Source organism: Phoenix dactylifera, chromosome 4 (genome assembly GCF_051530095.1).
Source record: "Phoenix dactylifera cultivar Ajwa chromosome 4, Ajwa_hap1_PhDact_Kaust_v1.1, whole genome shotgun sequence".
Lineage (NCBI taxonomy): Eukaryota > Viridiplantae > Streptophyta > Magnoliopsida > Arecales > Arecaceae > Phoenix > Phoenix dactylifera.
In genome coordinates this window covers 10,452,898-10,597,076 of record NC_143193.1, presented here as the reverse complement: position 1 = coordinate 10,597,076, position 144,179 = coordinate 10,452,898, and the positions used below count along the sequence as shown (strand labels likewise).

Sequence of the window (144,179 nt, the reverse complement as noted above, 5' to 3'; positions counted from 1 at the left end):
CAGTGGGGATCTATAATGTATGCCATGACATGTACTAGACCAGACGTGGCATACTCACTAGGAGTAGTGAGCAGATACCAGTCTGATCCAGGTAGCAACCACTGGAAGGTTGTAAAAACCATCCTTAAGTATTTGAGAAATACTAAAGATCAGTGGCTTGTCTACGGTGATTCTGACTTAAAACTTGAGGGATATACTGATTCAAGTTTTCAGTCAGATCAAGATGATAGCAAGAGCGTGTCGGGATATATCTTCACTCTTAAGGGTGGGGCCATCTGCTGGAAGAGTTCCAAGCAGCATACAGTGGCAGATTCTACATGTGAAGCAGAATACATTGCAGCATCTGATGCAGCCAAGGAAGCCGTATGGTTGCACAAGTTCATCACCGAGCTGGGAGTGGCACCTTCCATTGATGGTCCAGTTCTTATATTTTGTGATAACATTGGAGCCATAGCTCAGGCAAAAGAACCTAAAGCACATCAGCGGACCAAGCATATTCTGCGACGCTATCACCTGGTTCGAGAGATTATAGAACGAGGTGATATTGATCTTCAGAAGATTGACACAAAAGAAAATCTGGCTGACCCATTTACCAAAGTCCTCGGCATCAAAGAGTTCAACGAACACAAGTCGAAGATGGGTATTAGATACTGTGCCGATTGGCTTTAGGCTAAGTGGGAGTTGTTGGGAATTGTATCCTAAATGTCAATCGTCAGCATGTTGATGATTAAATGAATTGACAAATCAATAAAGTATTTTTTGGCATTATTCATCATTTTACATCTTCAAATGAACTCTTATATGATGAAGTCCTTAGGACTTATTAATGATAAAGGAGGATTTATCTTCGAGTCCTTAAACTAGTTCGCGACCAAATGATATGTTGTTACAAGGACGACAGCATTATCAAGATTAGGTCGTTGTGTGACATATACGTTGGTTGTCCTCTTAACCAAGGAGTGTGGAGACACTGGTATGCCAAACAGGTGAAGTGTAGGAGTATATTTCACTGAACGTGACCAATTCCGGAATGCTCTACTGTCAAGAGATGTTCCGAGTGGATATGGGTATAAGTTTGGCCCTCTGACCTGAGACCGCAACTTGTGACTAGCAAGCAACTCAATGTACTTTGGTACCGGACTACCTGGATTTCTAATTCAGTGACGGAAGGTCACTGGGTGCAGTCAAGTACTTGCGTAGTCAGTTGTGAGTCGAGATGGAATTGACCCCTCCTGAAAACAGGAATAATGTCTTGTGATTAATTTAGCAAAACCTTGGCCAGGGTAATCCCAGTGAGGAGTCACGGGATATCTAAAGTTAATCACATAATGGATGTACTAATTATAGGGTTGACAGTGAGCTCTAAGTCATCCTGGCATTAAGAGTCAAAGGGATTGAATTATACAGTAACCATAGTTCAGGATTCCAGAATATTTGCTTCGCATATATTCGGCCTATTCGGACGTCGGGTACCATTGCTAGATGGTCACATCGATTAGTGTAGGAAGTCGTTCCTATACTACCGGCTTAGGTTCGAACCTATGAGGTCACACGCATAGAAGATTCCTGATTGATCAAGAAGGCTGATGAATGATTAAGAATCATTCAGGGATAATTTGGTCAATTCGATTGGCAAATTATCTTATAAAATAATTAAAGTAATTATCGGAGGATTAATTAGTAATTAGATTGCTAATGAACTCAATTGGATTGAGTAATTAGACTAAGGATGAGCCAAATTGAATTAGATTCAATTCTGGGCTCAATCAGAGTTTTTGACCTGATTGGATTAGGTCTGAATCAAGAGGACTTAGGTTGACCAAATTAAATTAGATTAAATTTGTGCTTAATTAGAGATTGACCTAATTGGATTAGGTTCAACCCATGGTAATTGGATCATTCTAATTGTTAGGATTTAATTAAATTAAATGGGTTTGATCTGAAACTGTTCGGATCTTGAAATCCACTTGTCACATATCCATGCATGGTGCCATAAATTGATTTTTAATATGATTAAAAATTAATTTAATTTATTTAATGGTGCCATGGGACACTTGGCAACATCAGGGACCTCTTTCATCATTAGATGGGTCAAAATGGAAAGATAAATTCATAAAAAGAATTGGATAAGATCAAATTCTCTCTCTTCATGACATATGTCATCCTTATCTTTATCTCACTTCTAATTAAGGTTGAATTTCGAATTTAATCATCACAAAATCACCACGTGACCCTCTAATCTATTTGGGACATGAGAATTTCAAAATTGAAATAGAAAAGTGGCAACATGATGAATGGTTTAGATTAGATCAAGCTTCATCATGTAATGGCACATGAACTTGAATTTTGAATTCAAAATTCAAAACCCCACAAAATCCTCCACAAATATGGGATGGTTGGCATGAAGTTAGGTAGGAGAGCAACATTAAAAGGACCCCCATCATCTGGTGGTTGAATTCAAGGAAAAAAGAGAGAAAAAGAAGAAGAAAAAAGGGAAAAGAAAAGAGAGGAACCCTAGTTCATGCATGGAAAAATTCTGCATTCAATCTAGCTGACTTCTTCCTCCTCTAAGTCCATCGCGCCATTAGTGTTAGGGGTCCCTGATAAGAGTCTTTTGTTGCCCAGATAGACAACCCAAGAGGGGGGGGGGGTGAATTGGGTTTTAAAATAATTTGAATAATTAAAACGATGTGGTTGACTAATTAAAAACTATTGCAAGTTATTTAATTAATGGTAAGTGCTGTGAGTGATGTGAGGGGAAGAAGAAGAGAGACAATCCAACACAAACACAAGGTTTTATAGTGGTTCGGAGCTAACCCTTGCTCCTACGTCCACTCCCCAAGTCTCACTTGGGAATTCACTATAACCCCTTTGGATTACAGCCGGTTGTTTTCCAAGCTCACAACCAAACTTGTTGTTTTACGAGCTCACAACGAACTCGGTCGGTTTTTCCAGGCTCACCGACTAGAACTGCCCCGATTGTTTTTCCGGGATCACAATCAAACCCTTACACACGTTGGTTTTAACTCGGCTCACCAACCAACCTCAATCTCCTTGATTCAATCCCCGATTGAACCAAGTAAATACAAGTTGTAGAAAGAAACAGAAAATGAGCTTCTCAAAAAGCAGATGAAAACAATATGAACAATAAATGAAGTTAAGAAGCCTCAAACGCTTTTAGATTGGAGATGAGGAATGGCTTCTTAAACTTCTGGTCTCCTCTTGAAAGAGTAGTCGACTTGAATGCAGGAGAAGGAGGCTTTAATTGCTGGAAAGATGTAGTTGGAAGCAGTAAATGCAGATCTTCCTCTTTTTCGTTGAAGAGCACGTTGCAGAGCTTGAATGCTTGATTAGTTGGAGTGGAATGGTTGTTCTCTTCCTTGCTACAGTCCTCTGTGGCTATTTAAGCCAACCCCCACAGAAACTAGCCGTTGGATCACAATCAAACCCTTACACACGTTGGTTTTAACTCGGCTCACCAACCAACCTTAATCCCCTTGATTCAATCTCCGATTGAACCAAGTAAATACAAGTTGTAGAAAGAAACAGAAAATGAGCTTCTCAAAAAGCAGATGAAAACAATATGAACAATAAATGAAGTTAAGAAGCCTCAAACGCTTTTAGATTGGAGATGAGGAATGGCTTCTTAAACTTCTGGTCTCCTCTTGAAAGAGTAGTCGACTTGAATGCAGGAGAAGGAGGCTTTAATTGCTGGGAAGATGTAGTTGGAAGCAGTAAATGCAGATCTTCCTCTTTTTCGTTGAAGAGCACGTTGCAGAGCTTGAATGCTTGATTAGTTGGAGTGGAATGGTTGTTCTCTTCCTTACTACAGTCCTCTGTGCTACAGTCCTCTGATACCAATTGTGGAGTGATTGATTAAAACCCCATTTGATTTTGATGAGCTCAAAGCATTTGAGTATATCTTTTGATTACTAATGAATTCAATTGAGTGTTTCAGTGAAAATCCTGTCTAAGTGTCCCAAGACTTGGTTCATAATTTTTGGATAAGTTAAGGAGTCTGTTTGAACCAATGTCTGAGACTCGAGTCGACTCCCGAGTATCACGAGTCGACTCCAAGCGTATCAAGTTCACTGGCACGAGCTCGAGTCGACTCCAGATAAGTACGAGTCGACTCCGACTGAGAACAGACAGAAGGACAGAAAGCTTCAACTCAGAACCTATCAGCGAGTCGACTCCCGAAGTGCGCGAGTCGACTCCGATGTTCACCGAGTCGACTCCAAGGAAGTAAGAGTCGACTCCAAGCAGTCACAGGCAGAAAAGTCAGAGAACAGTTTTCGGGTCTGAGATTCGAGTCGACTCCAGTGGAACGCGAGTCGACTCCGATAGGTGGCAAGTCGACTCCAAAGAAAGCATGATTCGACTCTCAGTGGAACACAAAGAAAAAGTCAGAGAGCATTTTTGGGACTCTGAGATTCGAGTCGACTCCCGCAGTACGCGAGTCGACTCCGAGACTCCGCGATCATCAACAGACAGAAGATCAAGTTACTGCCTCTGAGATTCGAGTCGACTCCCAGACATCTCGAGTCGACTCCAAGACAGCTTCACATCAAAAGGCAGAAGACCAAGTTTCGGAAACTGAGAGCCGAGTCGACTCCGAGGAAATTCGAGTCGACTCCAAGACTGGACGAGCCAAAAGACAGAGGATCGGGAGTTCGGGCTCTGAGATTCGAGTCGACTCCCAGGACAGTCGAGTCGACTCGAGTGGACAAAATTCAAAATTGGATCCACGGACTTCAGTGGATGAGCCGACTCCAAAATTCCCAAGTCAGCTCCAGAAGTTGGCGAGTCGACTCCAGGTCAAGACGAGTCGACTCCCAGTCGTGAAGGCAACTTTAATTCAAATTTGGAACAGTTGCCGAGTCGACTCCGGAAAAGCTTGAGTCGACTCCCGCTACAGCCGAGTCGACTCCTGATCGCGCGAGTCGACTCCAACCCACCAACGGTCATATTGTCAGGCTGCGCAGAGTGTTCAGAACGGGCAGAAAAAGCACTCTAACGGCTAGTTTCCGTGGGGGTTGGCTTAAATAGCCACAGAGGACTGTAGCAAGAAAGAGAACAACCATTCCACTCCAACTAATCAAGCATTCAAGCTCTGCAACGTGCTCTTCAACAAAAAAGAGAAAGATCTGCATTTACTGCTTCCAACTACATCTTCCCAGCAATTAAAGCCTCCTTCTCCTGCATTCAAGTCGACTACTCTTTCAAGAGGAGACCAGAAGTTTAAGAAGCCATTCCTCATCTCCAATCTAAAAGCGTTTGAGGCTTCTTAACTTCATTTATTGTTCATATTGTTTTCATCTGCTTTTTGAGAAGCTCATTTTCTGTTTCTTTCTACAACTTGTATTTACTTGGTTCAATCGGGGATTGAATCAAGGGGATTGAGGTTGGTTGGTGAGCCGAGTTAAAACCAACGTGTGTAAGGGTTTGATTGTGATCCCGGGAAAACAATCGGGGCGGTTCTAGTCGGTGAGCCTGGGAAAACCGACCGAGTTCGTTGTGAGCTCGTAAAACAACAAGTTTGGTTGTGAGCTTGGAAAACAACCGGCTGTAATCCAAGAGGGTTATAGTGAATTCCCAAGTGAGACTTGGGGAGTGGACGTAGGAGCAAGGGTTAGCTCCGAACCACTATAAAACCTTGTGTTTGTGTTGGATTGTCTCTCTTCTTCTTCCCCTCACATCACTCACAGCACTTAGCATTAATTAAATAACTTGCAATAGTTTTTAATTAGTCAACCACATCGTTTTAATTATTCAAATTATTTTAAAACCCAATTCACCCCCCCCCCCTCTTGGGTTGTCTATCTGGGCAACAAGTGGTATCAGAGCCTAAAACTCTTCCACCCAAGAGTTAAAAGATCAAAATGACAACCCCATTTGGATCTTCCCACATTGAGGGTCAGTCCACCCAAAGACCCCCTTTCTTTAATGGATCCGACTACTCATACTGGAAGGCTAGGATGAGAATATTCATCCAAGCCCAAGACTATGAGATGTGGACCATTGTAGTAAATGGCCCATACATCCCATCCATATATGTAGAGGGTGTCAAGGTACCCAAACTAGAAAAGGATTGGGATGAACATGACATGAGGAAGGCACAACTTAATTCTAAAGCTATGAATGTACTTTATTGTGCCTTAGATAGAAATGAATTTAATAGGGTCTCTACTTGCAACTCTGCAAAAGAGATCTGGGATAGACTTGAAGTGACCCATGAGGGCACAAATCAAGTTAAAGAATCCAAAATTAATATATTGGTTCATAAATATGAACTATTTAAAATGGATTCTAATGAAACAATTACATGCATGTTCACTAGGTTTACTGATATTGTCAATGGCCTAAAAAGCCTTGGCAAGAACTATACTAACAGTGAGCTTGTCAGGAAAATCCTTCGGTGTCTACCAAGGTCTTGGGAAGCTAAAGTGACGGCAATCCAAGAAGCCAAGGACTTGAACAAATTACCACTCGAGGAGCTCCTTGGATCCTTGATGACGCACGAGCTAATCATGAAGCAACACAACGAGGAAGAGTCCTCTCATAAGAAAAAGGTATTAGCACTAAAATCTACTTCATCTAACAAGGACTTATCTTGCAGCAGCAGCAGTGAAAAAGAAGAAGATGAGGAAGATGATGGTGAGGCACTTCTTGTGCGCAAGTTCAAGAAATTTATCAACCACAAGAAGGCGTATCATCAAAGGAGAGGCCCCTCAAATTCCTACCGCAAGGACAAAGGTAAGGAAAGGAAAAATGAGGGGATTGGGTGTTACGAGTTCAAGAAGCCGGGTCACATAAGAGCAGAGTGCCCCTTACTGAAGAAGGGGAGTAAGTACAAGAAGAAGAAGGCTCTTGTCACTACACTATCCGACTCCGACTCATCATCCTCCTCATCAGATGATGAACAAGAAGAGAAGGCCAATTTCTGCTTCATGGCCAACGAAAATGAGGTAACTTCCGATACGCATCTTGATTTTTCTTTTGATGAACTTTATGATGCATTTAATGAATTAATGGTAGAATATAAGGCCATAAATCTTAAGAATAAAGAACTAAAAATAGCTAATCAATCATACCTACATAAATACGATAAATTAGTTAAGGATAAGGATTTAATCATCAAAGAAAATATAGAACTTAAGACAAGCAACCAACTTTTAACTCAAAAGAATAGTACCTTAACTAAAGATAATGAAAAACTAACTAAGGAACTTTCAGAACTTAAAAATCATAAACAAATCTTAAATAAGGATCTCACAAAAGAACTTAATGACCTAAAAGCAGAAAATCAAACTCTAACTAAAGAACTTAACAAATACAAACCCTTAGTTGAAAAATTTACATATAGTTCTGAAAAATTAAACATGATACTTAATAGTCAACGAGCCGTATTTAATAAAGCGGGTTTAGGGTATAAACCAAGAAATAAACAAAAACTTCTTAGTAACTTCTTTGTTAAAGCTGGAAAAACTAAAACTAAGAAAATAACTTGCTTTTGCTGTGGTACTATAGGTCATAAAGCAAATGTGTGTAATTTTAGGAAAAATAAAACAAAAAGAAAAATTAAAAGGGTATGGGTTCCAAAAGGAACCAACTTGACTAACCATGAAGGACCCAAGAAAACTTGGGTACCTAAGATGACATGATTTGCTTGTGTAGGAGTGTCTTGCAGCCAAGGTCAACAAAAACTGCTGGTACTTGGATAGTGGCTGCTCTAGGCACATGACGGGTGACAAAGATCAATTTTTCACCCTTGAAGCTAAGAAGGGAGGTGCTGTGACTTTTGGAGACAACAACCAAGGTCACATCATTGGTATTGGTAAAGTTCAAATCACCCCTTCTACTTTTATTGATAATGTTAGATATGTTGATGGTCTTAAGCATAACTTGTTAAGCATTAGTCAATTATGTGATAAAGGATATGATGTTATGTTTAAACCATCACTATGCATTATAACAAATCCTAATGATAATAGTTTAGTTTTTAAAGGGATTAGACGTGGAAATGTATATGTTGTAGACCTAGAAGATCTTGCAAAACATAACCAATGTCTAGTTGTAAATGAAACTAAAGATAATGATGCTAGTTGGTTATGGCACCGTAAGTTAGGTTATGCAAGCATGGACACAATAACTAAACTAGTTAAAAGAGACTCCGTGATAGGTTTGCCAAAATTAAAATTTGAAAAGAACAAAATATGTGAGGCATGTCAATTTGGCAAACAATCTAGGAACTCTTTTAAATCCATAAAATGTGTCTCTACCTCTAGGCCTCTAGAATTATTACACATGGACCTATTTGGTCCAACTAGAACAACAAGCCTAGGTGGAAATAAATATGGTCTAGTTATAGTAGATGATTACTCTAGGTACACATGGGTCATGTTCCTAGTGCATAAGGATCAAGCATTTTCTATGTTTAAGAAGTTCCATAAGGAAGTAACAAATGCTAGAGAGTCTTCAGTCATAGCCATTAGAAGTGACTATGGTACCGAATTCGAAAATCAGTCATTTAATGAATTTTGTAGTAAGAAGGGGATAACCCATAATTTCTCAGCACCTAGAACACCACAACAAAATGGAGTGGTGGAAAGGAAGAATAGAACACTAGAGGAAATGGCTAGAACTATGTTATGTGAAAGTAACCTCCCTAAGTACTTTTGGGGAGAAGCCATTAATACCTCTTGTCACATACTAAATAGAGTTCTATTGAGACCCATTATAAAGAAAACACCTTATGAACTGTGGAAAAACAGAAAACCAAAGGTTAATTATTTTCATGTTTTTGGATGTAGGTGTTTTGTGCATAATAATGGGAAAGATAATCTAGAGAAATTTGACCCTAAATCTGATGAAGGAATATTCTTAGGTTATTCTACAACTAGTAAAGCCTATAGAGTCTTTAATAAAAGAACCTTAGTTATAGAAGAATCTATACATGTTGTTTTTGATGACTCTAGTGACATCTCGTCTAGTAAGAAGGTTAATTTTGATGATGATGTTGAAATACTTGAAGAAAAGATAGATGAGATGGGATTACAAGATGATAATCAAAAGTTGATTGAAGGAGAATCATCAAGCCAAGAGGCTATTATGGATCATGGGCTAACTAAAGCTTGGAGGTATGCTCATGGGCATCCTAAGGAACTAATTCTAGATGATCCATCTCAACCCGTTAGGACTAGAGCATCCCTTAGGAATTTGAATAACCATCTAGCTTTTGTTTCACACTTTGAGCCCAAACATATAGAAGAAGCCGAAAATGATGTAAATTGGATAAATGCAATGCAAGAAGAACTAAACCAATTTACTAGAAACAAAGTGTGGAATCTAGTAGAGAGACCTTCTGAATATCCAATTATTGGTACTAAATGGATTTATAAAAATAAACTTGATGAAAATGGAATTGTTATAAGGAATAAGGCTAGACTAGTAGCAAAGGGGTATAATCAAGAAGAAGGTATAGATTTTGATGAAACCTTTGCTCCCGTAGCTAGACTTGAGGCGATTAGACTACTATTAGCATATGCATGCTCTAAGGACTTCAAACTATTTCAAATGGATGTAAAAAGTGCATTTTTAAATGGGTATATTAATGAGGAGGTATATGTAGAACAACCTCCTGATTTTGAAAATCATCAATACCCTAATCATGTATATAAACTAAACAAAGCACTTTATGGCTTAAAACAAGCACCTAGAGCATGGTATAAGAGGCTTAGCAAATTTCTATTAGAACATGAATTCTCTAGGGGAAATGTAGATACAACATTATTTCTGAAAAAGCAAAATAAAGATATGTTATTAGTACAGATTTATGTTGATGATATCATTTTCGGTGCTACTAACAATCGCCTCTGCGAAGAGTTTGCTGATTTGATGCAGAGTGAGTTTGAGATGAGCATGATGGGAGAGCTGAACTACTTCCTCGGGCTACAAATCAAACAGTCAGAAGGAGGCATCTTCATCAATCAAGCCAAATATATCAAGGAGATGCTCAAGAAGTTTGATATGGAGGGAAACAAATCAATCAGCACCCCCATGAGCTCATCATGCAAGTTAGACCAAGATGAATCAGGTAAATCTGTAGATCAAAAATCTTATAGAGGTATGATAGGATCTTTACTGTATCTTACTGCAAGTAGACCTGATATTATGTTTAGTGTGTGCATGTGTGCTAGATATCAGGCTAATCCTAAAGAATCACACCTAGCTGCAGTTAAGAGAATTTTTAAATACCTAATAGGAACTAAGAACATAGGGCTATGGTACTCTAAAGAATCTAGCCTAAACTTAATAGGATACACAGATTCAGACTTCGCTGGATGTAAGCTTGATAGAAAAAGTACCAGCGGGTCGTGTCAATTTCTAGGAGAAAACCTTATCTCATGGTTTAGCAAGAAACAAAACTCGGTTGCATTATCCACTGCAGAAGCTGAATATGTTGCAGCCGGGAGTTGTTGTGCTCAAATCTTATGGATTAAACAACAATTAGAAGATTATGGCATTAAACAAGATAAAATTCCCATTAATTGTGATAATACAAGTGCCATAAACCTAACTAAAAATCCAATTCAACATTCAAGAACTAAACACATTGAGATAAGACATCACTTCATAAGAGATCATGTATTGAATGGTGATGTGACACTCCAATTTGTTTGTACTGATAATCAATTAGCAGATATTTTTACAAAACCCCTAAGTGAAGAGAGGTTTAGTGTGCTTAGGAGGGGATTAGGAGTGTTGATCCATCCTAGTAGTTCCACTAGATACATTGATTTTGATGATTACAATGTGGTTAAAAATAGAGTTTCTTTCCAATGATCATCAAATCAGATCTTAATTAAGTGATTTTCCGTCATTCGGCACGATTATAGCATGAGTTTTAGGTGCGTGCCAAAGTTAGAGACGACTCGAGTAAGTTTCAGAGCCGGCTCCTAAGGGGGAGTCGACTCGCACATTGGCGGGAGTCGACTCGCAAAGATGGCAGCAGAGGGGGAGTCGACTCGCATACTGTCGGGAGTCGACTCGAGGTCCACAGGCGCATAAGGAGAGTCGACTCGCGCATATTCTGGAGTCGACTCGAGGTCGAGTCGACTCGCAACTCAGTGGAGTCGACTCGCAGTCGGGATCCGACTTTTTAACCCTAGATTTGTCGTTTCGAAAACACTTTTCTTTCAAGCCGCCACTGTTCAAAAAGCCCTAGAGCCGACTCCTAGGTCGTCCCCGATCGTCTCCAAGCCATTTTCCCGCCGGACATTGAGTTCTCCTCCCTTCCTAGGTCATTCCCGGTCGGTTCCGAGTCTTTTCCGTCGGTCCTTCACCGTCCTCTAGGTTTTTCCTCTCAGTTTAGGTCAAAATGCCGCGAAGACCGTAGTTAGGAAGAGGTCCCGACCCGAGGCCGGTCCCGAGCGGCGCTCCAAGGCGCGGCACGATCCCGCGAGGCAACCACCTCCGGCTCGTTCCCCGCCTAGGGCGGTTTCCGCGAGGCCATTGGCCAGGAAGGTCGTCTCCACCGGGAGGTATGTCGATTTCGACTTCCTCTCCCGGGAAGGGTTCACCATAGGAGATAGACTTAGGGCCCAGGGCCTAGAGTACTTCCTTACACTGGACCTCCCCACATACCCGGGCCTTATTAGAGAGTTCTATGGTACCGTCCATCGGGGAGATGGAGGTATCGAGGGCACAGTAGCCGGTGTCCCTTTGCGTGTCACGGAGGATCTTATTCCCCACATCCTCCACCTTCCATTAGCAGGGGTGGCTCCCGCACACCCTGAGGATAGGGTTGAGGCCCTTACGGCCGTTCTAGGACATCCACCCCAGTCACCTCTAGACGAGGTATCCGCGAGCTCACTACCGATTGAGGTGCGGATCCTCTTGAGTATTTTGTCTAGGTCCATCTTCCCTAAGACAGGGAGATTTGATTTTGTAAATGAGAGAGACCTAGCTCTTATGTTCTATATCCTTCAGGACACCCCAATCAACTTCCCTAAGCTCATCTATAGGTATATGTGTGAGCCCCTAGATAGACCTAGGCTCATCCTCCCATACGGCATGATTTTCACCCTTCTTTTTAGGGAGTACGAGGTTTCCATTCCTGAGGGGGAGCCCTTTCGCGCTTTGCGATGGACTGATCGCACGCGTGCGGGGACCCTACACAGGATGGGGTTTCGGAAAAGAGAGGGGGTATGGGTTAGGAAGTCTACCCTCACCGCTCAGACCACCAGACCTTCACCCAGTCCTGAGCCCGATTCAGACTACCCAGACCTTCCAGACCATCCAGACCTTCCATCCACTCCTCCTGCTCCTACCACCTCCGCCGGACCTTCCTCCTCGGCTCCACCATCCATGGAAGTCCGGATTGATCCTGAGCAGCTCCGGGAGCTGCGACAGGAGATAGTCAGAGATGTGAGGGATGAGCTGCTTCGGGAGCTCCGAGGTGCGGTGCCTGCTCCCACTCCTGCACCCGTATCTTCTCAGTTGGTCCCTTCCTTGACAGCCGTGACTGACATGACGGCTCATGTACGGGAAGAGATCTACAATGTCCGGAGTTTGGTCCAGGCCCAGTTCCACAGCATGAGTGAGGTCACGAGCACCACTCGACAGATGCGAGAGGACATAGGTCGTGACATGCACACCACCACCGAGGGGGCCGAGCGCTTGTCGAATGTACTCATCGACAAGCTGGACGCACTTCAGACGTCGGTGACTGGGCTTCAGACGTCGGTGACTGAACTCTCCACTACACATAGCAGAGCCACTACGTCTATTATCACGCAGCTTGGCCATGTTACAGATGCAGTCACCCTCCTCATGGAGCAGAGCCGATTGAGAGGAGGAGCCACATCCACGAGAGGAGGACCCACATCCTCGAGAGGAGGTGCCTCATCCTCGAGGAGGCCATAGATGTTTTTGTGTTTTGTCTTGTTTTACTTTACTTATTGTATTCTCACATGTATTCACATTCATATCAATACAATGAGTAGATATTTTATCTTCAATTATGTGCCATTTGATGATTGGTTGTGCCATTGATTGTGTGTGATTACCTCCTTTTTGATATGATGACAAAAAGGGGGAGAAATAAAATATGTAAAAAAAAAGGGGAGAAATATGTATAAAGTATGTAAAAGGGGCGAAATATGTAAAAGAAATCAATGGAAATCAATAAAAACATAAAACTCTTAAAAACACACAAATTTGTTCTAAGTGGATTCGGTACCTCGAGGCTCATTATCTCTCTTTTGGGGCTCCTAATGGAGTAATCTCCAGAATCTATTCAAGGGATATTCGGAGATTAGCTGAATCCTACACAAGAACAAATTGACAGATTTTCCCTCTAAATACAAAAAATTCAGTTCAAAAACTTCAAAGCATTAAAAGGAAATTCAGAGAATCAAAACATAGTTGAATGCATATGTTGAGGGGGAGAATCTGAATTTTAATCAAACTAAATCATTAATGACATATAAGCCAAACAATTGACTGCATAATATGAAGGCTTATATAATTCCAAATGAAAGGGGGAGCTTTAACTCCGAAATTTATTGTTTCACTCCTTTCAAGCTTGGATAAATTGAATTACCAGACATTTGAATTCATTTATGGATTTTATTTCATTATTTATTGAGCAATTCATTTTACATATACTCAAAGTTTTGTCATCATCAAAAAGGGAGAGATTGTGGAGTGATTGATTAAAACCCCATTTGATTTTGATGAGCTCAAAGCATTTGAGTATATCTTTTGATTACTAATGAATTCAATTGAGTGTTTCAGTGAAAATTCTGTCTAAGTGTCCCAAGACTTGGTTCATAATTTTTGGATAAGTTAAGGAGTCTGTTTGAACCAATGTCTGAGACTCGAGTCGACTCCCGAGTATCACGAGTCGACTCCAAGCGTATCAAGTTCACTGGCACGAGCTCGAGTCGACTCCAGATAAGTACGAGTCGACTCCGACTGAGAACAGACAGAAGGACAGAAAGCTTCAACTCAGAACCTATCAGCGAGTCGACTCCCGAAGTGCGCGAGTCGACTCCGATGTTCACCGAGTCGACTCCAAGGAAGTAAGAGTCGACTCCAAGCAGTCACAGGCAGAAAAGTCAGATTCAGACTTGCTAACTCTTTTCTTTTATTTCAATCAATAGTCAGCTGGGCTGGCATTTAGAGAACAGTTTTCGGGTCTGAGATTCGAGTCGACTCCAGTGGAACGCGAATCGACTCCGATAGGTGGCAAGTCGACTCCAAAGAAAGCATGAGTCGACTCTCAGCGGAACACAAAGAAAAAGTCAGAGAGTATTTTTGGGACTCCCAGATTCGAGTCGACTCCCAGATTCGAGTCGACTCCCGCAGTACGCGAGTCGACTCCGAGACTCCGCGATCATCAACAGACAGAAGATCAAGTTACTGCCTCTGAGATTCGAGTCGACTCCCAGACATCTCGAGTCGACTCCAAGACAGCTTCACATCAAAAGGCAGAAGACCAAGTTTCGGAAACTGAGAGCCGAGTCGACTCCGAGGAAATTCGAGTCGACTCCAAGACTGGACGAGCCAAAAGACAGAGGATCGGAAGTTCGGGCTCTGAGATTCGAGTCGACTCCCAGGACAGTCGAGTCGACTCGAGTGGACAAAATTCAAAATTGGATCTACGGACTTCAGTGGATGAGCCGACTCCAAAATTGCCAAGTCAGCTCCAGAAGTTGGCGAGTCGACTCCAGGTCAAGACGAGTCGACTCCCAGTCGTGAAGGCAACTTTAATTCAAATTTGGAACAGTTGCCGAGTCGACTCCGGAAAAGCTTGAGTCGACTCCCGCTACAGCCGAGTCGACTCCTGATCGCGCGAGTCGACTCCAACCCACCAACGGTCATATTGTCAGGCTGCGTAGAGTGTTCAGAACAGGCAGAAAAAGCACTCTAACGGCTAGTTTCCGTGGGGGTTGGCTTAAATAGCCACAGAGGACTGTAGCAAGGAAGAGAACAACCATTCCACTTCTTTAGATCAGATCTAAGTCCTCTTCAATCCCTTTAAACCTTTCCTCCAAGTTCTTCCAAGAAGGCGGATCAAAAGTTGATAGCGTTTGGAAGATCAAATTTCAGCCTCAAGAAATTCTGCACAAGCTAGCACTTCCACAGGATTGGATCTCTTCAGGAACTTCGCTTAGACTTCTCGTAGAGGCCATTCGTGTGCGTGGCTGCGAAGTCGAGGATCAGATCCACGAGTTTCATCCATCATAAAAGGTATTAATCCTACATTAATCTTTTATTATGGTGTCAAGATCTAGGTCTGATTCCCCGAGGTTTTACCCTCTTTTGGGGCTCCTCACGGAGATATCTCCAGAATCCATTCAATGGATATTCGGAGATTAATCGGAATAGAGTTCTTAAGTTTTAGATCTGATAGTTAATCATGCATGAAAGTTTTAGCATAATTGTTTAAATGATTCCGGCATAATCCTATGTGTTCTTAAGGTGCTGATTTCTAGATTTGATCTTGTAAGCATGCATGAATTAAATTGTTTGATTCGATTTTTCTGCTGCATTTTAAAACTTAAAAAGAACTACGTATGGCTTGATCCCCCTTATGAAGAGGTACGTAGGCAACCCGATCAGGTTCAGCCATGGTTTTTTTTTTAAAAAAAAAAAATCAGCATGCTTAACACCGAAGAACCTAGGATTCACTTTCAACATTCACATGCAAACAAGAGAGAGGACCTTCTTCGGCCAAAAAAAAATTTACAGATAAGAAATCTAGTAGGTATTTGACTTGAAGAATGCAGAATGAATTGGCAACTTCAGATACCTCTCTTGTAAATTAACTGAGCAAAGTTAATAACTTAAATCTGATTGTGGCATGATTAAAGTCTTTAATTACTAATTTCTTGATATCATGCCTACAGATATATTGACTAACTTATGCTTTTGAAAATTATTTTATGGTTTGCCTAAATTGAAGTATACCTTTGCCTATGTAATGCATAACCATGAAATACACAAGTTTATGCTTCAAATTTTGATTTAAAATAACTTATGATAAACTATGAATTCTTGAGCATAATGAAAATGTTGTTTGCATGATATACATCTATATGATACGTTAGATTATTTTTTTATTCTGCTCTTTAAAGTAAATTACTTGAGACTAACAAAAAGAGAGAGATAAAGAAAGGAAAATGAACATTATTCAAGGAAAGTAAAAGCTAAGTAAAAGCAAATACTCCAATCTTAAGGAAAAGCAAAACAAGCATAATATATTCGGCACATTTGTGAGACTTGTGTGAGCAATCTTTTGAAAGGGATAAAATCCGTAATTAATTACATTTAAATAGGAAGAGTTTGAGTGAACATTTTTAAAGGAAACGGTTTAACCTTTCTATATTGCTCATTATAAGGATGGTGCCAATGGGGAGGCTAGTGATAGTATCCGGCACTATTTGACCCAACTATTTGGTGTAGGGTATATTAGAGACGGCACAAGAGGAAGACTAGTGGTAGTACCTCGTGCCCCTTCCAACTCCACCAGATAGGGAGCAAATAGAGTATAGAGCATAGAAAAGTAAAACCAAAAAGAAATGAAGATCAAAATGTTCATTGACTGCTTAAAGAAAGAAATTCATAAAAATGAGGGAATAAATGACAAGATAAATAAAAATATATATAAGAAGGATTGTTGCTCACATTGATAATCTCAAAGTAAAAACAAATGAAACTAATGAAATTTGGAAAAACAAATGAAGTTTCAATCACCTTAAAGCACACCTTGACATGCTTGTTCTTAATGCTTTAATATATAATGTTATGACTTAATGCATATTATGTCTTGCATGTGACATGATGTTTTGAATTATGTATTTAGATAACAAATATCTTCTTTAAAGTATAACTTGTAATGCTCTATGCTTGAACAACTTGTTTGAAACATATTTCTACCAATAGCAATTTTATTTTTCTTTTATGACATTTATAATTTGAAATAGGCTTTAACTTTGCACACAAGTTTTTGCTTCACCTTTGACTTCGAAATAACTTGTATTTCAAAGTCTAATGAAAATTGTTTTCACTTGCATTCCATAATCAATGATATTTTTGATTTCTCTTATACCCTTCTGATCAAAACTCTTCTTATTAAATCGGTTCTGTGGAGTGATTGATTATAACCCTATTTGATTTTGATGAGCTCAAAGCATTTGAGTATATCTTTTGTTTACTAATGAATTCAATCGAGTGTTTCAGTGAAAATCTTGTTTAAGTGTTTCTAGATTTGGTTCAAGATATTTTGGATAAGTTAAGAAGTCAATTTGAATCAAAGTCTGAGACTCGAGTCGACTTCGGGACATTACGAGTCGACTCCAAGCGTATCAGAAGCACTAGCACAGGCTCGAGTCGACTCTGGAACGTTATGAGTCGACTCCGACTGAGAACAGACAGACGAACAGAAAGACTCAACTCAAAACCTGTCAGTGAGTCGACTCCTGAAGTGCGCGAGTCGATTCCAATGCTTACCGAGTCGACTCCGGAGTAGTATGAGTCGACTCCAGGGAATTACAGACAAAAAGTCAGAGAGCAATTTTCGGACCCTGAGAGGCGAGTCGACTCCTGAGGAACGCGAGTCGACTCCGATGGGTGGCAGGTTGACTCCAAAGAAAGCGAGAGTCGACTCTCAGTGTTATACAAGACAAAAGTCAGAGAGCAGTTTTTGGACACTGAGAGCCGAGTCGACTCCCGCAAAGCCCGAGTCGACTCCAAGGCAGCGCTACTCCAAAAAGACAGAAGACAGTATTTTTGTCTCTGAGATGCGAGTCGACTCCAAGATAGCTCGAGTCGACTCCCAGGCAGCGCTACACCAAAACGACAGAAGACTGTGTTTCGGAAACTGAGAGCCGAGTCTACTCCGGAACAGTTCGAGTCGACTCCAAGACTGCACAAGCCAAAAGACAGAAGATCGGGAGTTTGGGCTCTGAGCGCCGAGTCGACTCTCAGAATTTTCGAGTCGACTCGAGTGAGCAAAGTAGAAGAATACCCCTATGGATTCCATGGGTTGAGCCGACTCCGAAAGTGCAAAGCCAGCTCCAGTTTTTTGGGAGTCGACTCCGGGTTAAGTCGAGTCGACTCCCAGTCGCGAAGCTCACTTTAATTCAAATCCGGAACAGTTGCCGAGCCGACTCCAGAAAAGTATGAGTCGACTCCTGCTACAGCCGAGTCGACTCCAGATCGCACGAGTCGACTCCGATCCCAACGGACACATTGTCAGGATGTGCAGAATGTGCAGAACGGCTAGTAAAGTGAGTCTAACGGCTAGTTTCCGTAGGGAATGGCTTAAATAGCCACAGAGGACTGTAGCAAAGCAGAGAAGTGATATTCCACTCAAAGAAAACAAGAATCCTTCATCTGCAAACTGATTTCAACGGAAAAGACGGAAGAGAGCCATTAACTCCATTCAACCAACTCTTCCCAGCATTAAAGAAGTCTCCTCCTGCCTTCAAGTCTTCCAGACATTCAAGAGGAGACCCAAAGTTCAAGAAGCCCTCCTCTACTCCATCTCAAACGTGTTTGAGGGCTCTTAACTTTTCTCTTATTTATATCGATGTATATCTGCTTTTTAGAAGCTCTATTTTTCTGTTTGTCTTTGTTCTTTCCATTTGGTCTTTACTTGATTCAATCAGGGGATTGAATCAAGAGTGTATAGGTTTGTTGGTGAGCCTAGGTTGAAACCAACGGTGTAAGGGTTCGATTGTGATCCCGGAAAAACAATCGGGGTGGTTCTAGTCGGTGAGCCTGGAAAAACCGACCGAGTTCGTTGTGACCTCGTAAAACAACAAGTTGGGTTGTGAGCTTGAAAAACAACCGGCTGTAATCCGAGGGGTTATAGTGAATTCCCAAGTGAGGCTTGGGAGTGGACGTAGGAGCAAGGGTTAGCTCCGAACCACTATAAAATCATAGTGTTTGTGATTGCATTTGTCTCTCTTACTTTCATTTCATTCACTGCACATAGCATCTAATTAATCAACTTGTGAAAAGGATTAATTAGTATCTCACAAACCATTTAATTGTAATAATTATTTTAAAATCCAATTCACCCCCCCCCTCTTGGGTTGTCTATCTGGGCAACAAGTGGTATCAGAGCCTGAACTCTTTTACCCAAAGAGTAAAAGATCAAAATGACAACCCCATTTGGATCTTCCCATATTGAGGGCCAGTCCACCCAAAAACTCCCATTCTTTAATGGATCCGACTACTCATATTGGAAGGCTAGGATGAGAATATTTATCCAAGCCCAAGACTATGAGATGTGGACCATTATACTAAATGGACCATACATCCCGTCCATCTATGTAGAGGGTGTCACTGTACCCAAACTTGAAAAGGATTGGGATGACAATGACTTTAGGAAGGCACAACTCAATGCCAAAACAATGAATGTGCTTTACTGTGCATTAGATAGAAATGAATTCAATAGAGTCTCTACTTGCAATTCTGCAAAAGAGATTTGGGATAGACTTGAAGTGACCCATGAGGGCATGAATCAAGTCAAAGAATCCAAAATAAATATATTAGTTCATAAGTATGAACTATTTAAGATGGATTCCAATGAAACAATCACTTGCATGTTCACTAGATTTACTGACATTGTCAATGGCCTAAAAAGCCTTGGCAAAAATTATACTAACAGTGAGCTTGTCAGGAAGATTCTTCGCTGTCTACCAAGGTCATGGTGTTAGAAGTATGCCCTAGAAGCCAATTTGGCAGACGCATTATTTTATTCTAGGACATAATTTTGTACTTGACTATTTATTATTGAATAAATAAAAGGCATCTTTTTCATTCATGTTCTTATGTGTCCATGAATCATCCAAGGAATTAATAAGATGATGACGCATATTCTCAAGAGTTGAGAATTTGAGGCATGTGTCATTGGTGATTAATTTCCGAATTGCTCCTGATCGATGGATCATCACGAGGACGATGATTGATCCGCTGAGATTAGTGCACATATTGCTTTCTTTGATGGACGAGTCTTGAGTCCACAGTGTAGGGACACTGGAGCAATTGTGCAAGTGCTTGTTAGAGAACAAGGGTACTGAGCGTGACCAATAAAAGAAGTCACTTGGATGTCTATCCACTTGTCAGTGACTTGCTTGATGTTGCAGTAGTGTGACTGGTCCTTTGACCTGCGATGCTTCGGCTACTCACAGTGAGGTTATTGTAGTTTGACTGCACAAATACATGGTCTCTAGCCATATGGGTCCATGCAGTGTAGATTGGCTGCAGTAGGTTCACTGTAGGAGTAGGGTAAGCATCTACAAGGAATCTATCGACCTTGATAGATAAGGAGAGATCCTATGTGATTTATAAGACTGAGTTCGTAAGACCTCGGCCGGGACAGATTGCACAGTGGAGAAAGAGTTCTCCGCTCTCGAACTTAAGTCGAATAAATCTTGACATATGACAGACGAAGGGGTTTGACAAGTTATCCATGACCTCCGTCTTGTAGGGATCCACGATAGAAGGACTGTATCACATGATAACTGCACCTAAAGGTTCATCATTCTATTCTGCTGGGTAGCCACTACATGCTGCTAGGTGTCACTGGTGGATGGTGGGACTCATAGGGATTATCTTGATGATCGATAAATCCTAATGAGTAGAGTTGGAATCATTCCGACCCATTGAAAGGAGTTTTCAATGATATTGTGATAGAGATCACAATATATCTCACTATCAGTCAGAGTAGAACCTATGGAGTCACACACACTAGAGGCATTGACCGATCCGATGGTTGAATCGTGATTAGGAATCACAAGTAATCAATTCGATTGATAATAAGTTAAAGAAGGAACAAAGGGAATTAATTAATTGGACTTGAAACAAGAGTCCTACTTGGAGTTGGATTCTTGGAGTCCTAATTGGATTAGGACTAGAATTCCTACTTGGACTGGGATTCCTACTTGGACTGGGAATCCTATTTGGAGTAGGACTAGGATTCCTATATAGAGTAGGATTCCTATAATCCTAATGAGATTAGGAGTTTTGAATTAAATTTGGATTCCTACTTGGAGTAGGATTTCTAGAGTCCTAATCGGATTAGGACTTCGAATTCAAATTAGAGTCCTAATTGGATTAGGACTAGAATTAAATAAATCCTAATGGGATTAGGACTTCTTAAGTCCCAATTAATTATTAATCTAATGAATCAAGATGACTCCTAATTAGATTAGGATTGAAGGGTTCAATTGAGTCATGGCTCATCAAGTTCTAATTAGATTAGGACTTACCTAGATTAAAACCCAAATTGGTTCACCCTTGGTCCAAACCTAATTAGATTAGGACCTAACCAAGAGTGACCTTCCTAATCCTCCTTAGAGGAGGATTAGGTTAACCATGAAGGAGGGGCACACGCCCCTCCTCCTTTTCCTTGCTTGGTGCGGCAAAGAAGAGGGGCCGGCGCCCCTCTTGGAATTTAATCAAGGAGCTCCGACAAAGTAGGAGCTCCACATGCTATTTAAGAGGAGGCGTGGGGCTGACCTAGGGCATTCATTGAAGCCCTCTCCCTCTCCAATTCGTGGCCCCCTCTCCTCCCCTTTCCTTGGTTCAGCCGCAAGCAAAGGAAGAAAAAGAGAGGTGGCCTCTTCATCCTCCCTTCTTCCTTTCAACGCAGGGAAAAGAAAGAAGGCTGCAGGGGCTTTGATCTTCTTCCTCTCTTCATCCTTCTTCTTCCTCCTCCCAAGCACAATCAAGGGTTGATTAAAAGGGAGGACATCAGCCATCAAAGTTATCTCTGCAAGGGAGCTAGCACCCCGGGGAGATAGAAAGCTTGGATCGGTTCCTGCTTCGTGTGGATACCCGTAGAGGCCGGGCACTTGAACGGCTTCAAGCGAATCTTCATCCAAAAATCACGATCATCAGTTTGCGGTGATCATCTACCCGCACAAGGTGAAGATCTGATCTTCTAATATTTTTAAAAAGTTTTTAATCCTTATCTATCTACGAACGGTTTTAAACAACGTTCATGCGATGAATGGTTGATCCCGCGCATGCCTCTTCCGCTGCATCTGAAATTTTTGAAATTTTTCTACGGCATGGGCGGTATTCTAACAGTGGTATCAGAGCAAGGCATCGTAGATTAAGGTAAGGATTAATTATTCATAGGCTTATTAGATCTGAAATTTAAATGATTATGCATGCTGAAAATTTTCTGCATGCAGATTTTTTCTAGGATGCTGATTTTTGCATGCTGATTTTTATGTGATAAAAAGATGATTCTAATTGCATTGTTAATGGGATTACAAAGTTTAGAATCATGATTAGCATGATCAGCAACCTATGTCATGAGATAATCAATTAGATTTCAGATCTGAAAATTATAATTGTTGCATGTGGTGATGATCATAGGATTCAAACCCTTTTGGTATCAAATGTAATGACCTGCGATGTGATCTGTAATGTCATGTAATTTTTCAGATGCTTGCATGCATCTTATTTGATATTTTGAGAGGCCTGCGTGCCTCCTAAAAAGGGATGTAATTTATTATTATTTTTATTTTACATCTGATTGTATTTCTGTGATGTGATGTACGTCAACGATCAAGTTGAAGACAAGGCATGAGATGAACGGCGATCCAAGTGGTTGATGGCGATGGGATCAAGAGTTGATCAAGGATCGAGTAAAGGAGGCTTGGAACCAATTCAAGAGTTGAAGATCAGTTGATCGATTGACGTGCATGTGCTTGTAATACGACCTAATTAGAATCCATGATCATCACCTATTTGAAGTTTAGCTTTATTTGATGCTGCGATTATAACTGCCTGTGATGTGCCGTTTGCATGTGATATGAATGAGAGTCGGGTAGATAGGTTTACATGTGATGTAGCAAACCCAATGAGACCTAAATTAAAACCTCCTCAATCAAGTCTAGAGTGAACCAACATGAGCGAGTCATATTAGATTAATTGATCTAATTGGTGTCTAGGAAAGCATGAAAGGTGGTTACTTAATTAGGACCTTACTCTCTGAGTAAGGGGAGCCTCCCACCTGCTTACCTGGCCAATTGTTCGATTACCTCTTATGAAGAGCTCAAGTTGCAAACACTAAGACCTGATTAACCAATATTAAGTCAATAGGTCTTCCACTGTAGTAGAGCTGCTAAGGTCTTTCTGATGTGATTTGTCTCGGCTGGATACAGTGGGCAAGTTGCATCGGGGGGCTGGACCTCTCTATAGACATGAGATGTTGTAGGGCAAAGGTGGGGTTGGGCACCAATAACTGTTAGGTGAGGACCCAATGACGACTTTATTCCTACGGTTATACGGTGGGTCTGACTTAACTAAGAAATGGGACCAATAACTGTTAGGTGAGGTCTTCATGGCTTAGAGACCAAGTTGCACTGCAACATGCTTGAGAAGAATTGTACAAGAGTTGTACACTCATCCATCTATGTGTCACCAATAACTGTTAGGTGAGGTGCCATGTAGATTGGTGGGACCGCAGTACCTACTAGAAATCCTAGTCACGTAGGATTTCCATTTTCCTACCAGGGGAGTGTGAGGAATTCGAGAAAATAGTGGGAGGTACATTTGTTCTAAAAGACCCTAGAACAAATAAGGATCAAGTACAAAATTCTAACTAGAATCTTTACTCTATGAGGATTATAATGTCAGCTTCTAGATTTTTAACTCATATCTTATAGAACAACCGTTTGACCAAACCCAATTATAAAGACTGGCTCAGCAAATTTCAAAATAGTTTTGAATTGTGAGAAATTAGGGTATGAGCTAGACCATGGAATCCCTGTATTACCAATCTGTCCGATCACTGATCAGCGTAAGACGCATGCCAAGTGGACGAACGATGACAATAAAGTTAGGTGCTACATAATGGCATCCATGTCCAATAAATTATAATGCCAGCATGAGAACATGAAGATTGCCAAGGACACATTAAAACACCAGCAAGAGTTGTATGGTAATCAAAGTCACGCAGCTTGGTTTGAATGTCCAAAAGGCTCTTCAAGGCCAAGATGCGTGATGGGCAGTCTATCCATGATCATGGTTTGACCATGATAAAGGACTTTGAGAAGCTTGAGAAGCTCGGCATGATTATGCACAAGGAATTGCAAATGAATTTGATCCCACAATCCCTTCTAGCTTCATATGAACAGTTTATAGTAAATTATCATATGAACAAGATTGTAAGCACCAAAACAGAATTGTTAAATAAATTGGTAACTATCTTAGGGACCTTGAAGAGTTCAAGGGGCATCGTTCTCGCTGTCGAGTTGGTTTCTAATTCCAAGAGAGAGTCTATTTGGAAGAAGAAGAAGCCTGCGAAGAAGCAGAAGACTGAGAAAACGCCAAGTAAGGAAGTTCCAAGAAAAAGGCCAATTGCAAGGAAAAATATTTTCATTTGCATCATGGACGGCCATTGGAAGAGGAACTGTCCTACATACATGGAAAGCATAAAAACATGAAGGGTGACAGACCTTCAGAAGGTATGTCAGATATGCTCAGGATACTTAGGGACTGTTACCTGTTGCTAGCAGAAATTTGATTTCTATATCTTGTTTAGCACAGAAAGATTTTTATAAGACTACTGTTCCATTTATTTGAGAAATAAATTGATTCAACGTGGTTTTATGATTGACAGTCTCTATCACATACATATGGATGTATCTGTGAATGTATCTGAGCAAACAGTGAGTACCATAGGATCTAATAGATCTAGAAATGAGATAAATCTAAAGTATTTGTGGCACCTCAGGCTTGGCCATATAGGAGAAGACAGAATAAACAAATTGGAGAAACATGAACTTTTGGGCTCATTGACTTTCGAGTCATATTCGATTTGTTAATTCTGCCTTCAAGAAAAGATGGCCAAATTATCCTTTGTAGGACACAGGGTGGTCCACTGAAATACTTACCCTGGTACACACTGATATGTGTGGCCCACTCACGGTATGGATATGTGTATGACACACAAATCTGAAACTTTTGAAAGTTTCAAAGAGTTAAGATATGAAGTAGAAAAATAAACAGAAAAACTCATTAAGGTTCTTCGATCAGATCGAGGAGGTGAACACCTTAATAGAGAGTTTCGTAATTATCTCAAGGAGAATGGTATAGTTTCATAATGGACTCCTCCTGGTACACCTCAGCTCAATAGAGTGTCAGAGAGGAGGAATCAGACTCTATTGGATATGGTCCGGTCCATGATGAGCTTCACTAATTTACCCTTGTTTCTTTAGATAGATGCCCTATTTTCAGCTATTTACTTATTGAATAGAGTTCCCTCTAAAGTCCGTCCCTACCACACCATATGAGATATGACATGATAAGAAACCAAGTCTTGGTCATCTCAAGATTTGGGGATGTCCGGCCCACGTCAAGCGACTACAGGCAGACAAGCTAGAGGATAGGACAATTAATGCTCGTTTTATAGGATATCCTAAAGAGTCATTAGGATACGACTTTTCGTCCCAAAGGATCACAAAGTGTTTGTGAGCCTAGATGCTATCTTCATGGAAATAGTTTATCCTTGACAGAGACAGTGGGAGGAAAATTGAGCTTGAAGAGAAAGTCTCTAAATAGCAACGAACCATTGTGCCTATAGAACCTATTTATATTAAGCCAGTACACGATGTCCCTCAATCACCTCGCAGATCTAGTAGGGTCTCCCATTCTCCCGATAGATACTTAGGTATACTAGAAGAGGATACCGAGGAAATGTTCCTAGTGGGAGATAGGGATCACATACAGGATTCCAAAATCTATGACGAGGCGATATCTGATATCGATTCCGAGAAATAGTTGGAGTTAGACTCCATGCATTCCAACCAAGTCTGGACCCTAGTAGATCCACCAGAAGGTATTGTACCTATTGGAAGCAAATGGATCTACAAAAGGAAGATAGGTTCGGATGGAAAGGTAGAGACCTATAAAGCAAGGCTAGTGGCGAAAGGGTATAGTCAACGCGAAGGCATTGACTATCAGGAGACTTTTTCACCTGTAGCCATGTTAAAATCCATCCGAACATTGCTTGCCATTGCAGCATTTCATGATTATGAAATCTGGCAGATGGACGTGAAAACTGCATTCCTGAATGGATATCTTAATGAAGATATCTATATGGAACAGCCTTTGGGTTTCACTTCCAGTGATGGAGATCACAAGGTCTGCAAGCTGCAAAGGTCCATCTATGGACTGAAGCAAGCATCTCGGAGTTGGAACACTCGTTTCGATGACGCAATCAAAACGTTTGATTTCATCAAAAACGAAGAGGAACCGTATGTTTACAAAAAGGTTAGTGGGAGTGCTGTTGTATTTCTCGTACTATACATGGATGACATCCTCCTGATGGGGGATGATATTTTCATGCTAACCTCGGTCAAGGTCTGGTTGTTAAAAGAGTTCTCCATGAAAGACCTTGGGGAAGCATCCTATATTTTGGGAATAAAGGTCTATAAAGATAGATCTAAAAGGATGCTTGTCCTGTCACAGAATATGTATATAGAGGGAGTGCTGAAGAGGTTCGGCATGGAAACCTTTAAAAGGAGATTATTACCCCTTAGGCATGGGATAAATCTCTCCAAGAAGATGTGCCTTAACACATCTGAAGAGATTCAGCGGATGAGCAAGATCCCTTATGCTTCAGCTATAGGGAGCCTCATGTATACCATGCTACATACGTGAAATGATATAGTATATGCTGTGAGTGTCACGAGCATATATCAGTCAAATCCAAGCAAGGAGCACTGGATAACTGTGAAGAATATTCTAAAGTACTTAAGAAGAACTAAAGATTTATTCTTGGTCTTTGGAAAAATATCAGAGTTGAAGGTAGAAGGATGCACACATATTGATGATAGAAAGTCTACATCAGAATATGTGCAATAATGGTTTAGTAAATTGGAAAGAGTTCCAAACAACCAATCATTGTAGATTCTACCTTAGAAGCTGAATGTTAAGCCGTCTCTAAGGGTGCAGTGGAAACCTTTTGGTTTAAAAGGTTCATTGCAGAATTAGGTGTAATGCCATCAGATGCCATAGCACTCTTCTGCAATAACAAAGGCACCATAGCACTAGCTAAGGAGCCAAAGGTCTCACCAGAAACCGAAGCACATAGAGCGGAGGTTTAACATAATAAGCGACTACCTCGAAAAAAAATAAGTAGAGGATCAAAAAGTAGACTCCACAGGAAATGTGGTGGACCCATTCACTAAGCAGATAACTCAGGAGAAAACTAAAATGCATCTTGAGAAGATGGGGCTTAGATTTATGGCTAATTGGCTTTAGTGCAAGTGGGAGATTGTTAGAAGTATGCCCTAGAAGCCAATTTGGCAGACGCATTATTTTATTCTAGGACATAATTTTGTACTTGACTATTTATTATTGAATAAATAAAAGGCATCTTTTTCATTCATGTTCTTATGTGTCCATGAATCGTCCAAGGAATTAATAAGATGATGACGCATATTCTCAAGAGTTGAGAATTTAAGGCATGTGTCATTGGTGATTAATTCCCAAATTGCTCCTGATCGATGGATCATCATGAGGACGATGATTGATCCGCTGAGATTAGTGCACATATTGCTTTCTTTGATGGACGAGTCTTGAGTCCACAGTGTAGGGACACTGGAGCAATTGTGCAAGTGCTTGTTAGAGAACAAGGGTACTGAGCGTGACCAATAAAAGAAGTCACTTGGATGTCTATCCACTTGTCAGTGACTTGCTTGATGTTGCAGTAGTGTGACTGGTCCTTTGACCTGCGATGCTTCGGCTACTCACAGTGAGGTTATTGTAGTTTGACTGCACAAATACATGGTCTCTAGCCATATGGGTCCATGCAGTGTAGATTGGCTGCAGTAGGTTCACTGTAGGAGTAGGGTATGCATCTACAAGAAATCTATCGACCTTGATAGATAAGGAGAGATCCTATGTGATTTATAAGACTGAGTTCGTAAGACCTCGGCCGGGGCAGATTGCATAGTGGAGAAAGAGTTCTCCGCTCTCGAACTTAAGTCGAATAAATCTTGACATATGACAGACGAAGGGGTTTGACAAGTTATCCATGACCTCCGTCTTGTAGGGATCCACGATAGAAGGACTGTATCACATGATAACTGCACCTAGAGGTTCATCATTCTATTCTGCTGGGTAGCCACTACATACTGCTAGGTGTCACTGGTGGATGGTGGGACTCATAGGGATTATCTTGATGATCGATAAATTCTAATGAGTAGAGTTGGAATCATTCCGACCCATTGAAAGGAGTTTTCAATGATATTGTGATAGAGATCACAATATATCTCACTATCAGTCAGAGTAGAACCTATGGAGTCACACACACTAGAGGCATTGACCGATCCGATGGTTGAATCGTGATTAGAAATCACAAGTAATCAATTCGATTGATAATAAGTTGAAGAAGGAACAAAGGGAATTAATTAATTGGACTTGAAACAAGAGTCCTACTTGGAGTTGGATTCTTGGAGTCCTAATTGGATTAGGACTAGAATTCCTACTTGGACTGGGATTCCTACTTGGACTAGGAATCCTATTTGGAGTAGGACTAGGATTCCTACATAGAGTAGGATTCCTATAATCCTAATGAGATTAGGAGTTTTGAATTAAATTTAGATTCCTACTTGGAGTAGGATTTCTAGAGTCCTAATCGGATTAGGACTTCGAATTCAAATTAGATTCCTAATTGGATTAGGACTAGAATTAAATAAATCCTAATGGGATTAGGACTTCTTAAGTCCCAATTAATTATTAATCTAATGAATCAAGATGACTCCTAATTAGATTAGGATTGAAGGGTTCAATTGAGTCATGGCTCATCAAGTTCTAATTAGATTAGGACTTACCTAGATTAAAACCCAAATTGGTTCACCCTTGGTCCAAACCTAATTAGATTAGGACCTAACCAAGAGTGACCTTCCTAATCCTCCTTAGAGGAAGATTAGGTTAACCATGAAGGAGGGGCACACGCCCCTCCTCCTTTTCCTTGCTTGGTGCGGCAAAGAAGAGGGGCCGGCGCCCCTCTTGGAATTTAATCAAGGAGCTCCGACAAAGTAGGAGCTCCACATGCTATTTAAGAGGAGGCGTGGGGCTGACCTAGGGCATTCATTGAAGCCCTCTCCCTCTCCAATTCGTGGCCCCCTCTCCTCCCCTTTCCTTGGTTCAGCCGCAAGCAAAGGAAGAAAAAGAGAGGTGGCCTCTTCATCCTCCCTTCCTCCTTCCAACGCAGGGAAAAGAAAGAAGGCTGCAGGGGCTTTGATCTTCTTCCTCTCTTCATCCTTCTTCTTCCTCCTCCCAAGCACAATCAAGGGTTGATTAAAAGGGAGGACATCAGCCATCAAAGTTATCTCTGCAAGGGAGCTAGCACCCCGGGGAGATAGAAAGCTTGGATCGGTTCCTGCATCGTGTGGATACCCGTAGAGGCCGGGCACTTGAACGGCTTCAAGCGAATCTTCATTCAAAAACCACGATCATCAGTTTGCGGTGATCATCTACCCGCACAAGGTGAAGATCTGATCTTCTAATATTTTTAAAAAGTTTTTAATCCTTATCTATCTACGAACGGTTTTAAACAATGTTCATGCGATGAATGGTTGATCCCGCGCATGCCTCTTCCGCTGCATCTGAAATTTTTGAAATTTTTCTGCGGCATGGGCGGGTATTCTAACACATGGGAAGCCAAAGTGACAGCAATCCAAGAAGCTAAGGACTTGAACAAGCTTCCACTTGAGGAGCTTCTTGGATCCCTAATGACGCACGAGCTCACAATGAAACAACACAGCGAAGAAGAGTCCTCTCACAAGAAAAAGGTAATAGCATTAAAATCTGTTTCAACTAACAAAGACTTATCTTGCAGTAGTACCAGTGAAGAGGAAGATAATGAGGGAGATGATGATGAGGCTCTCCTTGTTAGAAAATTCAGAAGATTCATCAACCGGAAGAAGTCCTCACATCAAAGGAGAGGCCCCTCAAGTTCCTATCACAAGGATAAAGGTAAGGAAAGAAAAAATGAGGGGATCGGTTGTTATGAGTGTAAGAAGCCGGGGCACTTAAGAGCTGAGTGTCCTTTGCTGAAGAAGGGGAGCAAGTACAAGAAAAAGAAAGTTCTTGTCTCCACCCTATCAGACTCCGACACATCATCATCATCATCGGATGAGGAACAAGAAGAAAAGGCCAACCTTTGTTTTATGGCTAACGACAATGAGGTAACATCCGGAACACATTTAGATTTCACTTTCGATGAATTATATGATGCCTTCAATGAATTAATGGACGAGTACAAGACAATAAACCTTAAAAACAAAGAATTAAAACTAACTAACCAAACTCACCTCCGTAAGTATGATACATTAGTTAAGGACAAAGATGTTTTTATTAAAGAAAATGCAGAACTTAAGACTAGCAACCAAATCTTGATTCAAAAGAATAATACCTTAACTAAAGATAACGAAAGGCTGAACAAAGAAATATTAGAACTTAAAAACAATAAACATATCTTAAAAGAAAGTCTCACAAAAGAACTAAATAATCTGAAAATAGAGAAACAAAAATTGACACTCGAACTTGAAAAGTACAAGCCTATTGTAGAAAAATTTACATATAGCTCAGAAAAATTAGAGATGATACTTAATAGTCAACGAGCTATATTCAATAGAGTGGGTTTAGGGTATAAACCTAAAAATAAGCAAAAACTCCTAAGTAATTTCTTTGTTAAAGCAGGGGAAAATAAAACTAAGAAAATAACCTGTTTTTGTTAGGACATAAAGCAAATGTATGTGATTATAGGAAAGAAAAAACTAAAAGAAAAATTAAAAGAATTTGGGTTCCAAAAGGAACCAACATTACTAACCATGAAGGACCCAAGAAAACTTGGGTACCTAAAATTATATGATTTGCTTGTGTAGGAGTGTTTTGCAGCCAAGGTAGACAAAAATTGTTGGTACTTGGATAGTGGCTGCTCAAGACACATGACGGGTGACAAGGATCAATTCTTCACCCTTGAAGCTAAGAAGGGAGGTGCTGTGACTTTTGGAGACAATAACCAAGGTCACATCATTAGTATAGGTAAAGTACAAATTATCCCTTCAACCTTTATTGATAATGTTCGATATGTTGATGGTCTTAAGCATAATCTACTTAGCATTAGTCAATTATGTGATAGAGGTTTTGATGTTTTGTTCAAACCAACCTTATGCATCATAACTAACTCGAATGACAATAGTTTAGTTTTTAAAGAAATAAGACGTGGGAATGTGTATGTAGTAGACCTTGAGGATCTTGCCAAACATAACCCATGTTTAGTTGTTAATGAAACTAAGGATAATAATGCTAGTTGGTTATGGCACCGTAAGTTAGGTCATGCAAGCATGGACACAATATCAAAGCTAGTTAAAAGAGATTCCGTGATAGGTTTGCCAAAACTAAAGTTTGAAAAGAATAAAATATGTGAAGCTTGTCAATATGGCAAACAATCAAGGAACTTCTTTAAATCAATAAATTGTGTCTCTACCTCTAGACCTCTAGAACTACTACACATGGATCTATTCGGACCAACTAGAACCACAAGTCTAGGTGGAAATAAATATGGTCTAGTTATTGTAGATGATTATTCTAGATACACTTGGGTCATGTTCTTAGCTCATAAGGATCAAGCATTTTCAGTTTTCAAGAAATTTCATAAAGAAGTAACAAATGCTAGAGATACTTCAGTCATAGCTATTAGAAGTGACCATGGAACCGAATTTGAAAATCATTTATTTGATGAGTTTTGTGGTAAAAAGGGGATAACTCATAATTTTTCTGCACCTAGGACACCACAACAAAATGGAGTTGTGAAAAGAAAAAATAGAACTCTAGAGGAAATGGCTAGAACCATGTTATGTGAAAGTAACCTCCCTAAGTACTTTTGGGGAGAAGCCATCAATACCTCATGTCATATATTAAATAGAGTTTTATTGAGACCCATTATAAAGAAAACACCTTATGAACTTTGGAAAAACAGAAAACCAAAAGTGAACTATTTTCATGTCTTTGGATGTAGGTGTTTTGTTCATAATAATGGGAAAGATAATCTAGGAAAATTTGACTCTAAATCTGATGAGGGTATATTCTTGGGGTACTCTACAACTAGTAAAGCCTATAGAATCTTTAATAAAAGAACCCTAGTTATAGAAGAATCCATACATGTTGTTTTTGATGATTCTAGTGATATCGCTTCTAGCAAGAGAGTTAATCTTGATGATGATGCTGAAATTCTTGAAGAAAAGATTGATGAGATGACATTACAAGATGATGAACAAAAATTAATTGGAAATGCATCATCAACCCAAGAGGCTATGGTGGATCATGGGCTGACTAAGGCTTGGAGGTTTGCTCACGGGCATCCTAAGGAATTAATTTTAGATGATCCATCTCAACCTGTTAGGACTAGAGCTTCTCTTAGGAACTTAAATAATCATCTAGCTTTTGTCTCACATTTTGAGCCCAAACACATAGAAGAAGCTGAAAAAGATGTAAATTGGATAAATACAATGCAAGAAGAATTAAACCAATTTACTAGAAACAAGGTATGGAATCTAGTTGAACGACCTTCTAAATATTCAATTATAGGTACCAAATGGATATATAAAAACAAACTTGATGAAAATGGAATTGTAATAAGGAATAAGGTTAGACTAGTAGCAAAGGGGTATAATCAAGAAGAAGGTATAGATTTTGATGAAACCTTTGCTCCTGTAGCTAGACTAGAGGCAATTAGATTATTATTAGCATTTGCATGCTCTAAGGATTTCAAATTATTTCAAATGGATGTAAAAAAAAGTGCATTTTTAAATGGGTATATTAATGAGGAGGTGTATGTAGAACAACCTCCTGGTTTTGAAAATCATCAATACCCTAATCATGTGTATAAACTGAACAAAGCACTTTATGGTTTAAAACAAGCACCTAGAGCATTGTATGAAAGGCTTAGCAAATTCTTACTAGAACATGAGTTCTCTAGGGGAAATGTAGATACAACACTGTTTCTAAAGAAGAAAAACAAAAATATGCTATTAGTGCAGATTTATGTTGATGATATTATTTTCGGTGCTACTAACAATCGCCTCTGCGAAGAATTTGCTGACTTGATGCAGAGTAAGTTTGAGATGAGCATGATGGGAGAGCTGAACTATTTCCTCGGGCTTCAAATCAAACAATCTGAAGAAGGGATCTTCATCAATCAAGCCAAATACATCAAGGAGATGCTTAAGAAGTTTGATTTGGAGGGAAACAAGTCAATCAGCACACCCATGAGCTCATCATGCAAATTAGACCAAGATGAATCAGGTAAATCTGTAGATCAAAAGTTATATAGAGGTATGATAGGATCTTTATTGTATCTCACTGCAAGTAGACCTGATATCATGTTTAGTGTATGCATGTGTGCTAGATATCAGTCTAATCCTAAGGAATCTCATCTAATTGCAGTTAAGAGAATCTTTAAATACCTAATAGGAACAAAAAATATAGGTCCATGGTATTCTAAAGAATCTAGCCTGAACTTAATAGGATACACAGATTCAGACTTTGCTGGATGTAAACTTGATAGAAAAAGCACCAGCGGGTCATGTCAATTCCTAGGAGAAAACTTAATCTCATGGTTTAGCAAGAAACAAAACTCGGTTGCATTATCTACTGCTGAAGCTGAATATGTTGCAGCCGGGAGTTGTTGTGCTCAAATCATGTGGATTAAACAACAATTGGAAGATTATGGCATTAAACAAGATAAAATTCCCATTAATTGTGATAATACAAGTGCCATTAATCTAACTAAAAATCCAATTCAGCATTCAAGAACAAAACATATTGAGATAAGACATCACTTCATAAGAGATCATGTAATGAATGGTGATGTAACACTTCAATTTGTTTGCACTGATGATCAATTAGCTGATATCTTCACAAAACCCTTGAGTGAAGAGAGATTTAGTATGCTTAGGAGAGGATTAGGAGTGATTGATCCATCCTAGTGATATTCTCTTCTAGTTAATTGATTTTGATGATTAGATTGTGCTAAATATAGAGTTTCTCATCTATGATCATCAAATCAGATCATAACTTAGTGATTGTCCCTCATTCGGTACGAAAATAGCGTGATTTTTAGGTGCGTGCCAGAGTTCGAGACGACTCGAGTAAGTTTCAGAGTCGGCTCATAAGGGGGAGTCGACTCGCACATAGACGTAAGTCGACTCAAGATCGATGGCCGCATAAGGGGAGTCGACTCGCCCATAAACGGAAGTCGACTCAAGGTCAATAGACGCATAAGGGGAGTCGACTCGCGCATATTTTGGAGTCGACTCGAGGTCGAGTCGACTCGAGACTTACAGGAGTCGACTTGCGGTCGGGATCCGAGTTTTTAACCCTAATCCAAGCGTTTAATCAAAACTTCTATTCACCGCCGCCACTGTCCACAAACCCTAGAGCCGTCTCCTACGTCGTCTCCGGCCGCCCTTAGGGTTTTTTCCGTCGATCTTCCTCCGTCCTTTAGGTTCATTCCCATTCCCTAGGTCAAAAATGCCTCGCAAGTCGGTTGTCTCAAGCCGGAAGAGGCCCCAACCCGCGACCGGTGCCGAGCGACGGTCCAAAGCTCGGAACGATCCCGCGAGGCCACAACCTCCGGTTTGTTCCCCGCCGAGGCCGGTTCCCTCGCGACCGTGCGCCGGAAAGGCGGTCTCCACCGGAAGATACGTCAACTTTGACTATCTCTCCCGGGAGGGCTTCACTATATGTTGCCCAGATAGACAACCCAAGAGGGGGGGGGGTGAATTGGGTTTTAAAATAACTTAGCTATTTAAAAAGTTTGTGGATGACTAATTAATGCTTTAGCGTGATGATTGATTCGTTTATATGTGCTGTGAATGAAATGAGAGAAATAGAGAGAGACAATCAATCACAAACACAATGTTTTATAGTGGTTCGGAGCTAACCCTTGCTCCTACGTCCACTCCCCAAGTCTCACTTGGGAATTCACTATAACCCCTTGGATTACAGCCAGTTGTTTTACAAGCTCACAACCAAACTTGTTGTTTTATGAGCTCACAACGAACTCGGTCGGTTTTTCCTGGCTCACCGACTAGAACCACCCCGATTGTTTTCCCGGGATCACAATCGAACCCTTACACACGTTGGTTTTACACTCGGCTCACCAACCAACCTCTACACCCTTGATTCAATCCTCCGATTGAACCAAGCAAAGACAAGATGTAAATAAAAAGGACAAACAGAAAACAAAGCTTCTCAAAAGCAGATAAATAACAATATAAACTGAAGAAAAGTTAGAAGCCCTCAAACACGTTTGAGTTGGAGTTGAGTGGGGCTTCTCAAACTTCGGGTCTCCTCTTGAATGTGTGGTCGACTTGAATGCAGGAGGAGGCTTCTTTAATTGCTGGGAAGAGGAAGTTGGATGGAGTTAATGCCGCTCTTCCCTCTTTTCGTTGAAGAACAGGTTGCAGAGATTGAATGCTTGATTACTTTGAGTGGAATGGTTGTTCTCTCCTTTGCTACAGTCCTCTGTGGCTATTTAAACCAACCCCCATGGAAACTAGCCGTTAGAGACCTTTTTCTGCCCGTTCTGCACACTCTGCACAGCCTGACAATATGTCCGTTGGTGGGTTGGAGTCGACTCGCGCGATCAGGAGTCGACTCGGCTGTAGCGGGAGTCGACTTATGCCTTTCTGGAGTCGACTCGGCAACTGTTTCGGATTTGAATTAAAGTAGCCTCTTCGACTGGGAGTCGACTCGTCTTGACCCGGAGTCGACTCGCCAACTTCTGGAGCTGACTTGGCATTTTCGGAGTCGGCTCATCCCATGAAGTCCACGGAGCCAATTTTCAACTTGGCCAACTCGAGTCGACTCGACTGTCCTGGGAGTCGACTCGGCGCTGAGAGCCCGAACTCCCGATCTTCTGTCTTTTGGCTCGTCCAGTCTTGGAGTCGACTCGAACTTCCCCGGAGTCGACTCGGCTCTCAGTTTCCGAAACTAAGTCTTCTGCCCTTTTGGTGTACCGCTGCCTTGGAGTCGACTCGAGCTTTCTAGGAGTCGACTCGGCTCTCAGACACAGCAGATTGGTCTTCTGTCTTCTTTGGGGTCGCGGTGTCTAGGAGTCGACTCGCGTATTGCGGGAGTCGACTCGAATCTCAGAGTCCGAAAAAACGTTCTCTGACTTTTTCCTTGTGTTCCTCTGAGAGTCGACTCTCACTTTCTATGGAGTCGACTTGCCAACCATCGGAGTCGACTCGCGTTCCACTGGAGTCGACTCGAATCTCAGACCCGAAAACTGCTCTCTGACTTTTCTGCCTGTGACTCCTAGGAGTCGACTCATACTACCCTGGAGTCGACTCGGTGAACATCGGAGTCGACTCGCGCAGTTCAGGAGTCGACTCGCTGACAGGTTTTGAGTTGATGCTTTCTGTTCGTCTGTCTGTTCTCAGTCGGAGTCGACTCGTACTGATCCGGAGTCGACTCGAGCTCGTGCCAGTGAACTTGATACGCTTGGAGTCGACTCGTGATACTCTGGAGTCGACTCGAGTCTCAGACTTTGGATCAAGCTGACTTCTTAACTTATCCAAAATATTATGAACCAAGTCTAGAGACACTTAGACAAGATTTTCACTGAAACACTTAATTGAATTCATTAGTAAACAAGAGATATACTCAAATGCTTTGAGCTCATCAAAATCAAATAGGGTTTTAATCAATCACTCCACAATCTCCCCCTTTTTGATGATGACAAAATATTGAGTATATGTAAAGTGAATTGCTCTATAAACAAGGAAGTAAAATCCATAAATGAATTCAGATGTCTGGTAATTTAATTTATCCAAGTTTGAAAGGTGTGAACAATAAATTTCGGAGTTAAAGCTCCCCCTTTCATTTGGAATTATATAAGCCTTCATACCATGCAATCAATTGTTTGGCTTATATATCTTTAATGATTTAGCTTGCTTAAAATTCAGATTCTCTCCCTCAACATATGCAATCTACTTTGTTTTGATTCATAAGAATTTTTGACTTTTAAATTTTTGGTTTTTAGAGAAAAAATCTGTCAATTTGTTCTTGAGTAGGATTCAGCTAATCTCCGAATATCCCTTGAATAGATTATGGAGATTACTCCATTAGGAGCCCCAAAAGAGAGATAATGAGCCTCGAGGTACCAAATCCACTTAGAACAAATTTTTGTGTGTTTTAAAAGTTTTTCTTTTTTTTTATATTGATTTTCATTGATTCCTTTTACATATTTTATACATATTTCTCCCCCTTTTTGTCATCGTATCAAAAAGGAGGTAAGCACACACAATCAATCATAGATCAAATGGCACAGAGTTGAAGAAGATATGGCTACTCATTGTATTGATTTGTATGTAAATACATTTGAGAATACAATAAGTAAAGCAAAAACAATACATGTCAAAACAAAACACAAAAAACAGCTATGGTCTCCTCGAGGATGTAGCTCCTCCTCTCGAAGATGTATCTCCTCCTCTCGAGGATGTGGCTCCTCCTCTCGAGGATGTGGCTCTTCTCAATCTGCTCTGCTCCATGAGGAGGGTGACTGCATCTGTAACATGCCCGAGCTGAGTGATAATCGACGAAGTGGCTCTGCTATGTGTAGTGGAGAGCTTAGTCACCGACGTCTGAAGTGCGTCCAGCTTGTCGATGAGCACATTCGACAAGCGCTCGGCCCCCTCGGTAGTGGTGTGCATGTCACGTCCTATGTCATCCCGCATCTGTCGAGTGGTGCTCGTGACCTCACTCAGGCTATGGAACTGGGCCTGGAGCAAAGTCCTCATGTTGTAGATCTCTTCCCGCACATGAGCCGTCATGTCAGTCACGGCCGTCAGGGAAGGGACCAACGCTGAAGATGGAGCGGGAGAGGGAGCAGGCACTGAACCTCGGAGCTCCCGAAGCAGATCATCCCGCAGATCTCGGACTATCTCCTGCCGCAGCTCCCGGAGCTGCTCAGGAGCGATGCGGACCTCCATGGGTGGTGGATCCGAGGAGGAGGGTCCGGCGGAGGTGGTAGGAGCAGAAGTGGATGGAAAGTCCGGTAAGTCAGGATAGTCAGAATCTGGCTCAGGACTAGGGGAGTGTCTGGTGGTCTGTGTGGTGATGGAGGACTTCCTAACCCATGTCCCCTCTATCTTTCGAAACCCCATCCTGTGTAGGGTCCCCGGACGCATGCGATCAGTCCATCGCAATGCGCGAAAGGGTTCCCCCTCAGGGATAGGAATCTCGTACTCCCTAAACAACAGAGTGAATACCATACCGTAGGGTAGGGTGAGCCTAGGTCTGTCTAGTGGCTCACACAGGTATCGATAAATGAGTTTGGGGAAGTTGATTGGGGTGTCCTGAAGCATGTAGAACATGAGAGCTAGGTCTCTCTCAGATACAAAATCAAATCTCCCGGTCTTAGGGAAGATGGACCTAGACAATATACTCAGGAGGATCCGCACCTCAATCGGAAGTGAGCTAGCGGATACCTCGTCTAAGGGTGACTGGGGTGGATGCCCTAGAATGGCCGTAAGGGCCTCAACCCTGTCCTCGGGGTGTGTGGGAGCCACCCCTACTTGTGGAAGGTGGAGGATGTGGGCAATACGATCCTCCGTAATGAACAGAGGGACACTGGCTACCGTGCCCTCGATACCCCCATCTCCTCGATGGACGGTACCGTAAAACTCTCTAACTAATCCAGGGTAAGTTGGGAGATCTAATGTGAGGAAATACTCTAAGCCCTGGACACGCAATCTCTCACCTATGGTGAAACCCTCCCGGGAGAGATAGTCGAAATCGACATATCTTCCGGTGGTGACGGCCTTCCCGGCGCACGGCCTCGCGGGAACCGCCCTCGGCGGGGAACGAGCCGGAGGTTGTTGCCTCGCGGGATCGTGCCGAGCCTTGGAACGCCTCTCGGGACCGGCCTCGGGTCGGGACCTCTTCCGGACTACGGTTTTACGTGGCATAAGGACCTAGATTGGGAGGAAAACCCTAAGGGACGGTGAAAGGTTGACGGAAAAGGCTTGGGGACGACCGGGGACGACCTAGGAGTCGGCTCTAGGGCTTGTGAACAGTGGCGGCGGAGAATAGAAGTGTTTTCGAAACGACAAAGTTAGGGTTAAAAAGTCGGATCCCGACTGCGAGTCGACTCCACTGAGTCGCGAGTCGACTCGACCTCGAGTCGACTCCAGAATATGCGCGAGTCGACTCCCCCTCTGCTGCCATCAATCTCGAGTCGACTCCCGCAAATGCGCGAGTCGACTCCCCCTCAGGAGCCGACTCTGAAACTTACTCGAGTCGTCTCTAACTTTGGCACGCACCTAAAAATCATGTTATGTTCGTGCCGAATGAGGAAAAATCGCTAAATTATGATCTGATTTGATGATCATTGAAAAGAAACTCTATTTTAACCACAATCTAATCATCAAAATCAACGAATCTAGTGGAAACTACCACTAGGATGGATCAATCACTCCTAATCCCCTCCTAAGCACACTAAACCTCTCTTCACTTAGGGGTTTTGTAAAAATGTCTGCTAATTGATCATCAGTACAAACAAATTGTAGTGTCACATCACCATTCAGTACATGATCTCTTATGAAGTGATGTCTTATCTCAATGTGTTTAGTTCTTGAATGCTGAATTGGATTTTTAGTTAGATTAATGGCACTTGTATTATCACAGTTAATAGGTATTTTATCTTGTTTAATGCCATAATCTTCTAATTGTTGTTTGATCCACAAGATTTGAGCACAACAACTCCCGGCTGCAACATATTCAGCTTCAGCAGTAGATAATGCAACCGAGTTTTGTTTCTTGCTAAACCATGAGATTAGATTTTCTCCTAGAAATTGACAAGACCCGCTGGTACTTTTTCTATCAAGCTTACATCCAGCGAAGTCTGAATCTGTGTATCCTATTAGGTTTAGGCTAGATTCTTTAGAATACCATAACCCTATGTTCTTTGTTCCTATTAGGTATTTAAAGATTCTCTTTACTGCAATTAGATGTGATTCCTTAGGATTAGCCTGATATCTAGCACACATGCAAACACTAAACATAATATCAGGTCTACTTGCAGTAAGATACAATAAAGATCCTATCATACCTCTATACAGTTTCTGATCTACAGATTTACCTGATTCATCTTGGTCTAATTTGCATGATGAGCTCATGGGGGTGCTGATTGATTTGTTTCCCTCCATATCAAACTTCTTGAGCATCTCCTTGATGTATTTGGCTTGATTGATGAAGATGCCTCCTTCAGATTGTTTGATTTGAAGTCCAAGGAAGTAATTCAGCTCTCCCATCATGCTCATCTCAAATTCACTCTGCATCAAGTTAGCAAATTCTTCGCAGAGACGATTGTTAGTAGCACCGAAAATAATATCATCAACATAAATCTGTACTAACAACATATCTTTGTTTTTCTTCTTTAGAAACAATGTAGTATCTACATTACCCCTAGAGAACTCATGTTCTAATAGGAATTTGCTAAGCCTCTCATACCATGCTCTAGGTGCTTGTTTTAAACCATAAAGTGCTTTGTTCAATTTATAAACATGATTAGGGTATTGATGATTTTCAAAACCAGGAGGTTGTTCCACATATACCTCCTCATTAATATACCCATTTAAAAATGCACTTTTTACATCCATTTGAAATAACTTAAAGTCCTTAGAGCATGCAAAAGCTAGTAAAAGTCTAATTGCTTCAAGTCTAGCTACCGGAGCAAAGGTTTCATCAAAATCTATACCTTCTTCTTGATTATAACCCTTGGCTACTAATCTAGCCTTATTCCTTATTACAATACCATTTTCATCAAGTTTATTTTTATAAATCCATTTGGTACCTATAATTGAATATTCAGTAGGTCTTTCAACTAGATTCCATACTTTGTTTCTAGTAAATTGGTTTAATTCTTCTTGCATTGCATTTATCCAATTTACATCATTTTCGGCTTCTTCTATGTGTTTGGGCTCAAAGTGTGAGACAAAAGCTAGATGGTTATTTAAATTTCTAAGGGATGCTCTAGTCCTAACCGGTTGAGATGGATCATCTAGAATTAGTTCCTTAGGATGCCCGTGAGCATACCTCCAAGCTTTAGTTAGCCCATGATCCACAATAGCCTCTTGGCTTGATGATGCATCTTCAATCAATTTTTGATTGTCATCTTGTAATGTCATCTCATTTATCTTTTCTTCAAGAATTTCAGCCTCATCATCAAAATTACCTTTCTTACTAGAGAAAAAATCACTAGAATCATCAAACACAACATGTATGGATTCTTCTATAACTAGGGTTCTTTTATTAAAGACTCTATAGGCTTTACTAGTTGTGGAGTAACCTAAGAATATGCCCTCATCAGATTTAGAGTCAAATTTACCTAGATTATCTTTCCCATTATTATGAACAAAACACCTACATCCAAAAACATGAAAGTAATTAACTTTTGGTTTTCTGTTTTTCCAAAGTTCATAAGGTGTTTTCTTTATAATGGGTCTTAATAAAACTCTATTTAATATATGACAAGAAGTATTAATGGCTTCTCCCCAAAAGTACTTAGGGAGGTTACTTTCACATAACATAGTTCTAGCCATTTTTTCTAGAGTTCTATTTTTCTTTTCCACAACTCCATTTTGTTGTGGTGTCCTAGGTGCAGAAAAATTATGGGTTATCCCCTTTTTACTACAAAACTCATCAAATGACTGATTTTCGAATTCGGTACCATGGTCACTTCTAATAGCTATTACTGAGGTATCTCTAGCATTGGTTACTTCTTTATGGAATTTCTTAAAAACAGAAAATGCTTGATCCTTATGTGCTAGGAACATGACCCATGTGTACCTAGAATAATCATCTACAATAACTAAACCATATTTATTTCCACCTAGGCTTGTTGTTCTAGTTGGTCCGAATAGGTCCATGTGCAATAATTCTAGAGATCTAGAGATAGAGACACATTTTATGGATTTAAATGAGTTTCTAGATTGTTTGCCAAATTGACATGCTTCACATATTTTATTCTTTTCAAATTTTAATTTTGGCAAACCTATCACGGAATCTCTTTTAACTAGTTTAGTTATTGTGTCCATGCTTGCATGACCTAACTTACGGTGCCATAACCAACTAGCATCATTATCCTTAGTTTCATTAACAACTAAACATTGGTTATGTTTGGCAAGATCTTCAAGGTCTACAACATACACATTCCCACGTCTAATTCCTTTAAAAACTAAACTATTGTCATTTGGGTTTGTTATAATGCATAGTGATGGTTTAAACATAACATCATACCCTTTATCACATAATTGACTAATGCTTAATAGGTTATGCTTAAGACCATCAACATATCTAACATTATCAATAAAAGTAGAAGGGGTAATTTGAACTTTACCAATACCAATGATGTGACCTTGGTTGTTGTCTCCAAAAGTCACAGCACCTCCCTTCTTAGCTTCAAGGGTGAAAAATTGATCCTTGTCACCCGTCATGTGTCTTGAGCAGCCACTATCCAAGTACCAGCAATTTTTGTTGACCTTGGCTGCAAGACACTCCTACACAAGCAGATCATATAATCTTAGGTACCCAAGTTTTCTTGGGTCCTTCATGGTTAGTCATATTGGTTCCTTTTGGAACCCATATCCTTTTAATTTTTCTTTTAGTTTTCCCTTTCCTATAGTCACATACATTTGCCTTATGTCCTACAGTTCCACAACAAAAGCAGATTACTTTCTTAGTTTTGCTTTCTCCAGCTTTAACAAAGAAGTTACTAAGAAGTTTTTGTTTATTTTTTGGATTATACCCTAAACCCGCTCTATTAAATACTGCTCGTTGACTATTTAGTATCATGTTCAATTTTTCAGAACTATATGTAAACTTTTCTACCAAAGATTTGTACTTTTCAAGTTCTTTAGTTAGAGTTTGTTTTTCGGTTTTTAGAATGTTTAAATCTTTTATGAGTTTCTCGTTTAAGTTTTGTTTATTGTTTTTAAGTTCTGAAATTTCCTTAGTTAGTTTTTTATTATCTTTACTTAAGGTGTTAGTTTTTTTAATTAAGAGTTGGTTGCTTGTCTTAAGTTCTAGATTTTCTTTGGTGATACAGTCCTTATCCTTAACTAGTTTATCATATTTATGTATGTAAGTTTGATTAGCTAGTTTTAGCTCTTTATTCTTAATGTTTATAGCCTTATATTCAATCATTAGTTCATTAAATGCATCATAAAGTTCATCAAAAGTAAAATCTAGATGCGTTTCGGATGTTACCTCATTTTCGTTGGCCATGAAACAGAAATTGGCCTTTTCTTCTTGTTCCTCATCCGATGATGAAGATGATGCGTCGGAGTCCGATAAGGTGGTGACAAGGGCTTTCTTCTTCTTGTACTTGCTGCTACTGCAGGACAAATCTTTGTTAGATGATGTGGATTTAAGAGCTATTACCTTTTTCTTATGTGAGGACTCTTCTTCGCTGTGTTGCTTCATGGTTAGCTCGTGAGTCATTAGGGATCCAAGGAGCTCTTCAAGTGGAAGCTTGTTCAAGTCCTTAGCTTCTTGGATTGCCGTCACCTTGGCTTCCCATGACCTTGGTAGACATCGAAGAATCTTCCTGACAAGCTCACTCTTAGTATAGTTTTTGCCAAGGCTTTTTAGGCCATTGACAATGTTAGTGAATCTAGTGAACATGCAAGTGATTGTTTCATTAGAATCCATTTTAAATAGTTCATACTTATGAACCAATATATTTATTTTGGATTCTTTGACTTGATTCGTGCCCTCATGGGTCACTTCAAGTCTATCCCAAATCTCTTTTGCAGAATTGCAAGTAGAGACTCTATTGAATTCATTCCTATCTAGTGCACAATAAAGCACATTCATTGCTTTAGAATTAAGTTGTGCCTTTCTCATGTCGTGTTCATCCCAATCCTTTTCGAGTTTGGGTACAGTGACCCCCTCTACATAAATGGATGGGATGTATGGCCCATTTGCTACAATGGTCCACATCTCATAGTCTTGGGCTTGGATGAATATTCTCATCCTAGCCTTCCAATATGAGTAGTCAGATCCATTAAAGAATGGGGGTCTTTGGGTGGACTGACCCTCAATGTGGGAAGATCCAAATGGGGTTGTCATTTTGATCTTTGACTCTTAGAGTAGAAGAGTTTAGGCTCTGATACCACTTGTTGCCCAGATAGACAACCCAAGAGGGGGGGTGAATTGGGTTTTAAAATAACTTAGCTATTTAAAACGTTTGTGGATGACTAATTAATGCTTTAGCGTGATGATTGATTCGTTTATATGTGCTGTGAATGAAATGAGAGAAATAGAGAGAGACAATCAATCACAAACACAATGTTTTATAGTGGTTCGGAGCTAACCCTTGCTCCTACGTCCACTCCCCAAGTCTCACTTGGGAATTTACTATAACCCCTTGGATTACAGCCGGTTGTTTTACAAGCTCACAACCAAACTTGTTGTTTTACGAGCTCACAACGAACTCGGTCGGTTTTCCCTGGCTCACCGACTAGAACCACCCCGATTGTTTTTCCGGGATCACAATCGAACCCTTACACACGTTGGTTTTACACTCGGCTCACCAACCAACCTCTACACCCTTGATTCAATCCCCCGATTGAACCAAGCAAAGACAAGATGTAAATAAAAGGGACAAACGGAAAACAAAGCTTCTCAAAAGCAGATAAATAACAATATAAACTGAAGAAAAGTTAGAAGCCCTCAAACACGTTTGAGTTGGAGTTGAGTGGGGCTTCTCGAACTTCGGGTCTCCTCTTGAATGTGTGGTCGACTTGAATGCAGGAGGAGGCTTCTTTAATTGCTGGGAAGAGGAAGTTGGATGGAGTTAATGCCGCTCTTCCCTCTTTTCGTTGAAGAACAGGTTGCAGAGATTGAATGCTTGATTACTTTGAGTGGAATGGTTGTTCTCTCCTTTGCTACAGTCCTCTGTGGCTATTTAAACCAACCCCCATGGAAACTAGCCGTTAGAGACCTTTTTCTGCCCGTTCTGCACACTCTGCACAGCCTGACAATATGTCCGTTGGTGGGTTGGAGTCGACTCGCGCGATCAGGAGTCGACTCGGCTGTAGCGGGAGTCGACTCATGCTTTTCTGGAGTCGACTCGGCAACTGTTTCGGATTTGAATTAAAGTAGCCTCTTCGACTGGGAGTCGACTCGTCTTGACCCGAAGTCGACTCGCCAACTTCTGGAGCTGACTTGGCATTTTCGGAGTCGGCTCATCCCATGAAGTCCACGAAGCCAATTTTCAACTTGGCCAACTCGAGTCGACTCGACTGTCCTGGGAGTCGACTCGGCGCTCAGAGCCCGAACTCCTGATCTTCTGTCTTTTGGCTCGTCCAGTCTTGGAGTCGACTCGAACTTCCCCGGAGTCGACTCGGCTCTCAGTTTCCGAAACTAAGTCTTCTGCCCTTTTGGTGTACCGCTGCCTTGGAGTCGACTCGAGCTTTCTAGGAGTCGACTCGGCTCTCAGACACAGCAGATTGGTCTTCTGTCTTCTTTGGGGTCGCGGTGTCTAGGAGTCGACTCGCGTATTGCGGGAGTCGACTCGAATCTCAGAGTCCGAAAAAACATTCTCTGACTTTTTCCTTGTGTTCCTCTGAGAGTCGACTCTCACTTTCTTTGGAGTCGACTTGCCAGCCATCGGAGTCGACTCGCGTTCCACTGGAGTCGACTCGAATCTCAGACCCGAAAACTGCTCTCTGACTTTTCTGCCTGTGACTCCTAGGAGTCGACTCATACTACCCTGGAGTCGACTCGGTGAACATCGGAGTCGACTCGCGCAGTTCAGGAGTCGACTCGCTGACAGGTTTTGAGTTGATGCTTTCTGTTCGTCTGTCTGTTCTCAGTCGGAGTCGACTCGTACTGATCCGGAGTCGACTCGAGCTCGTGCCAGTGAACTTGATATGCTTGGAGTCGACTCGTGATACTCTGGAGTCGACTCGAGTCTCAGACTTTGGTTCAAGCTGACTTCTTAACTTATCCAAAATATTATGAACCAAGTCTAGAGACACTTAGACAAGATTTTCACTGAAACACTTAATTGAATTCATTAGTAAACAAGAGATATACTCAAATGCTTTGAGCTCATCAAAATCAAATAGGGTTTTAATCAATCACTCCACACTATAGGAGAGAGGTTAAGGGCCCAAGGTTTAGAGTTCTTGTGTTCATTAGATCTCCCCACATACCCAGGTCTAGTTAGGGAGTTTGATGGAACCGTGCATAGGGGCAATGGGGGTATAGAGGAAACCGTAGCGGGTGTCCCATTATTTATTTCGGAGGATTTCATAGCTCAAATCCTCCATCTTTCCCAAGTAGGGGTATCTCCTACACACCCCGAGGATAGGACTGAGGCCCTTACGGCCATTTTAGGGAGTCCACCCCAGTCCCCACTAGACGAGGTATCCGCTGGCTCTCTTTCTGTTGAGATGCGGCTCCTCCTGAGCATTATTTCTAGGACACTATTTCCTAAAACCGGCCGTTTTGACTTTGTGTCTGAGAGGGACCTAGCCCTCATGTACTACATTCTCCAGGACACCCCTATCAACTTCCCCAAGATGATCTATAGATATCTATGTGAGCCACTAGACAGACCTAGGCTCACCCTCCCTTATGGGATGCTGTACACCCTGATCTTTAGGGAGTCCGAGATCCCTATTCCTGAGGGGGAACCCTCTCGCGCATTGCGATGGACAGATCGCATGGGTGAGGGAACCCTACACAGGATGGGGTTTCATAAGGTAGAGGGCACATGGGTCAGGAAACCATCTTCCTCCACACCTACTACCAGACATTCCCCCAGTCCTGATCCAGACTCAGATTATCCTACCTTTCCCTCCACCTCAGCTCCCACCACCTCAGCCGGACCCTCCTCCTCAGCTCCACCCACTCAGACGATGGAGGTTCGGATTTCTCCTGAGTAGCTCCGGGAGTTGCGGCAGGAGATTGTTAGAGATCTTCGGGACGATCTTCTGAGGGAGCTCAGAGGTCCAGCTACTGCCCCCTCTTCTGCGTTGGTTCCCTCCTTATCAGCCGTGACCGAGATGACGGCTCATCTGAGGGAGGAGATCTTCAACGTCAGGAGCCTGATACAAGCCCAATTCTCCAACATGAGCGATGTCACAAGCAACACAAGACAGATGCGAGATGACATCCGACACGATATGGGCAGTCTGAATCAGGAGGCCGAGCGCTTGGCGAATGTCTTAATTGCCAAGCTGGACACACTCCAGCAGACTCTGACCGAGCTATCCACGACGCACAGTAGGGCCACCTCGGCCATCATTACCCAGCTGGGGAACGTCACGGATGGAGTCGGTCTCCTCATGGAGCAGTCCAGACTGAGAGGAGGAGCCACATCCTCGAGGAAGCCCTAGCTGATTATGTTTATTTTGACATGTATTTTCTGCTTTACTTATTGTATTCACAAATGTACTTACATATACATCAATACAATGAGTAGACAATTTTTTTTTCAAAATTGTGCACATTGATCTCTACTTGTTTGTGTGTTCTGCTTTCTTCCTTTTTGATACGATGACAAAAAGGGGGAGAAATATGTAATAGATATGTAAAAAGAAAAAGGAATCAATGACAATCAATAAAAAAAAAATTTTAAAACACACAATAATTTGTTCTAAGTAGATTCGATACCTCGAGGCTCATTATCTCTCTGTTGGGGCTCCTAATGGAGTAATCTCCAGAATCTATTCAAGGGATATTCGGAGATTAGTTGAATCCTACTCAAGAACAAATTGACAGATTTTCCCTCTAAAAACTAAAAATTTAAGTTCAAAAGCTTCAATGCATTAAAAGAAAATTCAGAGAATCAAAACAAAGTTGAATGCATATGTTAAGGGGGAGAATCTGAATTTTTAAGAAAGCAAAATCATTAAATATATATAAGCCAAACAATTGATTGCATGACATGAAAGCTTATATAATTCCAAATGAAAGGGGGAGCTTTAACTCCAAAATTTATTGTTTCACACCTTTCAAGTTTGGATAAATGGAATAACCAGACACTTGAAATCATTTTAAAATTTTATTATAAGTTCCCTTGTTTGTTGAGCAATTCACTTTACATATACTCAATGTTTTGTCATCATCAAAAAGGGGGAGATTGTGGAGTGATTGATTATAACCCTATTTGATTTTGATGAGCTCAAAGCATTTGAGTATATCTTTTGTTTACTAATGAATTCAATCGAGTGTTTCAGTGAAAATTTTGTTTAAGTGTTTCTAGATTTGGTTCAAGATATTTTGGATAAGTTAAGAAGTCAATTTGAACCAAAGTCTGAGACTCGAGTCGACTCCGGGACATTACGAATCGACTCCAAGCGTATCAGAAGCACTAGCACAGGCTCGAGTCGACTCTGGAACGTTATGAGTCGACTCCGACTGAGAACAGACAGACGAACAGAAAGACTCAACTCAAAACCTGTCAGTGAGTCGACTCCTGAAGTGCGCGAGTCGACTCCAATGCTTACCGAGTCGACTCCGGAGTAGTATGAGTCGACTCCAGGAAATTACAGACAAAAAGTCAGAGAGCAATTTTCGAACCCTGAGAGGCGAGTCGACTCCTGAGGAACGCGAGTCGACTCCGATGGGTGGCAGGTCGACTCCAAAGAAAGCGAGAGTCGACTCTCAGTGTTATACAAGACAAAAGTCAGAGAGCAGTTTTCGGACACTGAGAGCCGAGTCGACTCCCGCAAAGCCCGAGTCGACTCCAAGGCAGCGCTACTCCAAAAAGACAGAAGACAGTATTTTTGTCTCTGAGACGCGAGTCGACTCCAAGATAGCTCGAGTCGACTCCCAGGCAGCGCTACACCAAAACGACAGAAGACTGTGTTTCGGAAACTGAGAGCCGAGTCGACTCCGGAACAGTTCGAGTCGACTCCAATACTGCACAAGCCAAAAGACAGAAGATCGGGAGTTCGGGCTCTGAGCGCCGAGTCGACTCTCAGAATTTCCGAGTCGACTCGAGTGAGCAAAGTAGAAGAATACCCCTATGGATTCCATGGGTTGAGCCGACTCCGAAAGTGCAAAGCCAGCTCCAGTTTTTGGGGAGTCGACTCCGGGTTAAGTCGAGTCGACTCCCAGTCGCGAAGCTCACTTTAATTCAAATCCGAAACAGTTGCCGAGCCGACTCCAGAAAAGCATGAGTCGACTCCTGCTACAGCCGAGTCGACTCCAGATCGCACGAGTCGACTTCGATCCCAACGGACACATTGTCAGGACGTGCAGAATGTGCAGAACGGCTAGTAAAGTGAGTCTAACGGCTAGTTTCCGTAGGGAATGGCTTAAATAGCCACAGAGGACTGTAGCAAAGCAGAGAAGTGATATTCCACTCAAAGAAAACAAGAATCCTTCATCTGCAAACTGATTTCAATGGAAAAGACGGAAGAGAGCCATTAACTCCATTCAACCAACTCTTCCCAGCATTAAAGAAGTCTCCTCCTGCCTTCAAGTCTTCCAGACATTCAAGAGGAGATTCAAAGTTCAAGAAGCCCTCCTCTACTCCATCTCAAACGTGTTTGAGGGCTCTTAACTTTTCTCTTATTTATATCGTTGTATATCTGCTTTTTAGAAGCTCTATTTTTCTGTTTGTCTTTGTTCTTTCCATTTGGTCTTTACTTGATTCAATCAGGGGATTGAATCAAGGGTGTATAGGTTTGTTGGTGAGCCTAGGTTGAAACCAAAGGTGTAAGGGTTCGATTGTGATCCCGGAAAAACAATCGGGGTGGTTCTAGTCGGTGAGCCTGGGAAAACCGACCGAGTTCGTTGTGACCTCGTAAAACAACAAGTTGGGTTGTGAGTTTGAAAAACAACCTGCTGTAATCCGAGGGGTTATAGTGAATTCCCAAGTGAGGCTTGGGAGTGGACGTAGGAGCAAGGGTTAGCTCCGAACCACTATAAAATCATAGTGTTTGTGATTGCATTTGTCTCTCTTACTTTCATTTCATTCACTGCACATAGCATCTAATTAATCAACTTGTGAAAAGGATTAATTAGTATCTCACAAACTATTTAATTGTAATAATTATTTTAAAATCCAATTCACCCCCCCCCCCTCTCGGGTTGTCTATCTGGGCAACAGGTTCCAATGCTTGAATATTTAAAAAAATTACATAAGAATTCTTCTAAAGTATTTTTGAAAGAAATTTCAGATTTGTCGTTCATGATTACCTTTGAAATCTAAGAGTTGAATATATTTGTAAAAAGGAGAAGAGAAGGACACTTTTATTTTAATGAATATCTTCTAAAAAATAAAAGAAAAAAATAATATGAATTTGCAGAATATATTGATTCTAATTTATCTTTCAATTTGCCTAACGTTAGTACATAATGTCCTCCAATTTGTACCAAAATACAATATGAATTATAAAGATTCTAGATGTGCTCTAATATTTTTGAAATATGTATTTTCAATCTTATTAATTTAAGATGAGCTACAATGTAAAAGATGTATATCTCAAATTATAATCTTCAAAGCTTTCTTGAAAATTTTTATGAAATTCAGAATCTGATTTTATAATGAAGGCTTAAACTTAATTTAAAAATACTTCTACTATTGCATTTTTGTAACTTTCATTATATGCTTCAATGATTGCATCATTTTGAAGAATAACTCAACATGATTTCTAGATGAAAACTACAGTATAAGAAAAATAGAATTAATTTTAATGCTTTGGTTATTTGCTCCGATACGCATCTGAAACATATCATTTTTTTATCGTATAAGTTTACTGAAATTAGTCTAAATGATGTATTTTTCAATGATCTTGATTGCGAACAAATGTTTCTAAATATATAATTTTATTTTGATATTAAAAAGATTTATTATGCTTCATGTATACATTGCTGAGAAACCATAACGAAGAAATTAAAATTCATAAATATACACTTGATGATCTTCTATATATATATTTTTTGCATAATTAATTGCTTCTATCATTGAAAGAAAAAAGCTATTTTAAAGGAGAGTGAATGATCCTAAAGCTAGAAATATTTCAACTCACTCAAATGATTCTTAAGAAAAAGAAAATGTAATTGCATTTGAAGAAAATTTGAGCTTCAAAAGAATTATTTTCTGATTAAGTTTTCAGTACATATTCTCAAAAATTAAGAAGAAGCACAACTTGTTCTTGAAAGATTAAAAAGAGTGATTGCTATAAATCTTAAAAAACTCTAAATCACTCTACATTCTTGATATTACAAAATATCAGTTTTATTCACAATTATCATTAAAATCTGAAATTCAATAAAAGAAAAGAATGTTTAAAGAATGTTTAAGGATTGTTGCTCACATTGATAATCTCAAAGTAAAAACAAATGAAACTAATGAAATTTGGAAAAACAAATGAAGTTTCAATCACCTTAAAGCACACCTTGACATGCTTGTTCTTAATGCTTTAATATATAATGTTATGACTTAATGCATATTATGTCTTGCATGTGACATGATGTTTTGAATTATGTATTTAGATAACAAATATTTTCTTTAAAGTATAACTTGTAATGCTCTATGCTTGAACAACTTGTTTGAAACATATTTCTACCAATAGCAATTTTATTTTTCTTTTATGACATTTAAAATTTGAAATAGGCTTTAACTTTGCACAAAAGTTTTTGCTTCACCTTTGACTTCGAAATAACTTGTATTTCAAAGCCTAATGAAAATTGTTTTCGCTTGCATTCCATAATCAATGATATTTTTGATTTCTCTTGTACCCTTCTGATCAAAACTCTTCTTATTAAATCGGTTCCAATGCTTGAATATTTGAAAAAATTACATAAGAATTCTTCTAAAGTATTTTTGAAAGAAATTTCAAATTTGTCGTTCATGATTACCTTCGAAATCTAAAAGTTGCATATATTTGTAAAAAGGAGAAGAAAATGACACTTCTATTTTAATGAATATCTTCTAAAAAATAAAAAAAAAATAATATGAATTTGCAGAATATATTGATTCTAATTTATCTTTCAATTTGCCTAACATTAGTACATAATGTCCTCCAATTTGTACCAAAATACAATATAAATTATAAAAATTCTGGATGTGCTCTAATGTTTTTGAAATATGTATTTTCAATCTTATTAATTTAAGATGAGCTACAATGTAAAAGATGCATATCTCAAATTATAATCTTCAAAGCTTCCTTGAAAATTTTTATGAAATTCAGAATCTAATTTTATAATGAAAGCTCAAACTTAATTTAAAAATACTTCTACTATTGCATTTTTGTAACTTTCATTATATGCTTCAATGATTGCATCATTTTGAAGAATAACTTAATATAATTTCTAGATGAAAACTACAATATAAAAAAAATAGAATTAATTTTAATGCTTGGTTGTTTGCTCCGATATGCATCTGAAACATATCATTTTTTTATCTTATAAGTTTACTGAAATTGGTCTAAATGATGTATTTTTCAATGATCTTGATTGCGAACAAATGTTTCTAAATATATAATTTTATTTTGATATTAAAAAGATTTATTATGCTTCATGTATACATTGCTGAGAAACCATAACTAAGAAATTGAAATTCATAAATATACACTTGATGATCTTCTATATATATTTTTTTTGCATAATTAATTGCTTCTATCATTAAAAGAAAAAAGCTATTTTAAAGGAGAGTGAATGATCCTAAAGCTAGAAATATTTCAACTCACTCAAATGATTCTTAAGAGAAAGAAAATGTAATTGCATTTGAAAAAAATTTGAGCTTCAAAAGAATTATTTTCTGATTAAGTTTTCAGTACATATTCTCAAAAATTAAGAGGAAGCACAACTTGTTCTTGAAAGATTAAAAAGAGTGATTGCTATAAATCTTAAAAAACTCTAAATCACTCTACATTCTTGATATCACAAAATTTCAGTTTTATTCATAATTATCATTAAAATCTGAAATTCAATAAAAGAAAAGAATGTTTAAAGAACAACGTATCTTTTGAAGGGGAGCTTTAAATATTCAATCTATTTGCACTCTGCATCTTATTCAAAAGTTACTTTCATTTAATGCATACCTTGAATGTTTTATATGTGATTCATGATCATTACCGTCAATTTCGAAATTTAACTATTTTACTTACAAAGCATGAACTAATATCAAGAGTCTTATATAAGTGAAAGAGAAATAAATATTCTTAAAGCTAAATAATTAAAGATTACTCTATGTAAACTTGGCAAAGGACTTTTAATATGCTTTTAATGTCTAATTGGTTTCAAACTGATATCAATTTGAGCATATTTTGGTATTGGACTTTGTGCTTCATTGACTATCTTTTGAAAGTTGGATTTTCATCCATACTTAATTGGTAAATCATTTATTTTGAAAACTAATCGAAAAGTATTCCATTTGTCTTAATATTGGAAATTTACTTTGGAATCTACTAATGAGCTTTTATTGGCTTGCACTTTAGTGTTTCAATCCTGAACCAATTTGTTTTAATTGATTTTGATGCTATGATCTTTAAAGGAGTAAAAGAAAGTCTTTAAAAGAGCTCTAAAAGAACTTTCAAAGCTTTGGATTTTATGTATGCTCTAAGATGTATCATAAATTGCATGAATTTATATTTTGGTATCTGTACTCCAATGTTTTTATATTTTGGGAGAACCTTGAAATTATTAAGAATTAATAATTCAACATGATCATATGTTTTTCGAGTATATAGCTTTTGATATTTATCTGCTCTTATACTATACTCTATAAATTAATTAGATTGCTCTCATGTTGCTACATACTTAATATATTGAAAAAAAAATTTAAATGAAAAAGATTTCATATGATATTATAAATTTTTTTTTAAAAAAAAAGGGTTGGATTTTCATTCGTGCTTTTTTTGAATATCATTCTTGATACTCCTTGAAATAACTTGAGAAAGATTCCATCACCACTTGATTTGAAAACTATCTTTGAAATCTATATTTAGAGATCTCTTCTGGCTCGTATCTCAAATGTCTTATTTTTAAAGCCAAACTTTTCATCCTTAATATTTCATTATTTTACAATCTTCTTGATATTGTCAAAACGGAAGAGAAATATCTGAGTATATGTTCATAATGCTTTATGTTTTGAATTGAATATAAATTAGCTTAGATTGAAATATGTTGATTATGTTAAAGCTGATTAACTCTAAAGCATTATCATAAAGTATGTCTTAAAGTGTCTCCTAGATTTTATATTTGTTTTGACATGTATTTACTCTTTGTGGTAGTTTGTATTTCTTCTCTAAAATACTGTACTTTTGGCATAGATGAAATACAATGTTTCTCTTGAGTTATGATCTTTTTGATTGTCCTTACAATGCTATCTATTTCATTGTTATTTATTCTTTTTGATGATAACAAAAACGGAGAGAAAATATAAGAGAGAAACTAGAAGCAAATTCTATAAGAAAAATTATATAAGGGAGAAAATATGAGCATCAACCTTAAACTAAGAGTCATATATTATGTACTTAAGGGAGAGACATGTGACAAAAAGAAAATCTAAATTTTGACAAAAAGAAAATCTGAATTTTGGCATATAATCATATAGATTTTTCTTGCCTCGATACATAACATAAAACTCTTGTTTTGGCACAAACTTTTGGAAATTTTGCCTTTAATGATATACAAGAGTAAGGGGGAGCAAAGCCAAAAAATTTTTGACATTCATTTGGATAACATAGGAAAAACTTTTGGTTCATTGATACATACTCTAAATTGGACTATTTTGAAACTCTTGAACCAAAAGCACGTTTTAAATGTTAAATCTAATTTTTCATATGAATACCAATTTGTTTATACTCAATGTTTTGTAATCATCAAAAAGGAAGAGATTGAAGATTCTAGTATTATTTTGATGCTTACAAAGCCATTGAGGCCATATGGAAGTGCTAATGCCATTAACTTAAAAGCGTATATACATAAACACTTAAGGAAGAAAGAAATGATACATTCTCGATACGCTCGATACATACTCGATACATTCATAAAACATCATGGAAACAAGATCAAAACAACTCTCAAGAGTAAATTTCGAGATAAGGGTTATAATAGAGCAAGTGAGAAAACTTAGAAATTAATTATGACAAAGTTTCAAGTTAAGATTACCTTAAAGGGTAATTCTGTAATTTTACTATCAAGAGAATAAAATCTTATTGTGTCTAGCATCCTAAATTGCTTGGAATATCATATTGTTGTTTCAATGTGCATAACTAACCTTCAAAGTGCAAAAACATGGTTAGAGTCGACCCCAATTAGTTTAGAGTCAACCCCGATATATTTGGCACGCCTTGGAACGAAGTGACACACCTTTGGAACACTTAGCACAGAATAGGAGTTGACCCCAGAAGAGATAAAGTCGACCCTGGCACGTTTTGGAAACATTCTGGCACATCCTGGCACAAATGAACGGTAACTCGGGTCGACCCCAGAAAAGCTCGGGCCGACCCCAGCTTCAACCACTACAAAAACAACTTTTTAGAATTGACTGAGAGGGCCAACCTCAAAAAAGCTTGAGCCGACCCCAGCCTGATGAACAATAACTTGAGCCGACCCCAGATTTGCTCAAGTCGACCCCAGCACGGCTGACAGCATAACGGCTAGTTCTGCAAAAATACTTTTTGAGCTCCCAACGGCTATAAACGGTTAGTTTCTCCATTCCAACGGCTAGGAAGTCATCTTTGGAGGTTGGAAAAGTCTTTAAAAGCCACTATTCATCAAAAACAGATATCATGGTCGAAATTAAAGTGTACATTCAAGAGAAAAAAAAATCCAAAAGAGTTTCATTCATTGCTTCATCTTAAAATCTGAAAGAAAGTGGTTGAGCAGAATTCAAAAGACTTCAAAAGCTCTACCAACCCTTGAGCAGTGAAGCAATCTCAGCAAAGAAAAAAAAAGAATCTTCAAAGCGATAATTATTTTCTTATCTCTTCTTGAAGTGCATATTTATTATATTTGCTCACTTAGAAGTTTTAAACCTTATATTTTTTATTCATTGTAAGGTTTGTTGGTGAGCCCGTAAAACCAACGGTATAGGTTGTTGGTAAGCTCGTAAAACCAACATAGGTTGTTGGTAAGCCCGTACCATTGACCAAAAGATTCAATCATTTATTTGGCTTTTTATCGAATTAGCGTGGTATATCTCTCAAAAAAGTGAAATTTATACCTTCACAGAATATGCAGAGTGGGCATCCACAAAGAAGCCAGACCAAGTAGGATATGAGGAATTTTCCAGATTACTAGTAGGTTTAAATGCACCAGCATATAACAATAACCAAATCGAGAGGAAATTTTGTCTAAAATTATTGGTTCACTCACATGATGCAGGGCTATTGGAATTGAAAAGAATAAATTTCCAATACAATGTTGGTGATACCTACATCCTTTCATGTCTACTTCAATATCTAGTTACCCTGGGGAGATTCCAAAATTAACCGCCACATATTCTTTTAACCACTTCGTGTAACCAAGGATCTTTCTGAAATGCAAATTCTCGTAAACGCTGTAAAAGGTTCTTCTCAAATCTAGCGTAAACTTGCAATGAAAGAGATATATACATGTCATCGTAATATTGACCAGTTTTTATATCTAGCATGTAACATGCAAGAAAAATGGAGGTGCTGGAAAAATTGGAGGTTGTGCGGGAGAAAATTATCAATAGCTAGTTCTCTGCCTCATCCATTTCGTGGCTGACCACTTCTCTCCTTTCAAAACTGCACATCCTCCATGAATACTGTTTGGGTCAGACTCCCCATTTAGACCCTGAAAAGAGCAATTACCAACGTTGTATAATGGTACCAAAGAACTATAAACCCAATCCATTCTTTTGAAGCCCACTAAATCATAATGAAAGAAATTCATTCACTCAGCAAGAAGCTAAAAGTTCATTGAAGCACATGGACAGCATTAGCATAGGATGGAAGACAAACCATGCTCCAAAAGAGAACTGCATCTCCTTTAATAGGCTTAACACACAGCCCCTTCATCATCTTTCCTCCACAACTGCATTCACCATTTCCAGCCTGAATATAGAGGACAATGAATATATTTATTAGCAGATTGGATAGAAGAGGAAATTAAGATAGGCCATAGCTCAGGCTGCCAGTGTTGATAGAAAAAGCTTAAGTATCAGATGTTTACCATAAATTCATCATAAAAAGCATTGCCAGAATTTTTTTATTTTCTTTTATCATAATCAGGATGAAACTTTAGATAAGAATTAGCATTTAAACATTTTTTAAGCCAAAACTGAGACCAGCAATATAGCCAAGAAGCAAACATATTTCATTTTGGAAAGCAGCATGTGTAAAATATTGAACATTAGTGAACTATAGTTCCATAACTTCTATTTAAATGTAAGAAATTAAAATAAAAGTTTACATTTAGCATCCTTGGGTGTTTTTTTCAAAGTAAGTCAGGAGGGCTCGAGTTAACATGGGTCTAACTGGATTAGTTGGGTTTGCCACAATATTTGCCGTCTCAGTACCAAATACCGTATTGGTACCATCCTATTAAAGTGTTGGTACGTTTGAAATTGTTCTTAGTTCAGCATATCAATTGTCGATATGCCCCTATACTATGTGCTGGTTCGGTACTGGTATGGTATGGTACAATTAGTATGCACTGGAACTGGCCGGTATAGCAAACCTGGTTTACCATATTTAGATCTATTTTGGCCAAGTTAGGTTTACTCAGGGAGGGTATTAAACTGGACTGATCTAGCCTGTGCTGGGTAGATTGAATTGGACCAAGTCGAATCATGTTTGGACCAAGTCGAATCATGTTGGGGTAGGTCAGGTCAAGGTGGGGTTCCCTTAAATATAGTTACTAATCCATGAAAGCACAACTTTAGCTCTCAAGAGGCCAAAATCAAAATGTGATTTTGGGTTTTACAAGGAACTTGATGTTCATCTTCTGATACAGTAGTAGCACAACAGATATCTTGGAGTAATCACTTGTGGGTTGACCTAAAGTTTGGCTCTTCTTCTTATGCCTTTTGAATCAAAATCTAGGATAATTTTAGGTTTTCAGTGCAGGACTTGGCCTTATGCCTTATACGGGAACGAGCTTAGGTATAAGTCATCAAGATGTGATCAAGAAATTATTGTTCAAGATACACAGATACATGCAATATATAAATGCATAGATTCCATTAGCCAGAGCTCTCTCTAATAGCCAAACAATTCAAATGAAACAGCCAATCTCTAAGCAAACTAACAAAAAACATGCAACCAATCATCATGATTTCTGCTATGATACATCTAAATTATGGATTTAAAACAACACCCTACAAAATCCTCAATAGCCATGTCTCAAATAAGACTAATAAGACTCCACCAATGTCAAAAATTCTGACGCCACTTGATAATATCAGATTGGAGATAAAGAAGACTGCTAGTTTTGAGGACGAAATTGATGAGAAACCATAGCAAGACCTGGGTTAGAGCAATCAGAATGATCCAAAATATTAAAGATGTGAATCAATGACAATGAACAAAACAACCGTCTGCAACTTACATAAATCCATACCCAGAATGCTTTCATGACCAACGTCATGGAGGAAATAGGTTGCCATTAGGTTAAAAAGGGGCACGCGGATGAAAAATGAAATAGGTGCAAAGGCCTGAGGCACCAAGAGATCAAATGAAGAAACACGTGGGATAAAGAAGTCAATAATGTTTATGATATCTCAACTGGCAAGATGCAGACATTTGAGATTTTGATTTGGAAGTCAGAGAAATCACCCAAGCATAATAACTGAGAAAATTATATCCTAGACATGGAAGGGCATAGCCAAAAGAAACCACAAGGCGCACCAAACAATATATAGTTCACTAGAGAAAGAGCTTCCTTGGTGAATGGAGATGGAACAAAACAATTGACAGGATCGAGTTGGTTTACAAAACTTGGAGAATAAAGGCAATCAACAGGTATGTAAGATTCAGAGATCTCAACAGAAAAGCACCTACAGCCCTTGAAGCACTTCAAGTTGAAAAGAGACACCTGCTTGAAGTATTGCAGAACAGCAACGATAAGAAGTCAAAGGAAGCACTAGATACAAAGATACCATCAATTAACCAACTCGATTCAAGATAAATCGTATAATTTGGCCAGTAAACACAAACTGAAGGACAAGGGTAGATCTGATACAATTTCTAAGGGAGTTCTCATAATTTGGTTCCCAGATTTTTTTTTTTTTTTTTTTTATTTGGGCACGCCATGCCCATTAATAACACCATACAATTTATTACTATGTAATATTAAACACTGTTTCCGTCGCACAAACATAATAAATAGTATTATGTTATGATAGTATGCCTCTCGACAATATAGCATCATAGAATTTAGTACTAAATTACCAAGCCTTTTGGCTTGGTAACAGTTCAAACCTATGCGTACCAAGCATATAAACTGTAAAAGCTTGAAACAATCTCTTATATGATAGCATGAACCCCGTTCATAAGATGCCTGGGCATGCACATGTGCTCCATGTTCACTCAAACATAGCATGATATATGCCACTTGGTATGTACTGGCATGGGTCAACACACTGAACCATGTGAACAAGTCTAAGCCATCTCCTAGGGATGAGATATATACAGCTTCTTTTGCCACTGGATTGTATCTAAATCTGAGTACTTCCAAAGGAAGCATGCAAAATTCTCTTACCATTACTATTCAAGCATTCTATGGTATGAAATTGATCGAAGACATATTGCTTGTTTCTAACAACTCTAACTACACAAAAATATGCAACACTTTTCTGTTTTCTTTGTTTCAAGCAGCTGCTTTTATGCGAAGATCAACTTGCAAATGAATAGAGTGTTGGTTGGGCCTAGCGGAAGAGAACAATACAATAAAAGACAGAATCTCTAGTTATTAAAAGCGGGGAACAAAATATCCAAGCATACTCAAGGATGCAATCCTTAACAATTATGAGGATGTTAAGTTATAGTAAGCAGCTTATAGGCTCCAAGAGAAAATATGACATAATTGCAGCAAAAGCCTTAGTTTCAGGTGCAATTATAAACTTATGATATAAATCGAATCTATTGACATCAACAAGCTAACTGATACAACTGAAATTAGTTTATTTTACAGGTATAAGAACCCAATGTTTTAGTTATAGTATAAAAGTAGAACTGAAATATGCCACTAGAACTGACACATCTAAAAAGCAGGTCTTTTTTCTGATGTCAAATGAAATGAATGATAATGCACCAGAAATTTAACATAATAAACTAACCAAAGGAAAATATGTTTCACCCCCTTCAACATTATCGCTTAAATACATGAGCATTGTTGCTATACGTTGCCCTCCACGCTTCAAGTTGAACTGCATTCAAATGGTTCATAACATTTCTATTAGCATATATAGCAATAAATAAAGATTATCAAATAAAGTTTTAGTAGGGCACTTACAGTGTCAGCAAAGTAATCATGATGCGGTTTGTAATATTGATTTTTTTCATACCTACATAATAACAAGCATTAGCTTTGATATGAACAACTGATTCATGCTTATAAACTCTAGCTAGAGGTGGAGAAGTTCAAAATTTTACCGCAGTACTTGAATGAGCTCTCCATTCTCAGCAGGGACTTGAGAAAAGACAGCAATCCGCTTTTCAATTGCCTGGGCTAACCAAAGAAAAGTAACTGTTGATACATGAAGTTGATCATTGTAACTATATGAAATTTACCTAAACATAAATAACCTACAAGAATGAAAATGCATGAGATTCATCCATTAGACAATATCAAGCATGCCACCATGGCTAGACTTCAAAATATAAATACTCTAATGTTGTCAAACTTATTTGATTTCCTCTCTGACCAAATGCATCAAATGCAAACAGCTTCACTAATATGGCTCTTAACAGATAACTCTGGCATAGTGATGGTCAGCAGACCAGACAGCAATGAGAGATAAATTCGACAATAAACATTAGGCAACTTTAAACTAAGGATAGTAGATGTTGTGCCTTTTATTAGATTGCAGTCTACTAATAGATTATTCTCAAGGAACTTTAACATCCTTGTAGGCATTGCCAGGTTAAAGTTTTAGCCATTGACCTTACTTCAATGTCTTCCTGTTTTATCAAATTCTGTCAAACAGTTGCCGTGCCCCTCAGCAGATGCTATTATGTCAGGGGCATGACACACCCTTTTAATGTTATTCAAATTACTGAAAATGAAAATTACTATGCATATAAAAACCTTTAACTTCCACAAACCACATAAAAATACAAAACCCTCATGAAAGAGAAAGTGAGAAACAGGCGGTGCTGCCAGGACATACAAATGATAAAAAGTGATAAGATATTATGGAGTAGAGAACTTAAATAGAAGGGATGATGTGGCACATAATATAAGCAACGCATGCACATAATATAAGTAACGCATGATCTAACATGGTTTTAAGGTGTTTCTGTCTCAGCATGAGACATACTAACACCCACTAAAACTGAAAAATAAACAGACAACAAAAGAAATTGCAACAAATTAATAAAAAAAAAAAAAGAAGTAATCCCAATGATTTGCAGCTCTCTGCTGAATAAATGAAGGCCTATATAATTTACTTTTAGTGGAAGAAGAAATAAAAATAAGAAGCTAGTTATAATTACATGACAAAGTACAGCATAAAGTAAGGTTTTAAAAATCAGTACAGATGGTGGTTTCAGTTTTTCCTAGGATGGTTCGACTCTTGGAGTGGTGGTGCACATCGCTTACAGATTTGAAGGGCTTTTTTTCTTCTATTTTGACTTTTCATCTTTTTTAGGGTTCTGATACGTAATATGGATATTAAGTCAATTTTTCCTTATGTGCAATATGGATATGAATTGAATTGAAGTTAATTTAATTGCTTACTATATTGATCTGAATAGCATATATTGTTCTGTAGCACCACCAACTATGGTAGGGAATTGCCTCATGCACAAGGAATAAATTGTTCCACAGTCCCTACCACTCATAGTAAAAACTTATAACCATTTAGACAAATAAATTTTGTTCCCTTTTGTTATTAAGTCAATAATTCTATTTCTAGTATGATTTTGGTACCAGGTTTAATGCTCAATCAAATTTTCTTTCACACTTCACATTGCATCAGCCAATATGGTCATCCAACTTAAAAAAAATGCCCTGATCAGAATAGGCTTGGTATGGACCGAACCAGCCTTGGTACTAGCTCATACCAGTCAGAACCACTAGGGTGAGAGGTTTTTCCAGATCCCATGCTTCAAAAAAAATGTTCACATCTGGAGAGGCTTCGTACCGACTTTACCAGTCTTGGTACCGGTTACTACTAATCAGGAAGGCCATTATGTCATGATCCTGCGCTATTCCGGTGTCCAGGCACCCATACTAGTGTCGGTTTCACATCAGAAAAGTCCAATGTTGATAGTGTAATCCCTTTCCACCAATTTTTGAATCCATGCTGTTATGTGATTAGTTCCATTATCTTGGATCTGTTAAATAAAATAGCAACAAACGAAGACATATATAATAGAATTGAAGTTTATAAATAAAGTGAAATAGTGGGGAGATCTTTCAAGTTTAAGGATGTCGAGTGACTGACAAACTTCTTCACAACTTAAGAGAAAATTTGGTAACACAACAACAAAATTTGCTATGTTACAAAGGTTCAAAATGAGGCAACAAGCAAGATCCAATCAAACAAGATTACGAAAACTAGAAAAGTGAAATATTAAGATGGTTCTGTTGCATAGAAAAATAGAATTAGGAACAATAATCTTAGATGAGGCATCAAAGTTGCATCAACTAACAAGTGCTGGCTTCATGATGAGTATGGTTGGGCATATGGAAGCTAGTTCTGCAGAGGGCCCCCTACATGTTGTGCTTTTGTCTGTCGACGAGTTTAAAGAGAGCAAGGGAAGATATAGGCTAAACATGGATGATAGATGGAACTTGTGCAATTTAGAGAGACTAAAGGAAGACATTGGCTAACATGGATGATGAACGGAACTTGTGCAAAGTCATATGAAAAGCGTTGTATTAAACGTAAGTAGTCCTTAGAAGTTAGAACATATGTTTGGTGAATAAGAATTTAACCCAAATGGTGAGATAACATAATAACTCACATACTTTGCACAAAATATTAAAGGGATTGGATCCATCACTTAATTTAATCAAGTGAATCATTTATGAATGGTACAATTGTAAGATTTCTCTGTGTTCATGTAAATATATCCATGCACATCCTTGCTTCCAATATTCTCCCTCAAATGATGAAAATGTTATTCAAAACCTACATGTCAGCTTTCCACTGCCACTAATTATTCATGTAGTAAATGCAGAAACTTCATATCACTTTATTATTTCAAAAAATTGACAATTTGAAAATGTCATAATTAATATCACCGGTCCTAAAAAGTAATAGATTTCGGGATATCATAGTTTCCTTAAGCTCAATTTTACAAAAAAACTTAGGAGAAACATTCGCAACAAGAAACACTCCATTCAGATAAAGTGTTTAAAATGCATGGCAGTCAATTTTAGGAGTTTAAATATAGTACATCTCAAGATTTTTCATAATTAAGAAAATAAGGTTCCATAAACCAAATGGCAAAGATTGAAAAACTTGAAACTGAAACCAACCTGTATAATCGGAAACTTTCTCTCTTCGGAACTCAAAAACATGCCAGAACTTGTACGGACATTACTTTTGATACCCTGGAGAAAAAGAATAATAATCAATTACTAAGGTATGAAGAATTATGGAATCTAAATTATAGATTTTTAGGAGATGAGTACATCTGCTTCTCATGGATTACTGTGTTCTGAACAGAAAATCTAACAAATGTATAATTTGTCTAGCTTTCCTAAAAATTTATGCTACCAACCACACTTCTAAAAGATCCTCATCAAACTCCAGATTCCAAGTAATGGATGCCTATGTTCATAACAATTGTATTCTAGTTGTAAAGGGTATAGATAATTGAAAAGTTGAAGGGACACCAAACAATATGAATCTCCATCTATGAACATGGCCTCAACTGTTATTATAGACATGTTACGAACACACCATCAAACTTGTAATTAATGCTAAAGCTCCTTTTCAGAACGGATGAAAAGTTTTATTTCAAAGCTTTACATTGATATACTTGGAGTTCAAATTTAATGAGCAATGGCTATTTTCTATCCAGGAGATCATAAATGAGACTTTATGTAGACATTTTCTGCACAGTTTGTGAATCTACAATAACAAATATAAACATTCAGTAAAACAACTCAGTCAATTACAACCCCCCATCCCAACACCACCCCCTGCCAAAAAAATGAAATAATGAAAGAAAGAAAGAAAAAGATAGAAATGAATGAAGCAAGTGATAGTCGGAAAAGATGGTAAGGAAGCATCAAGTCTTTCAACAAGGAAATGATGGTAAAAGGATGGTATTCTATTTTATACTAAATCTAATATGCTTCCCAACTTGATTGGTTGCATTATATGTGATTAATATTGAATTAAAGAATTTTGAATCATCCATAATACTGTGAAGCCAAAGTGAGCCAAACGACCTTTTCACATGGTCTACACCAAGCCATATATTTTACATAAGCATAAACAAATGGAGAAAATTTGGCATCTTGTTAATTAACAGAAGCATCACTTGACAGTAAAAGCTGCCATTTTATGATAATTGTCGATTGTTCATCTCAAACATTGATGCATCATCAACATACAAAGTTGGAGACATGAGAAAAGTAAGAGAAAGAACAATAGAAACATAAGTCATTTGATCATTTGTATAACCCATGTAATAGAAAGAAATAATAAACACAGCATTCCCATATAATCCTGAATGACAATGTCTGCGGAACCATCCCGAACCTTCCGGTTCGGGGCATACCGATCCCTACCGACGGCGGACTAGGATGATTCCGGCAAGAAAACCGAGACGCGTCGCCGGAGGGGGAGAAGGAGAAGGAAAGAGAAGAAAAGAGAGCGAGCGGGAGAGGGAGGAAGGGGGGGGAGGGAGGGTGGCGGAGTCCAGCAAACAATGAAGGAGGCAGAGGCCATTGCCGAATCCCTGTTTCGAAACAGAGATCCGACCACTAAAAAGTTTCGAAATTTTTAAGTGAAGTTGGCAAATCGCTTTCCAACTTAACTTAAATATCGCAAATTTTTTACCCAAAATTTTTTAGCGACCGGAACCTTGTTTCGAACGAAACAGGGATCAACTACAAACTACATCTCCTTCCCCGTTTGCCGACCTCCGCCGGCCTCCATCTCTCTCCCCCTTCTCTCTTTCCTCTCACATTCTCCCTCTCCCCCATCTCTTCTACTGTGTTGGTACGGGCCCACAACTCAGGTCCGTACCGACTCGTCCCGCCGGACAATCGGTACGGTGCCCGGTACCGGTTCTGCCAACATTGTTGCATGAGATCATTGAATAGAAACTTAAAAAATTTCTTTCTACGAGAGTAGACCTGAACAATAGTACGTTAAACTAGTAACTACAGATACCCATATATCATCACTATACAATTGAAGTTGAAGCGATATGGGTGGCAAAAAATAAATCACAGATCAATTGTGAATGTAATGTATAAAAACAATCAAATTAGCAAATAGATCTCCAAATGAGTCTAGTGAATAGCAAATTGAGGAATGTATTGCAACAATGAGTAAATGACAAGAGTCATTAAACCTGATTATAGTTAAAAGCAAGGTATGCCGTACCGATACCGGTAGGCATACCGATCGCCTACCGGACCGGTACAGTACCAATTCGGACTGATTTGTATTGGTTCCGAACTGGTCTGCCATGGGATCGCGCGCCTGCGCACAGGCACGGTCTGCCGCAGGACCGCATGCAGCCAAATGCGGGGAATTGTGTCCCATCAGGAGCCTGCGCAGCCAAGGCAGGGAAACGCGCCGCGGGGAACCACGTTCGGCGCACTAGGCAACACGCGCGGGCGCGCATACCAGTGCGAACCGGTCTGGTTCGCACCAGTATAATACACTACCGAATTCGGTATCATTTTACTATAAGATCCTCTTTGAATTAGGTATCATTTTACTGTATAGTCTTACCATGGAGCAATACTTCATAGCTGACTAAGGAAAAGCCTTATGTTTAGGAACAAAAATGCAATAACCACACCAAAAAGGTGTGCAGATTCTTCTTAGTCACAGAGATATAATGATGCTCATAAGATGTGCCCTAGGAAGAGTACAAGGAATATGATTAGTCTGTAATAAAATAAAAAAAAGACCAATGCAACTGATTGCCATACATGAATACACAAGGAGCCATTTTATGCTCATAAGTTTGTATTCAAGAGTCATTAGATACTTGAATTTGTAGTGAAAATGGAGATACTGCAAAATGGGAAAGGAATGCACAAATATGGTAGACAACATGAGGAATCAAGTAGCAAAAATCGGTAAATTACATCAAGTAATAACCGTGGAGTCCAACGTACTACCATAGGACATAGCCTCATCAACACAAAAGAATATTCATACTATGGGACATGAATTGTAGTTTATCTATATGTATTGACCCACATTTGAGTAGAGTGGTGGGGAATCACAAGGTGTTAACAGTATGCTTCATGTGTTTTCCATCAAGTGAATTATACGAAAATTTAGAAGAATGTATAGAAAAAAGAAGAGCGAGAAAGCCAAAGGATTTGACCAATGTATCTCAACTTGCATACTCTAGCAAATTTTGGCATATAAAACTTACCAACATCTTCTACTAAACCATCCAATTTGGGTCGTACCAACCTGAACTACCCAATTCGGGGTGCACCAATCCAAACCGATGCGAAACTGGATCAATTGGGCCTCTCAGTTTGGGAATTGGTGTAGACTGGCCTGAGCCACTTTGAACTAAGTTGAATCACCCCTTTTTGCCAAATTTGGAGCAGTTCAGGTTGATTCAGGCCATCCCACAACCACTAAGAGAAGAAGGCCATAGGATGCCATTCTCCTCGCTTTTCTTCAAAAATTGTGAAGGGAACTAATGCAACATGAGGAGCGAAGAGCACTCAAATGCTAGGATTAAATTTCGGAGATCAACACATGAATTGAAGGTAAACTAGATTGAAGAATTCTTCGTTCAATGAAGATACTCTCTTGGAGAATTTTTTTATTAATATATCAAAAGACACCCTTCACACAATGTATTAGAACCATATATTGGACATATACTAATCTGGGTATTAACCTCCGTACAAAATGATAGCAAAGCAAGATCAAATAATAAGGACAAATGCTAGAATTTTTCAACTACAAATATAGAAACCCAGCTAAAATTATCAAAGTTTGCTCGTTAAATCTGTTCTCTTGGAAACCCTGGCATGCTCCATCTGGTCATAGTACCTGATGGATGCATCCTATGCTACATTAGGAAGGGTATGTTTTGTAAGAAAACACTCAAATACTCTACCACAAGATTAAGTTCTTAGTAAAAAATTAAAATCCTTGCCTAATTAAAAAGTATTGCAATGGGAACAGTCATAATCATAATCAGCAACATTTTATACTTTTTTATTTTTTTAATTTATCTTGAAGTTTTGCAGTTTTATGTAATTTTAAAACATATTTGAACTCCAAAAGTAATATATTTATGATAAACTAGCCCTATTTAAAACTAGCAGCATAATGCATTATCACCTTCTAGGTTGTTGGAGATCCTTCCTTGATTACCATGCCAAGATCTCTTATTATTGTGTTGCATGAGTCGTTTGATAAAGCAAAAATAATAGTGTTTGAAGAAAAGAGTTTCAATTTTTACTATACAAAGCTTGCTCGCTTGAAATGGAAATATAATTGTCTGAATACCATCTAATAAATTATATTTCAATATTACGCAAAATGAATTCATTTGTTTAAGATATACATATCAAACTTACTACCAATCCCATGTAGAATATCTATGGCGCTCGTATACATCTGGGTCCTGTTCATAATCAAGTCCTTCAATATGATACGAGCCTGGATATTGAGCCCATCCCTATTGCTCATGTTGTGTATGGTACTGCTTGAGACAGCTCTTCTAATAATATGTCAAGAGACTGACCATCCTTGCTCAAGATAATGCAAGACATCATATTGTGTCCTTGAAACATTTCCATATAAAGGTCAATAACGTGTAAGAGTGTACTCCTCAGGATATGACGATTGAGGTATACATCTAAATCATATATAAAAAGGGAAGGACCATAATATGCACCCTAATTATCTAATGTGCCAATAGATTCTACTCTAGTGATGATAATGATGAGATGACTTGCTCAGACTCCAATCTACTTCTCTGAGTTTTTTGCCCCATCCATGCTATTATCGATGTCAACACTTCCTAGTTATCATTAGCTTCTCCTGAAAATGACCGAAAATATTCATGACCTATGTGCCACGCCCTGCAACAATTCTGGCCCCCCTCCTCCTATAAGCCAGCAACTCCTCACCTTGATATATCTAGATCTAAATCTGGCTCCATGGTCCAGCTCCTGCATAGTGTGGGTGAACTTTGCCTCTTTAGTAAATGGACTGATCCCATGTGCTTGACCACTGCCTCCACCCTAACCTCCATGATCATCAAATCCATCATCAATTGCCTCTACCGGATCAATTGTTGCTTTCTTCTTTGATGGGGACTTCTCACGCCTCTCCTCAACTGCACCTCAAGCTCCCTCTTGAACCCCAACTAACCTTCATGCGTTGACTTGCTCTAGCTCACTTCTGGCCTCAATGCCAAGGCTAGCTCTAGAGGCCCATGTGTGATGTCTTGAACTAAACATTCTATGATCAAAGCATTGGTCAAAATCCTCAAATCGCCGACTGCCTGATCTGCCATCATCTCCTCAAGTCCCTTGCCTTCCACTCTAAATGAGGAATAAGTGAGAGAGTACCCACCACTACACATCTCATACCCCTACATCCTATGCTATTATTCTGCATAGTCAGGGAGGATCTCTTGGCTCATCCAACATTGGTGGGTCTCATGCTTCCCGATATGCAACCTAGCCAAGCATATAGGGTCATCCTCATCATAGACAAATTCCTCAAATGGGTTGTCTTGCTTAGGCTCTTTCCCCTCATTTACATACTTGAGCTTCATGCTCATATAGCAGTGGACAAAAACCAACTCCCACAATCTGTGAGGTTAGATGACTTCTAAGTTTTGTATAGACCAAAGCAAATACACTCCAGTTGCGCTCGTATCCACTTCATAAGACAGTCTACAAGAGGATCTGGTTCTCAGATTTGGTGTAGATGTGCCCGACTGGACCACCACTCCCTCGCATTTGAATAATACATAGCTAGGTTAGCACTCATCCTTAACTGTACATAGATGCGAGGATAGTAACAAGTTGTCCCATAATTATACTTGGTGACATGTTAGATATTAATTTCTCTACTCCTTGCTCTCCAAATCTCCCTTTCCCATCTCGAAAAACTTTCCCCTGCCCAATCAATATAGACTTCATGTTAATGTTCATTTAATTTCAATAAGTTAATGTAATCAAAAAGTTCACCAACAGTCATCCTACGATAGACATCTATTCTTTTATTACCTCACTTGTAGACTTTGTAGCCAAGTCTAGATCACCTTCTAGCCTATACACCGCATTCCTCAGATTCATTAGCAACTCCTCGTCCAAGGTGATATTATGGTCATACTAGTATTTAGGATTTAAATAGTGGTCTATACAAAATAATAAGAACAATATTAACTAAGAGCAAAGAAATCCACAAATTATTCAACAAAGGATAAATAAAGGTTGAGATCCACAAATTTAATAGTAGTACTGTGCAATTCCCTCCCTATTTTGAGGGTCATATTTGTCAGTAATAATGTGCAAATATGGTGCTGTTTCTTCTAGATTACTGCTCCTATAATCTCTTCTTTGCAAGCTAGCATCTTGCCATATACATAGCCTATGTAAGGGAACTTCTCACTATCCACTACCCATAAAACATCATACTAGATACAAAAGCTTCACTGCATTAACCACTTCAGAGCATCTATCCCAAAAAATCATTACTCAATATAATACCCTCAATATGCTGTCCCTCATTTCTCATATTTAAAGGCCCTCCATTCATCACAAGTCATCATAGTCCTCAAACAAGGCTTATTAATAAGGAGGCTCTTCAATGCTATGTAGTTTCTGCTAAATCTTATTAACCCTAGCCTAGGTACTACCCTATACATGTTTCCTCATAAGAGCAAGCACCCAGATATGATTGTAGATGTATGTCAATATTGCTTGCCCACTTTCCACTGCTGATTACCTTAGGCAGCTGCCTAGTATCCTTCATCATCATGTCTATACAATGTGCTTCACAAGGTGTCCAGTATAGGTGTTGCTTCTCGAGCATCAAATCCTTCCCTCCTTTCATGTAATTTGCCCCATTGTCCATGACCACTTAGATGATATACTCCTCAGCAATCTTATCAATTACGTCTCTCATCAAACCCAAAATATAATTAGAGCCATGTACTCTATTCAAAGCATTCACTAAAGTATGGAAGATGGTTACCCTATCGCAATAGCCCAGGAAGTTAGTGATGCTCCTAGTAGGTCCATACCAACCATCACACATCAATTTCACCTTATAAGTCTCTAGTCCCTTTATCACTATCAATCCAGGCTTTAATACCTTACCTTGCTTCTGCAAAGATGGTCTATGTATTTCATAGGGTATAATTATTAAAATTCACATAAGAACCTAGACATTGGATTCAGGTTGCCTACACTCTTTCCACCTTTTTCTACATTTAATATAATTTTTTCTAATTCAAATATTTTTTATTTAAAAACTAATTTAAAAATCATTGAAATTCTGAACATCATCATTTATGTAAAGAAATTACTCGGGAAAATTCAGAAAAATATTCATTTCATGCATATAAATTACTTGGGGATGTATCTTAATTTTCATCAATTTTACACTCATTATGTTCATTAATTTTCCAAATTTTAGTCAATTATCTATTTAATAATTATGATTTAATTTTATTATTTCATATAATTATTAAAATTCATGATAAGTACCTAGATATTAGACTTAAATTGCCCACACTTGTTCACCGTTTCCTATAATCAACATTTCTTTCAACAAATTTGATAATATTATAAAAATAGAATATATATTGAAAAATAAAAATTATAGTAGTTTGATCATGATCTTATAATATATCACAAGTTCATGCAAAGCAAAAATTTATCATAATTGCCCTCATTTTACTTTACTTTGAATAAATGATAAAAAAAGTGCTCATCTTGACTAAGTTTCTCGATATGGAAGATGGTGACCATGCGAGCACCTCTCTTTCCCTCTCTCCTTTCATCTTTTTTTTTGTAACCCAAGACCTCACCCAAAATGGCTAGTCGGAAGGTATTATTTGAGTTTCTTGATTCTGTATAAGTACTCAAGATCTACCCAGCGAATAACTGATGTGGGACTAAACACACGCTCGCACGGGTCCTCACATACTCTCCCCGTTCAAGTCCTGACGTCCTTGTCAGGCTAAGAGTTTAAATCCATTCAAATCTAATCACAAACACCACATCCGGCCCGTGGTCAGCCTCAATGGATTTATGCTGCAATGCCCCCTAGTCCACATAGATTATGGGCCGGGTCTGCTCTGATACCATTTGTAACAACTCAAGACCTCACCCAAAATGGCTAGCCGGAAGATATTATTTGAGTTCCTTGATCCTGTATAAGTATCCAAGATCTACCCAGCGAATAACCGATGTGGGACAAAACACAAACCCGCATGGGTCATCACATCTTTAGTTTTCTCTCTCTTCCTCTTCTTATATTGGTCGCAGCATTGATGGGCTGATGCTTACAATGCACCAATAGAAAACAAATGAGATCAGGTTCCTCCCCGACTTTGTTATTTATTTTCTGGAGTAAGAACCTTGGGAGCAAGATTCATAGTAATTAAAAATAAAAAAGAGAGAATCCAATGCAATGATGATGCTCATGAGTTGTGACCAATTAGAGCCCTCAAATAGTCTGAGGAGTGGAATCCATATTAAATAAAAACCAAAAACCATCCAAATGATGTTCGTGACCTACTATATGGGCTCAAAAAGAGTGATTGGGACCTATATTAATTAAAAATAGAAAAGAATTCATATGAGTACAACCGTTACATTATCATATTAATTACAAAAATGAGCGAATCTAATGGCCTCAATCACCATTGAGCTACGCAACTAGATGATGGTGCTCATGACCCATCCAAATGGCCTCAAAAGAAGTGGGACTAAGACCATATTAATTAAAAAAGAAAAAGAGAAATTGCCTCAATCACCACTGAACCAAGCAACCAGATGATGCGCATGACCTATCTCCATGGCCTCAAAAGAAGTGGGAGTGGGACCATATTAATTTGAAAAACGAGAGGAATGGCCTCAATCATCGTTGAGCTAAGAGCTAATAGTCATTTCATAATGGTAGCTGCATAGAGGTCATAATTATTGTAACCTAACTTTTTTTTGGTAGGTATTGCAGCCTTTCTCAGCTCTCCTCCTGCTTAGGTGCAACAGTTACCACTAGATCATAATCCATCCACATGTCATTAAGCCATCATTAGAATTTGGAAAATGATCCTCCCCATTTATTATTAATTTTCACCTATTTTTAAATACCTCTAATTAGTAATCACACATTGTTGTCTCGATAATTAAAAAGAGAGAGTGAGGGAAACTCTAGAGGGTCGAGTGCCTAAGCCATCGTATTAGTCAAAAACAAAAATGGGGCTGAACCAAAGCGACAAAGCCTCCCTCCCTCCTCCCTAGTACACCAAAAGTCCAAAGTCATCATATTAATTCCCAAAAAAAGAAAAAAGGTGGGGCCAAGGTTCGCCGTACCGGTACCGAACCCCGTACCGGTGCCGCACTAGTATAGGCATACCGAGTGTCGGTACGGTACGGTACGCTCGGTACCGACCGTACCGATATTGGTGTACCGATACCGGTATCCATCGGTACGGGTACGGTACGCTTGGTACCGACCGGTACCGACCGGTACAGCGAACCTTGGGTGGGGCTAAACCAAAGTGGCGAAGCCTTCCTCTTCCCTAATACTCAAGAGTCGGGGCCATCTGCCATCATATTTATCCAAAAAAACGTTGGGGCTGAACCAAAGCGGTAGACCCTTCTTCCCTCCTCCCTCCGCACAACCAACTGAAGCGGAATAAAGGGCTGCACCGATCTCCCCCCCTCCCACCACCACCAATCAAACGCTTCCAACCTGACTGATTAAAGCCGAGCTAGAGGGTGACCGATCGACGCTTTCATCCCTCGTCCTTGGATGAAAGTGTGTCCGGCCGAAGCAATTGTATCAATCCATGTCCTAGCAGGGATGAAGGCAGGACAGGCAAGACGATGAACGAACATGGGTTTCAAGGCTCCGCACCCGTCCCAGGTGCTATAATCTCAAGGGAATGGGACAAGATAGTTAGGATAGCCCCCATCCTGCCAAGACTTCAACCTTTAATAATCAATTTCCAAATTTGTAGAGAATGACAAAGGCAAGGAGATATAGATCTCATGTAGATTCCCATGAACGATGTTCTCTTAGTTCATCTAGAGAAGGGGTTATTGTTCACAACCACAACATTTAATATTTGAATAAAAATCTTTTTCACCATGAAACCTTTTTCATAACCAATGTCGTGCCCTTTAATAAAAGAATTCACCACCATCTGAGCTTTGAATTGTTTAATTGAACCATCAACAAAAAAAACACTTTCCATAAATATTAATTGGAGACGGACATTAGTATGGCGAAGAACAAAATGCACTTTCACCATAGCCTTTCGTCATTTAGGAACCTTAGAATCCAACCATAATATTTTAACTCATGACGGAAACAATTGTTGCATAAACAAAATGAAAACCTAAGAAAATCTTGGAGATAGAGAGAGGTATAAATCTAGGAGCAAGATAATAACCAGATCTTTGGTTGTTATGTCCACAAATATAACTGGATAATATAGCCAATGTAAGTCTATGAAATGAAGGCAAAAACATTTTTGGTTTTGGATCTTCCAAATCATTCCCACATTAGATCCAGACCGAACTTTTTCTGCTCCTCAATAAAAAAATTCATTCTCTTCATAAAATAGAGGTGGAGGTAGAAGCCTTTTTTTCATTGTTTTTAGGAATTATTTCAACAAACAAGATATTTCACAATTGGCATGAGACCTGAGACTTAACCTAGTACGTATTTTATTGGACTAGAAGCTTCAAGTAAAAAATTTCAAAATTATCAAATTATATTACTAGATTTAATCTACTCGTTAAAAATAAAGTTAAAAGTAAGGGGAGGATGATAGAAATCAAAAGCAAGAGTTCAAGAAGGTAATGGTTGAAAAAGAGATTTAGCTAGCGAAAACTAGAACATACAATGATTATGTATCTGCATACCAAGTTACAAATCTATAGTTAATTATTATAATTGCATCCATCAAGCAATCATACAATCTCTCAAGACCACTATGAAATAAAATAATATTAAAACACCCATAAAATCATAATTCAAAGATCCATAAACTTTGAAGTAATCTTAATATTAAAAAACTGAAAAAATAAAAAAAGAAAATACAACATAAACCAGTAGCAAACCAATATGCATCGATGGAATGTTGGTATTGTTCAGCTCAGTACCGTATGGTCCCCAGTACTAAGATTGCAGACCTTGCTTATCCCATCATAAAATCCAAGTTTGCAGACATCTTGAAACAAATAAACTGAAGTAACTTGTTTGGTTAAATATCATCATGCTAAGCCTCTTAAATGTACAGTGAGAACTTATCATACAAAAGCACACGAATCCATAGACAATTGCTTCGTATCTATGGCTGAACAAATAATTTAAAATTTAACATGCATGCCTCTAGTAAAAAGTATAATATATACTTGAGCTAAGATTTTTGCTCGATGCCTTCACCTCACTCCACAAAGCCTTCCCATGAGCCTTCTACTGTAAAAAAACTCTAGATTGAACAACTTCCCAATAATCCTCGCATTGCCCTTCACAGACAATTCTAAGAAATTATGAACGTATCCAAGAAAGCAAAGTGCCTTATCCACATGTAGAAAGAGGCTAGAACTTATCTTCAGATATTAAAACTAAGATGAGTAAAACCAATTATTATGTCTATTAAGAAAATAAATAAACTGAGATATATGCATATAATTATATGCTAAGATGCTTACCAGCATTAATTCTTGATAAGGACCAATTGTAATAATAGCTAGTGTTTTTCAATGAACTTTCAAAGAAAGAGCAAAATCAGATTTAAACAGTTTTGATTGGAATCTTACTTCATGCACCAAACCTGAATTAGTGACAACATCAAACATACGCAAATCAAATTTAGCCCGAAAGCATGATCACGTTATTAAAAAACTGAGAACTAGCATTAGTTCGCTATCAAGCCAAATGCAAAGGATCAAATAGAATTTGTAAATGATAAAGGGTTTATTCTAAATGTCAAGCATGAAACCCCTACATATTCACCTAGGATCAAAAGAGCCACATCAATTTACAATCCTACTCCAACCTAGTTCTTCAAAGCAGTTTGAATATTTGGAGTGAAAAAGTACGCAAAGCATAGAACAGAATATTAAAGGGTAACCCAATCCTTTTAGGATAAGAGAGGAGTCAAATAGACGAGTGTTAATATTTTGCTCAATAGACATGCAAACTTGCCTTCCCTGTTTTGGTATCTACGACGGTGGAAATCTGAAGACGAGGTTTGGCAATTGCTCTAAGATAATCGCATTCCTGCATCGATTAAAAGGAGTTAAGTATCAAGTGATCAACTAATTACATTCAGAATTCAAAAAATTAATGTAGAAAATGTTTAGGCCTAAAGTAAACTTTTGGCAATGATCTGTTGTAATCAAGAAGAGAAAACTGATGAACATTACATTACTTTCAAAAGGGAATAGTTAAAACAAGAAGTTTTCAAACTTAGCCCAAACCTTGGAAAACAAATCTTATCCCATGTAGATATGGACAAGCCTTAGGGATTAAGGAATGTACTGTTATACAAGTTTAAGCGGCACTTTGCAAATATCAAATGAATCTTGAATCTTCTCAAATTCAAGAATCCAGCACTTGGACAAATGCAATATAGACAAGTGAGAGGTAAAGCTAAATTGATACATATATGGTGAAGTAGCTTCCCTTAACACAAAATATTGTTACCATACAAGAGAATAGAACATATTGTATTTGCAAACACAGTATTAGTAAGAATAAATTTTCTTGAAGGTGCAAACAAAAGATCACAAACAAATTATTAATGACAAAAAATGGGACAATCAAACATATTTCGCTTTTTTTGCTAGTGGAGCAATGAATGGGATTTTGACACATGCATACAACACTAAAGAAAACGATGATGATACCAAGTGACATCTGTAGATGCTCATCATCAATGTAAGAAAGCTAAGCATGAAGCTTCATCATAGAATCAGACTTAATAAACATGGTGGTATAGTTAGTTACAAATGCCAAATTTGAGGTATGCCCTTTCTGTGACAAGATATTCGGTTAGACATAATAATCTCCAGACCCAACACTTGCAAAGGGTTAAAATTGACGATGCCACTCCAGTGAAGTAACCGAGGAAATGTCATCATCATCAACATTCAAGTTCACAAAGCATAAAAGTAGGATAAAACACATGCTGTTAAGTGAAGAGAGTATGCATGATAGCTTTTTAACACTTAGAATCAAGGTTTTCAATCTCAATATTGGACCCCATCTCGGTAGCTTATAGATATAGGCCAGGTTAATATGGCCACCCATGTATTAGCACATGGTGCACTGCTGGAGGCGAGATAGCATCCGGACCATGTGTCAGTACAGTACCATACCAAGCCCGCGTACTATACCAAACCTTATCTAGTATGATATGCTCACCAGCCAGGATAGGTACCAAAAATTGCTGAGGATTATGCACCATATATGGAAAGCATTCAAGCAAAGCATGAGTTTATTTGATTCCTAGGTGACACAGTATTGATAGCACATAATTTGGGAAAATATAAAATGGCAACAATAGATGGGCAAGTAGAGCTCCATGAAGATAACATCAAACGGAAATTTTCTCATCCAAAACATGCGAGATCCGTCTTACAAGTTTACTAGTAAGTCTTGTACCTCCATCAAAGAGCGCAAGTAACATAGAAGAAAAAGAAACAAGGAGTTGTTGCCATAACTGAAATTGCAAGTAGTCTTTGTATTCCATAAGTATATGGTAATCAAGCATAATAACTCATTGAACGTCTAGGCTAAGAATTGTTTTCTCCAAATAATAGCTCACTATAAATGTGAAAGGGTAACAAAGGAAGAATTCAGATTGCATGTGACCTTGTTTCCATGAGCATATGAAGCAAAGAGAAGTTGTCACCTTATAAGAGGGAAACCAGATAACAATGGTCCTGAATTCCACATTCCAATCTGGGATTTTGATATAATGTAACATTTTATGTCCATATATGGTATGCACTTACGCTCAAACCAGAGAGCTAGTTTTAGAGACATTTCAAAGATTTTTGTACGACTACCCAATTAAGGATTACCTTGAATGTCACTTACTGTATAGCCCCTTACATTGTGATTTTAGGCTTAGGTCTTTGGGCCAAAACTATAGTAATAGCCCAGATACTGCCTACTGATAGGTGGATATCCTGGTAATAGTAATTGAATGGTGGATAGTCGGACTTATCTGACCATGCATCGATCTTTTACTTAGAACTACTTATCATTTCTGGAGTTATGAGTGAGCCACAGCCCTCAAAATATCAGGTTTAACATGTTTTAGCCAAAAGTAAAATGTTTTTGTCAAATTGGGTAAAAACCAACAAGAATATCTCATTTATATTAATGAAATTTTGTGACATAAGAAAAAAAATCCTTGAAATATATTCGAATCTATTTGTTTCTTCACTATGCCAAGCTAGAATAATTGCTGCTTTCCTCAAGAAGTTCTAATACGATCTCTACTAAGACATGCAATTCAAATCTAACGGCTTTTACAATTGGAAGAAGCACCATAGCACTTAGAATTTAGCAGATGTTTTTTCATTCTTCAGTTTTCTGCTTAAATATTCCTTCAAAATTGTGATTGTCATGCATAACAACAGATCATGCAAAACTAGAACATAATGTCCATTATGTTCAACATTCAGGAAAGAAAATATAGTTCTTCAACTAATTAAGACCTTGGCAACAAATATCTCAGGAATAAGTACATAGATGTCCTAGAAAAAGTAATTACTTTTCAAATTTCACTAAAGATAATTGTGGGCTTCTCCAATCATATGTAGCAAGATTTTTAGAGTGAAGGTGCAGGCGAGCACTCTCCAAGTGCCTCGCTTTGGGCCAGGTCAGCCAAACAAGCACATTAAAAGGCACAAAGGCATGCAACTCGTTAAAGCCGTAAGGTGCCAAAGGTGCCAAAAAGGCATACCTTTTTAAAATGAGACAGGCATAAATCTCAGCCATCCATCAAACAACTAAGTGGCTTCTTTATTTAGAGAAAAAGGGAAAGAAAGTGGATCAAATTTAAGGCTGTTACGTGATAGTAGGAGTGCACCTAGCATGAGCTGCTCGAGCTCGACTCAGATTCAAGCTCGACTCGACTCGACTCGACTATTAGCAACCTTGAGTTGACCTTAAGTAGCTTAAACGATTTTTTAAGTCAAGCTTGAGTAGCAAAATAGTCAGCTTGAAGACCCGCGAGCCTAGTCAAGTATATATATTTTTAATAATATTACAATTTATTTATATATTATTATCTTAATATTTTAAAATATAGTATTATGTTATATTTTGTTTTTAACAGATTTTTTCAATTATGATCAAGGCTCGAATTCGAGCCCAAACTCAAGCTCGAGTATGGCTCGGTTGATATCCGAATTGAGTCGAGTCAATCTTGAGTATGGCTTTTTTTTTATCGAGTCGAGTTCGAGCTTGAATATTAAGGATCAATCGATCTCTAATTGAGTTTCGAGCCCGAGTATTTTGAATCGAGTCAAGATCCAGCCTCTAGCTACTCGACTCGGCTCAGCTCGATTGCACCCTTAGGTGATAGAAAGGTTTGCCGAATCGGTACCGAAACTCGTACCGGTCGGCCACAGGTACAGTACAGTACCAATTCAATAGCGTACTAATACACAATATAGGTTGGTGTACCGGTCATCTAACTAGTAAGCCAATTTGTTCTTTTTGTTTGTTTTAACAAAAAATTTTCTCATTTTATTTTGATTTGAACTTAGAAATTTGATTGGATTGCTATCTAATTTGCAAGTTAACCTTGTTTTGATGTCTTTTTATCATGAAATAGAATTAGAGTATACTAAGTTACCAACCAATATATTTATAAGTAGAAACACATACAATACAACAAATTGAATCGATTTTAATATACATAAAGTATAAAATACATACCGACGTCTAAAATTCGAGGGAATATCGATGTGATCCGTATGCATCGGGATCATAATAGTATTCAGAAGGAGCTTCACACCAACTCTCCAAACGGTCAATATTGCGATAGTCCTCCCTAGCGATCCTTTCATAGTCCAATGGATAGCTATTTTGAGAACGGTCATCCGTCTAAGATTGGACAGACCATCTGAAGATGTCGACAGCAAAATTTGACCTAAAAGATGGCTAAGACTGTGAAGAATAGTAACCACTCAATTACGGTACCTCAGACGATCCATATGCATACGGGTTATAGGCTGCTAGTGTGGAATAGGGTCTACTGTGCGACTCGAAACTAGATACATCCAAAGATCCTACTTCACGTGCAATGTTAACCACTGTACCAACATCAAGACCCAAACTACCACAAAGAGACCATCCAATAGTATCCTCACAGGCTCTACCAAGGCATACACAATGGTCCTTATCCATACATAATACTATTTTTTCATATTTTTAATTTAAATATTTTTTAATAATTTATATTTAAAATAATATTTAAATATAAAATATTCAGAAAATTAGTCTGATTTTGGATCAGTATAGCACCCTACCAAGTATGCTACAATATTATTCTCAGTCTGTAGGCATGCACAAACAACAGCTTATTTTTCGAATTTATTCAAATTTCGGGCTATGTCATAATGCGCATGATCATGCCCAAAATTAAATAAATTGACACCAAAATTTGATAGATAGTAACATCCATACCCTTAATTATGCTACTAATTTTACCAAAATTTTTTGATAACTATTTTACATTTTTTAATCATTTAAAAATTATAGATTTAATGAAAAATTATCATGTTGGTGCCACTGTGTAGATCATCCATAGATCTACAATGTATCACGAAATCATGCCAAATCAAATATGATTTCCCCCTATTTTTCCATTTTATTGCCAATTTTTGAATTCTAAACAAACAAACAAAAATGAAACAAGGGGAGATGCATTTTACCTGGATTTAGCTTGGATTTGACTCAAATCTTGCAAAATTCAATGTGTTCTCCATTTTTTTCAAGATTTTTAACAATGTGAGAGGGAGGTGCTGAGAAGGCATCCCTCCTCTATTATTGAAGGGCGAGGGAGGGGGGGAACTGAGGCCGAATCGATGCAAACGCAGTTAGACCCCCGTTTCTAACTGACAAGGCAAACCATCCCGGTTTTCCATCAATGCAATTCAGTATACCTTGAACCGAGCAGTTCGGGGCAGTACAACAAACCTTAGTGATAGTGTTTATACTATTTCTTGTTATTTTGTTTGGTAAATTGATAGTCTGTTGTTGAATGTGTTTAATATAATGCATTTATTATTATTTATAATAATATATATTCGTGTGTTTTGTCATTTTTGTGCCTCACTTTATTCAGGTGCATGCCTCACTCTACGTCTTGAGCATAGGTTCCAACAAATTTGGCACCTCACGTGCCTTGAGCTTTTAATAACTTTGGCTACAATTCTATAATGGCACCTAGCTAAGGCAGCAAATGGGTCAGGTTGACTCGCGACCTGACCTGACCCAATCCATTTTGGAGCATCCTTGGGGCTGGGTCGGGTCCTAAAATTGGACCCGTTCCATTTTCTGGGTTGGGCTGGGTTTAGTGAATTCAAACCCGACCTGACCTATTTAAAATTTAGGTAATTTTGGATTTTCAATCCTACGACCCCACCCGACCAGACCTAAATCTATAGAATTATTTAGGCCCATGGGGGTGCAAACAAATTCTGAAGCCATTGATGGGTTGACCCGAACCTGAACCGGACCCAAATTTTTTGGGTTGGGTCCGGGTTATACATGAATCCGACCAGACCCAAATGATCCATTGGGTCAAAAATTGGAGTAGTGGACCCGACTCGATCTTCTACTGGGTTGGGTTTGGGTCCAAACCTAGGATCCGAACGAGGAACCAGGTTGCGTTGGGGTCACTCATGACTCGACCCAACCCATTTGCACCCCTACACCTAGCACTAAGTCCATGCGATACCATCTAAAGTATTTTTTTAATTTTCATTAAAATAATGAGTTATATTTTTCAACATAACAAAATGTGGAGCATGTTTTAGGGGCTTGGCAGCAGACTACCAAAACCCATCGGAAACCCAAGGAAACCTTGGATTTTGAGTGTAGGCCATCAACAAATGGGGCTCTGACCTCGTAGGCACGATTCTAAGGCACAAAGAATCATGCCCAAGTATTTTTTATAGTGATGTTTAAAGATATATTGGTCGAAGGAGCTGACAGCAAAAAATGCGGAACCATCCCGAACCGGACGGTTCCGCCTATTCTGAGCCGTACCGGTAGCTTACTGGTATGGTTCGGGCTTTGAAAACGGTTCGCTGCCGACGCCAGAGAAGAAGAGAAAGAGAGGGCGAGTGAGAGAGGGAAGAGCAGCGGCAGACAGCGGCGGAGGGCCGCAGGGGGAGGCGGAGGCTGAGGCCGCGGCCGCATCCCCTGTTTCGAAGAAACAGACGATGCGGCGGCGGAAAAAAATTAAAATTTTTAAGTGAAGTCGGCAAGTGAACCATCCCACCTCCCCCACGGCCTACGCTGCCCCCCCGGCCCTCCGCCGGCCTTCCGCCGGCGTCCGCGGTCTTCCGCCGACGTACACCGCAACTCCTCCCTCCCTCCCCCACTCGCTCTTTCTCTTCTTCTTTCCGGCTCTAGCAGGTTTTCTCTCTCAGTATGGGCCCAACATAGTCCGTACCGACTCGTGCCGCCGGGCAACCGGTACGATGTCCGGTACCAACACAGTAGACCTTGGTTGACAGTATCATGCAAAGAAAATATCCAAAAATTTTCCTTGAATGATAGTTTTCAATTACCCATGCAAAATTTGCAATCTCAATAATGGATCTCATATTGGTACCATCTAGGTATAATATTGGCATAACAAATATGGGGTTTGCTTGGCATACCAACACTCAATACACCCCTTGTACCGAGTTTCGGATCAATACGAGTAGAATATGATACATCCGGTATAGGATAGTATACACTAGTACTGCAAACCTTGACTAAGATCTGCAATATTGGTTCAAGGAATGTTTTGGTCAAGTACCGGTACATTACACTACCAAGCCAAACTATACCGACCAAGATTCGTCGTCTCGGTACTAGACCCCGCACCAGTATCATCCTACTACAGTGTCAGTATGCGGTGCAGTACGAGACGGCGAGACATACCAAGTATCGGTACAGTACGAGACTGCATACCATTTTTGTACCGGAACGGTACAGTATGAACAGTACATTATGGTATCAACTGGTACGTTAAACCTTGATGCCAATATTTAATACACAAGCACATACCAGTTCAATATTTCTCGACCTTTTTGTTTTTTTTTAATTTTTGGTTTCTAAGGTTATTTTAAGATTTATGAATATTTGAACTATGATTTTAAGGATATTTTTGTGTTATTTTATTTCATATTGGTCCCAAAAGGCTATATGGTTGCTTAATGGATACAATTGTAAAAATAAAACATAGATTTGTAATAACTAAAACAGACAATACATATTTTTGAACTTGAAAATGCATATATCAAATTGATTTGAAGTACAAAATATATGTGTCAATCTAGTTCCTCATGGGTTCTATCACTCGTAGGCATCAGGATCTTGTTCACAATTAGGGCCTTGACTCCAACCCAAATGTTGTGCCCACCTTCCGATAATCTGAGCCTCTTGGATAGCTATCCTAGTATTGATCATCTGTTTGATACTAGACTAGCCATCCCACTCTCATATGAGGGAAGATGGCAGCAATAAAACCTGACCTATAATCTGGTTGAGGCAATGGAGGATAGTAGCTGCCCAAATATCATGTCTCGGATGGAGGATATGCAAACGGGTCATACCCTAGCTATATAGAATAGGATCCGATGTACGATGAGGATCCGGATACATCCGAGGACCCTAATCTGTGCATTATATTATCAGTTGCAACATTGTCGTGTCCTCTCTTATTAGTCACAAGGTGGCCCGAACAGGTCAGAACCAAGTGGTTCCGCTCAATTCAGAGTAGTTCGGGCCACTTACCAACCCGAAAGGCCTTATTGGCCCAATTCCGCACCATTAGGGTTAGTACACCCTGAACCAAGCAGTTCTGGTCGATTTGGCAAACCCAGGCTTTGACTCTTCATGCCTTAGATATTCTTTTTTTTTATAGTCACTCTTATTGACAGGCATTTTTATTCATTATTTTGAGATTTCAATAATTTATTTAAAACTTTAGTAAACTCAATAATAAGACACCTTAAATAGTGTGCATGTTAGATTATAATCAAATAAATTGCAAGGCAAACTATTATCTAATTTATCATCCTAATTTGTTTTTGATTCTATTTCAAACTTTCTTATTTCTTAATTCCCTGATATTAATTGTAACACACAAAAACTAGCTTCAGATCCAAACCACTAAAACAATGCAAGAATCCCAGAAACATTACCCTTTGACATTGAAAAGGAGCTCAAATAGAGTTCTCTAACCATGCTTACCACTTATTAGAAAATTGTTGGTGCAAGAACAGAACTAAAACACGTTAAGATGTATCTCAACCTAATTTTTCCAAGGATAGAATGTCCTATAAGTGCTATAGTTCAGATATTCATTAGAGGGCATGGCATCAAACTTTCGAATGGCTTCGCTTAGAAAATAAGGTATATCAACAATTTGACAAAGAAGATGAAACATTAGTTCAGAAATTAGATGCATAGATACCTATCCCAAATTATAGTTATAAGAACTCTTACCAAAATATGCACTAGTACTTAGGCCAAAAAATCAAACAATTATTCAGTGAACATAATTCAAAGTCCTAAGTTCAACTAAACAAATACTTGTTCCTAACTTCAAAAAAATATTAGCATGACAAATAATTGATCATAAACCATAATCAAATTCTATCTACTTTATGAAAGTCACGGATAAAAAAAATAGATGTCAGTGACTACAGTAACAATGCCAATGTCTACCAGATATTGGCAAAGTGAACCAAGAATGCTCAATCAAGCATCCCATGAAAAAAAGGAATAAAAAAGAAAAGGACATGGGAAAAGGTGCTACAGGCCTTGCCATATTTCATAAAGAACAAAAAGAATGATGTTATCTATGACTAAAAAATCTCACCAACAAATATTTAAAATCCCTTCATAATAATTAACTCCAGAAAATAAAAAGAAATAGACGTAAACAAAAAAAGGCATCAGCAAGATTTACTCATACCTCTGTGCTTAAGAAATTATGGAAAAGAATTATTCGAGGCGACCAACTGAGAACTTCAGGTTTGACCTAAATTATTCAAAATAGAACCGGAAGTTCAGAATCAGGAATACAAATAAAGCCAAGGTGCAATGGTACCACTAGGAGCAATGGTACTACTAGATATGTCAAGTTTCTTATCAAAAAAGAAAGATGCCAACTTGGATAATGAGGCAGAGGAAAATCATATCATTTGATTTATTTTGCAGAACGTATCCCTCATGTTTAGAAGAATACAAAAAAAGAAACTGACACAATACTGATTAGCATTAGGACAATCCCACATGGAAGAATGCAAGGTTCTGGCTGCCAGTGAAGCATGGAACTGTATGGTTACAGAGCTTATCAACTGCAGTTTAAAGTTTTTAACTGCTACTCTTTGAAGAATGCTACAGCTATGGCTGGGTTTCTCACACCTACATGCCACATGAGCCACTCTTCTCTCACTGATGAAGGCGTCAAGCCCCCAAGCATATTTGTTGGATTCATGCACATTCACATCAGCAGCAAGAAAAGTTGATCCTTGTGTGTAGGTCTAGGAAAACCTAGTCCAATGACTTACATCTCGGTACTGGGGCCCATGATGGTACTTTACAGATAAGATACATTATTTCCATACCAACACATAGTACACTATTGGAGTCAGCATAGCATCTATACAAAGTGTCTCTATGGGGCATACCAAGCCCCAATACCATACCATGTTCATAAATATGCCCCATACGACATGGTACAGGTCAATACTGAAAACACTAAAACCTACACAAACATACAGACAAAGCATGTCTCAATAATTTGTCACCTACGATATGGTGAACAATAGTAGAGGTTTTTTAAAGGTTTCACACTTGTCTAGGACCTTCAGACCATGATGCATGGTCCATATTCTTACCTATTGACGTGGTATACTACATCATTCCAGTTTTAGTAGAAAAAAGGGGCATATTAGTAGACCTTTATGCACATGTATGTGGTCAATAAATCATTTATCACGAGTATGTGTGTTTGTGTCGATCAATCTTTTATCATAAGCACGTGTATTTATGTGTGGATGGTAACAACTAAGCAATCAAATGTGTTTTATCTGTGTTCAATCCACTGTTTTGGATAATTTAGAAATAGAAGGGACCAAATCATAGTTCATGTATAATGATATAAAAAAACAATATGTGCAAATATTTTCAAAAGGAAGCATATGAAGATGAATGCCATGATTAGGATCATTTAGAGACAACCACGAATAACATGTGCCATGGATTCAAAACCCACCATAATGGAATGGTACGACTAGTACCGTATCGTTCTGCCACAAGACGAACATGAGTACATGCATCGGGATGCCAAAACAGTCGTACCAATGTGTACCAATCATTCCAGTGGTACCTTCCAATAATACCAGTCAATACCAATGGTTTTTCAATTTTTCGAAAGCTAACTCTTTTGATGTGTACATATGATACCAATACCGTACCGTTCCTATGAGAAACAAAGGCATGGATTGAATATGTTGGTATTTAAAACCTCGGCATCCACACTAAGATTCAATTTTCTAGTAGTACCATTATGAACTCCTCAAAGGATACCCAAAAGTGCTACATCCTCATGATTCTTTAGTATTTCTTTCAATAGAACTCTCTACCTTAGTACTTAACTCGCAATATTGATGAACTTCCAACTTTCGAATATAATTTAATCACATAGGAGGTTTGAGAACCAACTTTTCTCAAGACTTAATCTCAAAGGAGTCAGTATCAAAATGACAGGCAACTTTACAAAATTTAAGACAACTTAGCTCACCATCCACCAAAAAAAATTAAATATGAAATTAACTTTCAATCTGATTTTCCGCATTTGTTAAACACTCCAACACTGAGAAACACAGCATGCTTTAGAAAACTGCAAATCAGCTATGGGTTGACAAGAACAACCAAAAAATATAATGGAAGGTGAGATAAAAAAACCAGAGAATTTTATTTCTGCATATGAAACACAACTGTAGCAAATTCCTCTCAATTTGAAACAATACGCTGTACTCCAAAAGTTGGACTTCCAAGAGAGTGAGGATTCTTCCAATGCTTAGATAGCAAAACAACAACCAAAGATTTTTCTAAATTAGGAAAATCCTAGCTCTATAAAACCCCACATAAGAGAAATGACTAGGCCAGTCTAAGCCATAGCTTAATATCTACTTTTTAAGTGTGTTGTCTTAAGGCTTGCCTAGCTTGACCTTGTGCTTAGCCCAGCTAAATCGAAAACTTAAAGCCTGTAACAAGCTATAGCTGGCCCAACCACTCCAAGCACTAGGTCCATGGTATGTTGTACCGGTCCAAATCGGACGGTACGGAGCGTACCATATCATACCGGTTCGGAACCGGTATCTAATATGGGTGGCGTATCGACACTCGGTACGCCAAACTCTGTACAGTACCATACCGATACTGTGCTAGTGTGGCACCAGTACGAGGTCCAGTACCGAAACGGCGAACCTTGACTAGCTCAGTTGGTTAATCCCTCTTAAGTAATGAGGTTAGAGATAGAGAGAGAGGATAATGGATAGGAGATTTTGGATTCAAGAGTGGTGATGATGATGTTTTCGATGAAGATTGTGAGGAAAGATAGGGCAATGGCAAGCATCAGGATGATGAGGATCCAGTGATAGCAACAAGCAAGATAGTGAAAAACAAAGGTTGGCTTCCTCTTTGGGCAATTATCATCCTATATCCAGTGAAAGCCACAAAAAGAAACAGAGATGTGGAAGGCGACCCCCTTTCTTTGTTGAGATGGCTAAGAGAGAGGTTGGAAAAGGAGTTGGGGCCACCAATCCTATGGGAGGTCAATCAGACTAGGTCTGGATATTAGGAAAAAAAGACTATATTTTATGCTTTTATTAAGAGGAGCAAGTTCAGGCCATTGAGGATGTCAAATTTCTTTACTAAAACTTTATAGTACAGATTACTAAAGAAATCGATGGAGTTGTAGTTGTATATAGGATGATAATATGATGGATAATATGCATGATAAGTTCTAGTTGTTTTACAATAGAATAATATCTTTATCCCAAGCCCATGGCCAAGAAATCGATGGAGTTGTATAATGAAGATAGTAGTTCTTGAATAATTATGACATGAGACATAGATATACATGATTTGATTTCCAATTTGAAGCTATAGAATTGATTAGAATATCCATTCTTATAGATACAAGGACACATCCCTCCTCCAAGAGACTGTATGATGTGCCTATTAGCCCTAAGTTGTTACTGTATGTCAGTCCCAACTCCCAAGATTGCCCACATTGTCATTTACATAACAAGAAGTATCAATTCATATCATATACCATGTTTTGCAGTCATACAAACAGTGGTATAACATATAGCATTGCTTATCTTTTGTGCTCTTTATTAAAAAGTATCAACCTTTATCAAAACATATCCTAGAATACTGTAGCAAAACACCATGTTGTAGGTGACATGGGTTGGTAACATCATATTTCATAAATATGCAGATGAACTGTACAAACGTTAAACCTAATATTTGGATTCTTTCTTCTCTCTCAAAACTCCCAAATCATTTTAAACTCCAAAGCTCCAACAACTTGAAGAACAAGTCAAATGACTAGATTGAGCCATTGGTGGCATGCAATAATTGAAAGCAAACATGTTGAGGATGAAAGAAAATGGAAGATCTCAAGGGGCAACTTGATTATGTTATAACTTGTTTCAGCACAAAGAAAAGGGTGAGCTATCACTATGTTTGTAGCTCTTCAGAATCTTCAAAAGACTAGGATGCAAAAGAAGACCACCCCTTTGATGAAAGGAAAAACATGGAAGATCCACTGCAACCAGAAAATTGAAGGTCAACTATCTACCGATATCTCGACAATAAATACGTGTGTTTTTAAAGTTGAAATACTTGAACACCTCGATGGCAGAAGTTCTAGATATGAAAAACCACTCAAGAAAAATTCAACATAAGATCTGATTGGAGCAGAGTCAATAAATGTGTGTCCTGATCTTTTAGCTAGTGCTCCCACAGCTTTTTGCTACTCAATATTCTAAAATTTTCCACGATCTTGATATTAATGGACAAGTTTACCTTGGCTTGCTCAAAACCAGTGATCCTATAAATTGTTAGTCTCCACCATCAAATTTTAGAGATCAAGTGATGCAGCAAACAAATAGACACCCAGAAGATCTCCATGATGAGAGCCATAAAGCAGAAGACTATAATGTATTTAGTTTTAGTTGAGTTATTTATTATAATTATTTTTCTAACTTTCTTTAATTTGATGAGAAGTACATTATATATTATATATTTTCTTACAGTTTTCAGACTTCATATTGCAGCTATTTTCTAGTGGGTTTTGAAATCATATTTCATAAAATACAAGTGTTGATGGATTCAGCTTTAGACCTAAATTGATAGGAAAGATTTGAAGTCATCAGGATTGTGCTCCAAAACAATTTTAATCAACCAATCTGCTACCTGTGTGATATTGTGCACCACTCAGCCGCTCAGTAACACCATTAGTCTTTCTCGCTACCATTGTCTCCATTGCTTGCTCTCTTTGCCTTGCTCTTGCTCACTCCATCACAATTTCTTCAATATGTGAGAGATAGCACGCACCAAACTAATGGCCAATGCGCAACACCAATCTCCCCCCCCCCCCCTCTTCCTCCTCTTTCTTTTTCCCCAAGAGTGGTACAACCAAGGTCCGCCGTACCGGTCCGGATCGGCGTACCGGTGGCCGGCCGGACCGGTACGGTACCGGTCCGGACCACTTTCTTTCCCATCAAAAAAAAAAAAAAACCACAGCGAGGCACTGTAGTTCTCCCCCCCCCCCCCAAAAAAACACCGTACCGGTGCGAACCGGCCGGTTCGCACCGGTACGAGGCCGGTACCAAGCGGTACCGGCCGGTACCGGCCGGTACGGTCTCCGTACCGGCCGGTTCACAGAAGAAAACCGGAAATACCGGTTTTCATCTGTGTCCGGTACCGGTCAGGGACCGGACCGGTACGTACCGGCCCGTACCGGCCGGTACGGACCGGTATGGCATTCCTTGGGTACAACCATTTCCCCACCCCCCTCCTCTCATCCAAAACATCCATATAGTCAAAGGACATGACTGTGTTGTTCGGTTCCCTGCCCTCCTCTATAATACCCACACTCAAGTCAAGTGAATGAGCTATCAAGGATTTAAGTACCGATACATACCAAATAACATTGGTCATAACATATTGTACTATACTATTATGGAACCAACACCAATATGCCTCTGACCACTAGTTTATGCTGATACATGGTACATCACCTCATTTTTTACGTTTCAACACCAAGAGGCATACCGCATATCGATATCATACCATACCATACCATACCAGTAACGTAGGATGAAAGGTTAGTCCCCTAGCATCTTTAGTACCTGTACATAAATTTTTATTTTGTATGAAATTAATTGCTAAACTTTACAATATTTAAAAATTAATATAACAATAGTTACAACTCACTGAGATTTGTAATACTGCTCTTTAATAAGATCACTGTTAACGTACTCAGATTATTAAGGCTTACAATCTACCAACCACTCAAGCCTAATTCGAAATTAATTGTCAAAGACAACTCCCAAATTTCATTTAAACTAAATCCTGATTGCTCTCATGATCAAGTTTCTCATAAGAGACTTAGATGATTGAGTTATGAGTTTATGCTTATTTACTTGTCAACCTATTTTTAAGGAAATTTATAAGGCCCATTGTTAACTAAACTTTTGTAGTTTTGGTTCATATGAAATGGACTTGCAGAGTAGAGTCCACTTTAACATTGTTGTTCTATTATTTCAAATATTATGAAGAACGGTTGCCTGTCTAGAATATTAAAAAATATATATTTCATTATACTTGTTGCTGCATCGTCATTATTATTTTGTAGTTAAGGCCTTTTTCGTGTAATTGAACTGATCCTCTACTCAACTTTATTTAATTGGATACAGCTTATGCATCATTGAATGGTCAACTCCAGGTTGATTGAGTGATTTGTAATCAGGGTATGCATTTTTTTGTTATTTTTCTTCTATTTGTATTCTTTTTTTTTTGTAATAATACTTGTTATTTGTGCTAAGCTCTAATGCATGTTGTTGTAGTTGCTTGTACAGATTATATCATAAATGAGGTTATGATTGATGGTAATGCCTAAACATTGCTAGACTGAACTTTTAAGAAATTTTTCTATTATGATTATGTTTACTTATAATAAAATAAAATATAATTAAGATGTGTTAATCAACCATTAGATGATAATGGTGCCCTCCTTGAAAGGAATTCCTGGCTGGCTGGATCCACCCAAAAAGGTATACCAATATTTTGGGAAACAAAATTCTATACTCATCTACAAGTCTAGCTTATATTGTGGCTAAGCCTAAAAAAATCGACCTTACGACTCTAGTCTCCCTAATTTACTTTATAAGGAGTATGAAAGATATAAAGTTTACACTATTCTTTCAACTTAAACAAGTTCAAGAGTGAATTAGATGCTCAAACTCAGTTAATTATCTTCTGAACTCAATATGATTCATCAAACACGTGATAGAAGAATTTGGTAAAAACAGACACCTTTTCATGTTCAACTTGGTATGGTTGAACTAATTCACCAATCTAGAGGAAACAAAGTTCATAGTCACCCAAACAAAAGAATTCGATACAATAGGAATATAGATTAGTGATGTCACATTTTTCTCAAAGCAAAACTACAACATGCAGATGTTAAAAAGTACAATACTAACATGGTGAATTTAGCAGATGAAAAAATTAGTAAAGAACTTTAGCAGATGAAAAAACTAGTATAGATCAATAGCAAGTGTATGGTCAAAAACTAAGAGTTCCGACAGACAAATCCGAGACGAAGCACAGTGGCATCTTTGTCATTCTCCCAATGTGAAGTACCTGAAACCAGTAGTTGTACGATAAGGATTATAGTATCAATTATGAATGAAACACTAGAATAAATTGATCTCAATATGTAACTCTAATAGAAAAGATCATCAGGGCTATGTTTACAAAACAAAGGGGCATATGAAAGATATTAAACTTGGCAAAGTTATAAACATCCTAAGAAACAGAAGAACAACCGAATGAATGTTAAAAGTACAAAAAGTCAATAGGGCAATTGACAAGACATGAGATAAAAAAGACTGATCGTTTTCACCATTATATAGGCTGAGTTCCATACCTTATGCGGTGTTTTGAATTTCAAATTGCATCATATTTTAAACAAAATTGGATAGTTTACATCAAGATCCGTCGTACCGGTACCGGTCAGAATACCGGTAGCGGCCTAGACTGGTACGTACCGGATCCGTACCAATACGACAGTCGTACCGACCAATTTTCTAATAAAAAGCTCTCAGTACCGCATCCCACGCTGATTCGGTACCGGTCCTAGCCCAGACCGATTCGTACCGGCCCGTACCGGCCGATACGGGCTGGTACGGCATACCCTGGTTTACATAATACAAAACAATATATGTTTTCTGACCACGAGTAGTTTAGAGATATTAGATCACATATATAGATAGATAGATAAATAGAGGTGTTTTGAATTTCCAATTGCATCATATTTTAAACAACATTGGATAGTTTACATAACATGAAACAATACATGTTTTCCGACCACATGATGCATAGACTAAGGGTCTCCAAATCACATGATTTTTTGGTATGTGAGCAGTTTGGAGGTAGTAGATAGATATAGATATAAATATAGATATAGATATAGATAGATAGATAGAAGAGGGACATCTAAAGGAAACACGAAGATCTAATGGGTAAAATGGAAGAAAAAGCAAGGAGAGAAGAGAAAGGAGAAAACAAATTAACTAGCAAACAGGAAGGGTTGAAATACGAGCAAAGAAGAAAGCAAGGTCCACCGAACCGGTAACGGGGCCCATACTGATCGACGCCCGGTACAATTCGGTACCGATTCAGTACTGTACCGAATCGGTACGAATAAGGCATACCAGTTCACAGGCCGGCACGCCCTTTTTTTTGAGTTTTTAAGAATATTTAATTGGTAATCATTCCTTTGAACTTTTTCAATAATTTTAAGCATGGAATGCCGTACCGGTCCGTACCGGCCGGTACGGGCCGGTACGTACCGGTCCGGCCGTGGACCGGTACCGGAACGGATAAAAAACCGGTATTTCCGGTTTTTTAACCGAACCGGCCGGTACGGGTGCGTACCGGCCGGTTCGGAGCCCGTACCGGCCGGTACGCACCTCGTACCGGTGCGAACCGGCCGGTTCGCACCGGTACGATTTTTTTTTTTTTTTTAGAACCACAGCGCCGCGCGCTGTGGTTTTTGAAACCACCGCGTACCGGCCGGTACGGGACCGGTACCAGCCGGTACGTACCGGACCGGACCGGTACCGTACCGGTCCGGCCGGCCACCGGTACGCCGACCGGTACCGGTACGGCGGACCTTGATTTTAAGTCTAATTTGATGCTTTTTTAGTATTTTATTGATTTATTTTGATATTTCTATGATTCCAATTTAACCTAAATAATGGATGTTATTGTTTTAAAATGATACAAAACATAAAATGATTAGTAAGATGTTGCATGCTACAAGAAACAATACAAAATATTCTCAAATCAAGTAGTGACGTAAAAATTATAAAATAATACAATCAATTACATACATTTAAAGATCACACATACCGATATCTAAAATCGGATCATTAGAATAATCAAAAGACACATCAACTTACCTCTCTAACCAAGCGGCATTATAATCTTGTACGTTCATCCATAAGAAACGTGCGCCAGGTTATAAGCACTCTTGGATCTCTCGTTGAAACTCTGGCTCTAAGAGGTATACTCTGGCTAATAATACAGCTGTGGAGGAGCTCATCCGAATATACCGGCAGCAAAATCCGACTCATGAGATGCTCTAGGTTGCGTAGGATAATAGCCACTGGAAGATACCTCAAACACACCATATCCATATCCGTATCCATATGGGTCATAGGTTATTTGTGGCTGCGAAAATAGAATCTAGTATACGACTCGGAACCTGATACATCTATGGATCCTACTCCACATGCGAGGTCATCTGCAGCTGCATCATATCCTCCTGAATAACCTCAACGAGCCCATCTCCAATATGCAATCGTATCCTCGCGGGCGTTACCAGATCGTGCATTGTGGTCCATATCCTATGTACCATACGTAAATTGAGACTCACCGGTAAATCGAAGACCACCCAATGGTCGTCGCATAAACGGTGGTCTTTTATCCTCCACTCACTCATGACCACCAAAACTGCTATCCTAGTCTCTGAATCAAAGAGAGTTAACTCCTCGACACTCTTCATTAGGGCTGCAGGCAAGGTTCGCCGGACCAACTGTACTGGCATACCGGTACGGTTCCGGTTCGGTACCGGCTTGGAACCCGTACCGAACCGAAGCCACGCACGCGGCCCCGCATATGCGAACATCAAAAAAAAACAATGCGTCCGCGCGCGCAGACACGTCAAATGCTACAGAGTGGCATTAAATGCCACTCTATGGCATTAAATGGCCCACGCGGGCTGGCAGCCCGCATGGGCACGGTGCCCCGCACGCGGGCGCGATTATGATGGGGGCTTACGATCCAAAGCCCCTCACCAAGCCCCTTTCCTTGCGCTCCTCGCGTGCGCCTCCAAAAACGATGACGATGGACCAATTGTAGGCAACGCTCAGTGGAATAACGCAAGAAGAAGATCAGCAATGAAAGCAAACTTGATTTATATTCCTCTAAATTGAAAGCAAATGACAAGAATAAAGAAAACAAAAGAAACCTAGCAAGAGATTGAGAGATCTCTTTCTAGCCCAATCTAGTGGAGATTGATGGATCTACCACTAGCCCAAGTCCTAGAACACAAGATCTAAGGACCGAAATCGGCACAAACGCCGCCCAAGCCTTACCGCTGACAAAACAACATGACTCTAGAATAACTCTGGATCCCCCTCAATGGTCCTCTACATCTCTTTTTATAGGCTAAGCCCTAGACAAAACTAAGTAACTCCCCTTAGGAAAACATGGCAAATTATCTTCACATGGTTCCAAGGCTTTTCCACCGTTGATTGGCATAAAATGAATGGCTAAAGATCACCCAAGAAGGGCCCTCCCACGGCTGGACCTTGGCTTGCTTTTTGGCCGTTGGATGGAAGAGGATGGAGGGCTGAGATGGTGTGAGACTCGCGGACCGGACGCACGGGACGCGTGTCCCGGTTGGCCGGGTCGCGCGTCCCGACTGGACGTGTACCAGTCCGGGTGGGACTGGGACTGGGCGTGCGCCAAGCTGTCATGCGCGCGCTAGCGCGCGTGGGGGCGCGCGGGCGGGCGCGCCCAGTGCTAGGCGCGCTGGCGGGCAGGCGCACGCGCACGGCTGGGCGCGGACCTAGGCGCGCGGGAGCCTAGGCGGGCACTGTAGCAGGCGAGGTTCGTCCTGCCGAACCTCGCCGCACTGTAGCAGGCTGCTGGCGGGCTGGCTGTGTGCGGGCACTGTAGCTGGCGAGGTTCTTGCTCAAAAACCTCGCCGCACTGTAGCAAGTGAGGTTGGTTGCGGCAGGATTTGGCTGCGGCATGGCTTTGGTGGGGCTACGTGCGCGGTGGGCTCGGCCAAGGTTGGGCATGCTTGGCCAAGGCTTAGGCATGCATGGGCGCACGTTTGGCTCGGCCGAGGTTGGGCGTGCTTGGCCGAGTAAAAGGGCTTGGCCAAGGCTTTCCAAGCAAAGTAGTTGGCCTTGGCTTGACCCTCTGTTGGCCTCTTTGTGGCCCGATGGCCCTCCTTGGTTGGCATGGCTACTTTGGCCCTCGATTGGTGTGCAGTTGTTGCTCCTCTTGCGGCGTGGCTTGCGGGGGTTCTCAACATTCTCCCTCCCTTGAAGAACATCTTTGCCCTCAAGGATGAAGTTGGAGTACTTCTGAGAGACCTCGTCGTAGTCCTCCCATGTAGCATCTTCCTCGGGCAAGCCGCCCCACTGAATCAAGACTTGCCAAATTTTGCGTCATTCTCGGCCTCATCGCCATATGCGGTACTTGAGGGCCTCAACTGGTTGAAGAAGTAGCCGGCCCTCCTCATCAAATGTGGGCAAGTCCAGTGCAATTAACGCTGGGTCACCAACCTTCTCTTTGAGCCACGACACATGGAAGACTGGATGAAGCTGAGATGAGGCGGGTAACTCCAGTCGGTAGACGACCTCTCCGATGCGTTCTATGATTCTGAATGGCCCATAAAATTTTTGAGATAGCTTGTGGTTGAACTTATCTTTTAATGGTTTTTGTTGGTAGGGCTTCAGCTTTAGGTAGACAAACTGGCCAGGGTTGAAGACAACTTCTCGGCGGCCTTGGTCGTAGTACCTTTTCATTCTTTCTTGTGCCTTCCGGAGCTCTCTTTTTACATTTGCTAGGACTTCATCTCTTGCCAATAATTCCTGCTCAACTTCCTCACTTCGGGCCGTGCCCCTCTCATATGTAGTCAATAGTGGAGGGGGTCTCCCATACACAAGTTCAAAAGGACTCAATTTAATGGATGAATGGTAGGAAGTATTATACCATTATTCAGCCCAGGGTATGAAATCTTCCCACCGTGATTGTTGCTCATGGCAGAAGCAGCGCAGGTATTGCTCCAAGGTCCTGTTGACTATCTCTGTCTGTCCGTCTGTGGGTGGTAAGAGGAACTGGCTTTTAGTTTGCTTCCTTGCAAGGTGAACAGTTCCTTCCAGAAAGTACTCATGAAGACTCGATCTCGGTCGGTGACGATGCTCCTTGGTACTCCATGGAGTCGAACAATGGTCTCCACGAATGCATGTGCAACTAACTTGGATGTGTAAGGATGTTTAAGAGGTATGAAGTGTGCATACTTACTTAGCCAATCAACCACCACTAGGATCACCTCGTAGCCCTTGCTTGTCGATAGACCCTCGATGAAGTCCATGGTCAGATCCTCCCATATCATGTTCGGAATGGGAAGAGGTTGCAGCAGTCCAGTTGGTGCCCGTGGATCATATTTAATCTTCTGACATGTCTCGCACTCGGCCACCAAGGATTTGACGTCGCGCTTCAACCCTTTCCAATAGAAGAAGTGCTTTACACGAAGGTAGGTGCGAAGCCAACCTGAATGGCCACCTTCCTTGCTGTTGTGGAAGTGGTCTACGATGTTCCTCCTCAAGTCGGGGACGTCGGGGACATAGACATTTCCCTTGTAAAAAATCAGACTGTCGCGTACCTTAAATTCTGCAACTCCCATAGCAGCTGCATCAAGTTTTTTTTGGATTTCTTGCGCTCGAGCGTCAAGCTTTGTTGCCTCGCGAACTCGGTCCCAAATCCTCCAATCAACGCCGTTGATTGCTGCAAAATTCTGCGGCTCGTTCATGTCTTCAACCACCCACAAAATCAGGTCGTTCTCCCTTCCCGACAAGGCGTCAGCCACTTTGTTTTCTTTGCCGGGTTGATAGATGATGTCGTACTAGAAACCCAACAACTTTACAAGAAATTTTTGCTGTTCGGGAGTCACTATCTTCTGTTGAAGTAGATGACGAAGTGCTTGCTGGTCTGTGATGATGGTGAAGCGTCGGCTGAGAAGGTATGGCCTCCAAATCTTCACCGCATGTACAACCGCCAGCAATTCTCTTGCGTAGGTGCTCCAAGCCTTCTTCCTTGGCCCTAATGCTTTGGAAATGAAGGCCAAGGGTCGTCGTTCCTGCACCAAAACAGCACCTATACCTTCGCCACTCGCGTCGGTGTAGACCTCGAATGGTTTGGAAAAATCGGGCAAGGCAAGTACTAGTGTTTGTGTCATAGCTTCCTTGAGGTCTTCAAATGCCTTGCGCGCTTGGATGGTCCACATGAAACCTCCTTTTTTCAGCATGGTGGTCAGCAGCTTTGCAATCAGCCCGTAATCTTTCACGAATCGTCGGTAGTAGCCTGTTAGCCCCAAAAATCCTCTTAGGGCCGTGATATCCTTCGGCCATGGCCAATAGAGCATGGCCTGAGATCCACACGTACTCCTTCAGCTAAAATTATGTGGCCCAAGTACTTGAGCTCTGCTTGCGCGAACGCACACTTTGAAGGCTTGATGTAAAAGTGGTGTTCCTCCAAGGTGCGTAGAACAATCTCCAAGTGCTCAAGGTGCTCGTCCATGGATCTGGAATATATCAAGATGTCATCAAAAAATACTAAGACAAACCTCCGCAAGTAGGGTCTGAAAATTTTGTTCATGGCCGCTTGGAATGTTGATGGCGCATTGCATAAACCGAATGGCATCACCAAGTACTCGTAGTGGCCGGAATGCGTCCTGAAGGCTGCCTTGTGCACATCCTCCTCTTTCATTCTGATTTGATGGTAGCCGGCTCGTAAGTCCAATTTGGTGAAGAACTTGGCACCATGCAATTCATCGAGCATCTCGTCCACCGTAGGGATCGGAAAACGATCTTTGATGGTTGCTTCGTTAAGGGCTCGGTAGTCGGTGCAGAATCTCCATGAGCCATCCTTCTTTCTCACCAATAGAACGGGTGAGGAGAAGGGACTCGAGCTATGTCGGATCAGCCCCTGGCTAAGCATTTCATCAACTTGGCGCTCAATTTTCTCCCTTTTGAAAGTGTGCGTACCTGTATGGTGGAACATTGACCGCAGCAGTCTCATCTTTCATCCGAATTGGATGATCAAAGCTTCGTTGCGGCGGGAGGAAAGTAGGCTTCTGGAGGACACCTTGATGAGCCTCTAACACCCTCCGAATTGGTGGTGGCAGCCCCTCAAGTACTTGCTGCTGCTGGATTGAAGAGGATCCTCTTAGTTCGGGCTAGCCATAACAACGGCAAAGCAACTAGCCCCTTCTTTGCAAAGTTTCTCTATCATGTTGGCCTCGCAAGGCCATACTTCCTTGCTGCTCAAGGCCGTCCATGTCTTCTTTTTGCCACCGAGTTTAAACTCCATGATCATCGCGTCAAAATCGGTCACCACCCGACCTAGACTACGTAACCATGCATTTCCCAATACAATGTCTAAGCCGACTAATCGAAGTACATGTAGGTCGGCTTTAACTCTCACCCCTTGTACATTCATCTTTACATTATTAACAATTTCAGCACATAGTAATTTTTCACCACTAGCAATTTTGACTTCAAACGGTGATACCGATGTACCTTTGAGTCCAACCTTTCGTATGATTGCTGAGTTGATGAAATTGTGAGAAGAGCCGCTGTCCACTAACAAGGAGACCTCATGCTTGCCGATCCAAGCCATGAGTCTCATTGTAGATGGTTTTGGTGCGCCGCAAAGTGCATTGAGTGACAATTCAGCATCCTGATTTTCTGCACATGGTTCGGTCTCTTCGGGGTGATCTTCCTCCTCGCTGCTGTTGTCTGAATTTTCAGATGCAGCGGGCTCTTTGTCGCTGCTTGCATCAAGAACGTAGACTTGGCCGGTCTTGCAACGATGCTCCCAACTCCACTTTTCACCACACTTGAAACATAGCCCCTTTTTTATGTAATCTTGCAGCTCATCACGTGACAACTTCTTTACCTCCCTTTGCTGATTTTTGGAACCTGTTGAAGTTATCTCTTTGGATCTGAAAATTACCTTGGATGGTTGTGGTTTGGTGAACTTGCTGATGGCACCATCCTTGGTTGTACGTCGTTCCGGATTGTAACTTTGGTGTAGGATCTCCGCCATGCGCATCGCCTCTTGTAGCCGCGTTGGTTGTTTGAGTTTGATCTCCTTAGCTAGCCACGGTTTGAGGCCGTCGATGAAGGTACCAAGCAAGGCTTCATCGGACCATCCGCTGACCATAGTTTGTAATTGCCGGAACTCATCGATGTAGGTCTGGACTTTGCCCTCCTGTTTAAGTTTTGCAAGTTGACCATGGTGATTGACAACGGGGGATAGTCCCCATTGTTTCATGAATTCGTCCATTAAGGCAGTCCACCCCAACCTTCTCCCTTCTTTCTCATAAAAGGCCCGGATCCACCTCCACCATCGGCTAGCCCTACCCTCTAAGTGGAAACTGACTAGGGTCACCCGATCAGCCCATGGGATATCATAAATGTCAAAGTATTGATCCGCCTTGTCAAGCCACTTATATAGGTCTCCTCCAAACTTTGGGAAGTCAATTTTGGGTTTCCTAAACCCTTCTTCTCTAGGCCGTGGACCTCTATAGTCATCATCTCCAAAGTCATTACCCCGCATGTTTCTTCCTCTCCTTGCCATGGGTTCTCTCCAGCCATGAGGCCTTTGAGCATGGAAGGGACGTTCTTCGGGTTCACTATCGGCCTCATCATGATTGTTATGGCCATTACTAACCCGCTCATCGTCGAGCCACCTCTCAAATACTAAGCCTTCGGCTTCTATCCTTCCTCCCATTCGCCCATGGTGCCTCATATCATGATCTACATGATGTGTATCCTGAATACTAATGGATCGCTCTCATACCTTGCCCGGCCCTGCCGTGCGGCATGCGACCTAGGCACTTCTTCTTGCACCCTCTTGTGTTCCCTCTCTAGCATCCTCCTTTCCAACCTCTCAATGTTGGCATTGTTCTCCCTCCTTATTTCAGCCATAGTATTGGACAAAGTTTCCAATGCCCGGTTAAGGTTTGCCGAACTAACTTCAAGGGCTTCTAACCTCCTATCGTGGTTATTATTTTGGGGGGACTCCATCTCCTCTTAACCCTCTGTTTTAGGACGCTCAAACTCTGAGACGACAGCCCCTCTACCTCTCAAAGATCAGAACTCAACCAAGCCCCAAAGACTTGCTGCATAGAAAATTTCTGCAGCAGTCTACTGACTTCAGCAGCCAATATCTTCCTCAAAACAGAACCAAATCAACACGTAAAGATGCCTATTACAGTGACTAATAAGCTCTGAAACTCTCCACAAAAAATCAAAATCAAATCTTCTAAAAACCCGGTTTTTAACAATCCAAACACAGACCTTGCTGCAGAATTTTTCTGCAACACAGAAACTTCTCAAACCAGTCCCCAAACCTCCTGCGGTTGTCACCTAAAGGATGAACCAACCCACCTGACGTGTACACCACTCAATCAGCCTCCGACAGAGGTTTTACAATAATAAAAACAAAAATTAAAAATCCCCCAATCGAATACAAATTCAAGCCCAACATAGGATGCAGAATTTTTATGAACTCCACCACAACTATGATCTGATTTTTAAATTTAAATCTAAAAGAATATGCAAAGCAAATTCAGATCTGGAAGATTGGTATCCAAGCATTACCTCCTTGAAGGATTCTCGCAATGAAAGCACCAAATTGATGGGGGCTCATGGTCCAAAGCCCTCACCAAGCCTCGTTCCTTGCGCTCCTCATGTGCGCCATCAAAAACGATGACGATGGACCGATTGTAGGCAACGCCCAGTGGAATAACACAAGAAGAAGATCAACAATGAAAGCAAACTTGATTTATATTCCTCTAAATTGAAAGCAAATGACAAGAATAAAGAAAGCAAAAGAAATCTAGCAAGAGATTGAGAGATCTCTTTCTAGCCCAATCTAGTGGAGATTGATGGATCTACCACTAGCCCAAGTCCTAGAACACAGGATCTAAGGACCGAAATCGACACAAACGCCGCCCAAGCCTTACGGCCGACAAAACAACATGACTCTAGAATAACTCTGGATCCCCCTCAATGGTCCTCTACATCTCTTTTTATAGGCTAAGCCATAGACAAAACTAAGTAACTCCACTTAGGAAAATATGGCAAATTGTCTTCACATGGATCCAAGGCTTTTCCACCGTTGATTGGCATGAAATGAATGGCTAAAGATCACCCAAGAAGGGCCCTCCCACGGCTGGACCTTGGCTTGCTTTTTGGCCGTTGGATGGAAGAGGATGGACGGCTGAGATGGCGTGAGACTCGCGGACCGGACGCACGGGACGCGTGTCTCGGTTGGCCGGGTCGCGCGTCCCAGCTGGACATGTACCAGTCCGGGTGGTACTGGGACTGGGCGCGCGCCAGGCTGTCGGGCGTGGGCAGGCGGACGCTGGCGCATGGGCTGGCGGGCAGGCGGGCGAGCGGGCGCGCGGGCGATCGGCCTGCTGGGCGCGCTGCTGGGCACGGGCCTGGGCGCGCAAGAGCCTGGGCGTGCGCGGGCATTGTAGCAGGCGAGGTTCGTGCTGCCGAACCTCGCCGCACTGTAGAAGGCTGCTGGCGGGCTGGCTGTACGCGGGCACTGTAGCTGGCGAGGTTCTTGCCCAAGAACCTCGCCGCACTATAGCAAGTGAGGTTGGCTGCGGCAGGATTTGGTGCAGCATGGCTTTGGCGGGGCTGCGTGCGCGGTGGGCTCGACCAAGGTTGGGTATGCTTGGCCGAGGCTTGGGCATGCATGGCCGCACGTTTTGCTCGGCCGAGGTTGGGCGTGCTTGGCCGAGTGAAAGGGCTTGACTAAAGCTTTCCAAGCAAAGTAGTTGGCCTTGGCTTGACCCTCCGTTGGCCTCTTGTGGCCCGATGGCCCTCCTTGGTTGGCATAGCTACTTTGGCCCTCAGTTGGTGTGCGGTTGTTGCTCCTCTTGCGGCGTGGCTTGCGGGGTCCACAACAGATTTCCTGCTGGAGAATCGCACGTGGGCGTGGTTCCTGCACGGGGAATCGCGCATGGGCGCGCGTTCTCCACTCGTGCGTCCGCGCGCGATTCCCAAAAAAAATTCACCGCGTCCGCACGGACGCGTCAAATGCCTGCCACTCTGTGGCATTAAATGGCCCACGCGGGCTGCCAGCCCCCATGGGCACGGTGCCCCGCGCGAGGAACCACGCGCGGGCGCGATTCCCAAAAAAAAAATTCACCGTGTCTGCGCGGACGCGTTAAATGCCACGGAGTGGCTTAAAGCCACTCTGTGGCATTTAAGAGGCCCACGCGGGCTCCAGCCGCATGGGCGCTCTTCCCCGTGCGCGGGGCGCGCTGCCCCGCGAGCGGGCGCTCTTCCCCGCGCACCCACACGCAGGAAAAATGTGTCGGTACCGGTGCGAACCAGGCCGGTTCGTGCCGGTACAAGTACGGAACCAATCGATTCCAACCCAGTTTGGATCGAAACCGTTTTTATAAGCTGTACCGTATCGGTGCCCGTCTATAGGTGCCTTTTGTTTTTCTTTTTTAGTATGCTGGGCAACTGCTTTCTTACCCTTCATGCCTCTCTCTGCCTGGCTATGCTGGAAGAATGTATGTCGCCCTCCTGATCGAGTCGACCGGATAGTATAGTGGCCTCGTCTAAACATCCCTCGATCATATCTCTGAGAGGATGTCTCGGACGAGAAGCCATGTGGTGACTGGCTCCCCTGTGACTTTGGTTGATTAGCTGGAAGGATGAGTAGAATATTATGCTCAGCCCATTTTTCTACATCGACCCTAGCCTCGATGATCAACTGGAAGGATGAGTGGAATATTGCACTCAGCCCATTTTCCTACATCGACCCTGGCCTCGATGATCAACTGGAAGGATGAGTGGAATATTGCGCTCAGCCCATTTTCCTACATCGACTCTAGCCTCGCTGGCTACGAAACTAGCCGGTCGTGAAGGTGATCCTCCCTCATCAAGCTCCGACTCCTATTGCTGGTCCACAAGTTATCCAATCATAGGATCATCCTCATCATCAACGAAAACACTATGAATCGAATCTGTGTACTTGAGCTCCACTTCCTCATGAATGTATCTCAGCCTCAACCTTAGATTGTAGGGAACATATACAAGGTAATTAAGGTGCTTTTGTAAAATGGTTCCTCTACTTGCTGTGGATGAGGGCAAAAGTGGACCAATTACGCTCACAGCCACTAGATGAGACCGTGAGAGGATCCGGATAGCTAGCCGCTTAAGATTTTTCGCAGACGGCCCAAAATGAATCCACCATTCAGCTGAAAAATATTGAAAAAATTACATATAAGAGAGTAGCATATTAGTAACCATCTAACGCCAAGTAAATATCCTCCTGATGTGTAACATACCTGCATTTATACTTTTCTTACTTACAACAGCTGCAGAGACTCTAAAGCTATCGCTGCCCTCTTTAAATATTTTGGTCTATGAAAAAGAACCGTGTTGTACTATGTTAATAATAGAAGATATCAGTTAAGTTACACATGTCACTTAAGTTAGCTTACCTCTGCTAAAAGTAGGATCGCGACTTTTAGATTTAGTTCCATCTTGTAAATCACATTACCCAGAGCGAATAGAAGTTTATCAATACGATTCCAGGTACGCTGTACTGGAACCAAGAGTTCAGATAGTATGCTGCACATAAAGTCCATTATTGTCTTAGTTCATTATTTTCCATATTTTTTTACTTATTTATATATTTTTAGTAATTTTTAAATTAAAAAATATGTTTAAATATCATAAATTCAGATAAATATTATTTATACCTCAAAAATTACTTTGAATTATGTAATTCATACTACTAATTTTTTATAATTTTTGGTATTATTTATATATTTTTAAATATTTTTTGAATTTAAAAATTATTTTAAATATTAATATTTTAAAAAATTAATTTTAGCTCAGATCTATGTAGAATCCAACAATGGATACTATATATATTTTTTTAGGCCCTCAGGCTTGGATCAAAGGGTACCTATTTCTCAATTATTTTCAAATTTAGGCCTAAGCTACTGTGCACATGATCGCATCAAAACTTGAATGAATGAACACCAAATTTTTATGGAGAGTAGCTTGCAAACCCTAAATACATTTTTGATTTTATTTTTTTAATTTTTATTTATTTTAAAAAAATATTTTTTAATCTAAAAATATATTTTTAATTTTTAAAAATTATATATAATCTAAAAATTAAAATTTTTTATGTCAGCATGTAGATTGTCCATAGATCTCCAACACATATAAAAATTAAGTCGAAATCAAAAATTTTGGCATGATCTTTTCTTATTTTGCAATTTTTGATCTCATTTTTTCAAGTCCTGAAAAAAGAAAGAATGAGCTTAGAGGAGAAAACGTACATCTTATTTAGCTTTGGATTTTTCTTCTGATAGCCTAAATCGGTGTTGTTTTTAGAGTAGTTGGAAATGGGAAGCAGCGAAAGGACACCTCTTTGTGAATTGTTGTTGGGAAGGCTTCTCAGGCCTTCCCAACAACAATCATTAGGCATCAGACCACCCAAAACAGTCAATCCAGTTCGAAACGGAATTGGCCGGTTCCAAGCTGGCTCGCACCCTCTCCGACCAGTTCGGGGTTGGAAGCGAATAAACAAGGCAAACCAATTCGGTTTCGCCTGTTCGGTATCAGTTCTGGCCGAGTCGGGGCCGGAACTGAATAAACAAGGCAAACCGACCCAATTTCATACCGAGTCGGCTCGGTACTGCACGAACTGGGTCAAACTGCCCAATTCGGCAGACCATGGGAGAGATTATCTTCAATAAGCATGAGCAATCAAGATTTGATACTAAAGCACAAATGAACCCCAAAAATCTTTCAAGGTTAAGATCAGTCTTAGACAAAGTTGCATCCTTGCAGTAGTCAAATGAGCTCTGTATTCCTTCCAAGGACTAATAAAATAACAAATATAAAGATACAGAAAGAGGAATTAATGATAAGTGAAATAAAGTGTGGAACAAAGGAACTCAAAGGCATAATATGCAAAATCTAGCTAAATGATCGTAATTTTTATTAATATCACAAGCCATCCATCACTCGTGGCTGAATGGAAAGAATATCAAAAGGCGTTCCCATTTATACAAGCCATATTAGGTATGATAAACCTCAATCACTATTTGATCAATTTATGCTGCTAAAGTAACTAGCTCCCATGTATAAAGGCAAGCCAACTAGCATGGTAATTGGCTCTGTTGGGAATTGTATCCTAAATGTCAATCGTCAGCATGTTGATGATTAAATTTTGTAAACGAATTGACAAATCAATAAAGTATTTTTTGGCATTATTCATCATTTTACATCTTCAAATTGACTCTTATATGATGAAGTCCTTAGGACTTATTAATGATAAAGGAGGATTTATCTTCGAGTCCTTAAACTAGTTCGCGACCAAATGATATGTTGTTACAAGGACGACAGCATTATCGAGATTAGGTCGTTGTGTGACATATACGTTGGTTGTCCTTTTAACTAAGGAGTGTGGAGACACTGGTATGCCACACAGGTAAAATATAGGAGTACATTTCACTGAACATGACCAATTCCGGAACGCTCTACTGTCAAGAGATGTTCTGAGTGGATATGGGTATAAGTTTGGCCCTCTGACCTGAGACCGCAACCTGTGACTGGCAAGCAACTCATTGTACTTTGGTACCGGACTACCTGGATTTCTAATTCAGTGACGGAAGGTCACTGAGTGCAGTCAAGTACTTGCGTAGTCAGTTGTGAGTCGAGATGGAATTGACCCCTCCTGGAAACAGGAGATAATGTCTTGTGATTAATTTAGCAAAACCTTGGCTAGGGTAATCCCAGTGAGGAGTCACGGGATATCTAAAGTTAATCACATAATGGATGTACTAATTATAGGGTTGACGATGAGCTCTAAATCATCCTGGCATTAGGAGTCAAAGGGATTGAATAATACAGTAACCATAGTTCAGGGTTTCAGAATATTTGTTTCGCATATATTCGGCCTATCCGGACGTCGGGTACCATTGCTAGATGGTCACATCGATTAGTGTAGGAAGTCGTTCCTATACTACCGGCTTAGGTTCGAACCTATGAGGTCACACGCATAGAAGATTTCTGATTGATCAAGAAGGCTGATGAATGATTAAGAATCATTCAGGGGTAATTTGGTTAATTCGATTGGCAAATTATCTTATAAAATAATTAAAGTAATTATCGGAGGATTAATTAGTAATTAGATTGCTAATGAACTCAATTGGATTGAGTAATTAGACTAAGGATGAGCCACATTGAATTAGATTCAATTCTGAATCAAGAGGACTTAGGTTGACCAAATTAAATTAGATTAAATTTGTGCTTAATTAGGGATTGACCTAATTGGATTAGGTTCAACCCATGGTAATTGGATCATTCTAATTGTTAGGATTTAATTAAATTAAATGGGTTTGATCTGAAACTGTTCGGATCTTGAAATCCACTTGTCACATATTCATGCATGGCGCCATAAATTGATTTTTAATATGATTAAAAATTAATTTAATTTATTTAATGGTGCCATGGGACACTTGGCAACATCAGAGACCTCTTTCATCATTAGATGGGTCGAAATGGAGAGATAAATTCATGAAAAAAATTGGATAAGATCAAATTCTCTCTCTTCATGACATATGTCATCCTTATCTTTATCTCACTTCTAATTAAGGTTGAATTTCGAATTTAATCATCACAAAATCACCACGTTACCCTCTAATCTGATTGGGGGCATGGAAATTTCGAAATTGAAAGAGGAAAGTGGCAACATGATGAATGGTTTAGATTAGATCAAGCTTCATCATGTAATGGCACATGAACTTGAATTTTGAATTCAAAATTCAAAACCCCACAAAATCCTCCACAAATATGGGATGGTTGGCATAAAGTTAGAGAGGATAGCAACAATAAAAGGACCTCCATCAGCTGGTGGTCGAATAAAAGGAAAAAAGAGAGAAAAAGAAGAAGAAAAAAGGGAAAAGAAAAGAGAGGAACCCTAGTTCATGCATGGAAAAATTCTGCATTCAATCTAGCTGACTTCTTCCTCCTCTAAGTCCATCGCGCCATTAGTGTTAGGGGTCCCTAATAAGAGTCTTTAGATCAGATCTAAGTCCTCTTCAATCCCTCCAAACCTTTCCTCCAAGTTCTTCCAAGAAGGCGGTTCAAAAGTTGATAGCGTTGGGAAGATCAAATTTCAGCCTCAAGAAATTCTGCGCAAGCTAGCACCTCCGCAGGATTGGATCTCTTCAGGAACTTCGCGTGTACTTCTCGTAGAGGCCATTCGTGTGCGTGGCTGCGAAGTCAAGGATCAGATCCACAACTTTCATCCATCATAAAAGGTATTAATCTAGCATTAATCATTTATTATGGTATCAAGATCTAGGTCCGATTCTCCGAGGTTTTACCCTCTTTTAGGGCTCCTCACGGAGATATCTCCAGAATCCATTCGATGGATATTCGGAGACTAATTGGAATAGAGTTCTTAAGTTTCAGATCTGATAGTTAATCATGCATAAAAGTTTTAGCATAATTGTTTAAACGATTCCGGCATAATCCTATGTGTTCCTAATGTGCTGATTTCTAGATTTGATCTTGTAAGCATGCATGAATTAAATTGTTTGATTCATTCTTCCGCTGCGTTTTTGAAACTTAAAAAGAACTATGTATGGCTTGATCCCCCTTATGAAGGGGTACGTAGGCAACCCGATCAGGTTCAGCCATGGTTTTCAAAAAAAAAAAATCAGCATGCTTAACACCGAAGAACCTAGGATCTACTTTCAGTGGTATCAGAGCCAGGTTCATGTTTAAACTTTCATGTTTTAATTTTTGCAATTAAATCTGAAATCATGAGCATGCTTAGATTAGATCTAAAGTATTTTTTTTATGATTGATTTAATTGCTGATTATGCATGATTAACTAGATCTGAAATGTTAAATGCATATGATGCATGTTTGTGTTAAGATTTGTAACATAAATAAATCTGAAATCATAATATTGTTTAGATTAGATCTAAATAAAATTTATGATTCATACGATCTCTGATTTTAATGAACAAATCAGATCTGAAAATAAAAGTGAAAAAACAAATACATAAGATGTATGTTGTTTGTATTAATTCATGTTGTTATGTATATGTGATGCATGAATATTAAATATAATGATTTAAACATGAATTAAATCTGATTACATGTGATTAATTACAAAAACTCAGATCTGAAAATATGTTTTAAGAACTGAAAGATTGTAATTAATATGTAATTAAAAAGAAATATGCAATGATCAAAACTTTCATAAGTCTAAACTTAATTGAGAATTAAGTGTTATGAAATAGAATTGTAACTCAATTAATTGACATTGCATAATTATTTGCGCATATGGGTTAGCTTGAATCAAGTTTCTAGGATTGGGTTAGACCTAAGGTTAGAATCATACATGGACAAATAGAATTAATTGATCAAATCTAATTAAGTAGTAATTAGATTAGGTCAAGGAAATTCTAAGTCAATTTACAATAGTTGTAGATGGATCAAGTCCATGTCTTTGATTAGACCAAGATGGAACTTGATTTAGGCTCAGAGGTGTAGCTCGAGTCATTTAAGTAATCAAATCGAAATTGATTAACCAGTCGGTGTCTAAGGTAAGTTTGGCAGTTTTGACCGGTGGTTTTTAATTGGGAGCTACTCGCACTGATTCGTCTTTGTCGAGTTAATGGCATATCCCTTCCACCGATCTCACTTACCTGGCCGACATGGTCAATCACATTTTAATTGGATCACTTAATGATTCGAGTTAGCCCATGCTTATAAGGAAATTCAGTTTGACTGATTTAGGTGTTTCCTTAACCGGTTTGAGTCTAATTTGATTTGGTGAAGTCAGTGGGAGAAATTAGACTAACCGGATCTTCTTATCTATCCTAATTAAGAAATCCTCTAAAATTATTAGGTCCTTAAAATGAAATGGTTATGGGGATAACTAGGTCATAGCCTCCCATTAAGTTGGGTGATAATGGGTCCAATGTTTTGATAATTATTGGAGGCGCGACACGCCTGGTACTTATCAAGCATTGGAATTGTCATTCAATATATGATGAGTTAAGTGTACCTTCAATAGGCGGTCAGGTGAGCCGAGCCACACTCGGACTTGATCGTCTATTAGTTGATTAGACTTAACCCTATCATTTAATGGTTGGACCTGACTAGGATATTCGGTGGAGGCGCCACACGCCTGCCGAAGAACCTAGGGCAAAATTATCACTAGAAGTTGCTTGGTGAAGCAATTGGTTTAGAACCTACCAATAGGTGCATATGGGTTAGCCGAGCCACACTCGGGCCTATATACGATCTATTGGGTTCTAGTGCCCACTAAAGAATTAGGAGTAATTTTTCGAATTGGAGGTAGAGGCTACCAATTTGTATAAAATAGTGAAAGTATCTTTAGACTAAAGTCCAAGTCTACTGTGTTTAGTCAATTCATATACTAATAGCCAAATTTTCTTTTATGTAGAAATGGCCACAAGTTTGTCACTTCGCTCATTATTGGATAATGACAAGTTGACTGGTCCCAACTTCAATAATTGGTATAAAAAGCTGAAAACTCAGCATAGTCAGACCAAAAGGATTAAGGATGACCAAAGTCAGGCAGAATGCTTCTATTTGTAAGAAGCAGGGGCATTAGAAGAGAAATTGTCCTCAATACCTTACCTCACTTGATCCGAACAGGCTAAGCAAGAGAAAAGAGCAATCAGTTGCTGATCAAGGTATTTATATGATAACACCTTGTAATTTCTCTATATGTGATAATTCGACCTGGGTATTAGATACTGGAAGTCTGTTTAATATATGCAATTCGTTGCAAGGACTTTAGGTCAATGAGAGATTTGAAAATAGCGAGAGATTCCTGAATGCTGGAGATGGAAGATCTGTTCCAGTTCTAGCTTTAGGAAATCTCAAACTTGTTTTCAATTCTCATATAGTTGTCTTGAGTGATTGTCACTATTGTCCTACATTCTTATTGAATGTAATTTCCGTAGGCCTTTTGGCCATGAACGGTTATGAAATTTCAATAAAGAAATGTTATTGTGATATCATTATGAATGGTGTTACTGTAATGAATGGACAATTGAGCAATGGCATCTACTTGTTATCACAACCTGTTAATGTAATGTACACGTCAAGTAAGCGTCCTAGAATAGATAATGTCACGGATGTCTACCTTTGGCATCATAGGCTAGGTCATATTAACAAGAACAGGATGAACAGGTTAAGTAAAGAGGGAATCCTCAATGTTAATGATTGTGAATCATTGACAACCTGTGAGTCATGTCTTCTTGGTAAGATGATCAAATCACCTTTTACCGGAAAAGGTGAACGAGCCAGTGATTTATTGACCCTTGTACATTCTGAAGTATGTGGGCCAATGAGCACATATGCTAGAAATGGGTATTCATATTTCATTACGTTTACAGACGACCTTTCTAGGTATGGTTATGTCTATTTAATGAGACATAAATCTGAAGCATTTGAAATGTTCAAATTGTATCGTAATGAAGTAGAAAAACAAACTGGAAAGAGTATTAAAACTCTTCGATCAGATCGAGGAGGCGAATACCTTTCCAATGAGTTTTTGACATATTTAGGAGAGAATGGGATTCTCTCCCAATGGACTCCTCCTGGTACACCACAGTATAACGGTATATCAGAAAGAAGAAATCAAACTCTGTTAGACATGGTTCGATCCATGATGGGGTTTGCGAGTCTGCCCATATCCTTTTGGGGATATGCACTTGAGTCAGCCTGCTACATTCTAAATAAAGTTCCAAGTAAGTCTGTAAATAAAACACCACATGAGATGTGGACTGGACGTAAGCCAATGCTCTCTCACCTTAGGGTTTGGGGGTGTCCGGCATATGTCAAACGTTTGAAAACAGACAAACTTGAACCCAAGTCTGACAGATGTTTCTTTGTTGGTTATCCTAAAGAAACTAAAGGATATTACTTCTACTTTGCTGAAGAACAAAAGTTGTTCGTAAGCAATAGAGCTGTTTTCTTAGAGAAAGAATTCCTTAGTGAAGGATCTAAAAGCTCTAATGTTGAGCTTAGGAAAGTTCAACATGTAGAAGACCCGACACCATCCACTGAACCAATTGAGTCGGATTTGATTAGATCAGATCCAGAACCCATCTTAGATGCACCATTAAGGCGATCAGGTAGAGTATCACGTCAGCCAGACAGATACTACGGTTTCTTGGTCCGGGACGGGGATCCTGTCGAACTTGATGAAAATGATGAGGATCCGATCACCTATATGGATGCTATGCAGAGGCATGACTCTGATGCATGGCTTGGAGCCATGCAATCCGAAATAGAATCCATAAAGGTCAATGATGTATGGACATTAGTTGACCCACCCGAAGGGATTAAACCCATAGGGTGTAAGTGGATTTTCAAAAGGAAACGGGGTGCAGACGGAAAAGTAGAGACCTATAAAGCCCGTCTGGTTGCCAAGGGATATCGTCAACGTTATGGTATTGACTATGACGAGACGTTTTCTCCTGTGGCAATGCTCAAATCCATTCGGATTATGCTTGCGATAGCAGCACACTTAGATTATGAGATCTGGCAGATGGATGTTAAAACCGCTTTTCTAAATGGAGATTTAGAAGAGGAGGTGTATATGATGCAACCTGAAGGTTTTATATCTGCAGATGAGTCTAAGGTGTGCAAGCTTCAAAAATCCATTTATGGATTAAAGCAAGCTTCATGGAGTTGGAACATACGATTTGATAAGGTGATCAAATCATATGGCTTCATTAAGAATGAAGAGGAACCTTGCATTTATAAATGGGCAAATGGTTCAGTTATCATATTTCTTGTTTTGTATGTGGATGACATTCTTTTAATCGGAAATGACATTCCTGCATTACAAGGAATAAAGGTTTGGCTATCATCTCAATTTGCCATGAAGGATTTAGGAGAAGCATCATACATCCTAGGGATGAAGATCTATAGAGAGAGATCTAGAAGATTGCTTGGATTATTCCAATCCACATACATTGATACTATACTGAAGAGGTTCAGTATGATTAATTCTAAGAAAGGCTATCTTCCGATGGGCCATGGAATTAATCTCTCTAAAAGGGATTGTCCGACAACCCCTCAAGAAAGAGAGAGTATGGATAGAATTCCATATGCTTCGGCAATGGGATCTATAATGTATGCCATGACATGTACTAGACCAGACGTGGCATACTCACTAGGAGTAGTGAGCAGATACCAGTCTGATCCAGGTAGCAACCACTGGAAGGTTGTAAAAACCATTCTTAAGTATTTGAGAAATACTAAAGACCAGTGGCTTGTCTATAGTGATTCTGACTTAAAATTTGAGGGATATACCGATTCAAGTTTTCAGTCAGATCAAGATGATAGCAAGAGTGTGTCGGGATATATCTTTACTCTTAAGGGTGGGGTCATCTGCTGGAAGAGTTCCAAGCAGCATACAGTGGCAGATTCAACATGTGAAGCAGAATACATCGCAGCATCTGATGCCGCCAAGAAAGCTGTATGGTTGCGAAAGTTCATCATCGAGCTTGGAGTGACACCCTCCATTGATGGTCCAGTACCTATATTTTGTGACAATACTGGAGCCATAGCTCAAGCAAGAGAACCCAAAGCACATCAGCGGACCAAGCATATTCTACGTCGCTACCACTTGGTTCGAGAAATTGTCGAACGACGTGATATTGATCTTCAGAAGATCGACACAAAAGAAAATCTGGCTAACCCATTTACCAAAGTCCTCGGCATCAAATAGTTCAACGAACACAAGTCGAAGATGGGTATTAGATACTGTGCCGATTGGCTTTAGGCTAAGTGGGAGTTGTTGGAAATTGTATCCTAAATGTCAATCGTCAGCATGTTGATAATTGAATTTTGTAAATGAATTGACAAATCAATAAAGTATTTTTTGGCATTATTCATCATTTTACATCTTCAAATGGACTCTTATATGATGAAGTCCTTAGGACTTATTAATGATAAAGGAGGATTTATCTTCGAGTCCTTAAACTAGTTAGCGACCAAATGATATATTGTTACAAGGACGACAGCATTATCGAGATTAGGTCGTTGTGTGACATATACGTTGGTTGTCCTCTTAACCAAGGAGTGTGGAGACACTGGTATGCCACACAGGTAAAATGTAGGAGTACATTTCACTGAACGTGACCAATTCCGGAACGCTCTACTGTCAAGAGATGTTCTAAGTGGATATGGGTATAAGTTTGGCCCTCTAACCTGAGACCGCAACCTGTGACTGGCAAGCAACTCATTGTACTTTGGTACCAGACTATCTGAATTTCTAATTCAGTGACGGAAGGTCACGGGGTGCAGTCAAGTACTTGCGTAGTCAGTTGTGAGTCGAGATGGAATTGACCCCTCCTGGAAACAGGAGATAATGTCTTGTGATTAATTTAGCAAAACCTTGACCAGGGTAATCCCAGTGAGGAGTCACGGGATATCTAAAGTTAATCACATAATTGATGTACTAATTATAGGGTTGACGGTGAGCTCTAAGTCATCCTGGCATTAGGAGTCAAAGAGATTGAATTATACAGTAACCATAGTTCGGGGTTCCAGAATATTTGCTTCACATATATTCGGCCTATCCGGACGTCGGGTACCATTGCTAGATGGTCACATCGATTAATGTAGAAAGTCGTTCCTATACTACCGGTTTAGGTTCGAACCTATGAGGTCACACGCATAGAAGATTCCTAATTGATCAAGAAGGCTGATGAATGATTAAGAATCATTCAGGGGTAATTTGGTCAATTCGATTGGCAAATTATCTTATAAAATAATTAAAGTAATTATCGGAGGATTAATTAGTAATTAGATTGCTAATGAACTCAATTGGATTGAGTAATTAGACTAAGAATGAGCCAAATTGAATTAGATTCAATTCTGGGCTCAATCAGGATTTTTGACCTGATTGGATTAGGTCTGAATCAAGAGGACTTAGGTTGACCAAATTAAATTAGATTAAATTTGTGCTTAATTAGGGATTGACCTAATTGGATTAGGTTCAACCCATGGTAATTGGATCATTCTAATTGTTAGGATTTAATTAAATTAAATGGGTTTGATCTGAAACTGTTCGGATCTTGAAATCCACTTGTCACATATCCATGCATGGCGCCATAAATTGATTTTTAATATGATTAAAAATTAATTTAATTTATTTAATGGTGCCATGGGACACTTGGCAACATCAGAGACCTCTTTCATCATTAGATGGGTCGAAATGGAGAGATAAATTAATGAAAAGAATTGGATAAGATCAAATTCTCTCTCTTCATGATATATGTCATCCTTATCTTTATCTCACTTCTAATTAAGGTTGAATTTCGAATTTAATCATCACAAAATCACCACGTGACCCTCTAATCTGATTGGGGGCATGGAAATTTCGAAATTGAAAGAGGAAAGTGGCAACATGATGAATGATTTAGATTAGATCAAGCTTCATCATGTAATGGCACATGAACTTGAATTTTGAATTCAAAATTCAAAACCCCACAAAATCCTCCACAAATATGGGATGGTTGGCATGAAGTTAGAGGGGATAGCAACAATAAAAGGACCTCCATCAGCTGGTGGTCGAATAAAAGGAAAAAAGAGAGAAAAAGAAGAAGAAAAAAGGGAAAAGAAAAGAGAGGAACCCTAGTTCATGCATGGAAAAATTCTGCATTCAATCTAGCTGACTTCTTCCTCCTCTAAGTCCATCGCGCCATTAGTGTTAGGGGTCCCTAATAAGAGTCTTTAGATCAGATCGAAGTCCTCTTCAATCCCTCCAAACCTTTCCTCCAAGTTCTTCCAAGAAGGCGGTTCAAAAGTTGATAGCGTTGGGAAGATCAAATTTCAGCCTCAAGAAATTTTGCGCAAGCTAGCACCTCCGCAGGATTGGATCTCTTCAGGAACTTCGCGTGTACTTCTCGTAGAGGCCATTCGTGTGCGTGGCTGCGAAGTCAAGGATCAGATCCACAACTTTCATCCATCATAAAAGGTATTAATCTAGCATTAATCATTTATTATGGTATCAAGATCTAGGTCCGATTCCCCGAGGTTTTACCCTCTTTTAGGGCTCCTCACGGAGATATCTCCAGAATCCATTCGATGGATATTCGGAGATTAATTGGAATAGAGTTCTTAAGTTTCAGATCTGATAGTTAATCATGCATAAAAGTTTTAGCATAATTGTTTAAACGATTCCGGTATAATCCTATGTGTTCTTAATGTGCTGATTTCTAGATTTGATCTTGTAAGAATGCATGAATTAAATTGTTTGATTCATTTTTCCGCTGCGTTTTTGAAACTTAAAAAGAACTATGTATGGCTTGATCCCCCTTATGAAGGGGTACGTAGGCAACCCGATCAGGTTCAGCCATGATTTTCAAAAAAAAAAAAATCAGCATGCTTAACACCGAAGAACCTAGGATCTACTTTCAGGCTCTTCAAAGAGATTATCAGCTCTCAACAACCTCTTTGTGAGGTGTTACTCTAGTTCCTTGAAAGACTTGGTTTGCATAGATTGTATCTCAGTTTCATTTTCTTGCACTATTAGAAAAATGAATTAGACCTCACCTTCAGCAGAAAAAAGAAATGACCTGCAGAAAAATAAATTTTTGACACTCTAGTCAAGTTAGAGATGAGAGCCAACTTCATGATTTCTTCAGTCTTATAATATAGTAGATTATTAGATACGCATGCAAAACCTGGTTACTGCAAAGCTTATTTATTAAAAATTTAATATCACATGCAAGTATTACTATCCATATAAGATGACTTATCTTACAAGTTACAGCTTGATACTCAATTGAACAATTAATTAAACAATATATTGTTTCTTGCTTCTCTATATTACAAGATTTCTACCCACAAAGGTGCAATAGTTTGTAGAATATTTGTTGATGACCATTCATTTTATACATGATACTCTGACCTGAAAGATAAGTATTGATTTAAGGACTAGAATAATCGCATCCAAGTGAGTTTCTTGGAGAATAGCTAAAAATAGCTAACACCATTCAATGCAATAAAATATTGGATCAAGTAATAATGAGGAAACTCAAGCCTTTGTTAAAAATCAAAAAATAGGTCTCATCAATCTGTAAAAAGCTTGGCATTGACCACTGACTATATACAAGGTGGAAACTGATAAATAAATTACAAAATGAAAATGTCATTATTAAGCTAATAGCTGTTCGATGCACCAACTAAAGATGCTTAATAACATGGCATGGGTTAAGATTGACGCATTTTCAAGTTTTACTTATTTAACATAGACGGTATTTGAAATGGTGCATCAACATAGCATTTGAAATGGCTGAATACTATGACATGTTCAATTACTAACAGTGAAATCATATGCTAGAAGGAAAAATATGAGTCTGAACCAGATATCCAATTAACAAAGATATAAGATCTTTTAATGATGGAACAAAAATGATAAAAAGAACATGGCAAAAGCATAAATTTGAAGAAAAATAAATAGCAATGCTATTATCAGGTCAATCAAAAACTTGCTATTCAAGATATTAAAACACTTCAAAGAATTAGTCACAGTCACTGGATAGATTTTCTAAATTTTATTAAAGTATAAGGCAGCTTACAAGGAATCTGTACATAAAGAATTCAATAAGCGAAGAGTCTGATGAGGGAGAAATTATACCAGATGACTCTTCTAATCGTCGGATAAAAGCTAATTGAAATAAAGAACCTGCATTTATCATAATCAAATCATTAATTTATTCTTAAAAATCATAATATGCAACACAATCACTAGCTAGCAATCATTGTAAGAATTGCAAAACATATGCAAACCCTCATTTAAATGAAGACAAAATATTACATGATAATGATCCTTTACTGAAAATTTACTTTGTTAAAAATTGTGTAAGAGGAAATATTAGGAGTCTTATTTCCTACTGCACAAACGTAATATAGAGCTGATGCAGCACATAATGGCCCTCTGCCGGTAATCGTACACAGTACTACACACCAATGACACAATTCTGATAAGCACCACACACAAGTATTATTGTTCACTGTTTTTTGGGATTTTTTTGAGGAAAATACATCATAATAAAGTATGATGTTGCTAGTATGCAAAGTTAAAACGAAAATGTCAAATGGCATCTTCTACAGCACTTAGATGTTAAAGATGAGAAGAGTTTATTGGCAGAATTCATGAATATCCAAGTTTTAAATTTTAAGTGTATTATTTTGATAAGAAAAAAGGAAAATCCATTTCCAAACCAGAATTTCTTTCTTGTAATCAGAAAAATCAGATGCATCTGCAATCCTAATAGATAGCTGAAAATTAGGTAACGCCAAGAAGTCTTCTATGTTACACAGAGAGTGAAAAGGTTTGAAGCATGTTTCTGTTCCTAATCCTTGAGATAATTTGGTTGTGTTTTATCTGGCTACCTCCCATAAACTTCAACAAATAACTTAAGTTTCTTCTTCGCTCATTCTTTCTATTTACTTTTTGTGAAGCATTAAAAAAGCTGCCAAACATCTTCATTGCCAAATAGCTTTGTTCAGTGAGAATATCTTTTTCAGGGAGACTGCATGGGCATGCAGAGAGAAAAATAAAGGACAAAAGTTTGAGCTTCTCAGTGAGAAACCAATAGAAAGAGACCTGCAGGAACAAGTAGGGAACTTCGGAAGAACAAGGAAATTATCATCAAGGAAATAAAATTCAGCACCATAGGGGAAGGGAGATTCACCAATGGGAAGTAAAATTTCCACTCATATAGCATTTATGAATAATTCTAATTGCAGAAGAAAGCAAGATCTTCTTTCAAGAAAACATCATATAAAATCAAGAATGAGCATGTGGAAACTATGTAAATTCTAAACAATAGCTGGATTAATTGATGCACTAACATAGCTACGAGTTTTGTGCTTCGGACCACTATAATGTCAGATTTGCAGATCCAGTCTACTTTCAGTTTATCTTTCTGCAGAAATGCACTATGTTTGATTGATTGGGACACTTTTTCCTGTATGCCTCTCATTATTTTGGACATTGTTGCCCTTGGCACAAAGCATGCAGCTCAATCTTGCATAAGTAGTAAATACATGCAAATTCACTACAAATCATGCGTGCGTTCAAATCTGCTCACACATATAGCTGGAACGACGAACAAGAACCAGGAGCAAAATGTTCAAAAAGTTAAAACTAGGCAAGTTCTACAAAAAAAATTTAAAAAAAGGGGATCTGCAAAAAGGAAAATAATGGGGGTCAGTCTTGCAAAACCACCAAAATGCTATAATGTAATCATGGTAAAACCCTATTACTCTCCTAGGCAAGGTTCGCCGTACCGGTACCGAACTCCGTACCGGTGCCGCACTAGTATAGGCGTACCGAGTGTCGGTACGGTACCGTACGCTCGGTACCAACCGTACCGACATTGGTGTACCGATACCGGTACCCATCGGTACGGGTACGGTACGCTCGGTACCGACTGGTACCGACCGGTACAGCGAACCTTGCTCCTAGGGTTTATAAATTTTACCTTCATTAGATGGAGAAGATGATACTAAAAATCCAACAAGGGCCTGATCAACATCAAATGAAGCTCTTGGGCTTGGCTTGTTAAAGCCCTCAAAGGTTTACTAGTAGGCTTCTCTCTCTCTCTCTCTCTCTATCTCTCTATCTCTCTCTCTCTCTCTCTCTCTCTCTCTCTCTCTCTCTCACACACACACACACACACATATTTTATCACCCCCCATTTTCTACCCCCCCTCTACAAAACATTTTCATCTAGACACAGAAGCCAGCTCCCTTGCGATATATGTCTCTTAAAGTATAAAAAATAGGAAAAAGTAAAAAGGACTCCAGGTCAGAAGTGGTCCAATGTCAATACCTTTCAATAGGTAAAGCTTAGTGATAATTTAGTTAAAATGGACAAATATTATAACAAAAACAATTCCTATAACAAACATCAGATCCTTGACAGTGCAACATTTTACCAATTAAGTTCTTCCCTTGCAAAATACTTAAGAAATTTAGTACCTTAACAAAATTTGTTTGTGAATTTTTCCCACCAACAATTATAATACATGAGAATTAGGACCTCAGCATTAAAACTAATGCAGCGCCAAATAGAATAGAGCTGCAGAAACTGTTTTAAATTGTAGAGATAAAATCAGATCTCCTAATAAGATAAGTGGACATGGAAATCACATCACATAAAACCTTCTAAGTGTAAAGTTTACGTGATTAAAAAACAAACCATGGCTTGATGCTTCACCACAAAAAGCTTGTGGATGTCAAACCAGGAAAAATAGTATGAGTGCCTTTTGCAATCCATTTTCAAATTGAGTACCTCCTCAAGTAGCTTGCCAAAGACCACAGTTGCCATGCTACCACTGTCAGTATTAATATTCTAAAGTGTCCCATGGCAGTTTCTCTGTGCCTTTAAGATACTAGATCTCCACCAATCATGATCAAGCTGCTCATGCACAACTCTGTATGAACTTTGATTCACTAGGCATCTCCCTCAAGTAACACTTTTGCATAAGCATCTCTATTTTCTTCCTTTAACTCCACATCCTTCGCAATTTGTTTTCGTTAGTAACCCTTCTTTTTAGGACAAATATAGCAGTTTTGCCCAGATTAACCACAAGTATAGCACAGGGTTCTCCCTCTCTCTCAGCTCAATCTTCAAAGTTCTACATAGTGGTTCTTGTGAAATTTTCAACATTAGCCAACAGCTTAGGGGAAGGAAACTGCGGCACCACCAATGGATAGGTGTCTTGTGACCCCTTGTGTATAGTCCATCTTCAGTTTGCACTCTAAAATAGTGTAGCTCATGTATAAATCAAAATTCATGACCCACAATCTCACCTTGAATACTGGTCCACAATGAAAAGTTGTAGTTTATTGCAAGTACCACTTCAGAAACAAATGCATAAAGTAGATGTAGGTACAGGTGGATGTCCAGGTATGAGTTTGGACAGCAAGGTTTTATAAGTTGAGTGGAGCATCCACAAATGTTCTTAAAAATATTTATATATTCTTTTACTATAGTCGTTTCTTGTTCCACATTGTACAATGATCACTTCTCATTGTACTTTAAAAAATTAATAAATGTACTCCTAGTTTTAGTTAATGCACTTCTTTCTCTTGAACATTTATTAGAGACTGAATTTGGAGGTATCCGTTTACTGAAAAGGAGTGACTTAAAAAGGATAAAAGATTAATGCTCTCCACCATACTAGTAGTGTCAGATCTAATTTCCAACACCTCATTCAAAATTGGCCCATTTAAAAGAATAAGAACAACCCCACTGATTAACATGTCCCTTGCCTATTCCGGTTTACCAAAAGTTAAGAATCAAGACTAAGATCAAGATCAGAAGGTGAATTTAGGGTTTTCTAGAGCAAAATTCTGGTTTTTTTCTCACCAATTTACAAAAATCTCAATCTTTTCAATCATTGAAGTCCATACGATGATGCAAGAGCTGTGTCACCGTCCATACCTAAATCTAATCCCCCAACCACATTCTTTTTATTCCTTCAACCTAACCACACAATCCCACATATCACCCCTCTAACAAAAACCCAAAAAGCTCCTACCTCTCTATCTCCATAATCACCCCCCTCAAGAGATTCCATAAATAATATATGCTCCCTATAGCCCAAATTTAGTTATCCAACTACTTGCTCCCTCCTATCGTCCTCAAAAGCAAAGATCATTGTGCCTGCATTGGGGCCTGTACTGATTGGCCGACAGGCACGATTCGGTACACCCCCATGCTATACCGTGTCGGGCCCCATACCGACAAAGAAAAGGGGGCGGAGGAGAGGGAGAACGGAAAAGAGGAAAAAAGAGAGAGGCGGGGAGGGAGGGAGAGGAAGAGGGAAGAAGGGAGGGAGAGAGACAGTGAAGACTGGTGCAGTGCAACCCAACACCGCAGAGAGGATGGAGGAGAGGAAGAACGTGAGAGAGCAAAAGCGAGATAAAGAGGGAGGGAGAGCAAGAAGGAGAGGGAGATGGAGGGAGAGACATGGAGACCACCGACAGACCGTGGAGGGCCAGGGAGTAGTGTGGAGGGCCAAGGAGTGGCGCGGAGGGGAGAAGGAGGGGCTTCGCCCTCTGGACCCCTATTTCGAAGACTAGAGCCCCTGTTTCATTGGAAGCAAGGATCCGTCGGGGCCCTCTTTTTTTATTTCACAAGTTCTAAGTGAAGTCGGCAACCTCCTTGCCAACTTCACTTAATATTTCCAAAATAAAAAATGCCACTTTTTTGTTTTCAAAATATTAAGTGAAATTAGCAAGAGGATTGCCGACTTCACTTAAAAATTTGCAAAATAAAAAAAGAGGCCCTAACAGACCCCTATTTCAAGCAAAATAAGGGTTTGTAGGGTGGAGCCCCTCCTCCACCCCTCCGTGCCACTTCCTAGCCCTCTACGGCCCTCGGGTAGCCTCATCTCTCGCCCTCTCCCTCTCTCTCTCTCTCTCTTTCCTTCCTCCTCTCTTCCTCCTTCATCGATTTCTCATTTTGAATGCTAGAACCGTCCCGGCCCGCCGCCAGCATGGCTCAATATGCTCTGAATCAAACGATTCAGGATGGTTCCACATTCCTTCTCCAAAGATTCCACTTCTAGCTTGAGGCCCTACCTATGCCATTCCACTTGAAATCTCCCCATCAGCACCATCTCTTCCCGATGTTATCACAAAACCAGGATCATGTTCTACTCTAATGCACTCGGGTCTCCAAATGGTCAAAATTGTATTTCCTACACAAGTACAATTCTAAAACATAACATTGCAACTCTGGATCAAAAGCCTTTGGGACTTGCACGATGCTTCTTAGATTTAGAATCGAAAGGCCCAATCATCATTGCAAGCTTCTTGAATTGCTTGATGTGGGGTTTAATGGCAACTTACAAATTGGATTCAAATACTCTCCAATTTGGGGCTCGATTGGAAATGCACAGTCTTACAATCATGGCTATCCATGTATTGCACAATAGCTATAACTATAGATGGCCCCATGAAGAGCATGAGACATCATGCCTCATGTACTATGTAGACCAACTACAATCACAACCATCAAGCAATACAAGAACAGCATGATTGCAAGACAGGACCTCTCCAAATGAGGCCTGAACTAGAGAGAATCCTGATCGTCATACATCATCACAAAATGTGAACTTCCCATTCATTACTAATTTGTTGGCTTGCTTCTCTTATCCTATACTTTACTAAAGAGTAATGCTAGGAAGCTCCCATTATATGCAGACAAACGATTCTCTTGCCTGTTGGCAAGATGGGATTGGTGCAACTCATGGATTTGCTGCCAAATACAAAAGGTCGGTTAATTATGGAGTTGCCAAGTCAAGAGTTGTGGCCAGATGAACTTCTAAAGCATTTTCCTTTCTTAAATTACTCCTAAATTATGACCCATAAATTAAACTTATTCACTAGAATATTTTTTCCTTATTTCGGTAATAAATAAAATGGAAAGAAGTGATCCCTCTTTCACACACAATACTTTCAACTTTCCTAATATTTTAATGAACAATTTCTGACACATGAATCACCACTAATTTTCTGCATGGACAATTTTCTGTAATAAAAAGGGAAAGATATCAGCTTTTCTCAACGATCCCTGCTTTTATCATTTCCCTCCATCACAAATCTTTCTAATTTTCTCATAAATCCTAACCACTAAATCACTCCTACGTTTTTGACATGGACTGTTCTTTTCCATTTCTTATAATACAGAAAAAAGAAGCGAGCTTTCTTGCATGCAATGTTTCCCACATTTCTAGAAAATCATCAAAACATTCCAAAATAAGGATTTCTTGACCAACCCAAATTTGTTAGCTTAATACTCTTTTTCCCAAATCTCTTCTAAATCCCAAACCACACAGCACTCATAAATATTTCACATTGCCAGCCTCCTCCATGTATCTTACTGATGTTTATGTCTAATGGGCACCGTAGACTCCCATCCTAACATATTCAAAATGAGAGTTTTGAATTTCAGGATTATTTTAGGAATATTCAGTATGCCAACTTCCTTTTCTCAAAATGCACTTCCTCTTTTGAACTAATATCCCAAAGGAACCAGTTTCTTCATTCTATTCATGACCTTTGGATGATCCCATGTCTTTCTCCTCTCTCTCTGCTATCTATATCTCTTATATTATGTTTCCATCTTTGACTGCTAATTCTCTTGATTCCTCTCCATTTCCTATTATAGCTGCCCACATTCATATTTTTCATGATCGAGACCACTTTTCAACCATTTCTCTCTCTAAAAGGGTCTTGCTTTTTTCCTCTTTTTGGTTTAAATCACTTTAATAGTGTCCTTGTTAGTATTTCACCATCCCTTACTGAAGAAGATATTGCTCTTCATTTCCGCAAGCCTTTTATTCCAAACACCCTATATATTAACTGTAAAATGAGTAAGAGACGGATCTTTTCCACAGCAAAGAAGAAGGTCGCGAACACCCCCCCAACTCCCCACTACAGGAGTTTAATAATTATCTTAAAACCAAAAAGTCTAATGTCTCATTCTATACCTATCACCATCCTGCATGACTATCCCCATCCTTTTAAGTCATCTTTTTCAGAAGTGGCAAGGTCAATCAAGAACAAAACTTCCACCATATACTTCCCCCACAACAGCTGTTCCAATAGCATTTTTAATCCAAAAGTGCATCAAATCCCACTGAAATGAGGGCTATCCGCATTTGTATCCCACTCCAGAAATGAAATGGAAATCAAATACATCATCAATCACAATACTAACATGGCACCTATAAACAAATCAAACTACCATTCCACCGGTCAAGCGCTGCTAGAACTCAACCAAGAACACCTTCAATTCAGACTAACCCCAAACAATGTTGCAAAAGCATCTAATCGTAACCCCTGGAAGATTTAATCTATACCTAATCGAATTTCAATAAATATGCAAGATGGAGGATATGAAGAAATTATCACCTATGATCATCCCGATGGTGACGAAGGTGAGGAGCGCGAGGATGTACTTGGATCGACTCATCACCGAATGATCGGACTCGGTCACCTTTTGCTTTCGTTCTCTCTCGCGCGCGGCGAGAGGCTTCGGAGGACGCCGCTAGATTTATGCACGCCGGGAGGACAAACCGACTTCCTTGCCGTGGTTTTTGGGCTTTGATTTTGGGTCTCGAGCTTTCAAAGCACTCTGACGTGTTGGACGGGTTGATCGGTTGTCGCCTCAATCGTCTCTGGGGTCGCTTTTCGGAAGCTGCTGGGGTAATAACATATCAGGGAAATAAATTATATTTATAACATTATATAAATTTGTCAAAACTATTGTGATACGGTTATAGCGTAAATAACATTTGTGCAGACTAAAATATAAATTACAGTGAATTTCAAAACCGTACGTACGTAGCTTGGCTTGAGTTTAAATTAAAACTGAATTACGAATATATAATTATTATATTTGATATTCAATATATTTTGTAACAATTAAAAATATTTTTATTTTATTTTTTGTTATATATAATCGTTATATTATATTAAATAAACTATGAATTTTATATATTAATCATTATATAAAGTTTTTGAGACTATTATAATGTTTATATAATAAATTAAAAAGTTGTTATTATATAGCCTGTCATTATTCGCTAGCTCTCCTGTCCCATGATTATATAGGCTATGTTATTAACGGTAATTTGGAATATGAGAAGAATTTAAATCATATTAATGTTCGCAACTTCACATGGCGAGTGATTAAAAACCATTGATAGATGACTTTGTTTAATACGTTAATTTAGATACATGACTATTAATGATAATGTGATATTTGAGAAAGGTAACAATTTCCACAATGGATCTACAGAAAGTTCAAGTTTGTTAGTATTTTTATTTTAGTTTAATAGAATAACTGTAATATGCATAAAATTTTATTTTGACATATTATATAATCTTGTTATCTTGGTAAGGTTATTGAAAACCTTTCTGTGGGTTAAGTGAATCCAAGGAGTGCATCATCGTCATTACTGTTGGGAACCCGCCCATGCCGCTGATATTTCAAAAAAAATTCAGATGGCAGCGGAATCGACATAAGCGGGATCGACGTTCATCTCATGAACGTTGTTTCATGAACTGTTCGTAGTTAGGCAAGAATTAAAAACTTTTTAAAAACATTAGAAGATCAGATCTTCACCTTGTGCGGGTAGATGATCACCGCAAACTGAAGTTCATGGTTTTAGGATGAAGGTTCGTTTGAAGCCGTTCAAATGTCCGGCCTCTACGGGTATCCACACGAAGTAGAGGACCGATCAAAGCTTTCTTGTCTTCCCGGGATGCTAGCTCCCTTGCAAAGACTTCTTTTGATGGCTGATTTCCTCTCTTTCAATCAACCCTTGATTGTGCTTGAGAGGAGGAAGAAGAAGGATGAAGATGGATGAAGATCCAATGCTTGCTTACAGCCCTTTTCGTTACTCATGTTGGAAACCAAGAGAGGGAAGAAGGGATGCCGCCAAGCCTCTTCTTTTCTTTCACCTTGCTTGCGGAAGGAGGAGAGGGGGCTTACGGATGGAGAAGGAAGAGGGCTTCAATGCCCTAGGTCAGCCGCCCCTTACCCCCTTTTAAAGGGAGTGGAGCTCCTAACGTTTAGGAGCTCCATGACAACCTTCCAAAGAGGGGGCGTCGGCCCCTCTCTTCATGCCGCACCAAGGAGAGGGAAAAAGAAGGGCGTGAGCCCCTCTACATGTGTTGCCCTAATCCTTATTAGGTAAGGTTTTGGATGCCCTAATGTGGTCAAGCCCTAATCCAATTAGGCTTAGCCCAAGGGTGAACCAATTTGGATCCAATCTAGGTAAGTCCTAATCCAATTAGTACTTAAATCAATTTTGACTCAATTGAACTCTTCAATCCTAATCCAATTAGGAGTCTTATTGATTCATTAGATTAATAATTAATTGTGACTTAAGAAACCCTAATCCAAATTAGGACATATTTAATTTTAGTCCTAATCCAATTAGGACTCTTATTTGAATTCGACATAAGCGGGATCGACGTTCATCTCATGAACGTTGTTTCATGAACCGTTCGTAGTTAGGCAAGAATTAAAAACTTTTTAATAACATTAGAAGATCAGATCTTCACTTTGTGCGGGTAGATAATCACCGCAAACTGAAGTTCATGGTTTTAGGATGAAGGTTCGTTTGAAGCCGTTCAAACGTCCGGCCTCTACGGGTATCCACACGAAGCAGAGGACCGATCAAAGCTTTCTTGTCTTCCCGGGGTGCTAGCTCCCTTGCAAAGACTTCTTTTGATGGCTGATTTCCTCTCTTTCAATCAACCTTTGATTGTGTTTGAGAGGAGGAAGAAGAAGGATGAAGATGGATGAAGATCCAATGCTTGCTTGCAGCCCTTTTCCTTACTCACGTTGGAAACCAAGAGAGGGAAGAAGGGATGCCGCCAAGCCTCTTTTTTTCTTTCACCTTGCTTGCGGCTAAAACAAAAAGAGGAGAGGGGGCTCACGGATGGAGAAGGAAGAGGGCTTCAATGCCCTAGGTCAGCCGCCCCTTACCCCCTTTTAAAGGGAGTGGAGCTCCTAACGTTTAGGAGCTCCATGACAACCTTCCAAAGAGGGGGCGCCGGCCCCTCTCTTCATGCCGCACCAAGGAGAGGGAAAAAGAAGGGCGTGAGCCCCTCTACATGTGTTGCCCTAATCCTTATTAGGTAAGGTTTTGGATGCCCTAATGTGGTCAAGCCCTAATCCAATTAAGCTTAGCCCAAGGGTGAACCAATTTGGATCCAATCTAGGTAAGTCCTAATCCAATTAGTACTTAAATCAATTTTGACTCAATTGAACTCTTCAATCCTAATCCAATTAGGAGTCTTATTGATTCATTAGATTAATAATTAATTGTGACTTAAGAAACCCTAATCCAAATTAGGACATATTTAATTTTAGTCCTAATCCAATTAGGACTCTTATTTGAATTCGAAGTCCTAATCCAATTAGGACTTCTAGGAATCCTATTCCAAGTAGGAATCCAATTTTAATTCAAAACTCCTAATCTAATTAGGATTGTAGGAATCCTATTTCAAGTAGGAATCCCAGTTCTACTCCAACTAGGATTCCCAGTCCTAATCCAATTAGGACTCTAGGAATCCTACTCGAAGTAGGACTCTTGTTTCAAGTCCAATTAATTAATTTCCTTTGTTCCTTCTTCAATTGAATATCAATCGAATTGATTACTTGTGATTCCTAATCACGATTCAACCATCGGATCGGTCAATACTTCTAGTGTGTGTGACCCCATAGGTTCTATTCTGACTGGTAGTGAGATATATTGCGATCTTTATCACAATATCATTGAAAACTCCTTTCAATGGGTTGGAACGATTCCAACTCAACTCATTAGGGTTTATCGATCATCAAGATAATCCCTATGAGTCCCACCATCCACCAGTGACACCTAGCAGCATGTAGTGGCTACCCGGTAGAATAGAATGATGAACCTCTAGGTGCAGTTATCATGTGATACAGTCCTTCTATCGTGGATCCCTACAGGACGGAGGTCATGGACAACTCGTCAAACCCCATCGTCTGTCATATGTCAAGATTTATTCGACTTAAGTTCGAGAGTGGAGAACTCTTTCTCTACTGTGCAATCTGCCCCGGCTGAGGTCTTACGAACTCAGTCTTATAAATCACATAGGATCTCTCCTTATCTATCAAGGTCGATAGATTCCTTATAGGTGCATACCCTACTCCTACAGTGAACCTACTGCAGCCAATCTACACTGCATGGACCCATATGGCTAGAGACCATGTATGTGTGCAGTCAAACTACAATAACCTCACTGTGAGTGGCCGAAGCACCGCAGGTCAAAGGACCAGTCACACTACTGCAACATCAAGCAAGTCACTGACGAGTGGATAGACATCCAAGTGACTTCTTGTATTGGTCACGCTCAGTACCCTTATTCTCTAACAAGCACCTGCACTATTACTTCAGTGTCGCCACACTGTGGACTCGAGTCTCGTCCATCCATAAGGAAAGTAATGTGTGCACTGATCTCATCGGATCGATCACCGCCCTCGTGATGATCCATCGATCAGGAGCATTCAGAAATTAATCACCAATGATGCATGGCTCAAATTCTTAACTCTTAAGAATATGCATCATCATCTTATTAATTCTTGGACGATTCATAGACACATAAACAATATGAATGAAAAAGATGCATTTTATTTATTCAATAATAAAGTCAAATACAAATTATGTTCCAGAATTAATAATGTGTCAGCCAAAAATTGGCTTCTAGGGCATACATCTAACAATTATCTATCAATATTTTAATTCCATAAGTTGATGTTACCCGAGATAAAGTAACATATAGTTGTGCAGGGCTGAAAACTGGTTTTAGGAGTTATAAGCTGACATGGTTAATATTTGGCCTTGACTTTTGTTGATAGTTATGGCATGGTAGACCTCCAATGGGAACTTTCCTCTTTTCAAAATGAATGACCATTTTGATTCTGTAGGAGATAATACCGTTCTTGGTGTCCGAACTTTTGCTCCAATATTTGAACTTGTGATTATTCTTCCCTCTACTATCTAGGTTTCCAAGCGTGTGGCTATCAATCTTTAAATTTCTTAATAGCATCATAGCCTCATAGGTGTACCTACTTTTATTTCTAATTTGTGATTTGGTATTTCTAGGAATTTGAGTGTTAAGAAACTCCAATGGATATGGTAATTCTTGATCAACAACATCAGATGAAGCTTTGCATGTTGTGTCAAAGCTTAGACATATTTTTTGATCATCTAGGTGCCGCTGCGAGATGTAGTTATTTATTTCATCAACAATATCATTCCTTGACATCAAAATGGCTCTTTTCTTCAGATAATCTGTGTTCGTTTGCATCTATTGAAAGGATGGGTATGTGCAGTGTACCATTTTTTTTATTGGGTTTATTACATCATGTATAAGATATTGCTGTGGTAGTTTGACACCTCCACCTTCACTCTCACTCTCTCAGACACATAGGCACAGAGAGAGACAGAGATGGTGGGAAGATTATCCCAGCAAATAACTTTAGAAAAATTAATGAGATTTGCAAACTATGGATCAGACTTGCTCCCTTGCATTGAAGCGCATTTTTTTCTTTCACAATGATATCGCAACACGTTAACTAATGCTTATGATCATATTTTTCTAAGTTAATACAAATTTTTGGTGGCTTTCCCCACACAAATTTCTGGTTGGGAATATTATGGTGGTTGTTCTTAGGTGGGGGATAGATTTAGCAATAAGGAGCCAGAGATTCACATGGAACCGACCATGTCATCCCCTCATACATTACTTCCAAAACGGCTTTGACATGGTCAGAATAGAATATTTTAAAAAGTTATAAGTTTACTTTGGGGTATTCTATTTACGAAAATAAAATTTAATTTTTTAAAGAAAAATATTCAAATTCTACCTGCTTTATTGAGATAATAATTCACTTGCCTCATATGTAATGTAAGATGTTTTGAGGAAGGATTCACTTCTCACAATAACAGATTAACTAATTTAGAAATGTGCACATTGCAGACATACATCCAAAGGAAAAGTCGCCACGAGTCGCCTTGTTCATCTGGAAGGTGGCTTGGAGTTGTTTGCCTACTAGACACATACTAGCCCGGTGAGGGATGCATATTTCTCCTGGGTGCCTAGACTGCTCGGAGGTGGAGGAGTCAATCTTCCATGTCATCCTTGGATGCCCGAGGGCCGCCCAGATCTGAGGGTGCGCCTCAGGCCCCCACATCCCCCGGCATGGGTGGTCGTCAACCGAGGACTTTTTGCTCTGGAGACTTCATCGTGGAGGTCGGGTTTGGAGGGACCGGAGATCAGGGCTACCTACCTGGCTTACCACTGCTGGCTAGATAGGAATGCCCGGATCTTCGAGGATAGTAGAGCGCATCCGAGGTCGGTAGTGGACAAGGCTCTTCTTTATACGGCGAAGGTCACCCACATCGCCACGCCATCATCCCTTGGGACGGCCAGGGAAACTTAGGGCTCCCCTCTCACTCTTGCAGCATCTAGAACCGTGCTGGTCTACTGGGAGCCCCCACTCTCTGGCCTTCTCAAGGTGAATTTCGACGATTGTGTGGGCGAGGGTGTATTGGAGGCGTGAGCTTCGTCATTGAAGACCACGATACCAGACTGATAGCGGCTAGAGGCCGGAGGATCTTCGTCACATCTAGAGTCGGTGCTGAGTTAGGGCTGCATGGGAGAGAGTCACCTATAGGAGACGGGTACTGGGTACAGACTGCATTCTTCTCGAGGGTAACTCGGCCACGGTAATTGGGTGGATCCAGGGTCGGAGATCCGATGCTAGTTCCAATCCCCTGCTACGCGATATTCATAGGCTCTTAGCCGAGTGTGGACTCTCGTGGGCCACACATATCTACAAGGAGGTGAATAGTACGGCTGACTGGGTGGCCTCATTCATAACCCACCATACTAGAGCCTTCACCTGAGTTAATCACATGTCGGTACCTCACCCTTTGTGTTATCTTCTTTTTTTCGATCATGTCAGACAGATGTGAGCTGCCGTTGTACCGAAAAAAAATTTGAAATGGTTACATAATTTTTGTCAATGATAGTGGAATATTGGACTATTGCATAGCTAATATTACCTAAGTAGCATTCTTTTAAGATAACTTAAAGAGGTTTTGAGAAAGAATATACTTCCAATTCTACAGGTCAATATTATATACCACCCACAATTAGAAAAGAAGAGATACTGTAAGAATAACACTATCTATTCCAGAATAAGAGATGATGTTAAGTAAGAACTTATTTGCTAACCAGTAAATAATGGATGGTACATATGGAAGGAAAAAAAGTATCTAAGCAAAGACTTATAACAAGCAAACTATCCATGCATAATAGAATAAAATCTCAACAAATAATGGATGATAACATACATCAGGGAAGAAAGCATCCAAGAAGGAACTTATAGAATTAAAATAGGATTTTTTTTTCTTTTTTTATAGCAGCTAAAAAAGGAGAGATTTGAGATCCAAACGGAAAACAAGAGAAGGGCGATGACCTAGTGCTTGCTGAAGCGGTGGCGAATGATGTGAATCTTTTAGCATAGGAGATGGAGCAACTAGTTCTACTTGTGCACCTCCGTTAATATTATCATATTCTTCTTGGATTCATTACCCACCTTCTATTTACTATCAATATTCCCATATCTCTCAGTATTTTCTTATTTAATTTTTTTTAAAAATCTTTCAATTAAAGTGTTATTTATTACTCTAAATAGATATCTCTTCAATCTATGTAGCGCAAAAAAATAAAGGTTTTTAGGGCTTCTTAATTTTTCCGAAACACTCACATGTGATATTTTTCAAAAAAAGATCAATAGATAGGTTTATCTGATAAGTGCTTAATAATCTATAATTTAGTTATCTTTCCATAGCACTTATCAATGTTTTTAAACTGATAAATATATATTTTACCATAAAATTAAATAAACATTGAAATGAATTTAAAATATGGTAAGAGGTAAATAATTCTTTTCTCAAAACAGACTCTAAACTTGTCTCTCTCCTGGTTATAATCTTTCATGAAAACATATAAGGAGGAGATTGTGTTGACCCGATTTGGTAACCTAATGGAGTTGTAATCAAGCTAAGGCTATAATTAAATGGGTTTTTGGTCCTGATTCGATCGAAAGTTATAATTAATTATGTATGGGGCAAAGGTTTGATTAACCCTTTTTATTAGGTCACGGTCCGGTTTTTAGTCTTGTCTGGTCGAGTTCGATCTGAAGCAGCTTAGCAAGAATTAAATTTAAATGACAATAGGCTCAAGGACAAGTCAACCATCATGACCCACCTCAAACCCAAAGTCAATTCCCAACCAATTCCTTACTAGCCTTCATATAAAATTTATAAATTGAAAACAAAAAAAAAAGAAGATAATTAATATAATAAAATAAATAAAAATAATTTCGGGAGAATCACTGGATTCACTGTTCATATGAACAGTGTCCCGTAAAAACACTGTTCATAGGAACAGTGGGAAATAATATAATAATAAAAATATATATATATATAAAATTGTTTCACTGTTTATCTTCTTCCTCCCTCTATCTATTCTTCCCGTGATCTCACCTCACAGAGCGCCCCCCCTGCCCGTTCACGAGTCCCACACGATGCAATCCTCCCCCGCGCGATCGAAGGAGCTCGTCCCAGCCGAACGCCCCAACGTCGTCGTCGTCCCTGGGTCCTCCGCCATCAATCGCGTGCGGCGTCTTCTCCTCCAAGATCAGCGACCCAGCCGCGTCGAAATCCCAGCATCGTCGCCCCGTCTTCCGCCCGTGGTGCATCCGGAGCGACCAGATCCTCCGCCACTTCATCAGTCGGCACCTCTCTCCGCCATCACCGACCAGATCCCGCGGCCCCTCTTCCTGCTCTCCCGCGATCTGCATCCCGGCACCACGCCCCGAAATCAGCCGCCGTGATCCCTTCTTCGCTCTCTCCGCGTGCGCCGGACGGCTATAAAAGGAGGGGGCTGAGGCGTTCGAAAAGAGAAGAAAGGGGGGAGAGAGCTCGGTTTGAAGAACAGGGGAACCCCGTTTCGGTGAAGGAAAGGAAGAAGAAAACTGAGCGGGAGAGATAAAAAAATATAAAAAAAGGAGAAAGGAGGGGGGAAAGAGAAGAGTTTGTGATATTTTGGGAAGAATGAGAGGTGCTCAATTTCATTTGAAGATGGGAGGTCGTCCGGAAGCCATGCTCGGCTAAACATCTAGTCTAGGGCTGGATGAAGCCCTAGCAATGTATCAGGGCAATTGTAGTTCTTACTTTTTTATTATTTTGGAGCTTGTTTAAATTTTTATTTCCAATGAAAAATTTCTTCATGATATTTAAATTTTGAGCATGCTAGTTACTAATCATGTTTGCTAAAGTAGTCTAAGATGATCCATGCCTAGGAAGATGAAGTGTGCTGCATCCTAGATTAGCATACTTAGGTAGACACTTCATGCTACACCGAAGATGAATCTTCCTAACACTATGTATGCTTTTATTTTAAAAGGCTTGTAGCCAAAATTGCATGCCTCTCCAAAAGATAAAAATTAAGAACACAATCCTTGATGCAATGCTATGTGGTGGATTCCAAACCCTAGATCTATTTACTTTGATAAAATTTCAATTCGTACTCATAGATTAATTTAGTTAAATCAAGTTAGCAAATCCTTCTTCTTGATTTGTTTTTAAAAAGAAAAATAACTTATTCTCCAATCCCTGTGGACCGACACCCGTAATCACTATCCTACAGGATACGTGCTATTGCGTGGTTTATTTTTGAAATTGAAAAGAACCGATCAATTTTTGGCGCCGTTGCCGGAGATTGCTAGCATAGTTATTTTTCTTATTAAAAAAATATTTAAAAATTAAAAAAAATTTCTTTAAAAAAAAATTTCTATTATTGTTACTTTTCTTATCTTTTTTTTCTCCCTTACTAATTTTTATTTATTTTTTTTATATATTATTTGATCAGGAATCGAGGAAAAAAATCTGGGATGATCAAAAGGAGAACTGCTGGAAAAGAAATGCTGTAGAGGTTTAAAACAAAAATTAAATTGCTGGGGAAATTCCCTTTGGTAACCTCTAAACTTTTCTTATTTAAATTAATTATTGGCTTGAAATTTTGTGGTGATTGTTTGATTTTAATTATAGCAAAATTGTGAATGCATGCCTGATACACATACACAAATCAATCTGCACATAGTAAGGGCAATCACCCCAACAAGATAAGAGCCGGATTTCATCACCGGACTCTTGCCCAACTTAAGTGAACTCAATCTCACATAGTGTTACTTTAATTAAAATTAATTAGACGTTGGCTCCTAGGGACATTCGAGCTCAATAGGACGAAGATCACCGAAGGTTGCACCAATTTCGCTCTGTGGCTTAGTTGATGTCTAGGCAAGCTTTGTCCCTATAAGGGAGACAGTTCATCTGTTCGAGGCAAGTGGGTTTTAAGTGGGACCTTTGCGATCGCATCGTGACCCCTCCACTTACCTGGGAGCTTACCTGGTCAACTCGGTTCATTAGACCGGATTGGAGGCTTAGGTGCCCTCTTCAAACCAGTTAGGAGGTGTCTAGTGATTTTAGGTCAAAGACTAGGATTGATATGCTTTTCTCTTTTATTGCATGCTTGATTGATCGAGTACTAGTGTATGCACGGTAGTCATTCTAGAGTACAAAATCTATTACCTTTCGACCCTGAAATAGAACGAATCCTTAGGAACATTCGAGCTAAGATCAAAACATTAGGATCATCCCCACCTCTTAAGATGGCTGAAGAACAACCCAAACTCCTGAGGGAGTACTTTACTCCCACTATTTACACTTCCCCATCTTGCATTCGATTACCTGAGGTAGCAGCTGTACAATATGAAATAAAGTCTAGTGTGATCCAAATGCTCCCATCTTTTTATGGGCTCACCAACGAAGACCCATACAAACATTTAGATGAATTTCTTGAGATTTGCACCACTGTCAAGATTCAAAACTTCACTGATGATGCCCTGAAACTTAGGTTATTCCCCTTCTCCCTTAAAGATAGAGCCAAACAATGGCTGAATTCTTTAGAAGCTAACTCAATTCGTTCTTGGGATCAAATGCAACAAGAATTCCTTAAAAAATACTTTCCTATAGGAAGAACGAACCAGTTTAGACGTGCCATTACAAGCTTCTCCCAAACCGAGGGAGAAGAATTTCATGAAACTTGGGAGAGATTTCGGGACCTAATCCGTAAATGCCCTCATCATCAAATACCTAAGTGACAGCTAGTGCAATGTTTCTATGACGGTTTGACGGAACGAAACCGTCAGATGATCGATGCTGCATGCGGGGGGACTTTCATGCTTCGAAATGAGCATGAAGCATGGCAACTATTTGAAAATCTTAATGAAAACTCCCTCCACCATGCTTCATGTTCTCGTCAAGCATCCCCGAATTTTCAAAGAAAAGGGGCCATTTGTGAAATAAGTCATTCTATGGACCTGTCTAGCAAGGTAGATGCATTGTCCCATAAGATTGACCAACTAATGATAGGAGGACATGTCGTTAGCTCTTCCCAAGCACAAGTGTGTGCTATCTGTTCTAGCCCATCGCATCCAATTCATGAGTGCCCCTCAGCACCCCAATATCCCGAACTCGTGCAAGAACACATCAATGCTGCCCAAACACAGCCCAGAACGGGTAATGATCCATTTTCCAATACATATAATCCGGGATGGCGGAATCATCCAAATTTTTCTTGGAGACAGCAAGCTTCTAATACCTCCCAACCCTTCTCCCAAAATTTTCAAAACCCTCAGAATTTTCATCCCTACCGTCCCTCAACCCAATTTCAGCATCCTCCTCCTCCAACCCAAAGAAATACAGCCTTTGAGGAGAAGGTGTTGACTGCCCTTCAAGGTTTGGAGGCAAACACACAACTATTGCACTCTCACACGCAATCAATTGCTAAGCTAGAATCCCAAATGGGTCAACTAGCTAATGCATTAAACAAGCGAGAGGAAGGTAAGCTTCCAAGTCAACCAATGAGTAATCCTAGGGGACAATATGTGACTCAAGAAACTCGACTAAATCATGAGCAAGCTAATGCTTTGACTACCCTAAGGAGTGGACGTATAATAGATAATAAGGTTGGGGAGGGTAACAATAAGGAAGGAGAAGAAGAAGAGAAGAATGTATCACATGAAAACCCAAAACCTTCTTCAGCTAGTCCACCATCTGCCACAACCCACATTCCAAAGGCTCCATTTCCTGAAGCACTTAATGCACCCTCCCCCTTTAACAAGAAGGGAACTTCATTAAAAGAGATGATGGAGGTCTTCAAACAAGTTAAAATCAACCTTCCACTCCTTGATGCCATCAAATAAGTTCCCTCCTATGCCAAATTTCTCAAAGACCTTTGCACCCAAAAGCGGAAATCTAGGACACATGTGCCTAAAAAGGTCCTCCTAACTGAGCAGGTAAGTTCCATTCTCCAACACAACACCCCTCCAAAATTCAAAGACCCTGGTGCTCCCACTATTTCTTGTGTCATAGGAAATAACTCCATCGACCGAGCACTTTTAGATCTAGGGGCAAGTGTGAATCTTCTACCCTATTCAGTCTATGAAAAATTTGGGTTGGGTGAATTGAAACCTACCTCGGTATCTTTACAATTGGCTGATCGATCGGTGAAGATACCAAGGGGGATGATTGAAGATGTTCTTGTCAAGGTAGACAAATTCTATTTTTCAGTAGATTTTATCGTCCTTGACATGGAACATGTGCCCAACCTTAAAAAATATATCCCTGTAATTCTTGGTCGTCCCTTTTTAGCTACAGCCAATGCATGTATCAACTGTAGAATTGGGGCAATGGATATATCATTTGGGAACATGAAAATTAAGTTGAATGTGTTTCATGCCGCTGACCAACATGTGAGGAAAGACGAGTGTTACCTAATTGACAAAATGGATGATCTTGTAGAGGAAGCCCTTCCCTATATCTTAGCAGATGACCACTTAGAGGCATGTTTGGCCATTTTGACATTGACAACTTTGATATAGATAAGGCCATAGAAGAAGTTAACATCTTACTCGACAATCAATCCCCTATGAGTTCCCTTCCTTGGAAGATCCAACCTGAACCTCTCCCCCCCATTGCTAGCACACCACTTTGTCCTTCCATTGATTCTCCACCTAAACTTGAGTTGAAGCCACTTCCGACAAATCTTAAGTATGCCTTTCTAGGACCAGAAGATAGCCTCCCTGTAATCATCGCAGCCAACTTATCTACTGAACAGGAGGGTAAACTTTTAAGGGTGCTAGAAGAGAATAAACATGCCATAGGATGGTCTGTAGCCGATTTGAAAGGGGTTGACCCCTCTGTTTGCATGCATCGAATTCATCTCGAAGATGATGCAAAGCCCACCCGAGAAATGCAAAGAAGACTCAATCCTAACATGAAGGAGGTAGTCAAGAAAGAAGTGGTGAAGTTATTAGATGCCGGAATCATTTATCCAATTTCTGATAGTAAGTGGGTGAGTCCGACACAAGTGGTACTCAAGAAATCAGGTATCACTGTGGTTGAAAATACGGAAGGAGAATTGATACAAACACGCACAACCACGGGTTGGCGCGTGTGTATTGACTACAGAAAACTTAATTCGATGACTAGGAAAGACCATTTTCCTCTACCTTTCATAGATCAAATTTTGGAACGGTTGGCTGGTCAAGATTTCTACTGCTTCTTAGATGGTTATTCTGGATATAATCAAGTACCTGTTTACCCGGACGATCAAGAGAAAACCACCTTTACTTGCCCATTTGGGACATTTGCATATAGGAGGATGCCTTTTGGATTATGCAATGCACCCGCAACTTTTCAACGATGCATGATGGCCATTTTTTCAGATATGGTGGAAAACTTTCTAGAAGTGTTCATTGATGATTTCTCAGTTTTTGGCCTATCTTTTGACGATTGTCTGGACAATTTGACCTTAGTTTTGAAAAGATGTAAGGAGACCAACCTAGTATTAAGTTGGGAAAAGAGCCATTTTATGGTTCAAGAAGGCATAGTTTTAGGACACGTCGTGTCCAAGAGGGGCATTGAAGTTGATAAAGCCAAAGTCGATCTTATTTCCAATCTCCCTCCACCCAAAACTGTGAAACAAATCCGATCATTCCTTGGCCATGCTGGTTTCTACCGTCGCTTCATTCAGGATTTCAGTAAGATTTCCAAACCCTTATGCAATCTTCTTGCCAAGGACACTCCCTTTGTCTTTGATAAAGCATGCGAGGAGGCATTTGAAAATCTTCGCTCGAAATTGACCACTGCACCTATCATACGGCCCCCTAATTGGACCCTTCCATTTGAATTAATGTGTGATGCATCCGACTATGCAATTGGGGCAGTTTTAGGGCAATGGCTAGATAAGGTACCTTATGTCATCTACTATGCTAGTAAAGCACTCTCAGATGCACAATTGAACTACACCACCACTGAGAAAGAATTGCTAGCTGTAGTATTCGCGCTAGACAAGTTTCGATCTTACCTATTAGGATCCAAGGTTACCGTATTCACTGATCATGCTGCCTTTCGACACCTTCTTGCAAAGAATGACACCAAACCCCGTCTGATTCGATGGATTCTTTTACTACAAGAATTTGATCTAGAAATTCGTGACAAGAAAGAAACTGCAAATGTCGTAGCAGACCACTTATCTAGGATTCTTCTTAAACCCTTTAAGAATACCTCACCCTTACATGATGCTTTCCCGGATGAACAATTATTTGGGGTACAAGGAATGAAAATGCCATGGTTTGCAAACATAGTAAATTACCTTGCCATAGGACGAATTCCTGATGATTGGTCAACTCAAGACAAGAACCGATTCTTTTCACAAGTAAAGTTCTATTATTGGGATGATCCCGATCTATTCAAGTATTGTCCCGATCAAGTAATCCGTTGATGTGTCCCCGAATGCGAATTTCAAAGTATTCTTTCATTCTGCCATTCACAAGCTTGTGGGGGGCATTTTGGGGGTAGAAAAACTGCAGCAAAAGTTTTACAGAGTGGATTTTATTGGCCCACTCTTTTCAAAGATGCCCATAACTTTTGCTAAACTTGTGAACGGTGCCAACGGATGGGTACCATCTCTCGTAGAGATATGATGCCTCTCAATCCTATTTTAATTGTAGAAATATTTGATGTCTGGGGTATTGACTTTATGGGCCCTTTTCCACCATCCTTTGGTTTCGAATATATTCTTGTAGGGGTTGATTATGTTTCAAAATGGGTAGAAGCTGTCGCCACTAAAACTAATGATCACAAGGTTGTGATTAAATTTTTACATGAAAACATCTTTTGTCGTTTTGGCACACCCCGAGCCATCATCAGTGATGGGGGATCTCATTTTTGCAACCGGTCTTTCGAGGCTTTGGCTCGCAAATATAACATCACCCACAAAGTTGCTACCCCATATCATCCCCAAACGAGTGGACAAGTCGAGGTGTCCAATAGGGAGTTAAAACACATCTTAGAGAAAACGGTACGTCTCGATAGGAAAGATTGGTCTCAAAGGATAAATGATGCACTCTGGGCCTATCGTACTGCCTACAAAACTCCTATTGGCATGTCTCCCTACCGATTAGTTTTTGGAAAAGCTTGTCACTTACCGGTAGAACTTGAACATAGAGCTTTCTGGGCTATCAAAAAGTTTAACTTAGATATGGCAGTAGCTGGTCCTCACCGAAAACTCCAACTAAGTGAACTTGAAGAATTGCGCAATGAGGCTTATGAAAATGCTAAAATTTATAAAGCAAGGACTAAGACTTTTCATGATAAAAATATTAACCGTAAGTCCTTTGAACCTGGTCAAAAGGTTTGGCTATTCAATTCAAAGTTGCGACTCTTCCCGGATAAACTTCGCTCTAGGTGGGATGGACCATTCGTAGTGAAAAAGGTTTTTCCTTATGGTGCAGTAGAGATCCAACACCTCAATGGTGAACATATTTTAAAAGTCAATGGTCAAAGGTTAAAACCTTATGTGGACTGTGTTACCGATGGACAATTGATCGAATCCCTTAATTTGACGAACCCTATTTATCAAAATAATTAAGGATGCACCATGTCTGGCTGAAGACAATAAACTTAGCGCTTGTTGGGAGGCAACCCAATTCTCTTAGATTTCTTTAAACATTGAGGACAATGTTAGGTTTAGGTTTGGGGTATTTTTAAGTATTTTTTTTTCATTTTTTTTGTTTTGTTTGCATCTCTTGCATTCGTTTTCACTTCATAATATCAGGTTTATCATAAAAAAAATATAAAATAAAAAATAAAAATATCTTTTAAAAAAAATGTGTTCATTTTTATTTTTTTATAAAATAATAATAATAATAATAAATTTAAATTTTTTTTTTTTTAAAAAAAGAAAAAAAACCTCATTTCTATACATTAATGCGAGAATGCTAAACACACAAGGTATATAAAATCTAAAAAGCCCAATGACTAGTCGGAAGTAATACAAATTTAAGTTCTTTTCATTAAGTCTCTCTTAGGGAGTTGTAAGCTAATTAATACTTCGGAATTTCACTGCACACTGGCCGACACTTCTAAGGTCTAGGCTCGACATTATATTGATAGTATAGTAGCAACCTTGGACCCTGATGAATCATACTTATCTAATCCATAAAAAAAAAAATATCATCAATAATAATGGATTTAGTCAGGAACATCGAAAAGGGCTACCTATTGTTAAAGGTCAGGTGGGCTTGTGATGAGGACTCTGAGCATAAGTCCGTAGGGGAGTCTTGATGCCCGACACCTTATACCAACTGGTGTGAGAGTTGTCGACTGATTGCTCGTTACACGGAGAAATCACCACAAGAGTAAAAGTGCACAATATATATATAAAAAGGAACAAAAAAAACAAAAAACAAAAAAAAACTCTGTATTGACCTTGAAAAAGACAATAGTGTGAAAGCCGTCGTTGTAAAAATTCGAGTAAACTGGAATATTACAGATAAAGCCCGTGAGGTACTAAAGTAAATATCCACAACTCTCGAAATCCTGAAGATAAAATGATTTTGAATCAGTGAACAGGTCCTTTCGACCAATCCTTGGAAACTACTAGTCTTTGCAATATTTTGTTGATCCGAACCCTTAGCTTGTGTACGGCCCAGATTTTACCAAGCACTCCAGTATAAATAAGTCTTACAACTCCCTAACGGAAACTTAATGACTTCAACTTGAATTGCATCTTGACCTAGGATTTGGGCTGACTTAGTAAATAAAACCATGTGTGCTTTGAAATTCTTATCATTTATGTATCTTTTATTATATTTAAAAAAAAAGAGATTAATAATAACAACAATGATAAATGATTTATTGAAGTTTGTGGGTATCTTCACTGAAAATCCTCACGAGACTACAACTCGTCCACTAGGGTAACCTAGGGGTTTAAAGCCTTGTTACATATGGTAAATGTAACCGCGATGTCTGCGAAAGTGAGTTAAAATTCTTCTTTTCTAGTTTTATTTTGCTCGAGGACTAGCAAAACATAGGTTTGGGGGTGTGATAAGTGCTTAATAATCTATAATTTAGTTATCTTTCCATAGCACTTATCAATGTTTTTAAACTGATAAATATATATTTTACCATAAAATTAAATAAACATTGAAATGAATTTAAAATATGGTAAGAGGTAAATAATTCTTTTCTCAAAACAGACTCTAAACTTGTCCCTCTCCTGGTTATAATCTTTCATGAAAACATATAAGGAGGAGATTGTGTTGACCCGATTTGGTAACCTAATGGAGTTGTAATCAAGCTAACGCTATAATTAAATGGGTTTTTGGTCCTGATTCGATCGAAAGTTATAATTAATTATGTATGGGGCAAAGGTTTGATTAACCCTTTTTATTAGGTCACGGTCCGGTTTTTAGTCTTGTCTGGTCGAGTTCGATCTGAAGCAGCTTAGCAAGAATTAAATTTAAATGACAATAGGCTCAAGGACAAGTCAACCATCATGACCCACCTCAAACCCAAAGTCAATTCCCAACCAATTCCTTACTAGCCTTCATATAAAATTTATAAATTGAAAACAAAAAAAAAGAAGATAATTAATATAATAAAATAAATAAAAATAATTTCGGGAGAATCACTGGATTCACTGTTCATATGAACAGTGTCCCGTAAAAACACTGTTCATATGAACAGTGGGAAATAATATAATAATAAATATATATATATATATATATATATAATTGTTTCACTGTTTATCTTCTTCCTCCCTCTATCTATTCTTCCCGTGATCTCGCCTCACAGAGCGCCCCCCCTGCCCGTTCACGAGTCCCACGCGATGCAATCCTCCCCCGCGCGATCGAAGGAGCTCGTCCCAGCCGAACGCCCCAACGTCGTCGTCGTCCCCGGGTCCTCCGCCATCAATCGCGTGCGGCGTCTTCTCCTCCAAGATCAGCGACCCAGCCGCGTCGAAATCCCAGCATCGTCGCCCCGTCTTCCGCCCGTGGTGCATTCGGAGCGACCAGATCCTCCGCCACTTCATCAGTTGGCACCTCTCTCCGCCATCACCGACCAGATCCCGCGGCCCCTCTTCCTGCTCTCCCGCGATCTGCATCCCGGCACCACGCCCCGAAATCAGCCGCCGTGATCCCTTCTTCCCTCTCTCCGTGTGCGCCGGACGGCTATAAAAGGAGGGGGCTGAGGCGTTCGAAAAGAGAAGAAAGGGGGGAGAGAGCTCGGTTTGAAGAACAGGGGAACCCCTGTTTCGGTGAAGGAAAGGAAGAAGAAAACCGAGCGGGAGAGATAAAAAAAATATAAAAAAAGGAGAAAGGAGGGGGGAAAGAGAAGAGTTTGTGATATTTTGGGAAGAATGAGAGGTGCTCAATTTCATTTGAAGATGGGAGGTCGTCCGGAAGCCATGCTCGGCTAAACATCTAGTCTAGGGCTGGATGAAGCCCTAGCAATGTATCAGGGCAATTGTAGTTCTTACTTTTTTATTATTTTGGAGCTTGTTTAAATTTTTATTTCCAATGAAATATTTCTTCATGATATTTAAATTTTGAGCATGCTAGTTACTAATCATGTTTGCTAAAGTAGTCTAAGATGATCCATGCCTAGGAAGATGAAGTATGCTGCATCCTAGATTAGCATACTTAGGTAGACACTTCATGCTACACCGAAGATGGATCTTCCTAACACTATGTATGCTTTTATTTTAAAAGGCTTGTAGCCAAAATTGCATGCCTCTCTAAAAGATAAAAATTAAGAACACAATCCTTGATGCAATGCTATGTGGTGGATTCCAAACCCTAGATCTATTTACTTTGATAAAATTTCAATTCGTACTCATAGATTAATTTAGTTAAATCAATTTAGCAAATCCTTCTTCTTGATTTGTTTTTAAAAAGAAAAATAACTTATTCTCCAATCCCTGTGGACCGACACCCGTAATCACTATCCTACAGGATACGTGCTATTGCGTGGTTTATTTTTGAAATTGAAAAGAACCGATCATTATCTTAAGAATTTTTTGTTGGATAGTTGGCAAGATTTTAAAAAATTTTAGAAATCTTTCAATTAAAGTTCCATTTACCATTCTAATAGATATCTTTGCAATCTATGTGACAGAAAAGATGAAAGTATTTGGAGCTTCTTAATTTTTTTCGAAACACTCACATATCGATTAATAGATGGCTTTATCCTAAGAATTTAATGGATGAAAGCTTTTAAAAAATTTTAGAAGTCTTTCAATTAAAATTCTATTTATCATTTTAAATAGATATCTCTTCAATCTATGCGGCACATAAGATGAAGATATTTAGAATTTTTTAATTTTTCTAAAACACTAACATATAGAATTTTCTATGAAAATATTAATAGATGGCTTTATTTTAAAAAAATTTTGCTGAATAGATAGTGGTGGGCTTTCACAATGCACACTTGGCAATATTTGCTATGTATACTTCACAAAAGATCAACATATATATATATATATATATATATATATATATATATATATATGTAAGATAATTGATGTATAA

At 39.5% G+C, this 144,179-nt stretch overlaps 1 protein-coding gene and 1 non-coding gene across 4 annotated transcripts; both read right to left on the bottom strand.

Annotated features, from left to right (window-relative positions):
• Window positions 1–56,384: 56,384 nt before the first annotated feature.
• Window positions 56,385–124,829, bottom strand: LOC103722593 (prolyl 4-hydroxylase 1). 3 transcript variants are annotated; one of them, XM_008813199.5, is made up of 11 exons: window positions 124,538–124,829; window positions 117,239–117,286; window positions 91,748–91,804; window positions 84,831–84,896; window positions 75,812–75,886; window positions 63,712–63,786; window positions 60,657–60,727; window positions 60,517–60,568; window positions 60,341–60,430; window positions 57,024–57,116; window positions 56,385–56,856 (listed from the first exon to the last, which is right to left on the bottom strand). In XM_008813199.5, exons 3-11 carry the CDS (start codon window positions 91,784–91,786, stop codon window positions 56,749–56,751), a joined length of 669 nt encoding a protein of 222 aa, XP_008811421.1. In that variant the 5' UTR covers window positions 91,787–91,804; window positions 117,239–117,286; window positions 124,538–124,829; the 3' UTR covers window positions 56,385–56,748. The 3 variants fall into 3 exon arrangements, with proteins under 3 accessions (XP_008811421.1, XP_008811419.1, XP_088575874.1); XM_008813197.6 differs by having other exon boundaries at window positions 91,752–91,804; XM_088719748.2 differs by lacking the exon at window positions 63,712–63,786 and having other exon boundaries at window positions 91,752–91,804.
• Window positions 124,830–135,285: 10,456 nt separating this feature from the next.
• Window positions 135,286–135,391, bottom strand: LOC149753643 (small nucleolar RNA R71). The gene has a single exon (XR_016409292.1). It is a non-coding gene; the product is annotated as a small nucleolar RNA R71 (small nucleolar RNA).
• Window positions 135,392–144,179: the final 8,788 nt, after the last annotated feature.

Excerpts from the sequence above, each read along its gene's own strand:
- LOC103722593 (XM_008813197.6), bottom strand. The coding sequence starts at position 124,598 with ATGAGTCGATCCAAGTACATCCTCGCGCTCCTCACCTTCGTCACCATC. Across the intron at positions 117,287-124,537 it reads CACCATCGGGATGATCATAG|GTTCTTTATTTCAATTAGCT; the intron begins GTGATAATTTCT and ends TGATAAATGCAG. Across the intron at positions 75,887-84,830 it reads ATAATTTCTTAAGCACAGAG|GAATGCGATTATCTTAGAGC; the intron begins GTATGAGTAAAT and ends TAATCGATGCAG.